At 39.6% G+C, this 144179-nt stretch overlaps 3 protein-coding genes and 2 pseudogenes across 3 annotated transcripts; 1 reads left to right on the forward strand and 4 right to left on the reverse strand.

Moving 5' to 3' along the window:
• Window positions 1-844: 844 nt before the first annotated feature.
• Window positions 845-37249, reverse strand: UBE2N (ubiquitin conjugating enzyme E2 N). The gene is made up of 4 exons (XM_047066627.1): window positions 37072-37249; window positions 2591-2837; window positions 2257-2397; window positions 845-1574 (listed from the first exon to the last, which is right to left on the reverse strand). Exons 1-4 carry the CDS (start codon window positions 37099-37101, stop codon window positions 1534-1536), a joined length of 459 nt encoding a protein of 152 aa, XP_046922583.1. The 5' UTR covers window positions 37102-37249; the 3' UTR covers window positions 845-1533.
• A 17357-nt stretch (window positions 37250-54606) lies between these two features.
• MRPL42 (mitochondrial ribosomal protein L42) lies at window positions 54607-88307 on the forward strand. The gene is made up of 6 exons (XM_047066470.1): window positions 54607-54638; window positions 58074-58232; window positions 63154-63217; window positions 64873-64957; window positions 71093-71256; window positions 87799-88307. The coding sequence occupies exons 2-6, from the start codon at window positions 58163-58165 to the stop codon at window positions 87842-87844; spliced, it is 429 nt and encodes a 142-aa protein (XP_046922426.1). The 5' UTR covers window positions 54607-54638; window positions 58074-58162; the 3' UTR covers window positions 87845-88307.
• On the reverse strand, window positions 83950-84447 carry LOC124502045 (peptidyl-prolyl cis-trans isomerase A-like). The gene has a single exon (XM_047066472.1). The coding sequence runs from the start codon at window positions 84439-84441 to the stop codon at window positions 83950-83952; it is 492 nt and encodes a 163-aa protein (XP_046922428.1). The 5' UTR covers window positions 84442-84447.
• Window positions 88308-111241: 22934 nt separating the features above from the next.
• On the reverse strand, window positions 111242-113916 carry LOC124501979 (eukaryotic translation initiation factor 4 gamma 1-like; annotated as a pseudogene).
• A 27017-nt stretch (window positions 113917-140933) lies between these two features.
• Window positions 140934-141951, reverse strand: LOC124502701 (mesoderm-specific transcript homolog protein-like; annotated as a pseudogene).
• Between the last annotated feature and the right edge of the window lie 2228 nt (window positions 141952-144179).

Below are 144179 nucleotides of genomic sequence, written 5' to 3' on the forward strand. Positions count from 1 at the left end.
AATTGCAAGAGACAAAGGTTCCAACCCGCAGGTTAACATTTACATACTTAGGACTGGCTACACTGATGACTTAAAAATAACAAGGATCAGAAATTAGATATGGAAACGGGTGGGAAAGAACAGTTTTTCTGAGGGGAGGAACTCTGTCAATGCAGAAAAAATTACTTAATATCAAACAATAGCTCCCAGAGCAAATACTGAAGGATGAAAGTAAGAATCATGAACTGAGGATTTGATGCTCACAAAGGAAGAAACCTTTCGGATGACACTTATGCAAGCTGTTGCTTGAGATCTGCTCGTCAGGTCTACAAGGAAGACTCATAAATGCCTCAGCAAACCCCAAATGATTATCAGATTCGTGTTTCCTAATAGTATCATACACCAGTGGTTACACATGAAGTTTTCAGACAAAAACTAAGAAAAAGGTCATAACCAAAATGCCAAACAAATGTGGCACATGTGAGTCCTACACAAAGCCAGTCACAACGGCTGCTTTGCTGTGACTCTCCTGTACAGTAATTTTCAAACATCATGGCAAGACACCAATGATCATCCTAACTAATCAGACAACACAAACACATTTATTTCAAATTTCTAGGAGGTAAAAAAAATATCAGATACCAACGCTTTATGCATGCTCAGGGCCAGCTTATAAATACTCCATTCAGTGATATCTTAACACAAGTTTGTATTAGTGAAAAGAAACTGGCAAAATCCACCTCTTGTCATTCGACTTGTCAGATGGTGAAGACCAAAACAGAATGTTCCATCAGTTTTAATTTTTAAATACGATTGTCACATTGGGAAAATGAAACACAGTAAAATAAACTGTACAAAGGCAAAGTAGAATAACAAAAAATATTTTACTAAAACATAAGATTTACAGAAGTTTCCAGACAAGCCATACAAAATGGTCACAAGCTTTTTTTGAAGGAAGGATTCTACACTTGACAGCAAAGTCACAATGTTATTAGTGAGGGCTGTGATGTCTGTTTAATGTTCCCATTTTGGTTCAAACAATCAAGCTTGTCCATCTACAGCGTCTAAATAAAGTTAGACTTGGCTAGAGAGCATATTCTAAAGAACTGGTTAGCTGCTTTTACCCAATGCAATTAGATCACCATAAAAAGGGGGAAAGGAGCCCATAAAATTAAAACTACCTCTCACCCCCTCAAAAAAAATAATAAAGAGAAAACACCCACACCCCTGCAGCTAACCCTGACAACTACCTTCATTCACAGTGCTTTATACTTTAACCATCATTGGGGAAATGAATAAAAGCAGAGAGGGGCCACTGCTTTTAAACGTTTCACAACAATCCAGATGGTACTTCTAGCCTCTGCTCATGCTTTACAACAGTGAATCAGGACAAGACATAGATTTGCTAATGTGCATTTAATCACCAAAGGACTGAAGATGTCTGGGCTTTTATTCTGTAATGTTTCTAAGACTGTGTCCATTAAATGCAAACAAAAAAGGAAGAAGTCTTGGCAGAACAGGAGAAGTGATGCACACTTGATGATCAGATCGATTTTAAATATTATTCATGGCATATAGCCTAGTCCATGCTCTAGCTGTAGACAAAAACAAACATGCAATTATTATTTTACTTAGCTTCATGTTACTTTCCAAACTCTATAAAAATTAATTAGTATTAAGTTAAATTCATGCCATTTTTCTGTCATCTGGATCAGACAGAAAGCCTATATATGTCTAATTACAAAACACTACAATGGAATCCAGAAGTTCTACAGAATTCAACAGAATGAAAAGACTTGTCTCCTTTTGTCTCCTTCATTTCTAGATATATAATGCTCTCCACTAATTTTGTTAAAATCTGTAGCAGGAAGAAGCTCACTGATTTCAAACTCCCTAGCTCTAAAGTGACACATAGTTTTATTAATCAGATGAAATACAAAAGCAGCTCAAGGAGTTATAAAAAGCTTTCTGTTTTCTCTATGTACTGCTAGATAAGTAGCGCACACACGGTATTTGATACACCAGGTATAGGTTATACAAGAGTTGAAGAGCTCCCCCAATTACAGGCTGTCTTTAATTTGGGGGTCATGAAGCAGGCCGGAAGTTGGAGCTTAAACCTCCATTAAGAGGTGCTCATATACTAGAAGCGGGATCTGACTCCTCTCGATACGTATTTTTTTTTCTTTTTGCTAAGACTCTAAAAGAAGTTTTTTAAAAGGTAGTGTGTATTTGTTTTAAAAAGTGGAAGTGGTGTGAAGGAGAATGGATATTAAATACCTGTTTCTATGGCTTGGGCTTCGTTGGTCTTCCACTGCTCCGCTACATCATTTGCTAATGGATCATCTGGATTGGGAGCACTTAACAATGCCTGGATCGATAGCAGAACTGTGCGGATCTGCAGTGCTGGGGACCACTTATCTATGAAGGCAACAGGCCCAGAATGATCAAGCATGAAACAACAGCCACAGAACTACTGCATTTCATTCCCACAGACCTTTGTGGTCTTTATATAATAGGCAAGATTACAATGTTCAGATTCTCAACATGGAATGCTTAAGAGAAAAAGGAGAAATCTTACTTAATAGCATATATTAATAAAGGTAACACTTACCTTTCAAAATATCTAAACATATTCTTCCCAACTTGTCTACATTAGGATGATAAATTTTGGTCATGAAACGTACTTTAGGGGCTGCCATCGGGTATTCTTCTGGAAGGAATAGTTCAAGTTTAAAAGTCCCTCCCTCAAAGGGGGAATCCTGGGGGCCAGCAATGACCACATGAAAATAACGGGCGTTGCTCTCATCTGGTTCTGCTTTAATGCCAGGAACTGGTTCCGCCAGCAAACGCTGGGTTTCCTACAATAGAAAGACAATGCATTCATCAAACAAATGTCACTTTGCTGAACACCAAATTAAAAATTAAGAAGTTCACCTCTTGGAATTGGACTTAACAGAACCTCTCCAATCTCCTGATGGGTTTTTATTCATTTTATAAGACTATTTAAATCATCCCAATCAGCTGAATGCAAAAGCAAATGAATACTGATGACACATATACTCTGTAGCTACAAATATCTGAAAATATGTTGATAATAAAAATTAGGCTAATGAAACTGATTTTATATTAAGTTGAGAAGTGAGGAGAGGGGAGAGGGAGGAGAAAAAAGAAAATAACACTGGAATTATCACATAAGTAAAGGCAACTTGCTCTCTTTAAACTCCACTAAAACCAAGCTGTTTAAAAAGTAAAATTTGGGGCGCCTGGCTGGCTCAGTCAATGGAACAAGCAAACTCTTGATCTCGAGGTTGTAAGTTCAAGCCCCACACTGGGTGTGGCGATGACTCAAAAATAAAATCTTTTTAATAAATAAATAAAAAGTAAAATTAGTGTTAAAAGTCACTAAAAATCTTTCCCCTGAAAAACAGAAGGGAATGTAGTAGGGACAAGTGCCTAGGCACCTCAACAGGGCTAGAGAAATATGTACAACCCTGACGACGAACCCTTACACTGCTCCCCAACAATCAATCTTTAGTTCTCTTTTCCATCTTTCTCCCTCTCTCCTAAAGTACTCAAACATTCTCTCTCTTCAAGCCTCCAGCATCTTAATTCTCACCCTCACTTTTGGCTGAGAACTCTGCTTTCTATTTCACAAAAAAAGACACCTCCTTAAGTTCCCACCGTAGCATTTGTATACCCACCTTCAACTGCGTGCCCACGTGTTCTGCCTGTCCTCTTGTCACTGTCGATAAAACGGCCATCACTCTTGGCTAAGACTAACCTCTCCTCTAAAGAAAGCACTAGATCTTATCTCCTTTTTGCCTATTCAAGGGCATTGCTCTAGCATCTCTTTCCTCTCCTGAATCATCTTCCCTTCTTTATTGGATTTTTCCCAAACTGTACAAACTTGCTATAATTTCGCCCAATAAGAGGGGCAAATGACCTTGACCTCACTCTCCCCAGACCAGCTAATGCCCCACTGCTCAGCTGCTTGTTGAAAGTTATCTATGCTTGCTTGTCTCCAATTTCTCTCCTCCCCTCCTATCTTGAACACAACTCTCCAATCAGGGTCTAGCCACTAACCTACTTGTTGAGGTCAGCAGTGATTCCCGCACAGTTAAATCAAATGGACAATGCTTAATCTTCATCTTACTTGACCTAAATGGAACATCTTTTCTAGCTGGTCTGCCCTCCTCCTTGTTCCTTGCTCCTCACCCAGCTGCCATTAGCCATGTTCTCCTGTCTTCCTATTAGTCTGGCAGCAACCTCCATGTTGGTTCTTATCTCCCCAACACTGAAGTGCCCCAGGGCCCTGTCTTAGGGCTTCTCTACTACACACTTCCATAGTGACCCCATGTAGTCCAATGAATCTAAATACTAAATACACTCTGTATGATGCTTTGCCAAATTCATATCCGGCACAGATCTCTCCCCTGGATCACACTTCCTCCATCCATAAAGACCTGTTCAACAGCTCCTCTTGAATATCTGATAAGCACCAAACTTAGCATTCCCCACCCTCAACCTGCTCCTCCCTCAATGCCTCCTTTTTATCAGTTAACCATAAATCCATCCTTCCAACAGGATCAAACATTGTCCTTCATAACCCACCACATCTAACCTGATTGGCAGATTTTGTTGGCTTAAACATCAAAATATATCCATGACTGGACTACTTCTTACCACCCCACGGCCACACTTCTGATCCAAGCCACCATCAAGCTCTCACCTAGCATACTGCAATAGCCTAACTTTGTACTTCCTGCTTCTGACCGTGCTCCCCACTCCCTCCTGGGTCTGTATTTCACAGACTTTTCAAATTCCTTATAATGGCCCCCCAAGAAGAGGTTTTACGTGATCCCCTCACTCAGCCTACTCTTAACTCATCTTCAGCTGTGTTTTCCCCAACCTGCTTCCACCCTGGCACTTTGTTTCACCCAGAGTAGCTTCTTTGTAACTCTCCAACCTGCCATACTCCTCCCTCAAACAGCTCTGCACTTGCTCTTTTCCCCCAAATTTCTATCTGGTTTGTCTCTCAGCTCTGAAGATCTTCATGCAAATGTGTTTTCTCAGTGAAGCCTCCATAAGTGAAACTGCAAAACCCCATTCCACCCTAACCTCTACCCTCCCTCTATCCCTGTTCCCCTATTTTATCTCCACAGCACTACTAACATATTACATATCTAACTTATTTTGTTCAGACTGGAAGTGCCATAAAAGGAGATTTGTGCCTGTTTTATTTACTGCTATATCCTCAACATCTGGAACAGTGCCTGACACCACAGATGTTCAATAAATACTTGCTGAATTATGAATCTATTTGATGTCACAAAGAACAAGGAATAAACTATCAGAATTTCATCTTTAACATTAAAGCAGGGTTATTCAAAGCAGGATGTGCACATCAACTATCAGAATTTCATCTTTAACATTAAAGCAGGGTTATTCAAAGCAGGATGTGCACATCAGAGGAAGAAAACAAAAGGATCCATTCAGGCATAGGAAGAAATAATCTAACTTCTATTTATAAACAACTTACAAACAGCCAAAAAATGTTAACATGCAATAATGGAAATGGACAATACTGAGTACAATTTCATATATTAGTAATATATTTTCAACATTTTGAATAAGCATGTGCAATCAGAAGTTTCAGAACACTGCCATATCAACAGTTTTAGATATAAAAAATGAGAATACTGTATTTATGCTGCCTTCACTTCAGAAAACCCATACACCTTAATACCATTTCACTCTAAGCCTACAGTGCACATACTAAAAAAGATTACCTTTCATAATCATAAGATCCAGATAAAAAATTAAACCCTTTCCCAAATTGTGTTAATAAACTCATAGCCATTTAAAGTAATGCCTTAACCCAAAAACACCCTAGTCTCTAGTTAGAGACTAGGTTTTTGGTTTGTTTTTTTGTTTTTTGCTTTGTTTTAATCACGGCAATGCAAGGGCAAATGGGAAGCTGAAATGCTGTAAACTCAGGTTCAAAGTAAAACATGTTTAGAGCATTAAAAACATCTCAAGATACAATAATGAAGCCTCCCACTGTGGGAAGTCCTCCAACATGGAATCAGAACAAGAGGCCAGTCTTCATTTTTTGCAAAAAAGTGAAGATACTAAGGATGAAGAGTAAGAGTAAATAAAAGAATGAGAAAAAAAAAAAACGGATGGTAAAATTCCCTGAATTCTGGCCTCTCCTCACCTCCCTCCTCCTTTCGTTTTGTCCCAGGTCTTCGTATTTTTAGAAACCCATTAAGAGAGAGATTGGTAAAAAAAAGAAAAGGCTGGGGTCCAAGAGCCCCAAACCCCACTCCCTGGTTACACAAAGTAGTAGCAGCTCTATTCAAGACTATAAAAAGCTCCCGAAGGGCCTCCAAGATCATATCCCAAAATAGCCTCAAAATCACTCTTAGAACACACTGTCAGAGACTGCATTCCTTCCTCATCTTCAGTTCCTCCGCAAAATCAGAGGCTTTCTAAAGAATGTACATGTAAACATATCACACGGCCTGGTCAATTACAAGACTTCATCAGGGCACAATCTAGAATAAGCTTTTAGGTGTGGAAGACTTTTTCAAATAGTTTTTATATGCTCTCAAGTTCTCATAGATTTTGATATAATGAACAGATGCATAATTATTTGACTGTATGGCACTGATTTCCCAAACCCACAGCATAAATTATAGGAGGAAAAACAAATAAAATCCAAACCAAATGGAACAAGTCTCACCCACAGAAGTTAGAGTCCATTGTTTTCCCCAAAAAAGGCAAAATTGGGTAAGAAATAAAATCCTTCATATTACTTACTATTCACACATGGTAAACTATAAAACACCTCCTAGTTTTATACTATTTTTTTGGTAGAAAGACAGTGAAGTACACTGTGATTTCTTCAAGTCTGTAAGTAATGGGTTCAAATTCCTACCACACTGCTTACTTAACTACGATTTCTAAGCAAATAATTTACACTGCTCTGAGCCTCAGCTGCCTTATCTATATAATTAAGATTACCTCTCATGCAGAGTTGCTATGAAGATCAAAAAATATAATACTGCAGAAAGACTTAAACGAGATCCCATAAGGCGGCCATAGCCCTATACAACCAACTCAAAAAGAATGTTAAGAGCAAAGCACAATAACAAATCTTAAGATTTATTAAATAAGTTTGTTTCTAAAGAAAATAGAATAACCATTAGTTGCACTGTGACCTACTTGTTTAAAAGCAATCCTAGGACCCAATCCTAGGTAGCAACTGAGTTTAGGTCATACAGAACAAAAAGTACCCTAGACTATTTAGGGAATTAGTTACTAAAAAGTAGAAAAGGAAGTACATAAAAGTAGAGTATGAATTTAAGTGACAGTATGATTAAGTCTCAAGGAAACTCATTTTACAGAGGAAGTATAATAATTCATGCTGTAAATATTTTTTTCACCAATAAATACTTTAAGAAGGAATTAAGTAACATCAAATTGATCTGATCATCAATAGATCTACTGGGACTTGAAGAGCAAATCCCAGAATTATACACCACAGTAAACTGTAACACTTGACAGTCTGTCAACTAAATCCCACGAACTAGGTTTTTTCCCCCCGTTAAAGTTCAGTAATGCTTGTGCTCACTATAGCAATGGAAGGTCTTATACGTTTTTTAAGGCAATGATTGAATAATGTACAGTAAAATTCTAGATAATAAACAGAGTTCTTAGAAAAAGAGTGGTAATGTGCATATGAGAAAAGTTAACTTTCTCTATACACTTCCAACATACATCTACAGCACTCAGGTTTTCCCCTATTTAGAATATTCTCTGAAACACAAAATGCAATGTATTACTCATAATGCCAATTGTAGACATTTTAGATCATCTCACCCAAGAACCATCTGACTATCCTGGACAATATTATCAATTTTGTTATCACAATTAGTCTTAGAAAAACTGACAGATGCCTCAGTGATACCTACTGTCTATTCCAACTTCTGTTAACTACATCTTTAAGCAATTCTAAAGTATTAACAAACAAGGGCTCCTTTTTTGGGATTACTGATAAAGCAAAAGCCAACTTATCATTATATACACAATTGTAAACTACTTAAGGGTATTTACAACATCACCCCCTACAAGTGGGCATTTAAAAAAACGTTACCAACATTTTTGAATGTCATGCCCCTAACATTTTATACATGAGCCAGGTGGTTTTTACTGACAATTTTGGTTAACACAATGAATTTTAGGAATGCAAACTATCTCCTTATAGTAGAATTGACTGTGTTTATTCTGGTGGGGATTATAAACAGAGCCAAAGTTGTGCTCAATTTCCCTACTACACTTCCCTACAAATCCTAAAGTCAGCTAGAGGTATGTACAGCATGAAAAGAATGGTCGATGAATGTTTTCCCTACAGCAGTGCTGCCCAACAGAAATATGAGCTGCAAATATACTACTAAATTAAATTCTCCACTAGTCACTTTAAAAAGTAAAAAGAGGGGCGCCTGGGTGGCGCAGTCGGTTAAGCGTCCGACTTCAGCCAGGTCACGATCTCGCGGTCCGTGAGTTCGAGCCCCGCGTCAGGCTCTGGGCTGATGGCTCAGCCTGGAGCCTGTTTCTGATTCTGTGTCTCCCTCTCTCTCTGCCCCTCCCCTGTTCATGCTCTGTCTCTCTCTGTCCCAAAAATAAATAAACATTGAAAAAAAAAATTTAAAAAAAAGTAAAAAGAAACAGGTAAAATTAATATTGTAGTTAACAATATATCCAAATAGCATCATTTCAACACATAATCAACATAAAAATAATTGGGGCGCCTGGGTGGCTCAGTCGGTTAAGCATGACTCTTGGTTTTGGCTCAGGTCACAATCTCATGGTTCATGGGTTTGACCCCCGCATTGGGCTTTGCACTGAAGGTGCAGAGCCTGCCTGGGGTTCTGTCTCCATCTCTCTCTCTGCCCCTCCACCGTGCACGCACTCTCTGTCTCTCTCAAAATAAATAAACTTTAAGATATATATATAATTAATATTTTACAATCTTTTTCATATAATGTCTTCAAAATCCAGTAATTTAGATTTGTAATACATATCAATTCAAATTAGCCATAGTTCAACTGCTCAATAGTCACATGGGGATACTGAACAGGAAACTGAAAACACAAGACAGTCCTGTTAGAATGATGTTACTTACAGGTTATTAAACTAATTTTATTTCATACAGTGAGTAAAATCTGGTAGAGAAAAGCATCACTTCTCCCCCTCCAAAAATTCTACACAAAAAGTAATGTCAGACCATTGGAATCACTAATAACAGGAATGTGGGTGTTAGTTTGTTACAGTCACAAGATTGTGCTTGAAAATAATGATTTGCAGCAATTTCGAAAAAACCTAGATGCATAAAAATTAATTCAAACAAGGTAACTGCATGAGGAAATTAAGGGTCAATCCCTGAGAAATAATTTTAATTTTTACAGTCCACACTACCCCCTAGTGGATGAAAGACCTCACTTACCTATTCCAACACCTTTTCCTTCACAAATGGCTCATAAATTATTTTACTGTAATTCACTAAGTTTTTAAAAAATGCTTATCCTAAAGTCAGATGAGAAAAAAGATTCTCAAGGCATACCCTCCACCTTCCTCTTTTTCTCCCTCTACTCCCACACACATCAACCTCACAATTTCCTTCTCTGAAAAGAAGGAAAAACTGGTAGAAGCTGTTTCAAAGGCTCTAGGTATCAAGGACTACATCTTAGAGTTCAGACCAAGGTACCCCTTTAATGAAAAGTTTTTTTCCAGTTGGACTGGTAAGTAGCAGGAAGTGCAGTTAACCCGTGAACAACACAGGAGTTAGGGGCATCAGCCCCCAGCATGGTTGAAAATCCACATTTAACTTGTGACTCCCCCAAAACTTAACTACTAACAGCCTGCTGTTGACCAGAAGCCTTACCTGTAACAGTAAATTAACACAAATTTTACGTATTATATGCTGCATTCTTACATTAAATCAAGCTAGAGAAAAGAAAATGTTAAGAAAATCATAAGGAAGAGAGAGTACATTTACAGTACTGTACTGAATTTATCAAAACAAAAAGATCCACGTATGAGTGGACTCACGTGTCAATGGACCAGCACAGTTCAAACCTGTGTTAAGGGTCAACTGTACTCTGTATTCAACTTGGAGTAATAACCAAAAGATGGGACGGAATGACCTGGGCTAGAAGCTCTAGTTTTTTCTCCCCAAGACTATATCAATAATTTGACTTTACCAAAATTCTGTTAAATTCAGCAAAAAGGAACAGAGATGTGGAAGCCAGAGAAGGATTTCTGAAAAACTAAGTACAGTCAACCAACTTGTTTCTCTGGTTTGAATTAGTCTGGAAGCCTCTTCCCTGTACTTCAGTTTCCTGGGCATTTATACCATTCCTCTTACTATAGCTAGGACAATAACTGTTAGCTGACTAGTCAGGCCCTAAATTGTCTGAAGATAGGAACTCCAGCTACCAAATGGTGGTGGTGAATGAAGTGCTAAGCGAATGCTTGTTCAGTGAATACATACTTGCATGATTAGGTACCACATGGAGCTGAGAATTACTATACTTACTGGGTTAGCTGGTAACTTCCACCCCAGGAACGGCATTTAAAATTATTCCAATCATTGACAACAGACAAAAATCTGAAAATCCTACTAACAGAGTGTGCCTACAATAAGGAAAACCACTAGCCTGAATTCCTTGTCCAGCACCTCCCAATTCTTTTGTCCCACTAATAAGTACACCAGGTTATACTATAGTCTGTTTCTTTTCCTCCCCCCACTAGTCTGTAAATTCCTCAAGGGCCGGAACTCTATGCAATTATCAAGCACTATGCCCAGATAGGCAGAGAATCAATAAAAGATCAAGTAACAATAAAAACTAACTGTGGCAAATAGTGACTTAAGTGCTCTACATGTATTATTAACATTTAATCTTCATACCCATTTTACAAACGAGGGAAATGAGAAACTAAGAGTGACCACTTACATTATAACCAAAGCTAGCAAGTGGCAGAGCCAAGATTAAAATCCAGATTACTGGGTTTACTCAGTCTGGCTTCAGAGCCTGACTGCTTAATCTCAATGGTATACAGAAAGACAATTAACAATATACAGTAAATGTCAAATGTTTGGCAGGATAGTAAATAACACAGAAGTCAAGGGCTATTTTCAGTAGTTCATAATCATGAAGAAATGCTTCATGAAAGAGGTAAATTAATTTAAGCCATAATGTCATTTTTTTTTCCTTTGGGACTGGCAATTGAAGAAGTATAGTCTTATTAACATAAATGAAATAGAATAAATCTGCTTTATTTTGATGGAAAATTTGGGTGTATGCCATTTTGACCTGGAATTATCTATTACATAAGCCACTTTGCCTATCTCTTATATTACATGAAACCACTATGCTCTGAAATGTTATGACTTTGAAATATGGATTTACTAACAAATGTTTATTGTTTACTTTGTACATGACATTACGGTATCAACTAATTCAAAGGAAGACTAAAACAAAGACCTTGCCCCTCAAGAAGTTATTTCATGTTGAGTATGAAGTACACATAAAAGTCAATTTTCAATTTTTTTTAAGTTTATTTATTTTGAGAGAGCACACGAGCGGGGGAGGGGCAGAGAGAAAGGGAGGGGTCCACGGAGGGGGAGGGGGAGGAGGAGGAGGAGAGGGAGAGGAGGGGAAGAGGGAGAGGGAGAAGCAGGGGAGAGGGATGGGGAGAGACAGAGAGACACGGAGAGGGAGACAGAATGAGAATGAATCCCAAGCAGGCTCCTCAATGACAGCGTGGAGCCTGATGCAAGGCTTGAACCCACAACCAAAAGATTGTGTCCTGAGCTGAAACCAAGAGTTGGATGTTCAACCAACTGGGCCACGCAGGTTCCCCTAGTCAATTTTTGAAAGATGCATTTTAGAGTAGGGTATGTCAAGGTCTTAGAGAAGGTGGTACAGATGTGATTAGGAATACTAACAACACGAAAAACAGCACTACACTAGAAGCACATTATGTCCCTGCTTGTTTCTAAAGACATTTTAGAAGTTTTCTGGGGGCGCCTGGGTGGCTCAGTCAGTTAAGAGTCCAACTTCAACTCAGGTCACAATCTCACGGTTTGTGGGTTCAAGCCCCGCGTCGGGCTCTGTGCTGACAGCTTGGAGCCTGCTTCAGATTCTCTGTCTCTGTCTCTGTCTCGCTCTCTCTCCATCCCCCCATGCTCATGTTCTGTCTCTCTCTCTGTCTCTCAACAATAAACATTAAAAATAAATATAAATATAAATATAAATAAATAAATAAATAAATAAATAAATAAATAAATAAAAGTTTTCTGGAAAGATAACTTTACATCTCCATCTTTCTTTTTTTTCTGTTTTTGAAAGATTTCTAAATATCAGCATCACAGTTAAAGACATGCCAACTACTCCTTCATAAAACACTCATGAAATTCTTAATGGTAAAACTGTCCTTTGGATACCCAGCACTGTAATTAGACTCATGAAAGTTAACATCTCCATTTTTTTCTTGATTTCTGATTTGATGGATAATATAAACACTTCATTGCCTGGACTTTCTTTAGCACCAGCTCAAAAACTGTAAATATGTCTTTAATGATCTGAATAATGTAACTGTCCTTCTGTCTTAATGAATTCTGTGTCTTAGGAATGATGTCTTAGAACTCTGAACAGAGGATCTGGCTTAGTAACACTTCACTGAGATTGGGGCTGTTGAACAAGGTCCCTAAGGCACCATTAACAAACCCATCAAAAGCATCTTTAAAATATTTGCATATTTTAGGTTTGGGAAAGATGTATGTAACTTAGTAGGCAGAGGAGGAAAGGTCTTCTGTATTCATCCTGAATGAAAATAGGAAAAATTTTAAATGCCTGTTTCTATATAGTGAAAACCAAAATTATGAGTGATGTATTAGCAAAAACCAGTGAACATGTACTTTTTAAAAAATTCAGCATTTAAGTTAGAAATTACCTCAATTGTGGGTTTCTTTCTTAAACTTTAACTGGTTACTTGAAGTTGATAATTCATTTTAAGGCCTTTATGTGTAATTGTAGCCATTTGTCTACAAACTCATCTATTAAGCAATAGTAAAATCCCCCCATTCATTCATATCTTCCCTCCCCTTCCTGAGTGTAATGCTGAAACTGGGAGCTTAAGAATGTGGAAGTTTGAAAATAGAAAAACTTATCTATAGTCACGTATAAGGAATGCCTGGCAGCATGAGGCAAAATGAGGTTCATAATGGACCTTCATCATTCCTTTTAACAACCTGACAAGAGCCTTGTTGTGAAATAAATAATCCCCTAGCCTTTATGGATTCCCAGATCCCTCAACAGCAGCTTTAGTCTCATAAGATTTCCTAGCTGTCTGCCCAGCATCTAAGACCTAGGCTCAGTCAAAACCTGTGTATCAAAGCTAAAATACACAAGAAAGACCCACTATGGAGTAGTTACCTTCAGACAGCAACAGAAGGGGTTCTAGAGTAGCATGCTGTACTTGGCATCTGCAATCAAACTGCAGAGTGTGATGCATACAATGCTGGCAGTGAAGTCTCCACCATGATGGGATTCTGAGCCTTGTTTCCTGAATGCCTCATTGGCATCTTTGAAGATCATGTGAGGTACCTAATAACTCAATAAATACTATTTCCATTCAACCTAGCCAAAGTTGACCTCCACTGCTTGCTAAAAATACAAAGTCTAAGCTAGACAGAGAAGAAAGTGAAGAGAAGTTAAGAATTAATAGACTAGGGGGTGGGGTGTGGATGAAGAGGTTAAGAAGTGAAATATCTCTTTGGGATTAAATGAGATCAAAGGAGAGCACCCAAATCGGCTAATCTCTTTATCAAAGAACTTCTACCTAGTATAACAGCCTTTAAAGAGGGAGCTAATTTCACATTAAGAGAGCCAACTTCAACTAGACAGTCTAGTACATCTACTGGGGAAAAAACTTGGAGCTAGGACACCTAAATTAAATCCCAATTCTAACTGTACCAATTTGTTACCCAACCATACAAACTCACTTACCTCCCTAGCCTTCTAAAAATGTAGTCCCTTGAACATTTCAAAGGTTCTCTCTAGCACTAAAATTGATTGGAAATTTTGTTACTGGAATGGGTTAAATCTTACTGCTATATACCTCCTTCCAGTAAAAGGTCCCTTTTATAATACTCTTTAACCTTACAATTACTGTTCAATATTTTGACCTCCCTGTTGAGGGAAGAGGTATTATGGACTGTATCCCCAACATCTACACCAATGCCCAATATCTAACTAAAGAAGAAGTTTGTTGCTAATGAGACCTGCTTTTTTCCAAATTATTTTTCACCTGCTTACTGAAGAAAAATACAGTATCAACTTAAATAGGCCACACTCCTAATAGCCAAAATCTAATTAACATTTTAGTATGTTTATATTTTATCCTGATAAAAATAAAAGCCCTTAAAAACAGTTTAATATTTTTACACTTTTTTGTTTACTGTGTCACTGCATCCTGTTTTCCTGGTTGCTTTACAGGTAAATTAAACAATAATCTTTGCCAACTGTATGGCATAAATAGGCACTTTTACTAGCCTAGAAGCTAGTGGCTGCACTTGTACAGCTACCATATATTACTTACCTAATCCCTGATCACTAGCTACATCAGGTTTCAAATGTGGTAATCACAACAAAATTTAACTGCTAAATGCCTTAGGTCTCCACTAAAAGTCCTACACTTACATTAACAGACAAGAAGATGGAAAGAAGCAAAAGCAGTTTGAATTTTCAATGAGGCAAACAAAAACAAGTTATAGTTGGTCCAGATTTGCATTCTTAATTCAATTGTGCTGACATAATTTTGTCCAAAATCCAAACCACAGGAAGAAAAAATTATTTTTTTCACATACTGCATACTAATTCTGAGATAAATTAGGAAGCGATCAGATATTAGGATTTCTGTCTCCCCCCAAAACAAGCATCCCTTAAGAAGCCTGCCACACTGCACAACTCCAAGAGAGGACCATTCACATCACAATCTGTATGAATAGCACCCCCTGAAGCTGTGCAGGGCAAGATCCTAAATACTTTGGATTAAAGAATAAAACCAGTTTAGCTGCTGTACAAATCAGCTTTATTGTTATCTAACTCAGGGAAAATTGATTATACTAAAATCAAAACAATTCTAATAAAATCACAATGTATTATTTACCTCAAATATACCATTTCCCTACCCACTGTTGACAAATGGGCATTGACTGTGCTTTATAAAGATCTTTGTCCCATTTCAGGGGATTATGTTTAAGGTCATCTATTTTATGGAACTAATACATAAATGATGAAGTTTACCCACACTGAAGAGATACTCATTTTTTCCCAATTCACAGTGAAGCAGCATCTTTGCAAATCAGAAAGCAGTAATAACACTATAATGCTCAGCATTACGATAGGCTCTCCTCTGCACTCTAACCCTCTCAACCACCCTAGAGCTAGACTAATGTATTAAAGAGATAAGTAGAAGTAGGCTGTACAAGCTAGTACTTGGCACAGCTGTAAGTCAAGCCCAGAAAGCCCAACCCCCCCCATCCTGTGCTCCTAACACATATATCCTACACATCTAGTTCCACATACCCAAAATCCTTCTGCTATGGAGAACTAGCAAATAGATCTAAGACATTTAAGACACTAACCATTATTTTGCCCACAAAGAAGCATTTCTACCATTTTGAAAATCAACTGTCACTTAAGAGGTAAGCAATTAACTAGATGCTAATTAAAAAAGCAAGAGTATTATTGGACAGTAGGAGTGCACTTTCTGCAAAAAGCTATCCCTCATGCACTTTCCCCCGTCTGACTCCCCAGCTACACTAGTCCCTATAGGTCAAGGCCAAGGTGTAGCATTTGCAGCCCTAATAATGAGCACCACATAGTGTCTCACGTTCCATACTGGCTGAATGAACGTATCTACTACTGAAGTAAGCCCTAGAGAGGAAAAATATACATATATTGACAGGTAAAGGGGGATTCAAGAACTTCCAAAAATGGTAGGCCCAAGGCTTTAAGGAGCCAGACAGTGGCCACAAATGGCCAGGAGTATGCAGAAAAAAGGACTTTTTAAGGCTTTAAACCCAATCTTTATGAACTAATTCATACTTTTGCTTAAAAGCCTTGGCCTGGAGGAGCACTTGGGTGGCTCGGTGGGTTGAACGTCGGACTTCAGCTCAGGTCATGATCTCATGGTTCATAAGTTCAAGCCCCACATCAGACTCGCTGCTGTCAATGCAGAGCCCACTTCAGATCCTCTGTCCTCCTCACTCTCTGCCCCTCCCCACTCACGCTCTTCCTCTCAAAAATAAACATTAAAAACAAAAAAAGAAAAAAAAAATCATGGCCTTGATATCTTCCTTACAAGTTGTGCACTTAAAGGACCAAACACTAAGCACCAGAGTATCGGGCTTAAGTTTCTTTTGCCCCATTAGCAGCTTTGATGATCTAATAATCATTTTTGTCGAGTTTAATAATGATCATTTGCTCAATACCAACTGGCTGACATATCAAAGATTCAGTTTTCTACCTCAAGGTTTTTGGAACAATTTGAAATGAAACTTCTCAAGAAACCAAGGTTAGAAATTTTAATGTTTCACACATCAATCTGGTTTGAAAGTTAAATAATCTCAAAAGATCCAGCTGGAGTATATAACTCAGTAGACATTTTATTCTTCTGTGATTTCAGATGATTATTTTGTCCTGTGCTACTGAGCCAGAGAAGGAAATGACCCAGACAACTCAGATTTTAATGTAACTGAAATAACCACAAATTTACATACCGAGGCAGACATATTATATATGACAAAGTATCTGTGTATAATACTGGGTCAGATTCACCCACTTCATGTGGACAGCTAGTCTCTGCAATAATGCAATATGAATGCTGGACTTAGGGTTTGCTAGCAGTGTGAATATATCATGTAAAACTGCACCTAAACAACAACAAAATTTCAAACAAAAATAACAAAAGCTTACAAAATTATAAAATAATTGATTTATGTGGTCCAATAGTGGTTTCCTTGAGGAAAGTAATTAGATGACTGAGACACAGAGGTGGGGGACACTTCAGTGAGTATCCTTTTGATTTTGTAACACATGCAAGTGCTACTTACCAAAAACAGCAAGAAAAAATGTTTTTAAAATAAAATCACCCAAGGAAATTGAATAAGCATTTTAAGTAACCCTATTCTGAAAGTGGCAATGTCTCATTATCAAGAAAACCCTTAAAACTCAGAATAGACAAACTTTTTAAGTTATTTAGTGTTGTGGAGAAAACTGGCTCTCACATACATCACTTGTGGGATGGATTACAAGCTAACCCAATCTTTAAAATTTCACAACTTGGAATTTATCATAAGGAAACCTGTGGATGTGTTCAAAAGTACACCTCCAGAAATGACCACACCAAAACCTATGAGAAAAAGATGTTGTTAAAGGTAATGTGTAACACCAAAGAAATATACCCCCTATATAAAGTGAAACCACACTTCAAAACAGTATAATCTTTTAATTAAGTGTTGTGCTGGGGTGGAATATTCCAAATCTTAATGAGATGTTGGTTTTACAGCTGTTGTCAAAACTTAAATTTGTACACTTAAAATGGATGCATCACTTGTATGTAAATTCTACCTCAATAAAGTTCATATAAAAGGAAAAAGAAAGTGTAGTGTGTGTCTTGAGCATATTGAGGGCAGCAATTGGGTCTTAATTTGGGTAGACAGGGCTCTTTATTCACCTATTTGTTGAGACTTAGAGGCAGGAGTTACACTGATCAAGCAGTTATGAATTTGAGCAGCGGAGCAACACAGGAAGAAAGAAACTAGAGGAAAAACACCAAGAGCCAAGGACATGGCTTATGACCATTGGCTGCTTAAACTCCTAACTCTTCAATAAAAATCACTCAACTTGCAAAATGCTTGCAATCACACAGTGGATTCTTTTATGGAAACTGTTGAAAGGGCTGAGCCGTGTGTCTGAGTTAACAGCAGGCAAAAGGAAACCTCAAGACCTTCAACTACTTGATAAACGGCCAAACCTTAGGAAGGATACTAGCTTTTCAGAAGCTAATGAATTAGAAAGCTAGATAAATTTAGTTAGAACTCCAAGGTGTAGGGATTGACACAAGAATTAATCCTTAAAACTGACCTGGTTGTTCACACATGTTGTTTCATTTAAGCCCCAGAACCACCTCTGGAAATGTACACAAGTGACAGAACATGGATAGAAGCCCACTTCCGGTCAAGGGCTCTCTTTACACTCAACAGTTAGAACTTCGATTCCTCAGCATCCAGCACTCACATCCACACACTCATGTTAGGTGAACGACAGAGTCAGAACTATAAGGTGTATCAGAGCTAAAAATACAAAATGTTTCTTCATTTGTTCTCATAATATATGAAATGTCCTTAGAGCTGATGCAGAGAGTCACTAAGGATAAACTGCGGAAGTACCATTTGCTTTGGCATTTTTCTCTCTCTAACCCTGCTTTCTTCTCTAACATCCTAGCTTGAAGACACGCAGTTCTGGTCTTTCCTGAGATTTGAAGGTTGGTCCAAAATACAGGGGAAAAGATTCAACTGATTTGGAACAAAGGCACTTCTCTATAGTATATGTGGCTTACTTTTTTAAGGTTATTTATTTATTTTGAGAGAGAGAGCACGTGTGCACGTGCAAGGGACAGGCAGAGAGAGGGAGAGAAAAAAACCCAGGCAGGCTCTGGGCTCTGTGCTGTTAGCGTGGTGCCCAATGCAGGGCTCAACCTCACGAACAATGAGATCATGACCTGAGCCGAAATCAAGAATCAGACGCTTAACCGACTGAGCCACCCAGGCACCCCTATATGTTGCTTTTTAAAAATCCTGACTGTCAAATGGTGTGTATGTTGGGGCAGGGGAGTTGCAGCAGGGGTCCCCTTACCCTAAGTGTAATTGTCCTATCTCCCTTCAGATGTCTACATCCCAGCTGGGGCCCCTCAACCCAAGTTTCTAAATTTTAACAATTTCAATCTTTTCTCTGTTTTCTTCCCAGATTTGTGAGTGGTACCTGCTTCCTATTCTATCACCACAATACCTTAAAGCTCTCTTTTCACCCTTTCAGTCAAGTAACACTTTTTAATTATTATTTTTGATAGAGCGCACACGTGCACGCACAGGGGAGGGACAGAGGAGAGGGGGGAGAGGATCCAAAGCAGGCTCTGCACTAACAACAGAGAGCCCAACCCCAGGCTTGAACTCACAAACCATGAGATCATGACCTGAGCTGAAGTCTGACACTTAACCAACTGAACCACCCAGGTCCCCCCTGGTAACACATTTTATCTGTGATAGTTCCCACATGTTCACAGAACTGCCAGAGTAAGGATTAGTCCAGCTGCCTGCACACCACTTAGTACCACCCCAACCTCCCACTCCTGCCCTCCACTCTGCAAAGGATAAAAGGACAGCTGGGAAGTAGAAGGGCAGTTATGCCAGTTAAGGAAATGCCAATCCTAGAGGGTGCCCATGCAAGTACTTCAGGCCCCTACATGTTTGGGAGCCCTTCCACTGCACATGGGTAGAAGCCACAATACCATATCTAACAACTAGAATCAAATAATCAAATTCAGTATTCAAAGGGTGGTTTACTCAAAAACACTAATTTGAAAATATATGCATCCCTGTTTATTGCAGCATTATATACAATAGCCAAAATATGAAAGGAGCCCCAGTGTCCATCAACAGATGAATGGATATAGAACATGTGGTGCCTGTGTGTGTGTGTGTGTGTGTGTGTGTGTGTGTGGGAGGGTGGGTGGGTGATGGAATATTACTCAGCTATAAAAAAAGGGAATGAGATCTTGCCATTTGAGACAATCACGGATGGACCTAGAGAGTATAATGTAAGTGAAATAAATCAGATACAAATACCATAATTTCACCCATATTTGGAATTAAAAAAACACAACAAACAAAAGGCACTAACAGACAAATACAGAGAATAAACTGATGGTTGCCAGAGGGGAGGAAGGTGCGGGGATTGAGCAAAATGGGTGAAGGGGAGTGAGAGACACAGGCTTCCAGTAATGGAATAAGTCATGGGAATAAAAGGTACAGCACAGGAAATATAGTCAATGGTAATGTAATAGCTTTCCATGGTTACAGACTCTAGTTACACTTGTGGTGAGCACAGCATAAGGTATAAACTTGTCCTAGTCACTATGTGGTAACACCTTAAACTAATGGTACATTGTGTGTCAAATGCAACTCAACATTTTTAAATTTTTTTTTTAACGTTTATTTATTTTTGAGACAGAGAGAGACAGATCATGAACGGGGGAGGGTCAGAGAGAGAGGGAGACAGAATCTGAAACAGGGTCCAGGCTCTGAGCAGTCAGCACAGAGTCGGACGCGGGGCTTGAACTCACGGACCGCGAGATCGTGACCTGAGCCGAAGTCGGACGCTTAACCGACTGAGCCACCCAGGCACTCTGCAATTCAACATTTTAAAAATGTGGTTTACTGGTAACAATGTATAGGTTTCACAGAGGTCAAGACCAACACTATACCAACTAAGATCCACCATTCCTCACTTTTTAAAGCAGCAGACCACAGCTAGATGCCCTTCAGAGAACAATCTGATGATACGAGCTCAACGCAAGCCATACCCAAATGTGAACAACCCACTTTCATAATCTGGCAAGATTTCTGAGATTCCCAACCCCTATACGACCAACTTCTCCCCAGTCACACTTCTCCAATACCCCTGACAGAAGATTTAGAGTCCAGCAATACTCTGAGGCAACACCTTCACATCTATGGGAGTCAAATGAATCTACAGAAAAAGGTAAACTGCAGATAACAAGATTAAGAGAACAATCCTTGGGATCTCCCTGCCAGAGGATATAAATAAATATCCCTTCTCAGTCTTTCTCAGTTCCATTATAAAGCTTTTTCATTACAGATAAAAACAAGACTCTTAATACTGAGTGAAATGGGCAACATTTCTGTACTTTGCAATTAATCACATTTTTTCAAGATACTTGTTTTCCAACCAAGGTTGTGGGATTGATTCTACGATATAAGAGGCAGCATGATAATGTGAAACATGCACAATTTTATAGTTTTTTTTAAATGTTTATTTATTTGAGAATCTGGGGGCAGGGGCAGAGAAAAGGAGAGAATTCCAAGCAAGCTCTGCACTGCAAGGTCTCTTGGTTAGTGAGATCATGACCTGAGAAGAAATCAAGAATCAGATGCCTAACCAACTGAAATACCAAGGTACCCCACCAAGATACCTCATAATTTTATCATTTTAAAGTGAATCTTTGGACTTGGAATACAACCTGTTTGGGGTCTTAGAAAAAAAATAACCTTCTTTCTTCCCCTTTTTCTTAAATTTGTGTTTCTACCCACCCCCCTGCTCCAGCCATACATTTGCTTTCATTTTACTAAAATCAAATATTAAATTATTCTCTGACTACATATGCCAGCTATTGGCAAAATGAAGTGGCTGACATATACCAAGCAGAAAGAATTAAATATTTTCAGTGCCATAAACAGAAAACTAACTATAATCAGTACAAAGAACAAACATACTCAGCATAATACTTGTAATGTTTAAAAAATTAACATACATAAATCATAACCATAACTGGCCTGATGATTCAACTCAAGAAATAAAGGACTACTTTGGAGTAAAGAAGTATGTGTGTGCACGCTAAGAATATTAAAATTGCTATAACTTGATTACTCATAAGATGGAACGTATGCTAGTTTTACTTTCTTTTTTCACTGACAGTAGACTAAAACAGCTGCATTTTTTAATTTTTTTTTTTTTCAACGTTTATTTATTTTTGGGACAGAGAGAGACAGAGCATGAACGGGGGAGGGACAGAGAGAGAGGGAGACACAGAATCGGAAACAGGCTCCAGGCTCTGAGCCATCAGCCCAGAGCCCGACGCGGGGCTCGAACTCACGGAGCGCGAGATCGTGACCTGGCTGAAGTCGGACGCTTAACCGACTGCGCCACCCAGGCGCCCCCAGCTGCATTTTTTAAATACATACCTGTAGGACACAGGGAACGAAAGCCTGCTCACTGACTAGGACTTGGTTCTTGGCAGTCAGGGTCCCACTGCATTCTAATACAGGAAAACCTGCTAAAGTAATCCCTACAATGAGGGGCTAGCATCAGAATTCTCCAACACCTTTGTTTATTGTCCTGTTATGACTAATCAATTATTATCAATTAAACAGCAGAAAACAAAAAGGCTAGTATGTATGTGTGTGAACCATCAGAGCAAGGATCTATATAGGCTTTTTAAAAAGTATATATGGTGCTTAAAACTTTGACCCAGGGAGTGCCAAATATTTTATTTTTCCAATGGTTACAAAGAGCAAATTAAATTATTTTTTCATCAGCTTTAAAAAAATAAGTAAATCCTGCCATTTGCAACAATAAAATTATGCTAAGTAAGCCAAAAGACAAATATGCATGATCTCACTTATGTGTGAAATCTTTAAAAAGAAAAGAAACAAACAAACCCTAAGTGGAACAGAAGTTACCACAGAGGCTAGAAGGTGGAGGAAAAGGGAAGGTGGTATGAATCAAAGAATAAAATTTTTCAAAATAAGAAAAAAACAAAAAGTAAAAATTTTCAGTTATAAGATGAATAAATTCTGGAGACCTAATTTATCACATGTAACAATAGTACCGTATTGCACACTTGGAATTTGCTGAGAATAGATCTCAAGTGTTCTGACCACAACAAAAAAAATAACTATGGGAAGACCTACATTTACATGTTTGTAGTAATCATTTCAAAAGGTATACATACACATATCAAAACACCATGCTGTACACCTTCAATGTATACAATTTGTAAAAAAAATTTTTTTTAACATATTTTTTCACTGTAATTAATGACTCAACAGGACCAACAATGGGTTTCCCAGAGTGCCTCAACAGGATCCCAGAAAACAAAGCAAAGAACTTAAATTTGATCCCTGATTTTCTTTTCATGGAACTTATAGAAATAACAGAAAATAGTATTTCTAGTCCTAAACCACAATCTACTTGTTATTAAGAACATTCCCAGGAGAGCAGAGGAAACAAACCCAAACAACACAGAATGCTGGGCAGTCACATTTGATGAGGGATGCTTCCTTGCAAACATGGCATAATCCAGAAGCCAGAAAATACATCATTTTGGCTGGTAAACAACATCACTATTGGAGGTTGTATAAGAAAGAGGAGACAGGAAGGAGATGCCAATGAAATAAGATGAAAAGGCCAGCTGGTCAAAAAGTCGTATATGCCAAGTTGAAAAGTTTGAATTCCATCCTATATACAGTGGACAGCCATATCACATCAATGTTTTTAGAATGATGGTGTGGAAAATGGGGAGAGAGGGTTGGCAGTGAGTGAAGACAGAGAGAGGAGTTCTGAGATTGCAAAAACAATCAGGAAAGGATGAATAAGGGCCCACAAACAAAGACAACTGGAAAGAGAGAAGACAGGAATGGGTTAACAGATGCCAGATACATTTGTCAGGCTGAATCAATCTGCATGTGGAAGAGAAACAAGGGGAGGAAAGAGAAGGAGTAAATCTCAGGCAACTGGGTTAATGGTGACATAATAAAGAGAAGAAACACTAGAAATGCTGACTCACATGAGGGGAGACAGCAATATGAATACATTTCATTGTAAAAAAAAAAAAAAAAAAAAAGGTGATTTTAAAATGTCTGCAACATTATCAACAACAGCCAATAGCCAAACTATGGAAGAGCCCAAATGCCCACTGACTGATGAATGGATAAAGAAGATGTGGTATAGGAACGCCTGGGTGGCTCAAACAGTCCGACTTCAGCTCAGGTCATGATCTCACAGTTCATGAGTTCGAGCCCCACATCAGGCTGTGTGCTGACAGCTCAGAGCCTGGAGCCTACTTCGGATTCTGTGTCCCCCTCTCTCTCCGCCCCACCCCTGCTTGTGCTCTGTGTCTGTCTTTCAAAAAATGAATAAACATAAAAAAAAAAAGATGTGGTATATATATACAGAATATTACTCAGCCATCATAAAGAATGAAATCTTGCCATTGGCAACAATGTGGATGGAGCTAGAATGTATCATGCTAAGCAAAATAAGTCAGAGAAAGACAAATATCAAATGATTTCATTCATATGTAAAATTTAAGAAAAACAGATGAACATACGGAAAGGAGGAAGAAAAGAAATAGGAGAGGGAAACAAACCACAAGAGATAATAAGAGAACTATGAGGGCTGATGGAGGGACATGGGTGGGGGATGGGCTAGATGGGTGATGGGTATTAAGGAGGGCACTTGCTGTGATGAGCACTTCAATGCAAGTGATCACTGAATTACACTCCTTAAACGAATACTGCACTGTATGTTATTTAACTAAAATTAAAAAAAAAAAAAAAAAGGAAAAAAAAATGTCTGCAAGACATCTAAGTGGAGATAAAAAGGAGGCAGTTGGAAAGACCTGAAACTCTGCACTAGATTTTGGAATAACTGATCGATGTGGACTGAAACCAAGTTAAGCAAATAAATGTGTTCAAAGGAATATATAATGAGAAAAGGTCCAAGGAGACCCCAAGAGAACATAAACATTTAAAGAGGCTTTAAAACTTTCAAAGCTGATAGGATACAGGCCTGCACATTAGTTATACTAGAAAACTATACATTTATTTCAGAATACTGCTTACTACTCAGCATTTTAACATGGGGCGGGGGGAGGGATTGCCTAAGATCCAGTTTAAAAGCCAAAAGGGAAAATCAGTTCCAGGACTATGCGATCATGGCCTTTTCTCACTGTTTCAAATTCTGCCCAAAGGGATCAAATAATCACCAAGTTTTAAAACAGGAATTTGAGGGGCGCCTGAGTGACTGACTAGTCAGTTGAGCATCCAAGTCTTGATTTCGGCTCAGTTCATGATCCCAGGGTTATGGAATCGATCCCCTCATTGGGCATGGAGCCTGCTTAAAATTCTCTCTCTCTCTCTCTCTCTCTCTCTCTCTCTCTCTCCCTCTCCCTCTCCCTCTCCCTCTCCCTCTCCCTCTCCCTCCCTCCCTCCCTCCCTTTGCCCCTCCCATGCTTGGTTTCTCAGGGAAAGTAAGTGACTTGGCCAAGGTCACAAAGTTTCTTAATCCTTGAGATAAGAATAAAAGTCAGTGCTGATCCCTAACCATTGTTCACCAGCATTGGCTTAATTTTCTCAATGTCCAGTAATCAAATCTAATCTTTAAAGATAAAGATTTACTACCTTTGACAATTTAAAAAACAATAATGGCTTAGAAGGCTCAAGAATATTTCTTAAATGTTCTAGGGGCGCCTGGGTGGCACAGTTGGTTAAGCGTCCAACTTCAGCCAGGTCACGATCTCGCGGTCCGTGAGTTCGAGCCCCGCGTCAGGCTCTGGGCTGATGGCTCAGAGCCTGGAGCCTGTTTCCGATTCTGTGTCTCCCTCTCTCTCTGCCCCTCCCCCGTTCATGCTCTGTCTCTGTCCCAAAAATAAAAAATAAAACGTTGAAAAAAAAATTTAAAAAAAAAAAAAAGAATATTTCTTAAATGTTCTAAAGCAATGCAGGTTTCAAATGTGACTAGTTTGGGGGAATAAATACAGATTACCTACCTGCTGAAAGTACTGCTTTGTTTCATTCAGCACTGTCATTTCTTAAAAGTTATTAACTTAGGAAACTTCAGCTAAAAATTTTGAAAGGGAATGAAGTACTGACATACACTGCAATATGAACTTTGAAAACATGCTAAGTGAAAGAAGCCAGACACAAAATGCCATGTATTATGATTCCATTTATATGAAATGTCCAGAAACAGATGAAACCAGAGAGACAGAAAGTAGATAAACAGTTCTCGGAGGTTGAAGGAGAAGGGGTGAATGTTAACTGCTAATGGGTGTAGGGTTTCTTTTCGGGGTGATGAAATAATCTGGAATTAGTGGTTATGGCTGCACAACTTTGTCAATTATTAAAATCACTGAAGTGTACATTTCAAATGGATGAATTTTATGGAACACGAGTTATATCTCAAAAACATAAATGGAGCATTTAGGTTTTTCCTTCCATATTCAGTAAGATTTTAGTCATTCAACCTATGAACTTAAGACTAAAATAGCAAAAGAAAATAAGGAGGAAATAATTCTGTATTATTTTATTATAGAACATACTTAGTATATTAATTGAATGTTTATAATGAATATACATTCATAAACTAGACTTCTGGAGAAAAAAATTTTTCAAATTAAGACTGCATTTAAAATGTCTGTGGTCCAAGCAAAGAAGTGCTGACTCACATTACAGCTTTAGCACTGCTCAAGTATCTTCCTGGAGATTTTGAGATGCCTAACCTGAAATGACATTCTAGTCTCCACACACACACACACCCCCACCTCACTTTTCTACTTAGCCTTCAAATGTGAACTCAAATGTCATTCTAAAAACTGTTTCCCTAAACCAGTCTTGAAGGTTTCCCCACCCCCAAACTGTCATGTCTTTGGCGTTTCCATTGATGCCGTGCTTTCTACAAATGAGAAGGTCCTGGCTATGTGACTTTACTTATATCCTGTATCCCCCACATTCTACCCATCTTTACACTGAAGTGGAGCACACACAAGGCCATTGTTCCTGCAAATGCCCATAAAAACCATCTGGAGATCTTAAAACATAACAACAACAACAACAACAAACCATGCTAGGCTGACATGTATATGTCAAATTTATGAATGCCCCGGATAATTCCGATGTACAACCATGAACTCAGATCATAAACAAGTGGTCACAGAAAATATCTTCTAGTTTCTACACCCATACACCAGCAGCCTTCCCAATGAAACTGGGAGAAGATTCTGACAGGAAACAGGCGAGGTTTGGCCAAGTATTCACTGATCTCCAATCGTATCAGTGGTAGGAACCTGAATGGAGCTTGCAGCACTTTCAGCTTAACCCTTTCCTGAAGGGCACCAATAAAGACAGGGTGGACAGAGTGCTTTATTTGAAAAAATGTAAAGGCAAGAAACTGCAAGCTTTACAGCTGTAAATCACTGTGCCTCCAACTGTAAAAAATGACTTTTCTAAAAAGCCAAAACAAGAATTCTAGTATATGCAGGTGTGTAAGGAAAATTCTACTGGAACAGCACTTTTCCCTACTCTCTCCAAATGAGAGTGAGGAAAACAGCCAGACACAAATATCCACCGTGGGTTGAAAACACAAAATTCAATTTAATGTATAAATGAGTGTAATAATTCTAATCTATTTTTAGGCTTAATGAGTGAAAAAAAAATTTTTTTTTAAGTAGGCTCCACTCCCAGCATGAAGCCCAACGCAGAGCTTGAACTCATGACCCCGAGATGAGCTGAGATCAGGCGTTGCATATTTAACCAACTAAGCCACCCAGGTGCCCCTGGGTGAAAATATTGTTTAAAATTAACATTAGAGACGCTATGCTCTGATGCAGTGATACCTCAAATGTATTTTGCTAGTAAGAAATAGCAAGAAAGAAGGGAATAGCTGCTCTTTAGTTCCTTCTCACCAGAACCCCAAACTTCCCCAAATGCAAGGATTCAGAAGGGCAGGAGAGGAATATACCGCCCCAGACCAGAGGCATTCCATCCTATGTGAAACTATTACTAAACAGGGACTCACTTGTGCAAAAGCCTCTAATTAAACTGCAATAAGGAGACTTCTGATGAAAAAGAAGAAAGCTAAGCACTTAGACTCTGCACATGAACATGTTTTTCCACTTCATCTGTCCAAATGATAAAATATACAAATACATACAGTGCCAGTTATTATCGAGGGGCAGATAAGCTCTGGCGCCTTCCATCTACAGCACCTGCAGTCTATAGATTCACACTGCAGAGGTTCGTATCACAGCTCCACCAACCATTTAACACCTCTGTGCAGGCTTCTATATCTGTAATGCAGGACTAATACTAACATCCATATCATAGGATTGCTGTTGGAATTAAATAAATCAATGCACGTAACATGCTTAGAACAATGCATCATACATAGTAAGTGCTCAATAAAAGATGTCTTCCTTACATAATAAAAACCGTATGACCAATCTCACTTCAAGAACAGTTGTCACACGGCATTCTGGTGAATGATTCATACCCTAAGTCTGAACTTAACAATTCAAAACTTAACAATGCTTTCTTTGCCCAACAGTTCTTGATGTCAACTCTCTACACGTAGTATTTGGACACTAATAGTTCTTGTGGGAACTTGATAATTATATATAAGACCCTATCCATCACACATACTGGATTTCTGGAATATGCTATACTTTTATGTACTTTCTCCCTCTTTCTCCTTCCAGCTTTCCTACCTGCTATTCCATCTACCCAAACTCACTCCCTCCTTCTCTTCAACTTTAATAACATTCTCTCATCCTTACTTTCCTTGACCCTCAGACTAGGGTAAATCTCATGTATATCTTCTCTCACAACTCACCTCACCTAATTTCTTGTTTCATGACGTGTTTCTTAGACAGGGATTGTCTTTAGACAGGGATGTCTTTCTTGTTCACCTAGCTTAGAGCTAAATATGCATTATGCATTTCAATAAATGCCCATTTAATTGAACTGAAACATGCCTTAAGAATGGATTTTTTTAAAAGGATAATAAAAAGGCAGACAAATTGCAATGTTATGGAAAAATGAAATTCGGCATTGGGCTCTTAAATAGCTTACTAAAGTCACTTTTGTCCCTGCCCTATTTTAAGGGGTGAAGTGGATGGTAATGTCCTTAAGGGTCATAAAAACACAGACTTTATGGGGACATTTTCCTTAGAATAAATTAAAACATCTTTAAAAGTTGTGAAGAAATAAAGGCACCCATAGTCTCAAAACATAAAAATAACATGTTATGCTTCCTTCTAGTATTTTCCTGATATTGTACAATGCCTTCAGTTACTAGATTGTAAAGACTTTGAAAATAAAAAACAGATTTGCCCAAAACAGACCAAATTACTGAGAGACACATAATGAAAACTAAGAGTTTAAAATCTCAACAGGAAATAGCCAAAAAGCAAAATATGTCAACATTAGATTCTGAAACCAATGTCTAAAAGCACTTTAGAGACACTTGGCTGGCTCAGTCAACAGAGCATGTGACTCTTGATCTCAAGGTCATGAGTTCGAGTCTGAAGTTGGGCACAGAGATTACACTTATTTATTTATAATAAATAACATAGGAGAACTTTTATAGCTGAATCCTAATAATTTAGAAACATCTGAGTTGTAGGCCAAGTCAGAATTATAAAAATTTTGATCTCTAAGTATCCTCAGGGGATTTTAGAATAGCTACAACCAGGACTTTAGCAAATATACAATACCCTGAATAGTGTGGTACAGCTCTGAAAGACAAAGAAGTCTTTCTGTTGATTCTCTGAGGGCTCATCCAATCACATAATAGTTTCTGCCACCAGAGATGCTAGGACCAGTTCTCAGACTATGGTAATGTTACATCATATCTAATCCACAAATTAAAGAGAACTATTTAACATTAAAAAAAAAAAAAGTTCACTTAGGAAGCATTTTTAGAAATTGCTAAGACTTCAGGTGAAGTTAACTGATTCCCTATTATTCCACCTCCTAATTTATATATTCATGCTGATGTCCTTCATACCCTAAATTTGCAAAGAAAATTTTAACTATATAATAAAATACAAGTCCAACTCATCTTTCATACAGGAGTATTCTTGATATAAAATTACTACATATGCCTTTCAGATCTATTTTGTTTTTGGAAAATGAAATTATATAGTAATTAGGCACCTGCATCAAAACTGTGATTACTACAACTGTAATGCCCAAAGCCCTGGTGGATGCTATCCTCATCTCCTTGTTTCTGTATTTCTCTAGTGCATACGTATCTGTAACTCATGATAACAGATTTAAATGTTATGTTCACAATCCATACTACCAGAATCTGTAGCACAACTTATTTTCTTCTTAAAACCACTTACACACAAGTAAACCATCCTATAAGGTATAGAGGGGAAAAGCAAAGCTATCAACTTGTAAGCAGAATCCTAGTTATCCAACTTCTTTGCCTACAGACTCATCAGAGAATGAAAACAATAGGCATTCTAACGTGTAAAACTCTATGCCTATGAAGTGGTCACAAGTGTGGAAAAAATTATGAACTTCTGCTAACCAAATGCATATTTCTGATGTCATAATTAGCATGGTGGATACTCAGGCAACGCTTGATAATCTGACAAAACTCAGTTTCTATTGTGGGAGAGCTGATCAACCTGGACTGAAGAAAGTGCTTGACAGAGAGAAGCTTAAATAACACCACAGAGGCGCCTGGATGGCTCAGTCAGTTAAGCATTAGGCTCTGGATTTTGGCTCAGGTCATGATCTTAACAGTTTCATAGGTTTGAGCTTGCATCGGGCTCTGCACGGACAGCACAGAGCCCACTTCAGATTCTCCCTCTCTCTGTCCTTCCCCTGCTCATGCTCTCTCAAAATAAACTTAAAAAATAAATAACTATTTTTAATTTACTTTCAATTATGCCCACATTTCATAATCAAAACATTAGGCAGTATATTAAACAATATCCTTATAACCTGAAAGTTTAATCACTACCAAAAGTAGTCCAGGGATTCTTAACCTGGAATCCATGGAGACCAAGATGATTTACAAATAAGCTTGTCAAGAATCTGAATCCCAGCGCACCTGGGTGGCTCAGCTGGTTTAACGTCCTGACTCGATTTTGGCATACTCTACGGGGCAGAGAGAGCCTGCTTGGGATTCTTTGTCTCTGCCCCTCTCCAGCACTAGAATGTGCACACTCTCTAAAAATAAACGAACTTAAAAAAAAAAAAAAAAATCTGAATCCCCAGAAGTCACCCGCAAAAGTAAGGCTTATTTTCCTAGGATGGTCAGAAAATTCTTAAATTGGGACAACAACCAAAAGAGCCAAGAATCACATTGTTTCTGGTCAAATATTTACTATAAAAGTTTATCAGTTTCCTAAGGATGTTTTAATTACATATAACAAGTCCATCCTCATCACGTAAGATTTCATGGCTTTTTTTTAAATGGGAAAAAAACATTATTGAACTTTCAAGGCTTAAAAAAAGGGCCAGTTTCCTAAATAATTTTTCTTAGTAAAAACTACCTTATATACTAGAATAGATATCCAATGATCAAATGAGTGGCTTTTAAATAGTGCTGGAGGAGGGGGGTCCTGGGTGGCTCAGTTGGTTAAGCACCATACTCTTGATTTCAGCTCAGGCTGAGCTAAGCATGGAGCCTGCTTAAGATTCTCTCTCTCCTTCTTCCTCTGCCCCTCCCCTGCTCACACACACACACAAGCACGTGTTCTGTCTGCCCCCCCCTCCTCTCTCAAAAAATAAATAAGGAAAATAAACAGTGATAGGGAAAAAGTGACATCTGTATTTTTAAAAATCAAAATTATTAAAGTAAAAAGTATACACAACTCAAGCCTAAATGCAGAGTCAGATCACATCAGGTTTTTAAAAATCTGGAACCAAACCTCACCAACAGAAGAATAAAAATCTAATCTAAGCAGGTTGGTTTGCCAGGTTTTAATCAAATAAGTCAACTCCTTGAGTAAGTTAACTACTGTTAACTTACTGTTTCTTAAGGCTATATTTTAGTTTTCATGATTTATTTTGAGAAGACAAAAGAACATCACTCTATTTTTTTTATTTTTTTGTTTATTTTTGAGAGTGAGAGAGAGAGACAAAGACAGGGCATGAGTGGAGGATGAGCAGAGAAAGAGAGAGAGACACAGAATCTGAAGCAGGCTCCAGGCTCTGAGCTGTCAGCACAGTGCCCGACACAGGGCTCAAACCCACAAGCCACAAGATCACGACCTGAGCCGAAGTTAGACACTCAACCAACGGAGCCACCCAGGCACCCCAAAAGAACATCCCTCTTAACGTAACATGTAAATCTGAAATAAATTTTTGACCAAGGCCACAACGACAGATCTCATTTATCTGCCCCCCCAAGTAACTGTAATTCTTTATGACGAGTAGGTTAGGGAGGACCTTTTATTTTAGGTGTCTTTTAATGTGATTTCAAGCTTTAATTGCTCAGTCACTTTGAGAGACTAAAAAAGCTCTGGCCCAGGAAAAGAGAAAAAAGCAAATTCTAAAAATTCTAGCAAAACATGAAACTGCCAAGATTCACTGTAACTCACATGTGTACAAAATACCTCTAACTATGAGACTATTACAGCACTGTTTGCATGCAAATTTGGAGGACAATCTAAAAGTCAGCAATAAGGTCTAACCATACGGTTCCACAAAGAACCCCTTTAAAAAAGGAGTCACCCGGGGGTGCCTGGGTGGCTCAGTCGGTTAGGCATCGGACTTCAGCTCGGGTCACGATCTCATGGTTTGTGGGTTCAAGCACAGCATCAGGTTCTGTGCTGACCGCTCAGAGCGTGGAGGCTGTTTCGGATTCTGTGTCTCCCTCTCTCTCTGCCCCTCCCCTGCTCGCTCTCTGTCTCAAAAATAAACATTAAAAAAAAAAATGGGTCACCTCAAAGATGTATTGGTTTGGAGGGAATAGACTAAGTAAGGTATTAGCAACAGGAGGAGGGGAACAAACCTACTATATACATACTAAGTCTCTCTGTCTTTCTGGAAGAACACAATAAAAATAATGGTTGTCTGGGCAGGAGAACTTCAATGCTGAAGGACAGAGGAGAGTATTAATTTTCTCCATATACCCTTTAGAACCTTTCAAGTGCTGTGCTCTATGTATGTATTCCCTATTAGACAGAATAAAAAATTGACTTACTTTTCAATGAAGTAGAGATTAACTTTTAGCTCAGAGATTGACTTTTGGCTCAGACACTGGTTTAGATAGAATCTACTAAGCAATAACAATGTCAAGTTATGATATAGCATAACTCTCCTAAAACGTCTTCCAGAAATTAAAGCACATTCATTCATTCAACCAACAGTTCAATGCCTACCACATCCTTTAGATATTAGAGCAATGCCCAAGTCTTCTAAGAATCCCTGTCTTCATGGAGATTTAGTAGGAGCAGAGATAAATGGCATAAAATATAACTTCAAATAGTGATAACTGCTACACAGAGAGGGAAATAAAGGGAATAAAGAGGAACTACAGAGGAGGGGGAGAGGAAAGCTGTGTTTTGAGATGACACGTGAGTCAAGAACTGAACAATAAGCCAAAACAAGCAATGCAGTAAACAGAAGGAAAGCCCTGTGACTGGAACAAACTTAGTCTCTTATTGTTCAGTGTACAGCAAAGCAACAGTGTGGCTGCAGTGGAGTGACCCAAGGAGAGACACGCAGGAGATGACCTCCGAGGTAGGAAGATGTAAGGCAGACCTTGAAACTAAGCGGGGGTGGGGGGAGTCAAGATTTTATTCTAAATGTGATGGCGAACCTTTGTAGAGTTCTGAGAAGGGGAGTGACATGATCTGTATTTTAAAAGGTAACACTAGCTGCTGCTTAGGAGGCTAATACAGTAGACTAGGCAGCAAATGATAGAACTGAAAAGTGGTTTCAGAGAGAAGAGTAAATGTGTCTGATAAAATATGTCTGGGTGGATCAGTAGGTTAAGTGTCTGTCTGACTCCTGATTTCAGCTCAGGTCTTGAGCTACGATTTGTGAGTTTGAGCCCCATTATCTGGCTCTGCACTGATAGTGCAAAGCCTGCTCGGGATTCTCTCTCTGCCCTTCCCATGTGTGTTCACGCAGGGCGTGCATGCACATTCTCTCTCTCAAAATAAAATTTAGGGGCGCCTGGGTGGCTCAGTGGGTTAAACCCCTGACTTCAGCTCAGGTCATGATCTCGTGGTTCGTGATCTCTTGGTTTGAGCCAAGCCCGGCGTTGGGCTCTGTGCTGACAGCTCAGAGCCTGGAGACTGCTTCAGATTCTGTGTCTCCCTCTCTGCCCCTCACCTGCTCACGCTCTGTCACTCTCTCTCTCAAAAATAAAATAAACATAAGAAAAAAATTTTTAATAAACAAACTTAAAAAAAAAAGAATATATTTTGAAAGTTAAGGGGCACCTGGGTGGCTCAGTCGGTTAAGCGGCCGACTTCGGCTCAGGTCATAATCTCGTGGTCCGTGAGTTCGAGCCCCGTGTCGGGCTCTGTGCTGACCGCTCAGAGCCCAGAGCCTGTTTCAGATTCTGTGTCTCCTTCTCTCTGACCCTCCCCCCTTCATGCTCTGCCTCTCTCTGTCTCAAAAATAAATAAACGTTAAAAAAAAAATTGAAAAAAAAAAAAAGAAAGTTCAGTGCCTAGAGAATTTGCTAGTGGACTGTATAGGGGAATCTGAGTGGGACAGTAAATGTGTGAAGAGTAATTCAAAAAATCACCTTATATTTGTATAGTTATTTACAGTTGTCAAGGTATGTTTACATACATTATGTAATTTCATTATAATAAGAGGCAAGGGAAGGTCACACCAGGTCAAAATCCAAGTTCTGCCTCTTGCCAGTTTTAAGGCCCCAGGAAAGTCATTTGAATGATTTCTAGACTATAAAAGGTAGTCTACTTCACAAGATCAAGATCTGCAAGTATCAAAAGGTTCAAGAATTTTGCAAATGTAGGGGTGCGTGGCTGGCTCAGTTAGTGGACATGCAACTCTTGATCTCAGGGTCGTGGGTTCAAGCCCCACACTGGGTGTAGAGATTACTTAATAAAAAAAGAATTTTGCAAATGTAAATAATGACCAGTTGGAGGTAAACAGCATCCTATTATTAGCTGTCCACCACCACCACCACCATCACATTCTATATGGAACCTTGTATTGTGGTTGACAGAGGAGGCAAACTTAAAAAAAAATTTTAATTAAAAAACAAACATTTTTGCATTGGCTGTTATATGTAAGGGATGAATCACTGGATTCTACTCCTGAAATCATTACTGCACTATATGCTAACTGACTTGTGAGTAAATTTTAGAAAATTAAAAAATAAATTCATTAAAAACACTTTTACTGAGTAAAGGAAAATATACATAACATAACAACAACAGGCACTAGGAAAAACATTACAGGCTTGTAATCTTTCCTAGGGATTGGAGAAAACAGTTCTTTTAAGATAAGCTATAAAAGGCACTGAAGTTAAACCACTTAACTTTTACAAGATAAAACTCAAATCAAGCCCCCTTAATAGAGATGTGCTATCCACAAGATACTGTAAAATTATGATCATGAGTTATCACTGTCTTAGTTAAATAGAAAAATGAAAATACCTAGTGTAAACTAAATTATTGTGTGCCAAATGAACTAAATTATGAGGCCTTCAATTCACTGTCATAAGTCATTTCTGTAACTTCATTAAACAAAGTTTCACAGAATTTATTTTTCCATCCAAGGCTTTTGTATTACTGCAGAATATGTCCAGAGTCAAGCAAACTGGAAAAGAAAAAAGTTAAATCTTTAATTCATTACGTGTTCTGGAGAATTATCTTGAATATAAATTTGTATTATGTAGTTGATGACCCGAATACAGAAAACAAAAATTTAAATGAGGGATCCTCTATCCCTCATTTTCAACTGGGCCTCAATAAACATGATGGGGCCACGTGAGCAAAACTACATCGTTAAGAACCATCCAGCGCACACAGCAATTAAACTGCCTTGTGCAGAATCTGAGACAAATCCATAATACAACAAATTTCTCACTATGAAGGTTCACTTTATTAAACTCCAGCATACCATGACAATCTATGCTACTTCCCTGATTTCTAAGAATTTCTACCACATAAAACGTCTTATTTCTCCAAATCAAACACCTTTTAGGTTAGAGATATCCTCGCCATCTCAGATATATTTAAGTGCAATTGCACGAAGCACTACACAATACATCATCCTTCAAAAGATCTTGAGCTTGCTATGAATCTCCCCGCAAACTTTGGAAGAACAAACCAGGCTATGCCAAGGAAACGATGCTGCAAGTTAGTCACTTTAACTCGCATACAGAGGTTCTGAGGTTCTGAGCAATAGAGGTTCAACGAAAATTTTGATTAAAAATGACAAGAAAGTTCAAGGTTTTGCTTTTGTGCACTGCAAGAAATATTGCACATCTGAGGACCTGATATTACGTAAAGAATTTACAAAACAAATATGTCGATTTCCATGCTTCCATATACATTTGTCAAAGTGTAGTATTTATAAAGAGCCGAAGAATGGTTTAAAATTAAAAGTGCATAAAATCAAGAGGCAAAGGATTTCAGTCTCCCTTACCTGCGCTACCCCTCCCCTCCCCCAATGCTGTGTTAAACTATTCCCTCTGAGCAAAAACAGCTCTCAGAGTTTGCCAACCAGAGTAAAATCACTTCACAGAGATAACGGGCGGAAACGTATTAAAAAGGGAGGAGATCACGAAAGCGAGGGCAGCGGGACGCGGAGCCCCACGTCCCCGGACCCCAGCAGCCAGCGGCGGACATGTGCCTACTGCTGCAGGACGCGCGGCCCTCCCGGAGCCGCCTCCCGGGGCATAGGGCCCCGCCCGGCCTCATTCTCCTGGTTCATTCATTCTGAATCCGGGGCTTCCGCACCCCCGCGCTCCCGCCCGGCCCAAAAGAAGGCTCCAGGGCTGAGGAGCTGTGTCGGGCCACAGCTCCCGCCCGAAGTCCGGGCCCCGCCGCGATTCCCGCGCGCCCGCGGCCTCCTCCCAGGTGGTCTGAGAGACTGCAGAGGCCCGCACCGGCCCGCACCCGAGACCAGAGCCCCGCAACCCAGCGGCCCCACCCTCCGCCAATGTGCAGGCCGGGCCTTCCCCGCCTGCGGGGCGGCCACCTGGAAGCCCCCGGTCTCCGCCGCCCGGCTGCCCCACCGCGGCCGGAAGTCTCCCCGGAGCCCCCTCCCCAGCGCCTGACTTCCCTCGCCGCCGCGGCCAGACCCTCTCCGCGCTGGCCTCGGGCCTCCCAGCGCCGGGCGCGGGCCGAAGGAAGCGAGGAGCCGCGCCGCCGGGTCCGCCGAGCGGGCAAGAGCAGAGCACAGAGCCGGGGGCTGGCCTGGGCGGTTACCTTGATAATCCTGCGGGGCAGCCCGGCCATCTTGTCAGATCCCGAGTTCGGCCTCTGGTCTCGACTCTGGCTCCGCTCGCCTCACGCACGAGTGGAAGTCCAGGGCTCCACTTCCGGGGGACGTTGCCGCGCCCGCCGCCGCCGCCGCCGCCGCCGAGGCCCCTCGGGAAATGTAGTCCCTGCTCGCGCGCGGGCGGGCTTCCCTCGGACCTGGCCCCCTCCCCCGCGTTCCCCGCCCCAACCCCGGCCTGGGGATGGCGGAAGTGACGAGTCCCGGTGGGGCAGGGAGTTGGGGGAGGCGGCGCCGGGCGGTGCGGAGCTCCGGCGCTCGTGGCGGAGCTCGCCGCGCGGTGGTGGGACTGTGGGGCCGGCGCCCCGCCCGCACCAGTGGGCTACGTAACAGAGGCCCGGGCGCGGACGCAGCCCATTCATTCATCCGCTAGTTTTTTGGTTCATTCAACGTTGTTGCATTGCGCGCGGCCGCAGTTGGCGCTGCGGTGAACGACTGCGGTGAAGCTGAGCTGCGGGCCCCTTCCTTTAAGGGAGGTGGAAGATGGGAACTCAGTAGCCAAACTCGTAAATGCGGGCTTCGGAAGTTATCCGCGAAAACCCTAGCCAGAGAATTTTGATATTTAAATTTTGATATTTAAATTTCACATAAATCGGTCCCCTTAAAACCCAGAGAAAGCTGAAAGAAAGCGTTTAGAGAGAGTTGGGGGCAAGGAAGTGGCTTCTGAACGCCCGGACCTCGTGGTTGAGACGCAGTGTCGCTAGCTGGAAGAATGACCAAGGACAGGATTAGGGAGCCCAGAGTAATCCCTAAAAGAGGGATTACCCATGGAGCGCAAGGCTCTAAAGGAAGATTAGAGTGGCGGTACCTGAAAATGGGATTGTTCGGGAAGCATTTTTGTGACATCCTGGTGATTGCTTGCTTGCTATAGTTTTTTCACGGGTTTTATTTTAATTCATCTTCACAGCAATCTTAAGATGTTGTCTCCACTTTACAATGTCCACTTTACAAATGTGGTCCAGAAACGTTAACTTTTTCCAAGGTTATGCAGGAGAAAATGGAGCTGTTTTGATCCGAGGCGTGTCTCCCAAAACATGGACCCCTTAACTGCTTAACCACAGTTTTTCCTAGCACAGCACAGACAGTAGATGGTGAATAAAGAATGCCAGGTGCTGTGTTGGGGGTTGAGAATATAAAGACCCTAACTGCCTGCCAGTAACTTAGAGTCCAATAGAGTAGAGAGACAAGTAAACAATTAATTACAACCCAGCGTGTTAAGGGGTATAATAGAGGTTCCTCCAAGGCGCTGTTTGAGCCCACAGGGGCATTAATCGATTGACAAGTCAGAAAAGGTTTCCCGAAGAAGTGAAGTACTTCAAGGATAAATGAGAGTCTAACTGACCTGGTAGGGAAGAGCATGTCAGGCATAGTAAATAGCCTGTGAAATGGCACTGGACTACAAGAAAATAATTGTATATCTATGTCTGTATCTACATCTATTTATATGTAGAGAAAGAGAGAGAGTGTTAAAGAAGTGGAGACTATGAGTGCAAGAAACCTAGTAAAAATGATAAGAAAACATGTGTGGGGCACAATGCAAAATGATTACATGGATTACCTCATCTAACTATAAAGTTCATAAGGTAGGTTCTCTTACTACCAGTGCTTTTTAGATGAGAAACCAAGCCTCAGAGGTAATAATGAGAACTTCACATAACCAGAAGCCTGAAATGAGTGGTTCTGTGATTAGAAGAATCTGGGATAGTAAATGACATCGGACAAGGATACTTTCAGAATATTTTAGAGAAGGCCCAGGAGAATTCACCCTGATAGGAAGAAAAGCAGCATGACTATTAGGTTAGAAGTGTGTTCTTCCAGTTATCTTGTTGCCTAACAAACCAGCTCAACCTTACTGTTTAAAACGACAACAATCATTTACTTAGCTCTTGAATCTGCAATTCGGGCAGGGCTTGGCATGGCAGGCACATCTCTGCCCCATGCTGTGCTGTGTCAGCCTGGGCAGCCTGAATGGGCCCAGATCCACTTCCAAGATGGCTCACATAGCTGGCAAGTTCATGGGACTATTAGTTTCTCTCCAAGTGGGCCTCTCCCTGGGGCAGCTTTGCCTTTCTCAGTACATGGTGGCTAGATTCCATGGGTGACTATTCTAGCTAGCAAAAACAGAGGCTGAATCGTCTTTTTTGACCTAGCCCTGGGAGTCACATTGCATCTCCCATGATAATTTATTGGTTGACTAATCACAAAAACCCACGCAGTTTCCAAGGTATGTGGCATGGACTCCACCTCTTGAAAAGGGAGTGGAGAGATTCTAGAAACTAGCACAGTATGTGTGTGATGGAAGATATGGTTGTGGCCAACTTTGGAAAACTCGAACTATCACAGGTACATTTGTTAGTATGCTTACAGCCACCTGCCTTAGTGTCACCTGCCTGTGATTCCAAGTGCTGGTTAGAATAAGCATGTCCAGAGCCCTTCCCTCAGAGATTCTAATTCTCTAAGTCAGTGGTGAGGCCTGGGAATCTGCATTTAAATATGAGTGATTTTGATGGATCCTAAAATTTGAGAATAAGAGATTTTGAATACACATCAACAAGAATGGATGAACCCAAAATGTTGCCATGTGCCTTTTTTGGCTATTCTCTATTAGGATAGATAATGAGTATCATGCAAAGTAAGAGTGAGGGTTCTGGAGCCCTGATTTAGGTTTGAAAACTTAATATTTGCTTAGCTTGTCTAGCTTTCATTTTCTTCATGTATAAAATGTACCCACGTGTGACTGTTGTGAAGTTTAAATGAACACTACATAGCTCTTAACAAGGCCTATTATTTTTATAATCTTAATAGAACTAGGTATAGTTTTCCTTAGGAAACAAGATTTTTAAAACTTGACAGTATAACTTTGTTTGGCAGAGGCTGTTTGATGGCATAAAACACTCTTAAGAGTATTAATACTAAAATATATTTTTTCATGCCTCTTCTAGTTGTTTTTCCCGTTCTTTTCCCCCTTGAGAACAGCTCACCCTATACTCATCTGAAAAATAAAATCTGAACTTCTGATTCATGTCAGTCCTGTAGAACAGGATACAGTCTAGAAGGACAGGTTGCCACAGGACCAAGATGAGGTCTATTCTCAAGTTAGAAATCTAGTCAAGAATCCTCCTTCTTATATCCATGAAATATAGATAAAACAAGGATATCGACCAAACTGAATCGATTCCTTCAGAACAGGAGTGTTGGGTATTAGAAAACAGAAGTAAAAGGAAGACATTTCACTTATACTCTTGTACCTTTTAGATTTTGGACTGTGTGAATGTAAAACCTACTTAAAACATTAAATAATCCAATTCACGAATTTCAACAGCCTTAAGAGATATTCGAAGTTCTTTCAGTGCTGATCAAGGATTATACCATACACTCAAAACTCATCGAAGGACGCTGGTCCATGGTACTGAATAAATTATATTGACCAGATAGCTCCACTAAGCTGAATAGCACTAGGCAAAATTCTTAGCTAATTAATCTTCTTTGGCTTTTTGTCAGGCCTCACTCTCAACTGTGTTTTGTTTTGTTTTGTTTTGTTTTGTTTTGTTTTGTTTTGTTTTGTTTTGTTTTGTTTTCCAGTCTCTGTTCCCTCTAGGACTCCAACCACAAGTGCCTTTGCATTATGATACAGGGAGGGACCAAGCAAGAATGCTGTGCTGGAGGAATTAGAGGGGTTCTATTCCACGCACTCTTACTCCCAGAATTATTTTATTGCATTCTGTGCCTTTCCCACCCTCACCCCCAAATATTCCATGTTTGCTACTTTGGTCCTATAGTACCAGATACATAAGTACTATTTACCTTGCAGGCAATATCTTGGGACATTTTTACCTGAGCTCTTCAGTGTTGTGGATCTCTTCCATTTTGGTCACTAGTGGAGTCCTGGGGCCTAGCTCAGGGCCTACTACATGATAGTTCTCAAGAAATATTTGTCAAGGGAATGAACCAATAACTGGAGGGGGAAAATAAACACCCCTTTGAGAATAGGTCACATCAATTCATGATCAATAAGTGAGTGCTTACAGAAAGCACAGGATGTTTATGTTCACCCCTAAACTTTTCAACTTCCTGAAGGGCAACAGTTGTTTTTTTCGATTGTTTGTTTGGTTGGTTTTTTGTTTTTTTTTTTCCCCACAACCATCTTGTGCTTTACAGAGACAAAATAGAAGGTGAGTTTGGAATATGGTAGATCAGTCACCTCTAATAGAGGCCCTGTTTCAATTCAAGAGCGGTAGTCATCCAGCAGAAATATTTGTTTGCAAATATTTGTTCCTTATGCTGCAAGAAACAAATTTATTGTTTCTTGCAGCATAAGAAAACCATTTAGTGGGCGGTCAAGACAGGAGTATCTGTGAGAAGAGAGTTCATGAGCAGTGACTCAGGGAGGAAGTGGGGGGGGGGGAAGAAAAGGCTGCACACTGATTTTAACAAAGAAAAAAATGCCTGCTGCCTCATAGTCAAGACTTCAATGTAAATAGCTGAGCCAATGTAAATAGCTGAGCACTTACAAACTGTTAACTGACACAATGCCAGCCTGTAAGGAGCTGAGTGTCCTAAGAACACTCATGGTGGAAGGCATCAGGAAAGACAAGACCCAGGGGAATCAGAGTAATAAGGTTTACCTTTGTTTACTGCTTTATGCTTTAGAAAGCATTTTTGAATGTTATCTCATCCACAGAGAGCCATCGTTGGCTCCACCATGTGTCTATAAAGGTAGATGAGGAGGGTAGGCCTTTTTCTGGGCCAGTTCCCAGTAGAAAAAGGATCCCAGGGGATTGTGACTCAAGACATTTGGCCCGAAGCCTGGCTGGAACAGGAACTCTGGAAGCAAGGTTCTTTTCCCTGTAAATGTGTGCCACCCTTTCAGGTTCCCAAGGAACTGTTTGCATTCCATGACCTTGGGCTTCAAGTCACTGCATAACTTGGCCTGTGATTGCATGTTCAGCCTACCAGCTAAACTGCTCCTGCATTTCTCTCCTTCTGGTGTGCCGTGACCTTTCTTCTTCCCCAGCCAGCACCCCTCTCCTTCAATCCTATGATTTTCTCATACGCTTCTGTTGTGTTGCTGGCTTTCTGCAGAAACTGCCTACCTGGTTCCAGCATGATGTGAAATGTTTTGAAAAGTGTTTTTGCCCTTGATAACAATGACTGGGGATCGTTAAACTCTGGAGGTTTCCAAACTTTGGGGGGTTAAACACCTCAGAGGCTGGTTAAACACACAGGTGCAGGGCCCACCCAAGGTCTTCTGTGTGCAAGTCATGGGCCCCATGCGTCTGTGTTTTTAACAAACTCCCCAGGCACTACTGAAGGGCCCAAAGCTTGAGAGAAACTGTCTTGTATTTTCTGATCTACTCAAGAAAACAGAACAGTTGCAACAGGAATCTTTTTTTTTTTTTAATTTTTTTTTTCAATGTTTATTTATTTTTGGGACAGAGAGAGACAGAGCATGAACGGGGGAGGGGCAGAGAGAGAGGGAGACACAGAATCGGAAACAGGCTCCAGGCTCTGAGCCATCAGCCCAGAGCCCGACGCAGGGCTCGAACTCACGGACCGCGAGATCGTGACCTGGCTGAAGTCGGACGCTTAACCGACTGCGCCACCCAGGCGCCCCAGGAATCTTGACTTATACTGTTCTTGTTCCTGTTTTTCTACATCCTCTTTGACCCCCAAACCCGTACCTTTCCTCCTGTTTGTTCTAATTTTCTGGTCCAAATGTTATATATTTCAGATTATTTGTATTTAAGTTGGCCCAAGTGCTCAGAATTCCAGATTGTTGGGTTTTGAGGAGGCCAATAAATAAAACCCCCTTTCCCCTCCTGAAACCACAACCAATTGAAAGAGATGGAGATCAGACCATTGCTTTCATTACTAATAAAGCTTATTGGAGAACACAGCTCTGAGTCTGCAGTAATTTGGGTTTACTAATATTCCCCCCGACCCGTTCCCTAGTTGCAGGCATAGCCACTCACACTTAGCACAGCCGGACAACTACAACGCCCCTTAACCCAAGACAGAGCAGCGCTGGGAATGCTGGAGAGCAGAAGACAGGCCACTGAAGAAGAAGAAAGAGAAGGAGGAGGAGGAGAAGGTGGGGGGGGAGAAAGGAGGAAGTGAAAGAGAGAAGGAGAAAGGAAAAGAGGAAAAAGGAAGGGAGAGAAAGAAGAGAGAAGAGAAAGAGACAAGGCTGAGCAGACTCAGCTCATTATTCACCAATCACATTGGGGTGCCTGGGTGGCCCAGCTGGTTAATCTTCTGACTTCCGCTCAGGTCATGATCTCTCCAGCTCCGTGTTGACAGCTGAGAGCTGGAGCCTGCTTGGGATTCTGTGTCTCCCTCCCTCTCTGCTCCTCCCCCACTCACGCTGTCTCTCTCTCTCAAAAATAAAATAAATATTAAAAAAAAATTTTAATAAAATAAATTAACCAATCACAAAACTTATTCCTCTTACCTTCAATTTACAGAATTACTTGACATCTTCTTAACCTACTGCTCACTTTCAGTCTCAACTCCCTAGAGGCAACCTCAGCCCACAGTCTGGACAATTTCATTGCAGCTTTGGCTATCCTGTGATCCATCATACCTGCACTCTCTCTAACACCGTAATTTTCACATCTGGGTGCCTTTTCACTCACGGTTCCCCACTCCATCTGCCAACTGGTCTTACCTTCCTTTCCAAAACATCTTGCACAGTATGTTCTACCAAATGCTCACTCTGATAATCCGTTTACCTATCTCCCTCACCACACTGTGCACCCTTGTTAAGTCAGGGAGCACCATATTCTTCTTTGCTATGTTCAACAGTAACACGATGACTTGACACATATTCCCTCCTTCCTGCCTTCCTTCATTCTCTACCTATTGTGTCCAAGCTCCTCCCTAGGAATCAGTTTTTTAAAATGAACTGGGTAGGAATGCCTGGGTAGCTCAGTCAGTAAAGCGTCCGACTTCAGCTCAGGTCATGATCTCCCGGTTCATGAGTTCGAGCCCTGCATCGGGCTCTGTGCTGACAGCTAAGCCTGGAGCCTGCTTCAGATTCTGTGTCTCCTTCTCTTTCTGCCCCTCCCCTGCTTGTGCTCTATCTCTCTCTCAAAAATAATAAATAAACACCGAAAAAAAATAAAATAAAATGAACTGGGTATTGAGGCACCTGGGTGGCTCAGTCGGTTAAACATCCGACTCTTGGTCTCTGCTCAGGACATGATCTCACAGTTTGTGAGTTCCAGCTCCAAGTCGGGCTCCGAACTGACAGTGTGGAGTCTGCTTGGGATTATCTCTGTCTCCCTCTTTCTCTGCTGCTCCCCTGCTGGCTCTCTCTCAAATAAATAAATAAATACTTTAAAAAATAAAATAAAATGAACCAAGTAGGACCTCCAGTCTTGAAGTTAATTTCTAACATGGAAATATCTTTAAACAAATTAATGTATTTTATGTGATAAGTTCCATAATTGAGATAGAAGATACAGTGAAGAGTATATATAAGATACAGGGAAGGCTTCATTCACTCAATTATTTAATAAGCATTTAGTGAGTGCCTACTAAGTACCAGGCACAATACTAGTTTCCACAGGTAAATGATGAGCCAAATCAAACTTGGAATTACCCTCATGGAGAATGGATGCAGACATAAATGAATGAAATTAACACAAGATAAGTGTGAAATGTTATTTTAATCAAAGTTCCTTGTTGCAGGCATAGAAACTGACTCAGACTAACAGAAAAGGAATTCATTGGGAGGACATAGGGTGGTTCATCTGTTCACAGGGAAGGCCTCAGACCAGGCTCAAAAACACAGAGGGTGCTGGCATTCTGGAGCTGGGCAAGGAAGGGAGCCAGAGGACTCACCTTGTGAGTTTTCTGTTGGACACTTCTCCCCTGCCCTCCTCCAAGTATGCTGTTCTTGGGTGTAGAGCCTCTTGGATTCTGATTGCCGTTTCTGACTAGGGTGGACTGATGGGCATGGGAGTGGGGTCTGACTGCACTTTATATGGACTTTCAACCATTCCATCAGTTTTCAGTCCCCTCCTCACTCCCTTTTCCTAAATGCTTGGTGCCACCAACTATATGAGCCTTGGTACGACCTGTAGTCTTAACTTTGCTAAGTCAGGTGCCATTCCTGCATTGGCTGGCTTTCACCCTTGTTCTCATCAGTGTGTGGGTATGATTCTTGAGGTAAGAGGGTAAAAACTCATTTTATGCTGAAATGAGTATTTTTGTGTCTTTGAGGCAACATATCCTGCAAAAGGAGATTATTCACAGATTAGTTTTTAATTAACAATTTATTGAAGTAACAGTAAAATCTTTTTCCGTAAGCTTTCAAGTTCAACTACAAATCTTATTATTCCGTATGTAAGACTAACAAAATATTTTTAAAAATTAGAATCACAGGGGCACTTGGGTGGCTCAGTTGGTAAAGCGTCCGACTTTGGCTCAGGTCATGATCTTGTGGTCTGTGGGTTCGAGCCCCATGTTGGGGTCTGTGCTTCAGCTCAGAGCCTAGGGCCTGTTTCAGATTCTGTGTCTCCCTCTCTCTCTCTGCCCCTCCCCTGCTCATGCTTTGTCTCTCTCTCTCAAAAATAAACATTTAAAAATTTTTTTAATTAGATTAATTTAATTCTACTATAATAGCTAATCTAACAGACCACAAATGAAATCTAATACAAATTATCTTATATATTCTAAATATTTAAATATAAACATGGTATACACATGTTTGTAAATGTTATATTTTCAAATCTAACTAGAAGTTAGATGGGTTTGATTTACTTAGTCATTTCTACAATTAATTCTAAATCTTTTTTTTTTTTTTTTTTGAGAAAGAGAGAGAGACAGAAAGAGAGAGAGCATGACAGCACAAGTGTGAGCCAAGGAGGGGGCAGAGGAAGAGAGAGAACCTTAAGCAGCCTCCACACCCAACACAGAGCCTGATGCGGGGCTCGATCTCACAACCATGAGAGAAATCAAGAGTCAGATGCTTAACCGACTGAGCCACCCAGGTGCCCCTAGTTCTAAATCTTTGAAGAACTGAAGTCACTTACATCCAAGGAAACAATTAAGGAACCTCCAGGTAATCTGGGATTATCTATACCAACAATTTGGGGTGCCTTCTAGATTGGTTGTGAGGGTGAAGTTTGGAAGGGCAGTCTTCCAGGATCATCTTCTGAGTGACCTGGAGGGAGAAGCAGAGTCCTATTTTATGGTTGCTATGTCAATAGAAATTCCAAGTCCATGCCCACCAACAGGGTTGTCTCACTGCCCGTGTCACTTGAATTCAGGTTATCCATATACTTAAATCTTAGTGTGATTTGAGTCCCTAATCTCTTACCTAGCTTGTTTCACTATTTGATTTACCAATACATTCAATAAAGCTCCCATTGCTTGAAACTATTCAGAATTCCTTTCACATTCTATCCATATGGGAGAGTCACATGCTTATGTTTAAGTGAAATCCAGTTGGATTCTGCACCAATCTCTGGCTTTCCATTTACAACACTAAACGCATGCTGATGACACTCTTTCTGATATGGTGCCAGTTATCTTCCTTGTGCTCCTCTCGACCCACTCTTTACCTTGTCCACCCTGCTCTCTGCCCAGGAAGTTGATCTGAATGTACTACCCTGCATGGAGGGGGTTCATTGCCCTTTGGTTTGGAGAAGGATGGGCAGGTGAGAGTAATTATTAACCTAGGTTAGTCCTGGCAAGATCATCTTAGGCTGGCTATGCCCTTTGACAGAACATTACTGCTCTTGTCAAGGTAGCCAACTATAGGATTCTCTCCCTTCTGGGATGGAAGGAATAGCCAGTGCTACAAAACCTGGGTTACACTATTACTATCACTTCTTGTGATTCCACTCACACCTCTGTAAAGAATCTTTCTGTAAATAAACCCTTCCGGAATTACATACTTTGACTATGTCATCTGTTTTCTGCTCTGACCTTAAGTGATATACCAACTTAAAGATAGAAATTATTGGGGCACCTTGGTGGCTCAGTTGGTTAAGCGTCTGACTTCAGCTCAGGTCATGATCTCACAGCTCATGAGTTTGAACCCCGTGTTGGGCTCTGTGCTGACAGCTCAGAGCCTGGAGCCTGCTTCAGATTCTGTGTCTCCCTCTCTCTCTGCCCCTCTTCCTCTCTCTCTCTCTCTCTCTCTCTCTCAAAAATAAAGAAACATTTTTAAGCTAGAAATTATTATTGTTTATTTTAGACCAAAATATTTTTTCGTTTTTAATTACATTCATTAGATTATTCCTGACAGTCAAAAGGGAAGGATTGTATCTTAATGCCTAAGAAATAAGTAATCTTCTTGGGCAAGGTATTCACAAATATTTACTAAACACCTGCAAAGTATAAATGTTACTCACATTGATTGAGTGCTTATTACATGCCAGGTACTTTGCTAAGCATTTTACTTACCTTCTTTTATTTAATCCGCTCAACAATTCTATAAAGTAGATCATTATTATCCCCCTGTTATAGAAAATAAACTAAGACTCAAAAATATTAAGAAAATAAATTTTCCCAAATAACAGTATTAGGAAATAAGAAAATCAAGATTCAAATTTAGGCAGAGAGATTCTCAGAATCCACTTATTAATCTCCACACTCTACTGTTTCCTTAACATTAAACTATACATATGAGATACACAGATGAGAAGTAAGTTGAGCCTATATGCAGGAAGCCCAAGATCTTATAGGTAGAGAAAACATGAATGTAAAAATCACTTGGAGCATTCGCAAAAGAGCTTTTGAAGGAAAAGCAGTTTATAACTCATGGTCTATATTGTATTTAGTATTATGTATTATGATGTGTGTATTAGTATCATGAAGGCCCTTACTGTTTAATCAGTACAAATTTTTGTATGTATTTTTCTCGAATCATTTATGATTTATTTCATTATGTCATTTCAGTGAGGATTTGGCTCCACTAATAGTAAAAATGGCTTAAAGTAACACTGGCTTAAATGAGATAAAAGTTTACTTCCCTCTTTTATAAAAACCTGTAAGTAGGAAGCACAAGAACTGGGAAATCTGGTCCACAAAATTATCAAAATCCCAGACTCCTTCCAGCTGACTGCTCCATCATTCCAAAGTCAAGGCCCTTCTCTTAGTCTTTTAAGATAGTGACCATAACATCCACACTGCAGGAGAAAGGATGGAGTAAGGGGCAGAGAGAACCTATCAGATGTCTTTAAGGAAGAGACTCCAAGCTGCTACAAGACCCATTTGCTTACACCTCATTGGCCAGATTTTAGTCACACGACCATACCTATGTTTGTGAGATATGCTGGGAAATGTGGAGTTTTAAATTATGAGTAGGCAGGGGCACCTGGGTGGCTCAGTTGGTTAAGCGTCCAACTTTGGCTCAGGTCATGAGCTCAGCCACATGTTGGGCTCTATGCTGACAGCTCAGAGCCTGGAGTCTGGAGCCTGCTTTGGATTCTGAGTCTCCCTCTCTCTCTTTCTGTCCCTCCCCTGCACATGCTCTGGTTCTCTCTGTCTCTCAAAAATAAATAAACATTAAAAAATAAATTAAAAATAAATGAATTCTGAGGAGGCATATACCTAGTCAAAGATTATGGGTTCAATTAATATGGAAGAAAGGGAGAAATATCTATTGGAGAAAATCTCTAGCAATTTCTGTTATAAATTTCTCAAAGTTTCTGGTGGGATCATTTATCAGTGTGATTAAAGGTATACACTTTTTCTCAACAAGGCAAAGCAGGGGTTCGTGGGTGGCTCAGTTAAGTATTCAGCCCTTGATTTCAGCTCAGGTCATCGTCTCCCAGTTGTGAGATTAAGCCCTGAGTTTGGCTCTGTGCTAGACATGGACTCGTTCTCTCTCCCTTTTTCTCTCTCTCTTAAAAAAAAATGAATAATTAAAAAAAAATAGGGGCACTCGGGTGGCTCAGTTGGTTGAGCGTTCAACTCTTGGTTTCAGCTCAGGTCATAATCTCACAGTTCGTGGGGTGGGGCTCTGCACCGGGATTCTCTCTCTCTTTCCTCTCTCTCTGCCCCTCCCTCACTTGCACGCACTCTCTCTCAAAAACTAAATAAACATCAAAATAAAGAAACAAACAAACAAACAAAATAAAAACTAAATGAATCATCAAGAAGGCAAAGCAAATGCTTCTTCAGAGGAACACCAAATGCTTACTAGGAAAGCAGGGTCTTATGTTTTGGTTAAGTACAGTTCAAATAGATGTAGTCTGTAAATCTAGAAAGCTCCTTTTAAGTGTTACCTGTTGAGTGTGAAGTATTTCTGAGAAATATAAAACAGATCTGCCTTTGTCACTAGCTTCATTGTTTTTGTTGCACTCTATATTCTAGTCATATGGAGCTTATTTTTTGTTTCTTGAGAGACCCATACTGCTTCCTATTTTAGGACTCTCACACAAGCTGTTCTTTTTGCCCTCTTCATCTTCCTCACCTCTACCCTTCCTTCAGATTTCTACTTACATTCATATCTGTAGGGGTGTCTTTCCCAACCTCATAGACATTTCCCAACCTCATGGCATTCTTTTCCTCTGAGACACTCAGCACAATAGTAATAAAATGAATAATTACATAATTATACATTTAATATTTGTCACCCCCACTTGATGTGTACTTCATGAAGACAGAAACTGTTGCTTTGGTGTCTGGTACATTAATAGGCACTTGGGACATATGTGTTGAATGAATGAGTGAAGTAGAATAAATTTAAAATTTAGGAGTTGCATGAAATCACCTAATAATGAAATAATTTTATTTTATTTTTTTATTATTATTTTTTAAATAATGAAATAATTTTAAAATTAAAACTATATTGTAAGGATTTTTAATAATGTAAATAAGTCCTAACGATGGAGGCTTGCAGTTTAAAATTGACACTATTTGGGGCGCCTGGGTGACTCAGTCAGTTGAGCTGCTGACTTCGGCTCAAGACATGATCTCACTCGAGAGTTCGAGCCCTCCATCGGGCTCTGTGTTGACAGCTCAGAGGCTGGAGCCTGTTTCAGTTTCTGTGTCTCCCTCTCTCTCTGCCCCTAACCCACTCACATTCTGTCTCTGTCTCTCTCAAAAATAAATAAACATTAAAAAAAAATTTTTTTAATAAAATTGACACTATTTTTGGGCACCTGTGTGGCTCAATTGGCTGAGTGTCTGACCCTTGATTTTGGTTTAGGTCATGATTCCAGGACCCTGCTGAGCATGGAATCTGTTTGAGATTCTCTCTCTCCCTCTGCCCCTCCCCTATCTCTTGCACATGCATAAGTGCTCTCTCCTTTCTCTCTCTCTAAAATAAAAGATAAAATAAAATAAATAAAATAATAAAAAACAAAATAAAATAAGAATAAGATAAAAAACTAAAAATGAAGTAAAAATAAAAAGAAATAAAATAAATAAACAAAAACAAATATAAATAAAATAAAATACTAAAATAAAATTTAAAAATAAAAATAAAATAAATAATAAAATAAATAAATAGAATAAAAAATAGTATAAAAAATAAAATAAATAAAAATAAAAATAAATAAAATAAAATAAAACACTAAAATAAAAAATAAGCAAAATAAAACATTAAAATAAAAAATTAAAATAAAATAAAATGAAAAATAAACACTAAAAGAAAAGAAAAGAAATAAAATAAATAAAAAAAATAAACAAATAAAATAAAAAATAAAACAAAATAAAAAATAAAAAAACACTATTTAGGCTATTCATAGGAAAGATGTTCATGATACATTAAGTTATTTGTTTATTATGCACATCTCTATGGTTTTGTAAAAAGAAAATCTAAATGTGCAAGTATATGTGGATTTATACATGGATATTAATAGGAATAAAAGAAAACCTAAACATAATGTGTTTGTGTAAAAGAGAGGGAGATTGAAGGAGAACCAGGCTATCTGGTTCATATCTCAGCTCTGCCATTTATAGACATAGGATTTGAAAACAGTACACATAATGTGTCCAATAAATGTTAGCTATTATCACATAGATATAAGAAGCGATTAAAAGTGACAGATTATACACCAAGGTGTTAGCAGTGATTATCTCTTGGGTTTTGTTTTTTAAATCTGTATTAGCATTTTTAAAAAATATTTATTTATTTTTGAGAGAGAGACAGAGCGCAAGTGGGGGAGGGCCAGAGAGAGGGGGGCAGGACATAGAATCTGAAGCAGGCTCCAGGCTCTGAGCTGTCAGCACAGAGCCCGAAACAGGGCTCAAACCCACAAACCAGGAGATCATACCCTGAGCTGAAGTTGGACATTTAACCAACTAAGCCACCCAGGTGCCTCTGTATTAGTATTTTTTTTTAATGTACATTTTCTATTTGGAAATGAGCACTTCACAAGTTCACACAGTGGTCAAGCTCATGGGTGCTGTATCAGTAGTTCTCGGCTTAAATCACAGTTCTGCCATTTGTACTTTGCATGACTTTGAACAAGTTATTTCACTCTCTGTGTTTCTGCAACTTCATTTGAACAACAACAGTCATAATAATTATACCCATCTCCTAGGACTATCAGAAGGAAGAGAAGAAAAAAAATATGTAAAGTGCTTGAAGAATAAGGTCTGTCACATACTTAGTGCTCAAAACTGTAGCCAATTTTATATAATAAAATAAATAAAAGGTTTTAGAAAGATTGTCCCTAATAGTTTGGCAGTTAGATTGCTTTGGAGTCTTTGATCTCTGATTTATATAAAAAGTGACTTTATTTTATGAAGTTAGAGGAAAATTAAGGCAACTCCCTTTCAGCTGAAGCCATTTGTAGCCAACTCCAAAGTTGTCCAATGTTGTCTGTTTCATCATTTTACTAGCATGAATTTAAACTGCTTTTATGTAGGCCGATGTAAGTTATTCGCTGGTGTTTCAAGTTTGTATTTTGGGGAATTATAGTTTTAAATTTGCTGGCACCAAACTCTAAAGTTAATGAAAACACTTCATGACATGCCTTGCTTCACTACTCACACACCACGGTCTCTTGGTTTTCATACTGTCTCTCTCCTTGCCACTTCTGAGAGGCCCTTGCTGTCTGTCCTCCTCCACATGACCTCTAAATGTTGGAATTCCCTGGGCCAGGTTCCAGGGCCTTTTTCTTTTTTTTCTACACTCTCTCCCTGTATGCACTCAACACTCCTGTGGCTTCAAATCTGCATCTAGCCTAACCTCTATTCTTTGGACACATCTGTCCAACCACCTGCCTCATTTTACGTCTCTATTATATCTCTATTTCTATCTCAGAGATATCTCAAATCCAACAAGTCCCAAATGGAATTATTCACTTCTACCCTCATCAGACTCCAAAACCTGCTCCTCTTCGAGTCTCCCCTACCTCACGAACCACACCACCTTCAAGCTAGTGGTCAAAGAATCTCCTGAGGTGTCTTTCCTCTCCCTCAACTCCCACATTAATCAATCCATCAGCAGGTTCGGTCATCATTTCTACTTCCAGTATATATCTGGACTCTTTGCCCTTCTCTCCATCTCATCTTTGCCACCCTCCATCATGCCATTGCTTCTCACAAGCACAGCCAGAGTAATCTTTTAAAAACTTATATTGTAGGGGCACCTGGGTGGCTCAGTCAGTTAGGCGTCTGACTTCAGCTCAGGCCATGATCTCATGGTTCTTGAGTTCAAGCCCCACATTGGGCTCTGTGCTGACAGCTCAGAACCTGCAGCCTGCTTTGGATTCCATGTCTCTCTCTCTCTGCCCCTCTCCCCCTCATGCTCTGTCTCTCTCTCTCTCAAAAATAGGTAAATATAAAAAAAATTTAAACATATATTGTATCATGTCTCTTCTTTTGCATTAGAACCCTTCAGTGACCGCCTACTGCATTTAGAATAACATCTGCGCATATGGCCTCCATCCCAATCCCATGTTATCACTACCAACACCTACAAAGCCCAACGTGATCTGGCTCTTATTCACCTCATCTCCCGCCACTCTCCTCCACACCATACTCCAGCGCATGGCAAGCTATTTCTATACCCTTTAGAGTTTTAAGTTGTTCCCTTCTAGAACTGTCTCTACTCTCTTTCCCATGCACGTGGTTGGTGTCTTTTTCTGGTCTCAGCTTTGTCAATTTTTCCTGGCCCCGATATGTGAGTCTTCTTGTTAGTCAGTGGTTCCCACTCAACTCACTGTCATCAAGATGTGTCCTCTGGGGTCACCTTTGATCCATCCCTCTTCTGCTTTGCTTAGCAAATGTTTAACAAGCCCATTTGATTGTTCATTCAAATCTGTTCTCCTTTCTGTCTCTTCCTACAGCAGATTCCAGAAACACATTACAGGGCAGCTTTGAAGGATGGACAAGATTAGAAAGGACAGAGTCGTGTTCTCAGTGTGGGCTCTACAGGAACAAAGATTAGTAGCAGAATGAGCTTGGCATTCTGTGAAAAATACGGAGATACCAAAGCAGCTCACATTTATTTTTCTTTACTGTGAACTTACATTCACTTATTTTCAATATTAATCACTCAGGACTATGGCCCTTACCTTTTTGAGGAGTTTATTGCCCCCCTTGAATACATGCTAGAAGTTATGAACTCTTTTCAGAAAAATGTACATAAATACGAAATTTTGCAAATCATTTGGGAAAGGAATTAGTCATCTACTGTTTTGAATACCCACAGTGTTATTTGTTTCATTTATTCAACAAATGTTGGAGACCTACAATGGGGCCGAGAGCAGTTCTAGATGTTGGGTTTGTATACAGTGTAGAACATGATAGATACTTGTTCTTGCCTTCATGGAGCTTGCATTCTAGCATAAGAGACAAACAAGGAAAAAACGATAATAGAATGTTAAATAATGATAAATGTTATAAAGACAAATAAAGGAGGGCAATGGGATAAGGGTAGATGAGGCTCTTTTAATGATGTGGTCCTCTCCGAGATGCCATGTGAACTGGACCTGTATAAAGTAGGGCAGTGGTCATGAGAAGTGGTGAGAGAAAAGCCTTACTGGCAGTGAGAGCAGAAAGTGCAAAGGCCCAGGGGCTTCTCTCTGCACTAAATATAAGGCAAGGTCCAGGATTCTGCACATTTTCTTCTTCCGTAATGAATACTCAGCACAATTCTCAGAACACAGTGCTGGGGTTTCGGGTGGAAGGGCTTCCCCACTTCCCCATTTCAAACGCCAGATCCAAGCCACCGGTCGTCAGAGCTTCTCTGAAATACCTCTTCCTCCAGGAAACCTTAACTCATCCACCTAGGAGCGATCTTGAGCTCATCTATTAATTTGTATGAACTTTAAAAAAAGGTAGCGCTTGTTTCTTTCTAAGGATGTGTGCGTAAGGCACTGATTTTGTCTTTTGGGGGTGTAACACCGCTGAAGTTTAGCCAAACGGCTAAAACTAAACGCGAGAGCCCGTTCCGTGGACCCGCGCTCTGCCCTCGGAGACTACATTTCCCATACTGCCCCGCGGGCCAGGGAGGTGCGTGAAGCGGTGTCTCCTAAGACCCGGATTGAGGTAAGATGGCGGGCTCGCGGTGAGCGTCTGTCAGGTAACTGCTGCCTTCTCCTCCTCTGGTCAGGGAGTTCCTAGAAGCTAGACAGGCTCAGAAGCTTTATGGAGAGATGTTGAGGTCCCCTACCTGTCGTTCGCGGTAGGATAAAGCTGGTATCACCAGTCGCGGTCCATCTTGCAGAAGGGTTGGCATAATGGCCGTGCGCTTGTGGGGCTTTCCTCGTGCCTGGGTGGGTCACTTGGGGACCCCTCCAGTCCAAGTCTTTTGGATCTGTCCCTGGGTCCTAGTCCTGGTGCTCCTGGTAGCCTGTTTCTCAGACCGCGGGTCCTCCGAGGCTCCCCGCAGCTTTTGTTTCGGGGTTGAAGTATGGGCCAAGGAATTGACTACCTGAATTTCTCGCCCTGGAGTGAGTAATCTGGCTTCCGCTGGGGGTGCTTGTCCCGGATTGAGGGGACCTGATGTTCCTCCAGATATTTTGTTCCTTGGTTTGTGGTCAGAAAACATGGCATTGCTTTCCATCCATGCCACCTATAAAGCAGGGGTAGAAGTGGACAAGTAAATCGTTTGACCTCCCTGAGCCTCGGTTCTCAATGTATAAAATGGAGATGCCTACTTCACAGACTTGTGATAGAACATATATTGTATAGAGAAACGTGAACTGCAAAAACCACAGTGTATGAACTCAGGGAAAGTAGACACATGTACTAATCGTGCAAGGAATCGCCCTGCATAGGTTAGTCCAGCGTATAAGACTGTGCGGCCTATGTCCCCATTCCATTTTATCACTGTTGGGGGAAGGGAACCAACAGTTATCAAGGCCATTTAACGTTTATTTATTTTTGAGACAGAGAATGAACTGGAGAGGGGCAGAGAGAGAGGGAGACACAGAATCGGAAGCATGCTCCAGGCTCTGAGCCATCAGCCCAGATCCCGAGGCGGGGCTCGAACTCATGACCATGAGATCGTGACCTGAGCTGAAGTCGGACGCTTAACCGATTGCGCCACCCAGGCGCCCCGATCGAGGCCATTTAAAAACAAGGGATGTAGGGGCGCCTGGGTGGCGCAGTTGGTTAAGCGTCCGACTTCAGCCAGGTCACGATCTCGCGGTCCGTGAGTTCGAGCCCCGCGTCAGGCTCTGGGCTGATGGCTCGGAGCCTGGAGCCTGTTTCCGATTCTGTGTCTCCCTCTCTCTCTGCCCCTCCCCCGTTCATGCTCTGTCTCGCTCTGTCAAAAATAAATAAACGTTGAAAAAAAAATTAAAAAAAAAAAAAAAACAAGGGATGTAGCAATGGTTAGAAGTCATTTACTTACAAAAGCCATGGAGGTTGTGGTGGTTTTCCCCATTTTACCATCGAAGAAACAAAGGGCCCAAAGTTTCCCAGTTTATGAGTGACTGATAATAAAGTTCTTGTAAGCAAATCATTTAAATTGTGTACTTTAGTTTCCTCATGAATGGAAATAAAGATACCTGTCGTGATTAATAGAATAAAATGGCAGTGAAAGCACATTGTTAAGTTAAAAACCTTGTACATGTATAAGAGGGTGAAATTTTACCTGGGACTTCAGAGAGTTTATATGTGTTCCCCTAAATCAGTATTTACTAGGCCAAGGATAGGACTTGTTTAAATTTAATCAGAAACAGTCCTACTTCAAATGATGTAGTAAGATCTTGCGTATGGCACCTGAGAGGCTGTACACAGACACATTAATATTATGAGGGAGGATGTTTTGTGTAGCACGTGTGAGTGTTTCTTTTTTTTTTTTTTTTGAGACAAAACTTTCTATTATTGTTTTTTTTTTTTTTTTTTGTAATTTACATCCAAGTTAGCACATGGTACGCCAATGACTTCAGGAGTAGATTCCTTAATGTCCCTTACCCATTCAGCCCATCCCCTCTCCCACAACCCTTCCAGTAACCCTCTGTTCTCCATATTTAAGAGTCTCTTATGTTTTGTCCCCCTCCCTGTTTTTATATTATTTTTGCTTCCCTTCCCTTAGGTTCATCTGTTTTGTCTCTTAAAGTCCTCGTATGAGTGAAGTCATATGATATTTGTCTTTCTCTGACTAATTTTGCTTAGCGTAATACCCCCTAGTTTCATCCACATTGTTGCAAATGGCAAGATTTCATTCTTTGTGATTGCCGAGTAATACTCCATTGTATATATATACCACATCTTTATCCATTCATCCATCGATGGACATTTGGGCTCTTTCCATACTTTGGCTATTGTTGATAGTGCTGCTATAAACATGGGGGTGCATGTGCCCCTTCAAAATAGCATACCTGCATTCCTTGGATAAATACCTAGTAGTGCAGTTGCTGGGTCATAGCATAGTTCTATTTTTAATTTTTTGAGGAAGCTCCATACTGTTTTCGAGTGGCTGCACCAGTTTGCATTCCCACCAGCAGTGCAAAAGAGATCCTCTTTCTCCGCATCCTCACCAACATCTGTTGTTTCCTGAGTGATTAATTTTAGTCATTCTGACAGGTGTGAGGTATCTCCTTGTGGTTTTGATTTGTATTTCCCTGATGATGAGTGATGTTGAGCATTTTTTCATGTGTCGGTTGGCCATCTGGATGTCTTCTTTGGAGAAGTGTCTATTCATGTCTTTTGCCCATTTCTTCACTGGATTATTAGTTTTTTGGGTGTTGAGTTTGGTAAGTTCTCTATAGATTTTGGACACTAACCCTTTATCTGATACGTTGTTTGCATATATCTTTTCCCATTCCATCTATTGCCTTTTAGTTTTGCTGATTGTTTCCTTCGCTGTGCAGAAGCTTTTTATTTTAATGAGGTCCCAATAGTTCATTTTTGCTTTGGTTTCCTTTGCCTCCAGAGATGTGTTGAGTAAGAAGTTGCTGCGGCCGAGGTCAAAGAGGTTTTTGCCTGCTTTCTCCTCTAGGATTTTGATGGCTTCCTGTCTTACGTTTAAGTCTTTCATCCATTTTGAATTTATTTTTGTGTATGATGTAAGAAAGTGGTCCAGGTTCATTTTTCTGCATGTCGCCGTCCAGTTTTCCCAGCACCATTTGCTGAAGAGACTGTCTTTATTCCATTGGATATTCTTTCCTGCTTTGTCAAAGATTAGTTGATCATACGTTTCTGGGTCCATTTCTGGGTTCTGTATTCTGTTCCATTGATCTGAGTGTGTGTTTTTGTGCCAGTGAGTGACTGTTTCTAAGAGGAGTTATGCATTTGCTGAATGCTCACTAAATGGAAAGAACTATAGTAAGTGCCAAGAAGTTTGCATTTAAGAAAAATAGTAATGGACATAGTTCTAAGGCTTTAGGTCTTATATTTTGGTGTTGATCTTTGGCCTATATCACAGGGAAATTTAAAGTTGTTTAAAAGTTTTTCTTGTGACTATAGTTCTAGGTAGTGGTTCCTATCTTGTTCTTATAGTGTTCAACATATTGTACTACTTTAATTTACCATAGGTAGCACTAATTTTTCTTTATCTCTTACGCAGGGATGAAAATAGGTGTGCCTGGAAGCAGATTTTAAAAGCAGTTTCTCCAGGTCATCTTTCACACCACCGGATAAGCATCTTGAGTCACCATGGTATTAGCAGCAGTAAAACGGGTGATATCAAACAGAACTATCTGGAAACATTTATTTCCGATTCAAAGTGAGATTTTTTTTTTTAATGTTTAAAAAGAGTTTAAAAATTTTTCAAATATTATAGAAATCCTTGTTCACTGTAGAAAATTTAGTGTCTAGTTATTAATAAAAAATGTTTATTGTATATGCTCTTAATAGCAGGAATGTTTGCAATAATGGAAAAGGGGAGAAAGTCTAAATGTCTATCAAAAGGGGATGGATAAATTATGGCATATCTTTACTATGAATATCATACAGCTGTTACCAACATGAAAAGATCTCTAAATAGCAGGAGGTAAAAGTAGGTCACAGAACGGTATCTATTGTATGATCCCATTTGTGCATTTTAAAGAAGATCTACCATATATGTGTGTATGTGTATGTATAAATACAGAGTAAAAGATGTGGACCAAAGAGATTATCTGTGTAGACCACTACTGGGATTTAGCTGAGGGCAAGTGAGGGATTGACAAAGAGGAACTTTCTCTGGTCTGAATCACTTACGTTTTCTATGTTTTCACACATTACTTTTTTACTAGTTCTTAAAATTAACAAATAAAGGGCAAATTTACAATTCCAGCTTATAAAAATCATTGCTAATATTTTGGATTTCAGTTTGTGTTTTCTATGTACTAAGCCATTTAAAAAATATATTTACGTATAATATAAAAATGTTTTATGTATTATAATACATAAAATATTTATAATTTATAGGGGCACCTTTCTGACTCATCGGGTAGAACTTGTGACTCTCAGTCTTGGGGTCATGAGTTCAGGCCTCATGTTGGGCATGGAGCTTACTTTTACAATTTTATAATTTATATAATATATAATTTGTACCTTTTTTTCCTAAAGACATGTGGGTAGTCTAATATTTTCTTCAGAGCCTATTAATACATGTTTGATAGTCAAAGTATTGACCCATATAAATAAGTAGACTATTAAAATCTTATTTCCCAACTGGTCTTGCTTTCGCTCTCCCTTCCTTCTGTCTGTGAACTCTCTTCTTCCGTTTCTAGAACAAACATGGTTATAGTGTTATAATAGGTTTGCATTTTCATCTTTAGCTATGCTAGCCAAATTTTTTTTACACATCTCTGGCTGACCTTAATCTCTTCCTTCATGTTTCCTATTGATTGCAATTTGTAATTGAACAGTGGTTTATTGAGTTAGGGGGAAAGAGTTGAAGACTAGGGTAAAAACTGAGTAAAAGTATAATTAACCAAGTAAATGAAGGAGGAGATTGCTAAGAGACTTTAGATATAAACTAAAATCAGAATGAGAACAAAACAAAACTATAGTTTGCTCTTGATTACTTAGGAGCATTTTAGTTGTTGAGAATTGGGAGAGACCTCTGCTGTTTACCCTCCCCTTTGCCTTGACCAGAACCCAGCCTGAAGGCTGATGGGAAATCAGACCTAATCCATTTTTCCCTGGTCTATGTGCTGAAAGAGAGCCCTCACTGAGGTTAGTGTGAAAACCAGTTAATATGCCCCTCGATAAGTGAAAATTTTCCATATATACTTTATCCACTGGATTATAAATTTGTAATATCTAATTTATTTTGGTTTCCTCAGTACCTCTCATACATGGTAGATGATAAGTGGTTGAACTGATTTGAATGGATTGGAGTTGTCAAAATGTGTAGTTAACTAAGAATTAATTTGCATTACCCCAGTAAATGAATCCATTTCACTCAGTCATCCTAGTATTTAGTGAATACCTCACTTCTTGCATTCTGAAGCCTCTTATTCTGCACAAGTTCTATTATTACTATTATTGAAGGTAAAGTATTACTATTATTGATATTTTATATGAAAAGGAAGAACATTAAGATTAGAGGCAAAGCAAAACCATGATTAAGGGAGAAAGTTAAGTGAATAGAAATAAAAAGGCCTCCCCATATGCCAGAAGGAACTTTTAAAACCTTTAAAAATATGTAGTCAAAATGGGAATGTAGAATATTTTAGTTTTGTTAAGTGTACTAAGTCATTTGATCTTTACAACTTTGAATTTTACAACTTTGAATAATGTTAGGTATTTAATAAAGGTGAAGGAAGTTGAGTTCTCTGACCTCTTTGAAACCTAATCAAGTTTGTATATCTGATAGATGAGAGCCGTAATCAAAACTTAAGTCTTCCCATCTTGTTTAGCCTGATACACTTTCTCCTGTACCTTCTTTCCTGTACTAACTTAAAATATTGAGTATTTGAAAGTTAGGCAAGACTATTAGTTCTTATAGATCTTAGCAGAAAGCAATTGAACACATGTATACATAACAAGAATAGCTTGTAAGTTATGGAGAGCTGACTCTCTGAAATTCTTTTTAGTGCATTGAGTTGATTGATGTTAACTTTGGCATTAATTCTAGTTACATGTTAAAAACCTCTGATAGTTACCATATCTAGAGTTTTTCTCTTGACAAAGTGTCAAATTAGTTTTTTAAATTATGTACTAATTAAGAAGTTAACATTTAGAGGCAGTTTGGGGATCACTTTTTTATTAGTAGTCACTATAGGGGACAGAGTAATGATCAAAATTTGGTTCCTGGCCTTAAAGAACTTATTTATGCTTATAGGTGAAATAGACATCTATGAAAATAAGAAATACCTGGAATATGAGGTAGAAGGCAATGTATGTCATGAGGGCACAAACAAATGTCTGCACAAGTGTAGGGTAGAAATTTAACAAGAGTTTCTTGTTCACCTGAAATACCATTGTCTTGAGTTTCCCCTTTGCCTATTTTTTTTTTTTATTTTTAAATTTTTTAATGTTTATTCTTGAGAGAGAGTGTGTGTGTGAGCAGGGGAGGGGCAGAGAAGGAGACAGAATCGGAAGCAGGCTCCGGGCTCTGGGCTGTCAGCACAGAGCCCGATGCGGGGCTCAAACGCAGGGCTCGAACGCCCGGCTTGAACGCGGGGCTCGAACTCACAAGCCGAGATCATGACCTGAGCTGAAGTCGGATGCTTAACTGACTGAGCCACCCAGGCGCCTCGTCCCTTCCTGCCTGTTTTAAAAACACTTAAGTCTGTCTGTCCTGCCTCTGCCACCCAACCCTATTTGTTTCACTGAATGTATATATCACCTAGCTCGTTTATATTCAGAGAAGACAGACTTCTTTTAAAATTAATTCATATATGATTAGGAAGACCCCCAACAGTGTCAGAGAAGAAAATAGTGTAAGTGGTTTTTATGTTGTCCTCTGATTTGTCTTTTTGAATGCTTCTCTATATTAGCACAGATAATTGAAAATCAAATCTTTTGAGAGATGAGGTTAAATTTCTAATTCTTTGTATTATTTTACATCAATAGAATTTTGGCATTGACATTTTGCTGAGCAGTCTTTTATGATAAAAGAGAGTTTTGCTAAGGTACTTTTTATGCTTTGGAGTAAGAATTTATATTTAGGTCTATAAGTATATGCAGTCTTCAGGGAAAGAAGTATACAAAGATGGAAAATACACCTTTTTTTACACATCTTTTGTACATACAAATAACTGACGCAGAAAAAAATAAGAAGGACCTAACAGAAGTTATAGTAATGTCCTATGAAACGTAGGTTGTGGGACATGCAAAATAGACCACTCTTTTCTCTGTGTTGGGGGTTGTGGGGCAGGGAGAGGAAAAAAGATTTCATGAAAGAGTAACATTTGACTTTGAAGGATGAGTGGTATTTGAACAAAGTGGGGATTTCACTCCATACTGAAGATCCAGAGGCGGGGTTGAAAGAAGTTGATCTTGGCTTTAACCAACATACACAGTAGTTCACCCTTATCCCCGAAAGATACATTCCAAGTGTCCCAGGGTTGCTTGACACTGTGGATAGTACTGAACACTACGTTTTTGCCTATACATACGTGCCTGTGATAAAGTTAAACTTCCTAGTTAGGCACAGTAAGAGAGATTAATAACCATAATTAATAATAGACTAATTTTAATAATATACTGTAATAAAAATTATGTGAATGTGATCTCTCAAAATAGCTTATTGTATTGTACTCACCTTTCTTTTTGTGATGATGTGAGATAAAATGTGTATGTGCTAAGATGAAGCAAGGTGGATGACATTAGCATTGTCCTGTAGCTTTAGGCTACCGTTGACCTGACACTATGTCAGAAGGAGGATCATCTGCTTCTGGACCGAGGTTGACCTTGGGTAACTGAAACTGCAGAAAGCAAAAACACGGATAAGGTGGAGGTGGCGGGAGGGAGGACTACTGTGTTCAGAACTGTTTTTAAGTTTACTGAGCTACATTTACATTTTTTCTTTATATTTAAAAACATCATTTCTCTGAACATACTTAACAAACTTCAAGTAGTTATGGCTTTTGAATTTGTAGGCTTTCTAAAAAAGGGAAAATATTCTATGAAATGTGAGCATTTTGATTAAGAAAAGTTAATTATGAACAATTTATTTTATATTTCATTGCTAACACTCCCCCTTTGTGAACTGTGCACTTGGTCTCACAAAAGCTTTTATTTATTTATTTTTTTTACAGACGTTTTTTAGACTACCTAAATACTTCATGTTCTTTCTTACCTCTGTCCTTAGTACTTATAACTCTCTGCAAAGATCATTGTACTCAGCCCCTACCAACTCCTGCTTATTCCTCCATCCTTTAGAGCACTGTAGACATCATCTCTACTGGAAGGGCATTCTTAAACCTGCACAGTCCTATTTTGTAACCTGTCCGGGTGCCCCTCTCGTGGTGCTTACCCATCCTAACAGGCTTATCGTTTATATTGGAATTGATTGTTTATATTGGAATTATCTCTCACCAGACTTGTACCCTTTTTGAAAGCAGGGACTAGATCTTGTTGTTGAATCTTTGGTCTCTAGTACAGCCCTGTTTCCTGTAAATGCAGTAAGTGTTGGCTCAATGAGTGCAACTAGCTTTACATTTATGTGAGAAGGTATGCTGAAATTAACTAAATCCATTTTTTTGCAGACGGAGCTTTATATTGTGTTTGTCATAAATCTACGTATTCGCCTCTTCCAGATGACTATAATTGGTATGTATTTAAATTCAATTGAAAAAATAACAGTCTGTTTGTTGTATCTGAAATGATTTAATTTTATTTCTCCTTTTGGTATTTTCTGCTTTCTTTTCTGATTATTCTTTCTTTAATTTTGTATTTAAAAATTATTTCAGTGGTCTTATTTAGCCAGTATCTGGGCTCATAAATATTTTAAATAGAAATCATTATCATTGTGTTTCAGTGAATACTTAATTTGTTGTAAGACATGTTGTTAGAAATGCAGTCTTTTATCCCAAAGCCTTCCTTAGCTTTATAGAAAAGTTAATTAGTTTTTATAGTTTTTTTCTCTTGGGGTTCATAGCTGTTAGCTTAAGCAATTATTTATCTTTTGTTTGATGAAGAATAATCCTAAATTACAAATAATTTAATGCAGTCACAATTTATTTGGTATTTATTTAATTCTTGTCACTATGTTAAGAACTAGGAATAACATGAATAAGATGTTGGCTTTTTTTCTCTGTAGGAGAGTCTGATATACAGAAACCGCAACATATCTTCTTAAGCTATGTTTTTATTGCAGATTTTGGTAAAAATGTATTTTCTGCCCTCTTGACACTAGTTTTAGTTTTAAGTGTATATTTAGTAAGTACTAAGATAGTGATGAGATTAGCGTAGGTAATAGGTAATACTTTCTGAACCTGAAAAGATTCAGTCTTACAGGTGTTTTGTATTATGTAAAACTCCATTCTTCATCCAAAATCATTGGGTAGATGCAATGTTCGTTATAGCTGTGTTACGTTATTCCATCTTAAAATCGTGGTGAAACAACTTGATACCTTATGCTGTGTTAGCTAAAAGACGTTGTAGTGTCTAATTGCCACTCTGGTTCAAATCTGCTTGGTATTGAAGTCCTAGAAACTTATATTTATAGATGTGTAGAAAACATAAGATTAATGAAAGCTGAAAGTTGTTCTCTTTAGAATGTATATGGATCTAAGTATAATAGTCGTTGCTGTGGTCTTTGATGAACCAGCGTGGTCAGTTGGTACCTGAATGAGATCCAGCCACAGCACTCCTGGAAAAAATATTTGGAGGAGTATTGCCCAAAATGTGTTTTTCTAGGAATATTAATGGAGGGAAGTGATACTATTCAGTAATTATGAAATTTATTTGACCTCAGAACCCTTTATGGGAGGCTTCTTACAGTTGCACTGTTCCACCAAAGGCACTTAGAGAAATGCTAATCTAGAAAAAGTGCTCAGCTATAGACTTTATGATTGGAAATTCAGGTGATCCTTTGCCTGGAAGATTATTTACTTTGTTGATCTTTAATAATTCAACCAAGTAATGTACTTCTTACAGCTTTTTGAAGGTAGTTTTTAGATAAGGGGAAAAAGTTCTAATGATAGCGATGAGTAAACATGAAAATCTCTTCAAAGATTTGGATATTCTACAAGTAAATAATCTGAAGAATAATTTAGATACGATAGTGGGTAACGCATTAAGGGTTTGTTGTGGTAGTTAAGCTGACATATTTCGTGGGATGGTCAAGTTGTCCTCTATGATTTGGGTACCAGGTGCCATAGCATCATTCTTCAGGGGTTTAGGATTAATTACTTTTATCTCTAAGAAAATCATTCTGCCTTGAATACAGTATAACTCTTTCTAAAACATTTTTTTTTTTTTAGCAAAGTAGAGCTTGCTTTGACATCTGATGGCAGAACAATAGTATGCTACCACCCTTCTGTGGACATTCCATATGAACATACAAAAGTATGTATGAGAAAATCTCTTGTAATTTTTAATTTGCTGTTAGAAGTATTCACACTTCCTTACAGTATCCAAAGAGAATAGAACTGTTTGATTTCCTTTATATGGTGTAGATCTTTTTGTTTTTTTAATTTTACCATTTCAATTTTTCTCATTTCTTTTCCATCTTCTTTCTTTAAAAGCTTTTTTCTATACACAGAGTGAACCATTTAAATGCAATCATGGCATCAATTTTCTGGTCTAAAATCTGGTAGATTTTTGTATAGTATAAATTTACAAAACACATTGTCCCATACTACTTTATATTGTCATAAGTCATGAAGCACTATATTTTAGAATGCTGTTTTATACCTTTTATATTGAATAGGATCTGATAATCCTTTTAATGTTTGGTGAATTTCCTTTTTTTTTTTTTCCAGTTAGCTTTTTCTAATGGGACAACATGGACATGTATTTCAAGGACTAGTTTTTTTTCCATATTTCTTCAAAAGCCACACACTAGGTAGAGGAGGTTTTTTGTTTTCAATACAATTTATTAAAAAAAATTGTTTTTAATGTTTATTTTTTTGAGAGAGAGAGAGATCGAGCGTGAGCAGGGGAGGGGCAGAGAAAGAGAGAGACAGAATCTGGAGCAAGTTCCAGGCTCTGAGCTGTTAGCACAGAGCCAGATGCGAGGCTCCAACTTCCCAACAGCAAGGTCATGACTTGAGCTAAAGTCGGACGTTTAACTGACTGAGCCACCCTGGCGCCCCTCAATACAACTTATTTTAGCTTGACCCAAGTCTTTTTGTTAATTTATCTTTATTTGAAATGCATTCTCCTATGTCTCTAAGCCTTCTTTTACCATATTTGATAATGTTTGGTGTACTTTTTGAGGAGAAAATAACTAGATAATTCAAATCATGATGTGATGCATCTAGTTGTGCCTGTTTTTAAAAATCATCATTAGGGCTAGAATACTGGTTGATTTGACAAAATAGATTGTTATTTTGCTAGTTTTTATTCCCTTTTTAACCTCACCATTTTGTCTGCCTGCTTTATACTGCTTTGTATTCTAGCCAGATATCATAGGCAATAATCCAGTACCTCTTTTGTTTCATTTCTTGGGACAATGTGTAGAAGATAGGTGTAAGTCACTGACTTTTATCTTGTAAACGCTCCAGCACATGCTATTTTGTGCCCTCCCTCATTGTTATTTTGAATTATATTTCTGGTTATGTGCTTTATCTCTGTTTTAGCAGTTCTACCAAGACCATGACTGCAAAGTCATTTCTCAACCTCAGACTCTCATCCATATATGGCTTTTTACATCCCTGAATCTGACACTTTTCCTCTCTTTCCTAACTCTCAAAACTTTGCACTGTACTTTTAGAACTTACCATCATCATTAAAATCTCTCATGATGTTAACTTCATCCAGAATTTTGCCTTCACCTCTGGCTCTACCAGAGACCTGGATGTACCTGGGGTCATTGCTTTGCCAACAGTTTTTTTTTTTTTCTTTTTTTTTTTTTCAGTGATTGATGTTTTCTTACCTATTCCCTTTTACTACTGGACCTCCAGGGGAAGTAGAAGTCCCTGTAGCTCCTTGTTGTCATATCCAGACCATTTTCCCTCCTTTCTAACAATTTCTAGCTTTGTAGTTTGTGTCATTAAACTGTAGCATCTACTCCCTTTTTTTGTTGCTGTTATCTCCTGTCTTTCAGTTCACTTCTCCTCCCCCATCCCTTCACTCTTCCTTGAAGATTTTAGATATACTGTCACACCCTCCAATACTGTTTCTGTTCTAATTCTTTGTTATTTCAGTATCTATATAGATAATCTAATATCCTGGCCTCTGTCTTGTCTTTTTCCCAACATCATCAGCCCCACTCCCATGGCTGCACTCTAGAGATGTTCTAATCACAAATGCCTCCTCCTCCTCCTTCTTGCCAATTTAGATTTCGAGAATTCCCCCAGCTCCCAGCTCCAAGAATTCTTCATCCCCTCATTGAGACCTATATCCGTTGATTGAACCCCTTTATCACAGCTGCCACACACCTCACACATCCTCACTTCTCTTACCTGGTGTAGATTCTGTGGTCCATCCTTGCAGCCACTCCTTGCATACATGTCCAGCTCCCCGCCTCCTTTTGTTCTGTTGCAGTCTCTGTGTGGTAGCAGTTGTTTCCCCTCCTGCATCCTCAATATTCCTCTCTCATCTAGAAGATCACTCCTATCAGTTTACATGTAATCACTTCACTGCTAACCACACTGCTCCCCTGCTGTTATTCAAGTATATTAGGCTCCTACCTCTGGGCCATTGTAGTTCCTGCTTCCTCTACCTGGAATGCTTCCCCGCCAGAAACCTCATAGTTTATTCCCTTTCCTTATTTGTTAACTAGTGAGTAACTTTTGCATTTAAAGTAGTACCCCTGCCCCTGGACTCCTGTTGTCTTTTCTCAACAGCTTCTATCATTTTTGGCACAATAGATATTTTCTTGTTTGTCTCCCACCACCAAAATGTAAGCTCCAGGAGGATAGGGCTCTGTGTGTTTTGTTCTCTGCTATACCCTTAGCATCTGGAATAGCACTCATATTTGGTAGGTGTATAATATTTGTTGATTAAATGAATACATTTGTTTCTCCCTCTTCATGCTTAGGGGTTTCTTGTTTTAAGGCTAAGAGACATTCATATAGGGAAACATGGAATTTTTTTGTTTCTCAAGTGATAAATTATAGATTGGGCTGCATAGTAAGAAACATTCTTGAAAACGTGTTACTGTTAGAATACAGTGTGTTCTTTTTGAATCTAGATTTACAAATCTTATGCAGGTACTACGTGATAGTAAATAAATATCTTCAAACATGACTTCAATTTTAGTATTGATTTTTTTTCTTTTCTCAAGGAGGTAGGGCTGCAACTCCAGCAGGCCCTTTGGTTCTTTAGGCCCTGGAAAGCATACTGCATGCAAAGATCCTAGTCATGTGTAGATGTGCCTACTGAGACTGGCTTTAAGAAAGTTAAGTTGATTTGCGTCTTTGGTGTTCTGGTAATTTATTTGAATCCAAAACATGTTGATTGTTTTCCATAGATCTAAGTAAAAAGATCCTTTTTTCTTCTTTTGCTGAGTATATACTTTATTAAAAGTACTAATATTCTAAAAATGTTTTTCTAGAATTTAGGATTGGTTTCTAAATTTCTAAAGTTTAGGAAAATAAAGATATAATTCCAAGGGTAAAAAAATAAAGACTTGGAAAAATAAAGTAAAATGTAAGTGCTAGACGGTTCTTTTTAGTGGCTGATTTAGTGGCAAATTTCAAAAGTCAAATTTTGAAAATCCTTAAGAGAAACAAGGGAAATTCAGGATGATAGTTCTGAATAGTTTTCAAAGTTGACATTCAGTTTTATTTTAGTTTTTCTTTTTTACTGAAACATTCACATATCCTTTCTTTGGTTAAGGAGATCAGATACTACCTAAAAATCAATTCTGAGTCAGCCAGAGGCTCTTGGTATAGACTCGAAGAATCCATTAATTCCAATGTCTTTTATCTATGTGCCTGGTAAAGAAGTGTTTTTAATCATACAAAGCAGAGAGAATTTGTGATATGTTAGAATTGAGCCTGCTTGGGAATAGGAAGAAAGACCGTGAACATTCATTAACACTTGAAAACAACTTAACTTCTGATAATACTAAAAACATTTAATTTTTAGCATCAAGTATAGTAACCTAAAAGAGAGAAAATTATTATAGGCTCTAATCCTGTGTTTGCTAGATCCCTGAGGGTCTGATAGTAGCTTGCAAAGATACTAATATTTTACTTTACATACAGGTGATGGTCTTTTAAAATTACTTTAAATGTCCAAGGAGAGCTTTTTCTTTAAATTATAAATTTAAATTTTTCTGTTTGAGGCCTTAAATCTTAGTAGCTACCTACCATTATTGAACTCTTAAGAGTGCAAGGGACAGGGCCATCTGGGTGGCTCAGTTGGTTGAGCGTCTGACTTCGGCTCAGGTCATGATCTCATGGTTCATGAGTTTGAGCCCTGCCTTGGGCTCTCTGCTGTTAGTGCAGAGCCCACTTAGGATCCACTGTCCCCGTCTCTCTCTGTCCCTCCCGTGCTCATGTGTGTGCTCTCTCTCTTTCACTCTCAAAAATAAATAAACATTAAAAAAAAAAAAAAAGAGGACGAGGGACAGCTAAGCATCCTATATATGATTATTTCATTTAATCCTCATTAAGCCCTTATTGGGTAGGTATTATTTCTCTGGTTTTACATAAATAGAAATTAAGACCTTAAGTAACTTGTTCAAGGTCAGGAGCTAGTAAGTGGCAGAATTAGAGACCAAAGCTCAAGTCCTTAACTTCTTTTATTATTCTACTTCCTTATTTTCTCCTACACTATGTAAGTGGTTCCTTATTTCTGCTTACCTCAAATTGTTACTGGTAAATCTAATTTGAAGACCTTTCATAATCTGGTTTCTCAAGATCCATTTTTAAAGCTTATCCCTATTGTATGTTCTTACCTACTTTCCTTTACTCATAATATTTGTTATACCTTGTAGAATATATTCTGCACTCTGACAAAGTTCTGACTTTGGCTCCTATTCTACTTCTCACTAATATCTTTGTTACTTTGCATTTCTGTAGTACTAAGTCAATTGTGTCACCTTCATGCCCGTACATACTGCTTTTTAAAGAAGTCTTATTTTGTCATGTGCATATACCAAATATAAGTATATGCTGTAACATTTAACAATGGTAGAATGTTGTAGTTGACATTAATAGTGTATGAATGTGAGGACTCTTACGTTTGAATTGTTTCCTTTCTGGTTGTAAATTCAGATTTTCATTGTATTGTAATATATATGGTATCTGTAAAGCAAGGCAATGTTCCCACCCTCTGTTACATACAGTGTCATTAAATATTTAAAATATACATGACTTCACTTTCCAAAACAGTGACTTTTTTTTTTTTTTTTTTGAGAGAGAGAGAGAGTACACTTACAGGTTGGGGAGCGCAGAGGGAGAGGGACAGAGACTCCCAAGCAGGCTGCACACCTAGCACAGAGCCTGATGCGATTCAGGGCTCAATCTCACGACCGCGAGATCATGATGTGAGCTGAAGTCAAGAGTTGGACACTTAACTGACTGAGTCATCCAGGTGCCCCCAAGACCATGATTCTTTAAGGCTTTAATGAGCTAGTGTTACTGATGGGAATATGTCATATCGCTCATAATGTGTTGTAGAGGAGATGAGATTTTAGTAATTGATGTCTTTGGGCAAAAAATTTCTCAAGTTACCATAAAGCATCATTTGATGACATTTCAGTCACGTAAATGAAAACATTGAAATTTTTAAAATTTCCTTTGGATATAAGAAATACCATTTCAGTGAAATGTTTTTCACCGTGGGGCACCTGGGTGGCTCAGTCAGTTAAGTGTACAACTTCATCTCAGGTCATGATCTCGCAGTTTATGAGTTTGAGCCCTGTGTCAGGCTCTGTGCTGATAGCTCAGAGCCTGGAGCCTGCTTCAGATTCTGTGTCTCCCTCTCTCTCTGACCCTCCCCTGCTCACACTCTGTCTCTCTATCTCTATCAAAAATAAATGAACATTAAAAAAATTTTTTTTAATGTTTTTCATTGTATTTCACTTTAATGATAAGCAAGGTTAGAGACTATAAACTTTTTTTTAATGTTTATTTATATTTGAGAGAGACTGAGCATGAGTAGGGGAGGGGCAGAGTGAGAGACACATAGAAACTGAAGCAGGCTCTGAGATGTCAGCACAGATCTCAACGTGGGGCTCAAACTCACATACAGTGACATCATGACCTGAGCTGAAGCCAGATGCTTAACCAACTAAGCCACCCAGGTGCCCGAGACTGTAAACTTTTAAGTTAAAAAATAATGGGTACAATTTATAGTTTTAGGAATAGAAATTAAAATAATAAGTACTTTATTACTGGGGGAAAATAACATTAAATAAAGAAATTTATTATTGGAAAAGAAACCCAAAACTTGATAGGAGAGGAAAAGTATTTCTGATTCTTTAGTGGATAATGCAACTAATGGGTATTGTTGTATTGTGAACTCAATCTACTGCTGGCTAACATTCCTACCTTTTGATGTTGTTCGTTACTTATTATTTTGTAGCCTATCCCACGGCCAGATCCTGTGTGTAATAATGAAGAAACACATGATCAAGTGCTGAAAACCAGATTAGAAGAAAAAACTGAACCCTTGGAGCAAGGACCTATGATAGAACAACTTAGCAAAATGTTCTTTACTACTAAGCACCGTTGGTATCCTCGTGGACAGTGAGTTCTATTTTCTTTTCGTAACTCCCACTCAACAGCTAAAAGAATACATAACTTTTCTTGCATTAACGAACTTCTGAGGTTATATTCTGTGTGGTGAAATTAACACCCAGTATGATTACCTAGTAAATTGTAGTTTTAGATGTACATATAGTGTAGCTAAAATGAAATAATACTTCTTTTTTCTTTTATTTGAGTGGGGGAATTTAACCAAACTTTCAGTGAATTTTGTAAGAATTCTTGAAACTTTTTCTATTCTGTGATACAGTCATTTGCTGTATTGTTTTTATTCATCCTCCTGCCAAATAATTAATTTTGTCCTTGGCCCTTTATCCATTTATTTAACAGATTTTGAGTTATCGTTAAAAAAATTGGGGTACAGCAAATGATTGGGCAGTGTATAGGGTTCTCAGTTCCTTTAGAAACTAGTCCCTCTGTTTGCTAGTACTCATATTTTATTACATAGATTTTTTTTAACCTCCTAATTGACTCTGGCTTTAGTTTTTTTTTCTTTTGATTCTTCTTTCTTTCATATCTATCTTATTCCCTATCAAAACTGAGAAGTGACTGGTTTTTTTTTTTTAATTTTTTTTTTTTTTCAATGTTTACTTATTTTTGGGACAGAGAGAGACAGAGCATGAACGGGGGAGGGGCAGAGAGAGAGGGAGACACAGAATCAGAAACAGGCTCCAGGCTCTGAGCCGTCAGCCCAGAGCCCGACGCGGGGCTCGAACTCACGGACCGCGAGATCGTGACCTGGCTGAAGTCGGGCGCTCAACCGACTGCGCCACCCAGGCGCCCCTAGAAGTGACTGTTTTTAATCGTTTATGTTTGAGCAAATTTTGTTCTTACCTAGTCACCAGTCACCTGTCACCCAGTAACTAAGCATATTTTATGACGGACATGCTTATGGAATTAATGAATACACATTCATCTACCTGCTCTACTAAGTAAGTGCTGGGAGATCACAAACACAATCCTTGTTCGCAAGTTATTTATAGTCAAGGAGAGAGGGTAAACAAAATCGAGTGATTGAGCCTTGAAGAGTGGTTAGGAGTTAGCCATGAGGAATTCTGAAAAGGTTCTGTAGGCAGAGAGAACAGGATGTCATAAAGTATGCTGGGGAAATTGCAAGTAGTTCAGCATGGAGGGGACCCAGAATATGAGGGAATGTAGGAAGGATCTTATGAAGGATTTTGTATTGTGCTGAGGAGTTTAGGTTTTATTTTCATTGCCATATTTTAAGAAGAAAGGTTTATGCATTGAAAAATCAAGGCGGGGGGTGGCGCCTGTGTGTCAGTCAGGGAAGCATTCGACTTCGGCTCAGGTCATGATCTCACAGTCTGTGAGTTAGAGCCCTGTGTCGGGCTGTGTGCTGCCAGCGTGGAGCCTGGAGCCTGCTTTGGATTCTGTGTCTGCCTCTCTCTCTGCCCTTCCCCTCCTCGTGCTCTGTCTCTCAAAAATAAATAAGCATTAAAAAAAATTCATTAAGTGGCTTCTATATTGGGATAAGGTGATCTATGGAAAGTTTGGAGTCAGGGGGGCCTGTTTGGAAACTATTATAATAGTCTAGGTGAAATTTGTTGAAGGCCTAAATGAAAGGACCAGCAATGGGAATAGAAAGGGGGAACATAAAAGAAAGAACTATAATAAAAGGAGGAAATAAAAGGAGGAAGGAGGAAAATAAAAGAATTTTAATTAGCAGCACTAGGTCACTGATTAGGCATGGGAAGAGACAAGTGGCCTCTCAAGTTACAGACAGAGGTGTTTGGGTGGATGATGGTGCCATTCATACACATGGGGAAACAGGTTTGACAGTGAGGAAGATGAACCCATTGTTGGTCATACTGAGTCTGAAGGGTCAGTGGATCCATTTGGTAGGGAGCAAGTCTGAAAACAAATGAATGTATGGATCTGGGGCTTGGTTTACTTTTTTAGTTTCTCTTTAGAAGATCCTCCCTTTTTCTTAGTTAAAATAGAGATTCCTTGAGGCTTTGTCTCATACTCCATGTCTTGCTGAAAATCATTCTAAGAGCTTTAATTATATTCATTATACAGATGACATGCAACTTGCTCCATTATACATTCTTTTATTTCCTTGATCTTATTCCCAGTATTTGTCCTTAGAAATTTCAAACTAAGTATCTTGTCCAAAGTTTTAAATTCATTATAACAAAAACACAGCTCTTCTTTTTCTGTCTTAAAAAAGCTCCTCTTTTAATAATCAAATTTTTATTCTATAATAAAAGTGATCTTTCTGTATCAGTTTCTCAAGAAGAAATTTGCAATATTTTGGCCACCATGCTGTCTTTCAGTTCCTGCTTCTGTTCTTTCTTTCTTTCTTTCTTTCTTGAAGTTTTGGGGTGCCTCGGTGGCTCAGTCAGTTAAGCGTCTGACTTCATCCCAGGTCATGGTCTCACGGTTTGTGAGTTCGAGCCCTGCATTGGGCTGTATGCTGACAGCTCAGAGCCTGGAGCCTGCTTTGGATTCTGTCTCCTTCTCTCTCTGCCCCTCTCTGGCTCATGCTCTGTCTCTTTCTCTCTCTCAAAAATAAATAAACATTTAAAAAAATTAAAGTTTATTTATTTTTGAGAGAGAGATGGCACGAGGGAGGGGGGAAAGAAAATCCCAAGCCCATGTGGGACTCCATCCTACAACCGTGATATCATGACCGGAGCTAAAATCAAGAGTTAGACACTTAACCAACTGAGCCACCCAGGCATCCCAACCTACTTCTGTTTTTTATTCTCTTCTTTGGTTTTTCTTTTCTTATTTAATACCTACTTTGTTTATACATTCTCTCTGGGTTTTTTCATGTCTTTGTAATTGTAATTTAGGGTATGTGGAAACAAATTAGCAAACCATTTCTTAGCCCCATATGTATGTTGTTACTGTATTCTAAGATTTCTTTCCATGATTCATAATGTCGCTCATGTTTATCTTTTATTTTGTCTCATTATCCAGATATTTTAGTTCAGGCCCTATCTTGAAATTCTTCTGTAATGGCTTTCACTACCTTTTTTCTCCCGGCATGTTCCATACTGCTGTAATCTTTTGGCATCTTTTGTTTGTAACCAAATTACTGTAGTTAATGAAAATCTTGTAAAGGGGACTTGAAGGGGACAAAATTGAAGGTAAGAAGACCAGTACAGAATCTTAAAACCATGCATGTTATCCTCATACTTTTATGTGTAGTATCCCACCTATATTTAACCTTATTTACTTTTTTAATCATTACTACTAATTAGCTTTTGACTGCTAATTAATTTAATCTCCTGGTATGTCTTGTCCCATCAGGATTACTAGGTTCTGCAGTTGTAAGCAGACTTCAATTAGATGCAGTTGATTATCCCTATATCTCTCCTGATAGTTTACTTTTTTTTTTTTTTTAATGTTTATTCTTGAGAGAGACAGAGCATGAGTAGGGGGGGGCAGAGAGAGAGGAAGACACAGAATCCAAAGCAGGCTCCAGGCTCCAAGCTGTCAGCATAGAGCCCGACATGGAGCTGGAACCCACAAGCTGTGAGATCATGACCTGAGCTGACATTGGACACTTAACCAATTGAGCCACCTAGGTGCCCCTCTCCTAATAGTTTAGCAGAAAAACTTCAGATACTAGCTTATGTGTATAAAGAAAATTTTTACTTGTAGGCATTGTTCTTGTGTGATGCATCATCTTTCAGAATTTTAAATAAGCTGAGGTGTGATCACTAGTCATCCAACAAGTATTTATTTGCTGTCTAAATATTTATTTTGGATTAACATAAGCCATTTTTCAAGTGTTGATTTCTAGATGTCATTGAGCTCTTCTTAAACATTAGGCATGTATAGAAGGATATTTTACTAAATATTTCACAATTTTTAGGTTATGGCAATCAAAAGACTAGGACACATTATGAATTTAATAATTGGGGGTATATAATATCTTTTTAAATAAGTGTGTATTAACAGATATAAAATGTTTGTTTAAAGTATTTTTAAACAATGCATTATTTTAAAGTATAAGGCAGAAATTTTCTTTATACTTATTCATGTCCTGTGCCCCATAGGTAAGCTCTGTTAAACCCTTCTTATATGAATAGACCTATCTCATACTCAATATTGTGCTTTTTAAACTCTAGTAAAGTAAAACTCTATTCTGAGTGTATGGCTTTGTTTTAAAGGGGTCTGGGCTTACTCAAATCATCTTCCCTCTGCTAGTTACTAGCTCTTTATTTAATCTTGTTATTTATTAAAGAAAATAGAAATAATGCCTAATTTGCCTGGTGGTTTTTAAAAGTTAATTAATTTAATTCCAATATAATTAATGCATTGTTATATTAGTTTCAGGTGTACAATATAGTGATTCAACAATTCCGTACAGTACTCAGTGCTCATCATGATAAATACACTTTTAATCCCCTTTATTTCATCTGTTCCCCCATCCCCCTCCTGCCCCTCACTCTACCTCCCCTCTGGTAACCATCAGTTCTCTGTTTAAGAGTCTGTTTTTTGGTTCGTCTCTTTTTTCTTTTTACGTTTGTTTTGTTTCTTAAATTCCACATAATGAGTGAAATTATATGGTATTTCTTTCTCTGATTTATTTCACTTAGCAGTGTATATCCTGTAGATCCATCCATGTTGTTGCTATGGTTGAGTAATAGTCCATCGAAAATATATATACTACATCTTTATCTACTCGTCTGTATATACATAGATATTTGGGTTGCTTCTATAACTTGGATATGTAAGTAATGTTACAGTAAACATAGGGGTACATATATCTTTGCAAGTTAGTGTTTTTTATATTCTTTGGGTAAATACTGCATGGTGGTTTTGAGATAAAATATCATATAAGTTAAACACCTGGCATATAATATATGCTTAGTGATAATATGGTAATGACAATTATTAATATTGTCTCCTACTCATAGTTTTCCTCTTAACTCTTTTTAAAGCATTTTATCTTAGATAAACTCTTTTGAGGTATAATAACTCTTTTGAGGTACAGAAAAATTCACTGGTTTTAAGTATACACTGTGATGAGTTTTGACAACTTTATGTACAGTTGTATGATTACTACCATGAGCATAATAAAGACTGTTACATCACCCCCAAAAAGTTCTCATGCTCTTTTGCAGTCAGTGTCTTCCCTTTAATCTCCACCCTGGCAGTCACTGATCTCCTTCCTATCATTTTTTAAAATTTCCTGAATTTGTAGAATTTCATGTTTGCCCTTTCTAGAATTTCATGTAAATGGAATTATACAGTCTGGAGCCTTTTGTAAAGTCTGGCTTTTTTCACTTATTATAATGCTTGTGAGATTCATCTTTGTTGTTATGTTACCAATAGTTTATCCCTTTTTATTTTTGAATAACATTCTCGTATGGATAAACCACAATTTTTTTTATCTATTCACCAGTTAATGGACATTTTGGATTCTTTCCATTGGGGCTGCTTTGAATAAAGCTGCATAAATGTTCAAGTACAAGTCATTATATTGACATATTTTCATTTCTCTTGGGTAAATACCTAGGGTTAGGATTAGTTGGTCATAGGATAAGGACATGTTTAAATTCATAAGACACTGTCAAAGTAGCTGAACCATCTTTCATTCCCACTGACAGTTCTAGTGTTCCACATCCTCCCCAACACTTGGTATTACTAGTCTTTTTAACTTTAATCATTCTGTTGGATAAGTAGTAGCATTTCACTGTGTTTTAAATTTATGTTTCCCTAACTGCTAATGATTTTTAGCATCTTTTCATGTGTTTATGGGTCATATGTACATTTGGCAGGGGTTTTTTTTTGTTTGTTTGGGGGGTGAGGGTTTATTTGTTTTTGGTGAAATATCTATAAACAGCTTTTGGCTATTTTTAAAAAGCAGATTAATTGTCTTACTATGGTATAAAACTTGTGGATCAAAAGTCCTTTGTGAGATATATGTCTTGCAAATATTTTTGTCTGTGGATTGCTTTTTTATTTCTTTAATAGTGTTTTTTGAAGATCAAGTTTTTAAAATTGTGATGAAATCCAGCTTACAAATTTTTCCATTTAATTCAGGCTTTTTACATACTACTTAAAAAATCTTTGCTTGACCCAAGATCACTAATACTTTCTCCTGTGTTTTCTTCTAGAAGTTTTATAATTAGTTATAATATTTAGATGTATTATCCATTTACAGTTAATTTTTATATATGGTGTAAGGTATAACTTGAGGTTCATATTTTTGGCGCGCGTGCGCGCGCACGTGTGTGTGTTGCTCCAATACCATTAGTTAAATATACTGTCTTTCACCACTGAATTGCCCTAGCAACTTTGTTGAAACTCAGTTGACAATGTATGTGGGTCTTGGCCGCTCATATTTTGGTCTGTTGTTTGTCTTTCCAATACCACTCTGTTTTGGCTAAATAGCTTTAAGGAAGTCTTGAAATCAGGTAAAGTCCTCTAATTTTGTTCTTTTTTTCAAAGTTGTCTCAGCAATCTTAGGTCTCTTAGATTTCCATATAAATTTTAGAATCAGCTTATCAGTTTTGATAAAAAGCCTGCTGGGATTTGAAGGAGATTGTATTCTGTCTCTAGATCAATTTCAGGAGAATTGATGTCATAATGGTATCGAATCTTTTTATCCGTTAAAATAGTGTATTTCTCCATTTATTTAGGTCTTTAAAATTTTTTCACTTAATAGTGTTTTATATAATTTGCAGTGTACGAATATTCTACATTTTTGTTAAATTTATTTCAAATATTTCATAGTTTTAATGCCATTATAAATAGTATTGGGTTTTTAATTTCAATTTCCAAGGTTTTTTGTTTGTAATACAGTTTTATTTGTTGTAGAAATGTGGTTGATTTTTGTTTACTGATGTTGTCTTTTGTGATCTTGAGAAGTTCTAGTAGCTTTTTAAATATATTCCTTAGGATTTTCTATTTAGATGATCATGTATCATTGAATAAAGACAATTTTACTTTTCCTTTTACAATCTTTATGCTTTTTATTTCTTTTTCTTGCCTTAGTGTGCTGCTTAGGATCTTATATACAATGTTGCAATAGAAGTGTTGAGAATGGACATCATTGCCCTTTTCCAGTTTTAGTGAAGGAAAACACTGAGCCTTTAAACATTAAGTGTGATGTTCAGTATGGGTCTTTATAGATGCCCTTTATCGGGTTGAGAAAAATCCTTCTTTTCCTCGTATGGAGAGATTCTATCGCTAATTCTATCGCTAATGGGTGTTGAATTTTGTTACATGCTGTTTTCTGTACTTATTAAGATGATCATTTGGTTTTTCTTTTTTAGTCATATAATGAATTATATTGAATGACTTTAAATGTTGTACCAATCTTTCATTCCTGGGCTAAACTTCACTTGATTATGGTTACTTTATCTATCTATTTATTGTTTATTTATTTTTGAGAGAAAGACAGACAGACATAGAGCATGAGCAGGGGAAAGGCAGAGAGAGAGAGGGAGACACAGAACTCAAAGCGGGCTCAGGCTCTGCGCTGTCAGCACAGAGCTCAATGCTGGGCTCGAACTCACAAACGGCGAGATCATGACCTGAGCCGAAGTTGGACGCTTAATCAACTGAGCCACTTAGGCGCCCCATGATATATTATTTTTTTTTAATGTATTGTTTGGATTTGATTTACTAAAATTTTGTTGTGGATTTTTTACATCTTTGTTTATTAGGGATACTGGCCTATAGATTTATAATATCTTTGTCTGGTTTTGGTTTCAGAGTAATGCCTGCAACAGAGTGGGTTTGGTAGTATTCCCTCCTCTTCAGTTTTTGGGAAGAATACCTTAGAATAGGTATTATTTCTTTTCTTTTTTTTTTTAACTTGTTTTATTTTTTATTTTTTAAAATTTACACCCAAATTAGCATATAGCGCAACAATGATTTCAGGAGTAGATTCCTTGATGCCCCTTACCCATTTAGCCCATCCCCCCTCCCACATCCCCTCCAGTAACCCTCAGTTTGTTCTCCATATTTATGAGTCTCTTCTGTTTTGTCCCCCTCCCTGTTTTTATATTGTTTGTTTCCCTTCCCTTAGGTTCATCTGTTTTGTCTCTTAAAGTCCTCATATGAGTGAAGTCATATGATTTTTGTCTGACTAATTTCACTTAGCATAATACCCTCCAGTGCCATCCACATAGTTGCAAATGGCAAGATTTCATTCTTTTTGATTGCTGAGTAATAGTCCATTGTGTGTGTGTGTGTGTGTGTGTGTGTGTGTGTGTGTGTACATACACCACATCTTCTTTATCCATTCATCCATCAATGGAAATTTGGGCTCTTTCCGTGCTTTGGCTATTGACAGTGCTGCTATAAACATTGGGGTGTATGTGTCCCTTCAAAACAGCACACCTATATCCCATGGATAAATGCCAAGTAGTGCAATTGCTGGGTCATAGGGTAGTTCTATTTTTAGTTTTTGAGGAACCTCCATGCTGTTTTCCAGAGTGGCTGCACCAGCTTGTATTCCCAGAATAGGTATTATTTCTTAATGTTAGAATTTACTAGTGAAATCATCTAGATATGGGATTTTCTTTGTGAAAAGATTTCTCACTGCATTCAATTTCTGTGCTTGATAGATAGGGCTGTTTAATTTCTCTCTTTTTGAGTAAGCTTTGGTAGTTTGTATCTTTCAAGGGATTTGCCCATTTCACCTAAATTATTGAATTTATTTGCACATAGTTTGTAATATTCCTTTGTTATACACACTGCTACACTAGTGTGTGGTGATGCCACTTCTCTCATTCCTGGTATTGTTATTTTGTTGAGGTTTTTGAGAATCAGCTTTTGGTTTAATTGATTCTGTTGTCTTTCTGTTTTCTATTTTTGACCCTTGTTATTTCCTTCCTTCTGCTTACCCTGGATGTAATTAGTTTCTAGTTTCTAAAGGATGTAATTAGTTTCTAGTTTCTAAAGTCTTGTTGTTTAGAAACCTGTCTTCTTTTTTATAAATTTTTTTTAATGTTTATTTATTTTTGAGACAGAGAGAGACAGAGCATGAACGGGGGAGGGGCAGAGAGACAGGGAGACACAGAATCCGAAGCAAGCTCCAGGCTCTGAGCTGTCAGCACAGATCCTGACGCGGGGCTCGAACTCACAGACCCGTGAGATCATGACCTGAGCTGAAGTCGGACGCTTGAACCAACTGAGCCACCCAGGCACCCCACCTGTCTTCTTTTTTAATTTAATCTTTTAATGCTATAAATTTCCTGTTACGCACTGCGTTAGCTGCATCCCACAAATTTTGATATGTTTTCACTTTCATTTAGTTCAAAATGTTTTCTAATTTCTCTTATGATTTCTTCTTTGAACCATGGGTTACTTTTCTGTTAGTGGTTTCTAGTTTAATTCTGTTGTGATTACAAAACATACTTTATATGATTTCAGTCTCTAAATTGATTAAGATTTGTTTTATGGCCCAGATTATAGTCTGTCTTGGTGAATGTTTCACATACATTTGAAAAGTAGGTGTATATTCTGCCATTGCCGCTGGTAGTATTCTAAAAATATCAGTTAGGTCTACTTGGCTGGGAGTGTGGTTCAAGTTTTCTATACCCTTACTAATTTTCTATTTAATCAGTTATTATTAGAATGATATGGAAATCTACAGCTATATTTGTGGATTCTTCTATTTCTTCTCCCGATTCTATTTGTCTTCATATATTTTGAAATTGTGTTATTAATTGTATATACATTTGTTATTATAGGTTCTTGATGAATTGATACCTTTATCTTTATGAAGTCTTTTTTTTTTTTTTAATGTTTACTTATTTTTGAGAGAAAGAGGGAGAGCAGAGGAGGGGCAGAGAGAGAGGGAGACAGAGAATCCCAAGCAGGCTCTGTACTATCAGCGCCGAGTCTTTTTTTTTTTTTTTTTTTTTTTTTTAAATTTTTTTTTTTCAACGTTTATTTTATTTTTTTTGGGATAGAGAGAGACAGAGCATGAACGGGGGAGGGACAGAGAGAGAGGGAGACACAGAATTGGAAACAGGCTCCAGGCTCTGAGCCATCCGCCCAGAGCCTGACGCGGGGCTCGAACTCCCGGACCGCGAGATCGTGACCTGGCTGAAGTCGGACGCTTAACCGACTGCGCCACCCAGGCGCCCCAAGCGCCGAGTCTTATGTGGGGCTTGAACCCATGAACAGTGAGATCATGACCTGAGCTGATAGCAAGAGTCGGGCACTTAACTGACTGAGCCAACCAGGCACCCCTGAAGTCTTCTTATTTATTGCTGGTAATATTTCTTATTCTGAAGGATAATTTTTCTAGTATTAATATAGCCTATCCAGACTTATTTTGATTATCATTTACATGATCTGTTTCTGTTCCTTTACTTTTAAGTTTATTTATTTATTTTGAGAGAGAGAGAGAGAGAGAGAGCGAGAGAGAGAGAGCAGGAGAGACAGAGAGAGAGGGAGAGAGAGAATCTCAAGCAGGCTTTGCACTGTCGGCAGAGTCCAATGTGAGGCTCCAGCTTATGAACCATGAGATTATGACCTGAGCCAAAACCAAGAGTTGGATGCTTAACTGACTGAGCCACCCAGGTGCCCCTCTTTTCTTTGACTTTTAACCTATCTGTGTCTTTATATTTCAAGTGGGTTTCTTAGAAGTAGAATTTTACTTTTGGGTTTTACTTTTTTGTCCAATCTGACTTTTCATTTCAGTCAAGCCATCTTAAATGCTGTTTCCTTTGATTTTTGGTACTTTCATCTTTCTACCATTTGCTCTTACTTAGCTTACTTTTTCCATGAAATTTAATTTGATTATAGTCATTTTGACTATAGCACATAGTTATACACACACACACACACACACACACACACACACACACAGCTAATAGTTTCCCTGTTAGCACAACTATATATAACCATAGATGGCTGGATATATGTTAATGTTATATTTGTATTTGTGGGTAATTTTTTGTCTACATCTCCTGCTCTAGACTATTTTCTCTTCATCAGGAATACATCTTTTGTAGTTTTCCACATGATCTCTAATACAGTATTCTTAATACAGTGTGTGGGTACTCAGTTGCTGTCTGATGAAATATATCTTACTAATTATGTCCACAGCTTCTTGAAGGTGTTCAGTTTTTCTTTGAATGGTACTTTATTTATGGTAGTTTTGGGGATGGTCCACTGGTAAATTTCTCAGTGATTCTTAGAAGTTTTATTCCCAGAGTTTAGCTATCAAGTTATGTGAATTTATTCAATTTTCATTTTATTTGATAGGGTCACAGGTAGAGTAAGTTGTTTCTTATTATCAAATTCTTAATCAAGGTCAGCAGTGGCTTTATGATCCCAGGGTGTTGCCTCACTTCATTCAGTCCTGAACCTACATACATTTAATTAATGGCCTCCCCCAAAGTGGGTGGGTTGGAAGTGTAGGTAGTGTGACTGTATGCAGTCGATGCTGAAATAGCCCAGTGGCCAAAAACATTGGTGATTAGATTATCTCAAATCTGGAAATCTAAAGTTAATATTGTTACTGCAAAATTTGTGAATTGCTTTTTGCCTTTTCCTAATCCTGGTGATCCTACTTACTTTGGGAAGGCAATTCAAAGATTCTTCCTAGGTTTGAGCTTAATGCTGAGATTGGGTGCCAGAACTATTTAAATTTTTAGTATGGGAGATAGATAATGAGGAAACCCAGGACACTGGGTTTGCAGTTAAATCGAACTTTTAGTTCCTTATGTTTTGCCTTTGCCTGAATGACTATTTTTATATTCATTTGTGCCGAGGTTGATTTTAATAGATAACCATGTGGTTCCTGCTACTTCCTGTTTGATAATATTACAGGTATGAAAACAGATTAAACTAGCTTAGCTATTACATCATATTCACCTGAAGTCATGGGGCTTTGAACATGTTCTTTGAAGGATACCCATTATGCAAATCCATTTTTTTTTTCCGTGTTCTCAACAGCAGTTTGCATTAGATATTTCCTTCGTAAATAGTTGTTGAGGACCTGATTCTGAGTGGCTTTGCCCTGCACAGCAGCCCCTGCAGTATCTCCTGTTGGCCTTTAGGGTTGCTAGTACTCAGGAAGCAAGTATATCATCTGTGCCCTTATGTATAGCATTTGTGTACAGGATGTTTTCCCTTTCAGTCTTCCTCAGTTGGCATGAAAAACATCAGAAGTGATGGAACATTCTTTCTGTTATAACTCTTTCCAAAACACATCATTTTAGCAGTGTTACAGAGTCCCTAATAGTTGTATTTGGGTTATCTGTTATTTTTCTCAATAATTCAACCTTAATAGCTTCATTGAAACTATTTATATATATATCTAAAGTTCATATACTAGCCTAGTCTCTCCTACTGATTCCTTTTCATATCTTTTATCAATAAATTTTGGAGTGCCCAAAGATCAGTCCTTGGTTCTCTCTTCTTTTCTGTCCCATTTTCCAAGATAGTGATCTTATCCAGTCTCATGGCTTTAAATATCTTCTGTATGCTGATGGCTCCCAACTCTCTTTTTTGTTGTTGTTGTTGTTTAACTTTTATTTCATTATCATAATCTTCACTCTGCAATCCAGCTAGACTTGGAGGGGAGTAAGGAAAACATGGAACCCGTGAAACTGCTTCAAGAACACAAAGATTATAGGAGATTTTGACAGATGGGAGTGGAGGGGTGCTTTCCCAAGCTACAGAAAGAATGGTCTAGTAGTTAAGGTAAAACACAAGTCAAATTTTTTAGATTTGTCCACAGTCAGCAGTGGTGATCTTCTTGCTGGTCTTGCCATTCCTGGACCCAAAATGCCTCATGGCTTCCACAATGTTCATGCCCTCCTTCAACTTGCCAGACACCACGTGCTTGCCATCCAACCACTCAGTCTTAGCAGTGCACGTGAAAAACTCGGAACCGTTTGTGTTGGGTCCAGCATTTGCCGTGGACAAGATGCCAGGACCTGTGTGCTTCAGGATGAAACTCTCATCATCAAATTTCTCCCCACAGATGGACCTGCCGCCAGTGCCATCATGGCATGTGAAGTCACCACCCTGGCACATAAATCCCAGAATAATCCTGTGAAAGCAGGAACCTTTATAACCAAGTCCTTTCTCCCCAATGCTTAGAGCATGGAAGTTCTCTGCCATTTTTGGAACTTTGTCTGCAAACAGCTTGAAGGAGATGGAGCCCAAGGGCTCACCATCCATGGAGATGTTGAACATGGTGGGGTTGACCATGGCTGGGCAGCATGGGTGGCTCCAGGGTGGTGGCGTCTGCAAAGCCCCAATTCTTTTTTTTTTTTTTTAACTTTATTTATTTATTTTGAGAGAGAGCTAGAGAGAGCACCAGCACCTGTGTGGGGGAGGAGCAGAGAGAGGGAGAGAGAGAATCCCAAGCAGGCTCCATGCTGTCAGTGCAGAGCCCGATGAAGGGCTCAATCTCACAAACTCAGACCTGAGACTCATGACCTGAGTTGAAATCAAGAGTCTGACCTTAACTGACTGAGCGACCTAGGCATCCCTGATAGCTCCCAGTTTAATCTCTGGCCAAGCCCTGTTCCTTGATCTCCAGAACTGTATATCCAGCTCCAACTGTATATCCACATGTCTAATAGGCAACCCTAACTTAATATGTCTCTAACTGAGCTTCTAATGGTCCGCCACAAACCAGCTTCTCCTACAGCCTTCTCTATCTCAGTTAATGCTAGCTCCATTCTTCTCATTGCTTGGGCCAGAAATCTTGGTGCCATTCTTGATTCTTCTCTTTGTCTCACACCCAACGTATGGTCTCTCAGCAAATCCTGTTAGCTCTGTCTCCCAAAATGTGTCCACATTCGACCATTTATCACCATTCCTTCTGCCACCATCCTGCTCCATGTGACCACCCTTTGCCTGGTTTTTTGAAGTCACTTCTTAACTAGTCTCCCTGCTTCTGCTTTGCTTCCCTACTGTCTGTTGTTAGCACATTGCCAGAGTAACCCTGTTAAAATTTCACTTAGTTCTTATAATTTTTTTGTTGAAAACCTTCCAACAGTTTCCCATCTTACCCAGAAAAAAAGCTAAAGGCCTTAACTATTACGTATAAGAACGTGTGTGATCTGATCCTCCATTACATCTCCATTCTCATTTTCTTTTGTTCTCTTCCTTGTTCACTCTGTTCCAGCCACGTGGCCTTTTTGCTGTTCCTTGAACATGCCTTTCCTTCAAAGCCCTTATACTTGCTGTTCAGTCTCTGTAGAATTCTCTTGCTGGTATCAGCAAAGCTAGCTTTCTCACTCTGGGTTTTTTCTTTCTGAAACCTTCCCTGGCTAACTTACTTGTTTTCCTGTCTCCTGCACTGGAATGTCAGCTTTATGAGGGTGGAGATTTTGTCTTGTTTTGTGTACTACAGAATTCTGAGCACCTAGAAGTAGTGCCCGGCACATAGTAGATGTCCACATATTTAAAAATAAATGAATGAATAAATGATACTCATTCTCATAATACCTCTTAAAAAAGAAGATAGTAAGCTAACAGCACTACTAGATGTCGAGTTATGTTGAAAGAAAGAAGGATGGAAGGATTGAAAGGAAGCTGGAGGGAAAGTAAGGATTTGGAAAATAATTTGAAATTTCTCAAAATATAGGGCAATCCTATAAATGTATGAATAGCAGTACTACTTTATTTAAATAACTATTTTAATATTTTTCCATGGAGCCCACAAAAATTAGTTACTACCATCAGTAGGAAACAGATTTGAACATCCAACTGTGGTGTGAACCAGGAGATAAAGTTCTGCTCTCGATTAAGAACTGTGGACAAGTATTTCAGATGTCACTGAATCATTGTGTAGTTGAAGAAGGGTAACAATATGTCTTGGTTATCCAGGAGGAGTCTTGGTTTCATTGTTTTGTTAATTATTAATAGGGTGAGTTTTTAATTCTCTCAAGAGTCCAGGTCTGAATGGTAAGTTATAAGGGCACCCTATAATCAAGGTGCTTGCTTCTGGCTAGTGATTGTAGCAGAAATTGAAATTCATGCATCCTAAGAAATTGTGACTTCCCAAACCCCTATTCTGGTGACTAGTTGCTTTGAGAGACCCCACCTTTCAGGGTGGCACTAGTAAAACCTTGATTATCTGGCATATAACTGGAGAGCTTAAGAAAATGGTGAGTTTTTTTCTGTGCCAGTATAAGTACATGTAGAAAATATATGTATATTACACTATATGTATATTATTCTACAACTTAATGTTCTGTGTTATTGTAGATAGATGTACTTCATTTTATCAACTTAATTTCTGTGTTTTGTCAGTTTTCAAAAAATCATTATAAAAAAAACAACGTATAGGAAACTTGCCCATATGAAACCATAAGATAAGCAAAAAGAATGCTTTTGATATCTTAATCACAGCTAAAGAGAGCAAGATACATGGCTTACTATTTATGGTATAGAAATCCTTACATTGGGTTTCCACATTAGCAAAAAAGTAAATAACTCAGGCCAACTTGCCAAAATCTGGCCTAAAGGGAATTTTTGAAGAGAACTCATCACCATAAACACATGTACTCTATGCAGAAATTCTCTTAAGAAAGAAAATAAGGAAATGCAAAGAAGCAAAAAGAAAAATTCTTCATGGTAAAATGACTCAATCACTGGTAACAATGCATTTCATATTTCTTTTTTAATAAGTTTTGTTAGTTTGCCTATTTTTATATGGTCTTAATCCTACTGTATATGTAAATGTGCATCCTGTATCTCCCCCTCCCTGATTAATATTTAATATTTAAATATTTAATATATTTTAGTATTAAAATAGTTAATATTTTAACTATTTTTCTATGTGTTTTAGAATAGATTTCCAGAAGAGGAATTACTAGATTAAAAGTAAAGACTATTTTAAAAAGTTTTTTGATATATATATTGCCACACTGCTTTTCCTGAGTATTTTACCAATTAATACTTTAACCAATCATGTCTGATGGTGCTTATTTCATCACACCTGTGCTTGGGTTGGGAATTATGATTTTTTAAAATATTTGTGATTGCAAAAACAAGTAAAAGTTTCCTCACTTTGAATTTGCATTTCTTTCATTTTTTTTGTGACCTTGTACATTTTTCTGTAAACATATTACTGATTGTATCCTATTGTATATTAAAATATAATTTTGTAGCTTGAGAGGGCTCCATGTAGGGGAAGACATTCCCTTTTGAATAAAACTTTAATAGAGCATGCTCAGCACGTTCATGATGTGCTGTTTCTTTACGATAAAGACAATTATTCATTTTTAATTAAGGATTAATTACCCAGGTTACCATATTGAAATTAACCTCAACAGCTGCAAAATCCTTTCCAAAATGCTTAATTAGTAGAAAACAATTCCCACAGTGGGGAAATGTGGCTTCCTATTAAGAAATATTTATCTAGCTAAGTATGTATAAACTATATCTAACAGCGTGTATTTTATATATATATATATATATATATATGTATTAGGTTTTGTTGATTTCATTGAGTGCTAATGAACAGCAAACTAATCATAGAAATTTTATATTTTTATCAGGAACAGTTAACATTTACTAAAATAATATCTTAAATATTTTCTTCTTTTCAAGGTATCATAGACGTCGTAGGAAACTGGATCCTCCAAAAGACAGATGATATTGAGCTTTTCAGGAATCAAAGAGATGTTATCTTGTGTCTTATTTGCCATTTGAGAAAATGCAATTGAGTGTATTCACTGTTATGTAGCAAAACAATAATAAAATGTCTTTTTATGTCTTAGAAGGTCTTAGAATGTCAATTTCTTTATATATCTTAGGTAATTGTGGATTTGACATTCTTATATCCGGAAACCTACTTCATCTTATCTTGCCTTTGAGATATTAAGGTATACCATTTATTTTTATGTATCTAGTTGTGATTAAGTATTTTTACATTATCAGCCAAATATTGTTAGTAGTATAAATATGATTCATAAAAAAAAAATGTGCATGGTTCTCCTTCACAGGGAGATTTTTTAATTGTCTTTGAAAAGAAACTCATGGGGTCCACCCAGAAAATAAATGTTATGATGTTTTCTTTCTTTTGGCTTCTAGGAAATAAATTCTAGTTGACCCTTGAACCACATGAGTTTGAACTGGTCTGCTTATACACAGAATTTTTTTTGATAAATATAGTACAGTACTGTAAATGTATTTTCTCTTAAGATTTTCTTAGTAACATTTTCTTTTCCCCAGCATTATTGTAACAATATAATAATATAAAATACATATAACATGCAAAATACATGTTAATCAATTATGTTAATCGGTGAGGCTACCAGTCATCATAGGCTATTAGTAATTAAAGTTTTGGGGAGTCAAAAGTTAGACATGGATTTTTGACTGCAATGGGGATTGGTACCCCTAACCCCTTTGTTCAGGGGTTAACTGTAGTTACATTTTAATTAGTTTCTACTGCTTGCTAGGTCCTTTACATATATATACATTATTATTAAATTCTCACAATAATCCTTTGAAGAAAGATCATCATTCCTACTTTATAGGTAAGGCCAAGTGACTTTGAACTCCACTTACCTAACAAGTGGAGTGGGAGAGCCAGGACCCAAATGGTCTGGTTCCAGAGCCTTTCTACTGTGCATTACAGTGACAAAGGGTTATTTTCTTTTACCCAAGAATGTACTTTCCTAGAAAGGATATTATAGAATTTGTTTTAATTTTTTTTTTTTTCTGGCTGTTTTAGAAATTATGCTAGCTTCAGAACACATGCAACTCTGTGGTTAAAATGTTAATATCACTAGTGTGATGAGAATGTTAATTGATTATTTTGCTGTTGGTTGTCACTACCACCTTCTACGTGATCCTTAATGGCATTGCTGCCCCTGTGATTTCTGTTTAGGACGTGAGGAATCTTTTAAGAAGGTGGAAAGGTGCTTTATTGAAACTTGTAAAATATTTGTGATATTTTAAAATCTGATGTGGAAAATGATTTCATTGAAGTAAAATTGAAATGAAATTCATTGAAATGAAAACTTCATTTAAAGTCTGTTGTTTTGGGATGCCTGGGTGGCTTGGTCGGTTAAGTGTCTGACTCTGCATTTTGGCTCAAGTCATAATCCCAAATCTCAGTTTATGAGTTTGAGCCCCACATCAGGCTCTGCACTGACAGCATGAAGCTGCTTGAGATTTTCTGTCTTCCTCTCTCTCTGCCCCTCCCCGACATGTGCACACGTGCTCGCTCTCTCTCAAAATAAATAAAAACTTTTAAAAAGTAAAATAAAAAGTCTATTCTTTAATCTAGTTCTTTTAATAGAGGAACTCTCTCTGAAGTTTCAAGTATTCAGTAAAAATGTAAGGAATAATAAATAGGAAAGGATTAAGGAAGTAATAATGGCCACCCTCTGTTACCAAAAGGAAATGTTTTTAAGTGGCTTCCTTTTATCATTAATACATTAATGTGGGGGAAAGAGCAAAGAAAAACAGGTTGATAGAACTTACAAATCAGAAATTTTAAATATTTACCAGCCATGTTCAGTGACATATTTTTGAAAAATGATTAGATTTTTTTCCAGTTGATTTATATCCAAATTTTTACAAAAATTGAGATATGCCACATTATAAAAGGAAGAATAAAGAAAAATTTAATTAATTAAAACCTTTTTTTCTAAGTACAAAGATGTACTAAATAGAGATTGTTTGATTGTAAGATGCCCAAACCACACATCCACATGTCAGTGCTTTGGAGAATTAACTTTGATTGTTATTGTACTGGAACTACAGGTTAATACTGTAGATGCTAGAATTTTGGCTTTCATGGATTGCTGTTATTTAGTTTGCTAAGTAAGTACATATTCCATCACCACCATCACCTCCTTCCTCTCTGCTCCTTCCATTCTCTACCCCAGGGGTAGTAACTTATCCACCATCACAAACATTTTAGCAAAGGTCCACTTACTTGTCTCCTTTTTTCTAGAAATTTAAAAACTGCGTAAGGTGGGATGGTCCTTTAAAGGGAATTCATTCAGTCGTGAAAAATTTTCCAGTTCCCATGTTTCCATTGATGAGGTGGATTAACACACCTCAAGCTGATATAAAAGCATTGTCAGTGAGCCACCAGAGGGCACTCTTAGAGTTCAATTCAAACACTGCTTACCCAAAGGCAGTAACAATGTGCTTAATTACCAGAGACTATTTGGATGTTCTTTAGGTAAGACTGTCTAGTAGAATAAATGGGAGTAGTGAAATTGTGTGTTGAGATAGTCTGAGGCCATTATTCATTCTGTTGATGTAGTCGTCAAGGATTTACCAAACCCCTAATACATTAGAAGAGGCATTATACTTTTTGCTAGGCCAACAGCAAAAAATGGTCCCTTCTTATGGATGATAATATCTACTTAACTAGTATCTACTGAGCCACTTAATTTTTATAATGATGTTTATAACTTTTTAAAAATGTTTAATGTTTATTTTTGAGAGAGAGAGAATGAGTGGGGGAAGGGCAGAGAGAGAGGGAGACACAGAATCCAAAGCAGGCCCCAGGCTCTCAGCTGTCAGCACAGAGCCTGGCATGGGGCTTGAACTTGTGAACTGTGAGATCATGACCTGAGCCGAAGTTGGACACTTAACTGACTGAGCCACCCAGGCACCCTTATAATGTTTATAAACCATAAACATAATGCATTATTATTTTTTAATTATAAATAGAAAATAAAAATTTCCCATAATTGTCCCTTGTAAAGATAACACTTCAATTTTTGCTACACTTCTTCCCACTTATTTCACTGCATAAATATATTTCAAAGAGTAAAAACAGTATTAATTATGCATGCTGTTTTATAACTTGCTTTTTTCATTTAATAGAATTTTTTTGCCATATCATTAAATACTCTCATTTAATGAATGCATATTATTCTATAATCTGGATGTCATAATTAACTTCCTCACTGCTTTTAGACATAATCATTGTTTCTCTTTGTTTCCTATTATAAATAATGCCGTTGGAGTGCCTGGTTGACTCCGTTGATTAAGCATCTGACGTTGGCTCAGGTTATGATCTTACTGCTCATGAGTTTGAGCCCCACGTTGGGCTCTGTGCTGACAGCTCAGAGCCTGGAGCCTGCTTCAGATTCTGTTTCTGTCTCTCTGCCCCTTCTCTGCTTGCATTCTCTCTCTCTCTCAAATATAAAATAAAACATAAATAATGCTGTTATTAACATTCTAGTGGATATTTTTCCTTTTTTAAAAAGACTTCATTTTTTAGAACAGTTTTAGGTTCACAGCAAAATTGAAAGGGAGGTACAGGTATTTTCCATGTCCCCACACATGCATAACTTCCCTTGCTATCACCATCACCCACCAGGATGATGCATTTGTTACAATTGATGTACCTACATTGACACATCATCACCCAGAGTTCATAGTTTACATTAGGGTTTACTCTTGGTATTGTACATTCTGTGGATTTTGACAAATGTAGAATGGCATATTTCTACCATTATATTATCTACAGCATAGTTTTATTGCCCTAAAATTAGTGTCTGCCTATTTATCCTCTTTTCCTTCCTAACCCCTGGTAACCACTGATCTTTCTTGTCTCCATAGTTTCGCATTTTCCATAATGTTATATGTTAGAATCATACAGAATGTTGCATTTTCAGGTTGGCTTCTTTCACTTAGTAGTATGTCTTTCCATAGCTTGGTAGCTAATCTCTTTTTAGCACTGAAAAACAGTCCACTGTCTGGACATACCATGCTTTATCCACTCACCTACTGAAAGGTTTGTTGGTCACTCCCAAATTTGGGAATGATAAATAAAGCTGCTATAAACATCTGTGCACAAGTGTGGACATAAGTTTGCATCTCCTTTGAGTAAATACCAAGGGGCATGATTACTGGATTGTAAGGTAAGAGTAAGTTTAGTTTTGTAAGAAACTGCCACGTTTGTTTCTAAAGTGGCTGGACCATTCTGCATTCAGACCAACAGTGAATAAGTTTCTGTTGCTGCACATCCTCACCAGCATTTGGTGATGTGAGTGTTTTTGGATTTTGACCACTCTAATAGGTGTGTAGTTGTATCTGATTGTTTTAATTTGCATTTCTTTGATGCATGACTGTGGAGCATCTTTTCATATACTTATTTGCCATCTGTGTATCTTCTTTATTGAAGTGTCTATTAAGGTCTTTGGCCTATTTTTTAATCAGGTTATTTGTTTTAATCGGGTTATTTGTTTAATCAGGTTATTTAATTGGGTTATTGTTGAGTTTTAAGAGTTCTTTTTATATTTTGTATATTAATCTATTATCAGGTAGGCCTCTTACATATATTTTCTCCCAATCTGTGGCTCGCCTTTTCATTCTCTTCACACTGTCGTTTCACAGAGCAGAAATTTTTAATTTTCATGAACTCTAGCTGATTAATTTTTTCTTTCATGGATCATGCCTTTGATGCTGTATCTGAAAAGTTATCATCAAACCCAAGATCATCTAAACTTCCTCCCATGTTATTTTCTAAGAGTTTGATAGTTTTGCATTTTACCTTTAAGTCTGTGACCCTTTGTGTGTGTGTGTGTGTGTGTGTATGTATGATCCATTTTAAGCAAATTTTTATGAAGGATGTAAAGTCACTGTCTAGATTATTATTATTATTATTATTTTTTGCATGTGTAGTGGTTCCAGCTCCATTTGTTGAAAAGACTGTTTGCTTCATTGTATTGCATTTACTCCTTTGTCAACAGTCGACTGTATTTATGTGGTTCTGTTTTTAGGCTCTCCCGTTCTGTTCTGTTGAAATATTTTGTCTGCTTGTTCACTAGTACTGCACTCCCTTGACTGTAGCTTTGTAGTAAGTCTTGAAATCAGACAGGGTCAGTCCTCTCACTTGGTTCTTTTTCAATATTAGTGTATTGCATTAATTGATTTTTTAAAGTTGAACTAGCCTTATACACCTGGCATAAGTTCTATTTGATCATGGTGCATAATTCTCTTTAACACCTTTTTTTTTTTTTAGATTTGATTTGCTAGTATTTTGTTGAGGATTTTTGCATCTATATTCATTTTAGATACTAGCTAGTGGTTTTCTAGTAATGTCTTTGTCTGGTTTTCGTCTCAGGGTAATGTTGGCCTCATAGAATGAGTTAGGAAGTATTCCCTCTGCTCTATTCTATGAAAAAGATTGTAGAGAATAGGTATTATTTCTGTCTTAAATGTTTGGTAGAATTCATAGTGAACCCATCTGGGCCTGGTGCTTTATATTGTGGAAGGTTATTATTGATTCAATTTCTTTAATAGATACAGGCTTATTCAAGTAGTCTGTTTCTTGTGTGAATTTTGCCAGGTTGTGTCTTTCAAAGAATTGGTGCCCTTTATCTAAGTTATCTGAGGGTATAGAGTTAGTTGTCCATGGGAATTGTAATAATGTCCCTTGTTTCATTTCTGATATTAGCAATTTGTGCCTTCTCTTTTTTTCTTAGTTAGCCTGGTTAGTGGCTTATTAATTTTTTTTATCTTTATAAAGAACGAGCTTTTGATCTTATCAATTTTTCTATTGATTTCCTGTTTTCAATTTTATTGATTTCCACTCTAATTCTTATTATTTCCTTTCTTCTGCATACTTTAGATTTAATTTGCTCTTCTTTTTCTAGTTTCCTAAGGTGGGAGCTTAGATGGTTGGTTTTAGATATTTCTTTTTTTTTCTTTTTTTTTCTTTTTTTTTTTTTTTTATTTATTTTTGGGACAGAGAGAGACAGAGCATGAACGGGGGAGGGGCAGAGAGAGAGGGAGACACAGAATCGGAAACAGGCTCCAGGCTCTGAGCCATCAGCCCAGAGCCTGATGCGGGGCTCGAACTCACGGACCGCGAGATCGTGACCTGGCTGAAGTGGGACGTTTAACCGACTGCGCCACCCAGGCGCCCCATTTCTTTTTTTTTCTAACATGTATATTCAATGCTAAAATTTCCCTTTAAGCATTCGTGGCTTACACTGCATCCCACAAATTTGGTAAGTTGTGTTTCATTTTCATTTAGTGCAAAGTACTGTTTAATTTCTCTTGATATTTCTTTTTTGACCCACGTGTTATGTAGCGGTGTATTGTTTAATCTTCAAGTATTTTGGGATTGTCCAGCTGGCTTCCCATTAATGATTTCAAGTTTAATCCCACTGTAATCTGAGAGCAGACATTGCATGATTTCTGTTTTTTTTTTAGTTAATTAATTAATTTTTAATTTATATTCAAGTTAGTTAGCATATAGTGCAATAATGTTTTTAGATTCCAGTGATTCATCTCCTATGTATAACACCCAGTGCTCATTGCAACAAGTGTCCTCTTTAATGCCCCTTGCCCATTTAGCCCATCCCCCCACCCACAGCCCCTCCAGCAGCCCTCAGTTTGTTCTCCATATTTAAGAGTCTCTTATGTTTTGTCCCCCTCTGTTTTTATATTATTTTTGCTTCCCTTCCCTTATGTTCATCTGTTTTGTATCTTAAATTCCACCTATGAGTGAAGTCATATGATATTTTTCTTTTACTGATTTCACTTAGCATAATACCCTCTAGTTCTATCCATGTTGTTGCAAATGGCAGGGTTTAATTCTTTTTGATTGCTGAGTAATACTCCATTGTAAATATAAACATCTTCTTTATCCATTCATCCCTCAATGGACATTTGGGCTCTTTCCATACTTTGGCTATAGACATTGTATGATTTCTATTTTAAATTTGTTAAGTTGTGTTACATGACCCAGAATGTGGTCTATATTAGTGAATATTTCATGTGAACTTGAGAAGAATATGTATTCTGTTGTTGGTTGAAGTAGTCTATAGATGTCCATTTTATCTATTTGATTGATGGTGTTGTTGAGTTCAGGTATGTCTTTACTGATTTCCTGCCTGCTGGATCTGTCCATTTCTGATAGAGGGGGTTAAAGTCTACAATTATAATAATGGATTCATCTATTTCTCTTTGCAGTCTCATCAGTTTTTGCCTCACATATTTTGGCATTCTGTTGTTAGGTGCATATGCGTTAACAGTTGTTATGTCTTCTTGGAGAATTGATCATTTTATCATTATGTAATGTCCTTCTTTTCCCTGATAGCATTCTTTGCTCTGAAGTGTGCTACGTCTGAAATTAATATAGCTGCTCCTTTTTTTTTGAATAGTGTTACTATAGTATATCTTTCTTTCTTTATTTTTAATCTGTATGTGTTTTTATATTTTAAATGGGTTTCTTGCAGACAACATAGAGTTAGGTCTTGTTTTTTTTTTTTTTTCAACGTTTTTTATTTATTTTTGGGACAGAGAGACAGAGCATGAACGGGGGAGGGGCAGAGAGAGAGGGAGACACAGAATCGGAAACAGGCTCCAGGCTCCGAGCCATCAGCCCAGAGCCTTACGCGGGGCTCGAACTCACAGACCGAGAGATCGTGACCCGGCTGAAGTCGGACGCTTAACCGACTGCGCCACCCAGGCGCCCCAGGTCTTGTTTTTTTATCTAATCTGACAATCTCTGTCTTTTAATTGGTGCCTGTAGACCGTTGACATTCAAAATGATTGTTGAGATAGTTGGATTATTTTCCACTATATTTGCTACTGTTTCCTATTTGTTGCCCTTGTTCTTTGTTTCTATTCTATTTTTGTTTTTTACTTTTTCTGCCTTTTATGGTTTTGATTTATGTGACTCTGTTTTCTCTCCTTTCTTAGCACATCTGTTACACCTTTTTTCCCTTAAGGCCTTCCTACTTGCCAGGCCCTGTTGTAATATACTTCTTTTTTAAAAATCCTTTTTAGTGGTTGCCCTAGAGTGGTTGCATATATACATTTGCAAATAAGCCGAGTCCACTTTCAAGCAACACTATACTGCTTCATGGGCAGTGCAAGTATTTTATAAAAACAAGATAATTCTAATTCCTCCCTCCTGTCTCTTGTATCATTGTGGTCATTCATTTTTCATGCATAAGCGTATATACATATAATCAGATACACTGTTGTTATTTTTTTTTAACAAACTGTTATGTTAGATCAGTGAAGAGTAAGAAAAAGTTTGGGTTTTGTCTTGACTTATCCTTCACCACTGCTCTTTATGTAGATCTGAGTTTCTGACCTGTCTTGTTTTCCTTCTCTCTAAAGAACTTCTTTTAATAGTTTTTACAAGACAGGTCTATTGGCAACAGATTCTTTACATTTTTGTTTGTTTGACAAAGTCTTTATTTCTCCTTCACTTTTGAAGGATAGTATTACAGGGTACAGAATTCTAGGTTGTGGGTTTTTCTGCTCTCAATGCTTTAAATATTTCCCTCTATTCTCTTCTTGCTTACATGGTATCTGAAGGAAGTTGGATGTAATTCTTACTCTGTAGCACTTGATCAAAGTTTTTAATTAAGCATTTGTGTGTGTGTGTGTGTGTGTGTGTGTGTGTGTATGTGTGTGTGTGTGTATGATTATTTGATAAATATCTATCTTTCCTACTAAACTCAGCTCTATAATTTGCAAGGTCCCTGACTGGCTTTGTTTACCACTGTGTCCTTAGTGCCTAATATGGCTTGGTACATTCATATAACCACAAACATGATGTTGTAAAAGATTTGCTGTAGTGCAGAGCACTTTAACCTAAGAATTTTACAAGTGGGATTTGGGGACAGGTGATATCTATGCGTAGAATTTTGAGAATATATATCTGTGTGTTTTCCTGGGGATAGAATCTGTTGTTTTTCAATTCATTAAAGGCTGTAGCACATAATGCCCTAGTTCTTACTTGCCTGCAGCTAAGTACATAATAACATTAGTACTGGAGTGCTGTTAATATGCAAGATAGAAAGTTTGGTTTCCACATATTCTAAGAAAGCAACCTTAGTTAGATTCCAAGCATTTTTAAGAACAGAAGAAAACAAGACAGCATGTACCTCCATTTTAGAAAGCTCTAGCAATGTATGCAAACCCTTACTTACGGAATATTTTTCAGTTGTGTATTTATGATTTCCAGAAAGGAATCAGCTGAAGTATCAGCACATAAGCCCAAGAGGTTAGCAAATTATTTTATTTGCTGAAGGCATAAATAAATGTCTTCATTGCTTACAGGAAAAGGGAATGATTTCTTAGATTTTTTTTCTCAGAAGTTCAAAATGACTTGCTAATATTCTTAGCAAAATAATTTGCAAATACTGTCCCAATTACAATTTGGCCATTAGCCCCCTACTAGTTTTTAATATGCTGTTTAACCTTCTGAAAGAAAAGATATTTTAACACGCTGGGAAGAAATGCCCAGGTAGAATATGTATGTAATGTGCTTTCTAGTTTGGCACAAAGGATCTACTTTGATTTAGTCACATCATCTTCATATTTATATAGCATCTTCCTGTAGGATTCCTGACATGCTTCACAGTTATGATTGCCTGAATTCTTATAATGTTGCTTATAAACATTTTTAGATGGAGAAGCTGAGGCAGAGTTCCACAATTACGTATGGAAATTACAAGTAGAATCCTGAGTCAGTCTTTAATTCAACAAGATTGTATTTTCTTTCCAATTTTCTCTCCAGGTATATAATTACTTCAGCACATTTTATTAAGCACTTGTAGAGTTCAAGCCACTGTATATTCAAAGATGAGACCTTATTCCTGATTGACAAAATATCTTGCCCAGACCTTTCCTAATCCCCTCTAGTCAGAATTCACCTCTTCCTTCTCCATAGTCCAAAGCACATTGAATTACTAATGTATTGCCCTCTTTAATTTATCTTGAATTAGAGCAAAAATTGTGGTTGGTAACATGGTCAGTGTGCCAATTTTAATTAATCCTGTTGGTCTTTTTCATCATTGCCACCCAGGTAGAACTACCATCAGTAGGATCATAGAAGATAGAAATAGTAGACCCGAAAATCACCTTAAAGATGATTTTGAGGCACATACTTTGATTTTTTTTTTTAATTTTTTTTTTCACATACTTTGATTTTTATAGATAGGGGAACTGAGATTCAGTAAGACTAATTGACTTGCCCAAGATCACAGCATGGCAGAACGAACCAGTGTCTTTAAATATTAAGGATATTTTTATATATGTATTTACGCACACACATACTGATGAAATTTGTCTGCAACAACAGATGTGTTCATTGATACACTGTGAACTCTGGCTCTGCCTGGTGATGTTTGCCAATTTCCATGGTGCACATATTCTCATCATGGCTGATTTAATCTACCAAAAGTTTAACAACTGGCTCACAAAATTTCTGAAAATTTAATAATTGTATATCAGGTTGCTATGAACCAGCTCTAGCATTCCACTGGATGTGCCCCTGAAATCATGTATTTACAATTAAAACATTCGACCATTTTCTTACTCTTTCTAGTTATCCATTCAGAGACACTTTACCTTATTTTCTGATTAATATTTCCGTGAGGAAATAAATTATTCCTCACATGTCAGCTTTATTTATTTTTTTAAGGTTTTTTTTTTTTAATGTTTATTTTTCAGACAGAGAGAAACAGAGCATGAACGGGGGGAGGGTCAGAGAGAGGGAGACACAGAATCCAAAACAGACTCCAGGCTCTGAGCGGTCAGCACAGAGCCTGACGCGGGGCTCAAACTCGCAACCACAAGATCATGACCTGAGCCAAAGTCGGACGCCCAACCGACTGAGCCACCCAGGTGCCCCTGCACATGTCAGCTTTAATCTTCACTTTAAGGTGTTTTTGTTTTGTTTGTTTTGTTTTTAGGATTTAATAACTTGTTAATAAGTGTTTAAAACTACTTGAGGGTCTGTCTATTAAGAGAACTTTGGATGAATCCCTGAGTATCACTTATCTATTGTTAGGTTACAAATCTCCCCAAATACTTATTAGCTTAAAACAACAACCCGGGGGGCGCCTGGGTGGCGCAGTCGGTTAAGCGTCGGACTTCAGCCAGGTCACGATCTCGCGGTCCGTGAGTTTGAGCCCCGCGTCAGGCTCTGGGCTGATGGCTCGGAGCCTGGAGCCTGTTTCCGATTCTGTGTCTCCCTCTCTCTCTGCCCCTCCCCCGTTCATGCTCTGTCTCTCTCTGTCCCAAAGTAAATAAAAAACGTTGAAAAAAAAAATTAAAAAAAAAAAACAAAAACAAAACAACAACCCGGCGCGCCTAGGCAGCTCTGTTGGTTGAGTGTCCAACTTCGGCTCAGGTCATGATCTTCTGGTTTGTGAGTTCAAGCCCCATGTCAGGCTTTGCACTGATAATGTAGAGCCTGCTTCCGATTCTGTCTTCCTCTCTCTCTGCCCCTCCTCCTCTCACACAAGCATGCTCTCAAATAAGTAAACATTAAAAAAAATTTTTTTAAAGAAATTAAAAAAAAAAAACCCTATAGTTTACGGTTCTGGCTAAATCTTGTCTAGGTTGGGCTCACCTGATCCTGACGGGGTTTGTCCATGCATCTGAGGTTGTTAATGCAACCCATTAATAGGGTTGATGAGGCTGGCTGGTCTTAGCTGTTGTCACCCATATGTCCAGTGATAGAGTGGCTGTTGGCTGAAGCCATAAGGGGAACTTTGTGTTTCTCACTATCCAGTGAGTCAGACCTGGCCTGTTCACATGGCTTCAGGGTTTCAAGGGTACAGAGTGAAAACTACAAGGTCTCTTAAGGCCTAGTCTCCAAGCTGGTACATTACTTCCACAAGTCCATCCCAGTTCAGGGAGTGGGGAAATAGACTCTACCTTTTGAAGGGAGAAACACCAAATAGTGTGGCCATTCCATTCCATCCCATTACTGATTTGTTTTAAGGTTTAGATCGTTACGTCCATGGGACAGAGGTGAGTGTACATGGCATGGTTGGCCTTCAGTCAGAAATTGATTAGGGAGGCCAGGGTGGCTCAGTCGGTTAAGCATCTGACTTCGGCTCAGGTTAAGCGTCTGATTTCAGCTTAGGTCATGATCTCACAGTTCGTGGGTTCAAGTCCCACACTGGGCTCTGTGCTGACAGCTCAGAGCCTGGAACCTGCTTCGGATTCTGTGTCTCCTCCTCTCTCTCTCTCTGCCCCTCTCCCGCTCGCACTCTGTCTCTGTCTCTCTCTCAAAAATAAACATTAAAAAAAATTTATAATAACAATTTTAAAAAAGAAATTGATTAGAGTTTTCTTTTCCAGTGTTTAAAAGAAATTAATAACCTTTACTTATAAACCATCTCTACTTGGATGATCACTCATTGATACACTCAACAACTAATAATTTCCTTATCAGTTTAATTCATATATTTTAACACTCTCTTCTGCACACACTAGGTAGCTAAGGGTTGGGAGAGGGACAGAACTAAACAATAAGGCAGTATTGTCTGCCTAACAATTGGAGACCAATATAAGACATTAAGTAATCAATTGATAAATTTTATACCATCATTCAGGTTCAGGAAAAGAAACAGTCACTGGAGAAGAGATTAGTTGGGGAAGATTGCTTCATAGAGAACCACTTTTTATTTATTTATTTTTTAAAATTTAAATCCAAGTTGGTTCACATATATTGTAATAATGATTTCAGGAATAGAATTTAGTGATTGATTACTTACATATAACACCCAGTGCTCATCCCAACAAGTACCTTCCTTAATACCCATCACCCATTTAGCCCATCCCTCCACCCAACACCCCATCAGCAACCCTCAGTTCTCTGTATTAAAAGTGTCTAATGGTTTGCTTCCCTCTCTGTTTTCATTTTACTTTTCCTTCTCTTCTCCTATGTTCATCTGTTTTGTTTCTTAAGTTCCACATGAGTGAAATCATATGATGCCTTTCTCTGACTGACTTATTTCGCTTAGATAATACATTCTAGTTCTATCCACGTTGCTGCAAATGGCAAGATTTTTTCTTTTTCGTCATCAAATAGTATTCCATTGTGTGTAAATACCACATCTTCTCTATCCATTTGTCAGTTGATGAATATTTGGGCTCTTTCTATACTTTTGCTATTGTCAATAGTGTTGCTGTAAACATTGGGATACATGTGCCCCTTCGAATCAGCACTCCTGTATCCTTTGGATAAATACCTAGTAGTGCAATTGGGTACTTTTATCTTTAATTTTTTGAGGAACCTCCGTACTGTTTTCTTTTTTTTTTTTTTTTTAATTTTTTTTTTCTTTCAACGTTTATTTATTTTTTTGGGACAGAGAGAGACAGAGCATGAACGGTGGAGGGGCAGAGAGAGAGGGAGACACAGAATCGGAAACAGGCTCCAGCCTCTGAGCCATCAGCCCAGAGCCCGACGCGGGGCTCGAACTCACGGACCGCGAGATCGTGACCTGGCTGAAGTCGGACGTTTAACCGACTGCGCCACCCAGGCGCCCCACCTCCGTACTGTTTTCCAGAGAGGCTGCACCAGTTTGCATTCCCACCAGCAGTGCAAAAGGGTTCCTCTTTCTCTGTGTCCTCACCAACATCTGTTGTTTCCTGAGTCATTAATTTTAGCCATTCTGACAGGTGTGAGGTGGTATCTCATTGTGGTTTTGATTTGTATTTCCCTGATGAGTGATGTTGAGCATCTTTTCATGGGTCTGTTACCATCTGAATGTCTTCTTTGGAAAAGTGTGTATTCATATATTTTGCCCATTTCTTCAGTGGATTATTTGCCTTTTGGGTGTTGTTTGATAAGTTCTTTATAGATTTTTGGATACTAACCCTTTATCTGATATGTCATCTTCTCCTATTCCCTTGGTTGCCTTTTAGTTTTGCTGATTGTTTCCTTCGCTGTGCAGATTTTTATCTTGATGCTTTTATTTCCCTCGCCTCTGGAGCCATGTTAAGTAAGTAGTTGCTGTGGCCGAGGTCAAAAAGGTTGTTACCTGTTTTCTCCTCTAGGATTTTGATGGCTTCCTGTCTTATGTTTAGGTCTTTCATCCATTTTGAGTTTAGTTTTGTGTATGGTGTAAGAAAGTGGTCCAGGTTCATTCTTCTGCATGTCGTTGTCCAGTTTTCTCAGCACCACTTGCTGAAGAGACGGTCTTTATTCCATTGGATATTCTTTCCTACTTTGTCAAAGGTTAGTTGGCCATGCGTTTGTGGGTCCATTTCCGGGTTCTCTATTCTCTTCCATTGATCTGAGTGTCTGTTTTTGTGCCAGTACCATACTGTCTTGATGATTACAGCTTTGTAGTACAGCTTGAAGCCCGGCATTGTGATGCCTCCAGCTTTGGTTTTCTTTTTCAAGATTGCTTTGGCTATTTGGGGTCTTTCTTGGTTCCATACAAATTTTAGGATTGTTTGTTCTAGTTCTGTGAAGAATGCTGGTGTTATTTTGATACAGATTGCATTGAATATGTAGATTGCTTTGGGTAGTATCGACATTTTAACATAGTTCTTTTTCTAAACCATGACCATGGAATATTTTTCCTTTTTTAATGTGTGTCTTCTTCAGTTTCTCTCATAAGCTTTCTATAGTTTTCAGCATATAGATTTTTCACCTCTTTGGTCAAGTTTATTCTTAGGTATTTTATGGTTTTGGTGCAATTGTAAATGGGATCGATTCCTTGATTTCTCTTTCTGCTGCTTCATTATTGGTGTATAGAAATACAACCAATTTCTGTACATTGATTTTATAACCGGAGACTTTGCTGAATTCATGTATCAGTTCTAGCAGTTTTTTGGTGGAGCCTTTTGGGTTTTCCACATAGAGTATAATGTCATCTGTAAAGAGTGAAAGTTTGACTTCCTCCTTGCTGGTTTGGATGCCTTTTATTTCTTTTTGTTGTCTGATTGCTGAGGCTAGGACTTCCAATACTATGTTGAATAACACTGGTAAAGTGGAACAATGAGCAAGTTTTTATTAATCACTCTTTTTCCCTTTTATCTTTGTTCTAATTCTAGTTGCTGAAATGTAATGTTCATTGAATCAGATAATAAAAAAAATAAAGCTTGGACTTTTAATTTTTTTCATTTCTACTTATTTCATTTTATTGTAATTTATAAAAGTATTAGACCACAAGAGATGAAGGAACTGTCCCTTCAGCAGAAGATTTGACAACTCCTGTTTTATAGTATACTTTCCAAACAATTATTCAGCTTTGGCTTGAACCCTTCTAGTAACTAGGAGCTCATTACCTTTCTAGGAAGCTAATTCATTATTGGACTGTTCTGATTATTAGAAAATGTTTTCTTAGACTGAGTAGAAATCAACCTTCCTATGATTTGTAATCCTAAGACTTGATCCTGCCCCTGGAACTATACAACATAAATTTACTCCCTTTTAATATATGACAGATCTTTGGATATTCAAAAACACTTGTCATATCCCTCTTTAGTTTTCTTTAAGCCTCACTTTTTCTGATTATCCATATGACAGTTTCCAGAACCTCCTTGTCCTGATTGCCCTTTTCTGGACATACTCTTTTAATAATGTCTTTCTTAAAATGTATTACCCAAAACTAAATGGATCATAAATTTCTTGTTCTGGACAATAAATATACTTCTGCTAATGGTGCCAATAATGCAGTAAGTTTTTTTAGCAGTCCTGTCACTCTGTTGATTCACAATGAGTCATAATTTCTTAAGAGGGAATCAGAACTTCAAAATAGTCTCCATATTCAGCTGATTCCTTGTGTAAATACACTTGTCTGCCTTTTTTGATTCCTTTTAGGGAGGAAAGAAAAAAGTTAATTTTCATTTCTAACCTCACTGATTTTTAATTTTTCCATTTAAATATTAGCAACATGGCTTGTAATGTAACAGCAGATTTTAAGCAGGGGTGCTATATTTAGAAACATCATTGTGGGTAAAGGGTGGAGGGTAGCAGATGAACTGGAACAGGAGGGAGATGAAATGTTGGACGAACTGTTCAGTGACTGATATAGAAACTCAGATGACAAATGACAATGGCCTTAGTTAGAGAAGAAACAAAGAAGATGTAGAGAAGGGAACAGAACCCAGAGATATGTGAGTAATAAAAATTAATAGGACTTGATAACTAATTTATATGGAAATGACAGAGAGTAATGAGTGAGGAAGGGGGAAATGGCAGCTCCTGACATTTAGAAGCTGACCTGGCATTTACAGGTAAGCCATGTTATTTCCTGTCGGGCGTAAGAACTTCACAGAATACTATCCGATGAGATTATTCTGAGGCCACAATAACATGAGACAAAACAGGTCCACTCCATGCTTTTGTCTAAGTGTAGACAAAAGCAGTCACTGTGCCATCTACAAAATTCCAAACACCCGCTTCTTTTGACTGAAATGAGTGATGGTACTTTTTACCAATTATAGCATTGTCCTTGCTCTGGGCTCTCCTTCCTGTACAGAAGATGTATTGAGATCACTATCATAAAATTTCCCCTTTCTGCCAGCATTCAATCTAGAATAGACCACTGCTTCCTTAGACTCTTTCTCAAATTACTCAAGCAAATAGCAAATCCTATAATGGGTTCTTTTTGATGCTCTCATACTGAGTTCTATGGTTCCCTATGCTGTGCATTCTTTACTGCAAATGAGCCATAAACTCACCTCATTCAACTAGAGATGGGTTCCTGGTTGTCTCCAGCTGAAGGGCGTTAAGAATAATTCCAGAGTTTCTTGCTTGGACAATAGGTATAGAAATAAAGTATACTTTATTTAGTATAGAAGTAAAGAATACTAGATGAGAGGAAGGTAATGTCTTCAATTTTTAACAGCTTATCTTTGAAATAATAGTGGTTTAATCTCAGTGGGGATATCTAGGAGGATTTTGGTTGGATATATGGCTCTGGGGCTTAAGAAAGATGTCTTTTAAAAATATATATTTTTCTTTTTTTTTTTTTTAAGTTTACCTATTTATTTTGAGGGGGTAGGTGAGAGTGGGGAAGGGGAAGAGAGATTGGAGAGAGAGAATCCCAAGCAGGCTCCACACTATCAGCGCAGACCCCGACTCAGGGCTCAGTCTCACAAACTGTGAGATCATGACCTGAGCTGAAATCAACAATTGGATGCTTAACTGACTGAGTGAGCCACCCAGGCTCATCTTAAAGGTTTTATTAATTATTATTATTATTTTAATGTTTATTCACTTTTGAGAGAGAGAGAGAGAGAGAGAGCACAAGTGGGGGAGGGGCATAGAGAGAGGGAGACATAGAATCTGAAGCAGGCTCCAGGCTCTGACCTGTCAGCACAGAGCCCGACATGGGACTTGAACTCACAAATTGTGAGATCATGACCTGAGCTGAAGTCAAGATGCTTAACCAACTAAGCCACTTAGGCACCCCAAGATTTTATTTTTAAATAATCTCTACACCCAGTGTGGGGCTTGAACTTACAACACTGAGATCAAGAGTCGCATGCTCTACTGACTGAGCCAGCCAGGTGCCCCTAAGTGAGATGTCTGTGCTGAATGTATCTATTTCTCATCTCTACCCATACATAAGTATACTCAGAAATATATATTTGAGAGCCATTGTTTATATAACAATTGAAGCTGTGGGGTTAGCTAAGGTCAGCAGGGAGGGAGAAAATGAAAAGAGAAAAGCCTAAGGACTGAACCCTGAGGAACACCTATATTTATGAGGTGAGCAGAAAATGAGATGCCCAGAAAGACTCTTGGGGGAAGTTGCCATTGAGAATCAGAAGTAGAAAAAGACCAGAAGTTAGAGAAGGAGAGAGTTTTAAGAAGAACAATGAGATTAGTTCTATATGCCGCTAAGAAGACAAGTGAAATAAGGAGCCCTTCAAGCCATCTGACATGTTCTGTTATTTTTTTGAGCACCTCTTTACTTTCTGGCACAATAAGATGTCTCACGTTCCTCTTATTCTTCCCTACCCTAACCCTAGCATCAGCCATTTGTCTAAGAACTCCTGTTGCCTTTGAGTGGAAAATGGTATTTAGAAACCATGATCTGGGATATTATTCCTTTTAAGAAGCTTGTCTGTGAAGGCCAATGGCTATATGGTGGTCACATGGGGGAATGGAAGGATGGAGAGAGGGGGAAACTTGGCTTAGGTAAAGATGAGCAAACCAGAGATCTGATTATCAGACCTGAAGCTTAAGGTCAGAAGCAAGATAAGGATGATTTGACCTTGAGTCCCGGAGTGGCATATAGAACTCCAAAGGTTAGGATTCATTTTAGGAATCTGCATGGAGCTCTGCCTTTCAACATGCATTAAGAGAGGCCATCTGCCAGGGTTGCACACCAAAACAAAGCTTGAAGCCACCTGTGAAATATTTGGGTTATCTCCTGTGCCAACCATTTTTCCTGGCATGTGGGCTTTAGTGGTGCAATTGTAACTCTCTAATTATTAAGGTGATAATTATGTTTATTGACTTTAAATATTCTTTATCATTAAGAAAAGAATTGGACATTGGTATAAACATCTCTGGTTTTGTTGACCAAGTATTGCACTTCTCTTTCTTCCAGAAAATATCCATTTTCTTACCACAAACATAGGGAATCCCAACTCCTAGCTGAAGTTATTGGACTAAAGATGAGTAACCACATCAAGTAGGGCTGATCAAAATACTGTGTTTTGGTCCTGAGTGAGCAGGTGACCTGAACCAGGTCAATGAGAGTCCTTTCTTGGGGGTTGAAAAACTGATGCTGGGAAAGAGGCTTACTCCCCCTGTCAGACAGAGAGGTGGAGCGTCAATTTGTTTGTGGTAAAATTCCCAGGAAGAAGCCAGTGTAAGAGAAACAGAGATGTGAGATGCCACTCCCAGTGGCATTTGAATCTCTCTGATCCCTTGTCTGTGAGGCCCAGGTGCACTCTTGCCATCTCAGAACTGGAGGAGCCTGCTAACACAGATTCATTTTTGCCTAAGCTAGTTTTGACTCGAGTTTCAGTCACTTTTCACCAAAAGAGAGAGACCTCACTCATACAATGACTTCAAATAAGTCTCATTTGAATTTGTATTGTCAGAAGCTTATGACTTCATTGGTACTGTCAAGAGTTAACTTCATTCCCCCCCCCTTTTTTAAACTGAAGTATATTAACATACCATGTTATATTAGTGTCAGGTGTACAATATAATGATTCAACAATTCTGTGCATTTCTTAGTACTCATCAAAAGTAAGTGTACTCTTGATCTCCTTTATCTATTTTACTCCTCCCCCCACCCACCTCCCCTCCGGCAACCACCAGTTTGTTCTCTGTATTTAAGAGTATGTTTTTAGTTTGTCTTCTTTAAATTTGTTTTGTCTCTTACATTCCACATATGAGTGAAATCATATGGTATGTTTCTTTTTCTGTATGACTTATTTCACTTAGCAGTATACCCTCTAGGTCCATCTTTGTTGTTATAAATGGCAAGAGCTCATTCTTTTTTTTTTTTTTTTTTTTTTTAATTTTTTTTTTTTTTTTCAACGTTTATTTATTTTTGGGACAGAGAGAGACAGAGCATGAACGGGGGAGGGGCAGAGAGAGAGGGAGACACAGAATCGGAAACAGGCTCCAGGCTCTGAGCCATCAGCCCAGAGCCCGACGCGGGGCTCGAACTCCCGGACCGCGAGATCGTGACCTGGCTGAAGCCGGACGCTTAACCGACTGCGCCACCCAGGCGCCCCTAGAGCTCATTCTTTTTTATGGCTGAGTAATATTCCACTATTATATATATGTGTGTGTGTGTGTATCTATATCTATATCTATATCTATATCTATATCTATATCTGTATCTATATCTATCTATATCTATACTTATATCTATCTTTATCCATTCATCTTTTTCCACATCTTTATTCACTTATCTATCGATGGATGCTTGGGTTGCTTCCATATCTTGCCATATCTTGGCTATTGTAAGTAATGCTACAGTAAACATAGGGTTGCATATATCTTTTCAAATTAGTGTTTTTGTTTTCCTTGAATAAATACCCAGTAGTAGAATTACTGGATCATAGGGTAGTTCTATTTTTAACTTTTTGAGGAAACTCCATACTGTTTCCCACAGTGGCTGCACCAATTTGTATTCCCATCAAAGTGCATGAGGGTTCCTTTTTCTCTACATCCTTGTCAACACTTGTTGTTTCTTCTATTTTTGATTTTAACCATTCTGACATGTGTGAGGTGATATCTCATTGTGGTTTTGATTTGCATTTTCCTGATGATGAGTAATGTTGAGCATCTTTTCAAGCATCTGTTGGCCATCTGTAGGTCTTCTTTGGAAAAATGTTCAGGTCCTCTGCCCATTTTTAAATTGTATCTTTTTTTTTTTTTTTTGGTGTTCAGTTGTATAAGTTCTTTATATATTTTTGATATTAACCTATTAATGGATATGTCATTTGCAAATACCTTCTTTATTCAGTAGGTTTTATTTTTGTTTTGTTGATGGTTTCCTTTGCTGTGCAAAAGCCTTTTGTTTTGGTGTAGTCCAAATAACTTAGTTTTGCTTTTGTTCCCTTGCCTGAGGAGACTTACCTAGAAAAATGTTTCTATGGCTGATATCAAAGAAATTATTGCCTATGTTTTCTTCTGGGATTTTTATGATTTCAGGTCTCACATTTAGGTCTTTAGTCCTTTATCCTTTATCATTTAAAATGAAGTTAACTTCATTCTGACAAGGATTTCAAACAACCCACTCAAATAGTAAGAAGTAAAGTAACCACAAATGGCTATTGCGTTTTTCCTAATAAAAGCAGCAGTTGGGGGGCATCTGGGTGGCTCAGTCCATAAGCATCCAACTTTGACTTTGGCTCAGGTCATGAGCTCACAATAGGGAGTTTGAGCCCTGCTGAGAGTGCAGAGCCTGCTTAGGATTCTTTCTCTTTCCGTCTCTCTCTGCCCCTCCCGTACTTGTACATCCCAGAAGTTGTTCAAAATGATTTTTTTTCCTACTTATGCCTAATAGTAGAACCTCTATCCCAGGTGGTCTCCCAAGGATCTTTTTCTTATTAACAACCTTAATTTAAATTGTATTTTCTATTCTTCACTTTCTGCACTTTATTGTACTGATTGTATATTATCTTGTTACTTTGTTAAATCTCCCATTTAAAATTTTTTTTTTTAACATTTATTATTGAGAGGGACACACAGAGCATGAGCAGGGGAGGGGCCAAGAGATGGAGAGACACAGAATCTGAAGCAGGCTCCGGGTTCTGAGCTGTCAGCACAGAGCCCGACGCTGGGCTCGAACCCACAAACTGCGAGATGATGACCTGAGCCGAAGTTGGAAGCTTAACTGACTGAGCCACCCAGGTGCCCCTAAATCTCCCATTTCTAAAGCAACAAGAAATAAATGATTTGTAAGAGAAAGTATGTATACTTTCTTATCTTTCACCCCTTAATTACAACCTACCAAGTGCTTACTCAAACTTACACTTTCCATAACTGAAGAGTTATTTTGACAGGTTTTACTATCTACTCTTTAGCTTTTCTAGTCCGTAAGGATAAGTAGAAGCCTTAATCCTTATGTTTACCCAGGCATTTGCAGAATTCAAGGACAGCTATCCAAGTTGGCTAATGGCTTTGTACTTTAAAAAGAATCTGGTTAGGGTTCAGTGCTTATAATCACTCAATGCATTCAATGCATTGTTAGTCATTGCATTCCATAGTTTTTCTTTGCCAGCCCCTCCTTACAGAATTATCCTCTAGTTTTCTTCTGGGGATTGACCTTTCCCCCACTTTGAGTCTATGAGATCTCAGTGCACTATGATCCCTGTATCAGAGCCCAAGATCAAGATCCTTGAGCCATGACCCAGGCCCAAGACAATCTGCACATGTGTTCCGGAGGTAAGTACTTCACCTAACCCAGTACAGTCCGAGCACGTTTCGGGATATTTGTTAATGCTACCAGCAGATATATTTTTCTTCTCCCTTGAATATGAACTTAAGGGTCTGTGAGGCTGGGATTTCTGCAGCCATCTCATAAGCATGAAGGGATTCTCTGTCTGAGGACGGAGCCAGCCTGAAAGACACGGAGCTGAAAGAGAAAGAGGAACCCACGCCTAATTACTTGAACCAAAAATTAACTTTGTGCTCAAGCCCATTTGAATGAATCTTTCTGTTACTTATAACCAAAAGAATCTTTTTTTTTAAAAAAAAAGCTTATTTATTTATCTTGACACAGAGAGAGAACGAGTGGAGGACAGGCAGAGAGAGAGGGAGAGAGAGAGAGAGAGAGAGAGAGGAATCTCAAGGGGGCTTCTGATCATCACAGGGCTCAGTCTCACAAACTGTGAGATCATGGGCTGAGCTGAAATCAGGAGTCAGACACTTAATCCTACAGGAGAAAACAGGCAGCAACCTCTTTGACCTTGGCCACAGCAACTTCTTGCTTGACATACCTGTGGAGGCAAGGGAAATAAAAGCAAAAATGAACTATTCGGACCTCATCAAGATAAAAATCTTCTCAAAAATAATATAAAAACAGGGAGGGGGACAAAACATAAGAGACTCTTAAATATGGAGAACAAAAAGAGGGTTACTGGAAAGGTTGTGGGGGGGATGGGCTAAGTGGGTAAGGGGCATTAAGGAATCTACTCCTGAAATCATTGTTGTACCATATGCTAACTAACTAGGATGTAAATTAAAAAAATAAATTAAAAAATGGTTAAAAAAAAGAAACACACAAAAAAAGATAAAAAGCTTCTGAACAGCAAAGGAAACATTCAACAAAGCTAAAAGGCACCTGATGGAATGGGAGAAGATATTTGCAAATGACATATTGGTTGGTATCCAAAATCTGTAGAGAACTTACCAAACTGAACACCCAAAAAACAAATAATGTACTGAAGAAATGGGCAAAAGACATGAATACACTCTTTTCCAAAGACATCCAGATGGTAACAGACCCATGAAAAGATGCTCAACATCACTCATCATCAGGGAAATACAAATCAAAACCACAATGAGATATCACCTCACACCTGTCAGAATGGCTAAAATTAACAACTCAGGAAACAACAGATGCTTGTGAGGATATAGAGAAAGAGGAACCCTTTTTAACTGCTGTTGGGAATGCAAACTGGTGTAACCTCTCTGGAAAACAGTATGGAGGTTCCTCAAAAAACTTAAAAAATTACCCTATGACCCAGCAATTGCACTACTAGGTAATTATCCACAGGATACAAAAATGCTGATTCGAAGGGGCACATATACCCCAATGTTTATAGCAATGTCATCAACAAGAGCCAAATTATGGGAAGTCCGGGCGGCTGGCCGGGCCATCCGAGTGTCCATGGGGCTCCAAGTCCCCGGCCCCACCCGCCCTCAGTTGTGGTCAGACTCCTCCTCCTCCGCTTCATGAAGCCACTTGAAGAAGGCTGTGACAGATTTAAGGCTACGCCCTTGCCCTGTTGCTCAGCGGGGTCCTTGCTACTCTCCCAGCTATAGAAGGCCTCCTCTTCCACCATGTCCTCGTCATACAGCGCATCAAAGAACATCCAAAGCAGGCTGGCGGGCTGTTCTAAGGTCACTACAAGGGCCTGGAGGGCGTAGAGCGCCTGCAACTCCTTCTGTTCATCACATAAGTATTTCTGTAGCAGTTTCGCTCAAGCTTTCAGCACCGCCACATCCACTTGGAGGGGCGTCTCAGAATTGCAGAATAGCAGACAGCTGTCATGAGGGCAAGAACCAGTGTGTTGGATGCTACCTGCTGCTGACTCAGGTTGGCCTCTATCCAGTCAAACACCCGCTGGTTACTGCTGCCCTCCTTCAGCAGCTTCTCCAGCTGTCTGCTCGGCACCTCAGAGGAGAGCATCCTCTGGCCAGGGGCTTCAGACTCCTCGCCCAAGGTGTACTCCACCTTCTGTTCAGCGACGAATGCCCTGACGTCCTGGCCTTCAGATAGAAATTCTTTCCAGCTGAGTCCAGCTTCTCACCCCAGCATCCCCACCTTTTTGGGACCCATGCTTTTACACAGAAGCCCCAGGATCTCCAACAGAGAAGCAGCTTTGCCCAGGGGTCTCAGAGGTTTTATAATCTCCCTGAACAGCTTCCCCATAGGTCCTCCACCTTCCTGCAGAATGGGCGTCATGAGTTCTGCTCAGTAGAGCCACACATGGGGGGGGGGGTGTCAATTTCCATGTCTTCAGCCAATTCTAGGATTTCATACAAACCTTGGTAGTACTGAGCAGTGGAGAGGTGCCCGGCAAAGAGCAGCTGGTGCAGCAGCCGCCCCATATGCCCACGAGCGATGGTGCTGCGCTCCAGTGCCGACTGGATGCCGTGCGGCACAAAGGTGAAGAGCAGGGAGGGTGAGGCCAGCTCCTGTACGCACTGCGCTGCCTCCTTCATGCCATTGAGATGGAGATATTCTTCAATAATGGCCTTGGATTTCTTTTTCCAGCTCTTCCTCAGAGAGCGCAGCCTTTGGGGGGCTCGCCGGGGGGCAGGGTGGCTTCTCGCTTCACAGCATCCCGCCCACGGTCCCGATCCTCCGTGAGGCTAGCTGCCTTGCGCGGTCACTCAGGCTGGAAGGGCCGCTCTCTACTCCGCTCTTCCTCTTCCTGGCTGAAGCTCCGCTTGGTGGCAGGTGTCCGAGAGCGATCGAGCCGGTCTCCACGCTCACTTCCCCGTTCACTCCGCTCTAGGCGGTTCCCCCCCCCCCCCCCCGGTCCCCAGCTTTCTCACCTCTTTCCCGGCTCAAGCTACTCCTCTGTACCACACGTCTGCTATCTGTGTTTTCTGTAGGTGCTGCTTGTTGAAGGGCTGAGAAGCCGTTCAAGGTACTAGTAGCTGGACGAGCAGCTGCTGGTGCTGCGTCAGAGGGCTTGGCCCCTGAGCCTCCGCTGCTGCCCTTGCCGCAGCTCGATCGCCCGCCAGGTGCAAAGAGCTGGTTGTGAGAATCAATGGAGCCAGGCTTCGTGATCTTGGTGAGCCGTGAGGTGTCAGTAGGTGTCAGCAAGGCTGCCCTTGCCGATGGGGACTGTGTTCCAGCCACCATCATCCACAAGTGGGAGGCCTCGGCTAATGGGTGGGCCTGGAGGGCCACCCCCATGCTTGTCGCTGCCCTTGACCATTAGCTGCTGCGCTTTTACATGCTCCCAGTGCTCCTGCATCTCAGCCTCCTTGTGGATCTGGTCTTGCAGCATGGTCTTGGGACCCTGGTCCCCACGGCGTGGCACCCAATTGCTCCGTCGCAGATCCAGCACGTCTTGCAGCATAAAGCGGATTCGGGATGAAGTCTTCTTTTCCTTAATGATTTTTTCCGTCTGGTTGAAATACTGATCCATTCGGGGCTTGGCTTTTTCAAAGTCCAAATCTTTGCCAATGGTAGTGAGCAGACGACAAAGGCATTCAAGAGACTCTTCATCATGGTTCTTAAGTAGTTTAACCACACAGCCATGCGTTATTGCCTCCGTTAACATCTTCAGCTTAAATGACTCCCCGATAAACTTGATATTCCCTAACGAGCGCCGCCAGGCTATGTCTCGAGCCTCTTCCAACTCTTCCTTCAGGCGTCCTCGTTCTTCTGCCGTAGCAGCTTCATCCATTTCTTTTTGCTTCTTCTCAAAAACCTCATCATCATCTTTGTCTTTCTCAAACTCCTTCTGACATGGATTCAACAATAGTTTTCGGAAGTTCACAGTCACCGTTGGCTTTTCTGTAGTGGGCACTTTCAGCACCGTGAGGCAGCAGCACATGTTGGCAAAGGCCACAGAGAAGGTGGGCCCTGAAATGGCCTTGTCGAAGATGAGGTCAATGAACCCTTTGAGGCGTTCCTCAGTGTCGATGGCCCGCTGTGTCACCTGCTTCATCAGCTCCTGGAACATCTGGGGTGTCAGCTTATTCAGTATGGAGCGCACCCTGCGGAACAGGTCCTGGGTTTTGCTGCCATCAGCATCCTCTTCCCCTCGATCCTTATCAGTAGCCGTCCGCTTGCTGCTGGGTTTTTAAAAGTTTTTATTTATTTATTTGAGAGAGAGAGAGATAGAGAGAGAGATTGAGAGAGAGAGCGCAAGTGGGGGAGGGGTGAGAAAAGGGGGACAGAGGATCTGAAGCAGGCACTGCACAGAGAGCAGAAAGCCTGATGTGGGGCTCAAACTCATGAACCATGAGATCGTGACCCGAGCTGAAGATAGATGCTTAACTGACTGAGCCACCCAGGCGTCCCTTTTTAAAGATTTTTAAAATGTTTTTTTATTTATTTTGAGAGAGAGAGCGAGTATAAGCGACCATGAGTGGGGAAGGGGCAGAGAGGGGAGAATATCTCAGTCTGGCTCTGTGATGACAGCACAAACTGTGAGATCATGACCTGAGCTGAAATCAAGACTAGGATGCTTAACCGACTGAGCCACCCAAGCACCACACTCCTATTACAATCTAACTTGGGTCAGTGAATGGGAAAAAAATCTCTGCTCCACAGAGCCATTCACAGAACCCAGGCTCCTGCCAAGCTGTGGCTTCACCATCCTCTGGGGCCTCAAGTCCTCTACTGGATCCTGTGTATCTAATGGCAGGCCAAGGAGAAGAGTGAGTGTGGAGAAGAGAGGCTTATGTGCCAGGTTTTAGTCAGCCCCCAAAGAGGGGGCTTCTGCCACATTCCATTGGCCACAACTCAGTTCTCTGCCAGCCCATCCTACCAACTGCAAGAGAGCAGAGATCTGTGATCTCGTGGCGTGTCCTGGAAGAGAAGAAACTTGAACATCGATAAGAACTAGCTTTCTCTGCGCCACCCTCTGAGCCCCAAGTTTTCTTCTGAACAGAAAAATTAGTAATTGCTATTTGCCAGCACTTTATGACGATTGAATGAGTGTGGACATACAAGGTGTGGACATACTTGGTGAAGTGCTAATCAAATGCTAGTTATGAATACTCCTGGGTAATTTTGTCCCTTTACCTCTGCATTTCATCTGTGAAATGTGTAGATTGATATGCTTTCTGAGACTCCTTCCCAACCCTGAGATGCTTAGATTCTGTAGTTCTTTTAAACTTTCATCAAGCAAATGCCTCTCTGACTTTGCATGGGTGCCTTAGGATTCTACACATGATTCTACAACCCAGTCCCCCCGCCCCCAAACCCTCCTTCACTGCTGTAATATTGCCCATGTTCTTTCGGAGTCGTCACCTCATTCTCATCCCATGTTAATTCTGTTCGTTCTAACTGGATAAAAGATCATTTTTTGCCTTCCTGTTACATCAGCCAGTTGCAGCCTGCTAGATTTCTTAATTTCAGAAGAAACTTGTAGATGTGGGGAAGAGAACCTAAGAAAGCATTCACCAGATTTGAAATATTCAAAACACACATGATTACTTTAATCCTGTCTTGAAAGATCCTATGTAATAGTCATTTGGTTCAATCTGATTCCTTTGTCTGTGGTTGCCTTAGTTCTCTTAGCCCAGTGTCCCAGCTTTTTTGCTCCGGCTAAATTCCCTTTGCACAATTCCTGGGGGATGTCAGCGAGGGGGGGTCTGAATTCTTCTTTTTTAAAGGCTGATGAGGGGCTGATATACCCCTCAGGAGTATTCTGGCTTCTAGGTCAGTCACATAAAGCAGAGGTAACTGGTCTACCTACTTCCATTCTGGGCCTTTCTTACCCTTCTCCAGACCACAGCCAGAGGGCTCCTTTCACATTTCAAATCTCCTATGACTCCTGTGGTTAAAACACTTTGCTGTATGTATTATACTTTAAAAAAATAGTACGTTTGATGTATATTATACAAATAACACAATGCACAGATGTTCAGTACAGTTTGAGGAGTTTTGATAACTGAATATGCCTGTGTGAAATCACCACCCCAAATAAGATATAAACATTTCTTTCTTTCTCTTTTTTCATTTCTTTTTGCCTCAGAAAGTTCTCTTGCCCCCTTTTTTTTCAGTCATTGGCCCCCTGCCTAGCCTCCACTCCCAGAGGCAACCACTTTCTGATTTTCATCACTACTGATTAGTTTTGCCTGGTTTTGGATTTGATACAAATATAATCACACGGTATGGACTTTTGTGCCTATTTTTACTCAATGTAAGTTTTTTGAGAGTGTCCCATGTTGTTGTGTGTTCATTCCTTTAAATTAAGTATGAGTATATTCCACAGTTTATCCATTCTCTTGTTGATGGACATTTGGTTTGTTTTCAGTTTTAGGCTATTTTAAGGCTTCTATGAATATCTAAGTCCTCTGAGGATGTGAGTTTTCATTTCTCTTGGGTAAATACCTAAGAGTGGAATTGTCACCAAGTAACATGGGGTTCAGCAATCTAAAGATCCATTTAGGATGAAGACCCAAACCCTGCGTGGCCCTGATCACCTCTCTGCATACACCCCCTTCTGCATGCACCCCCTTCTCACTGAGCTTTGGTCCCTCTGTCCATGCTCTTCCCTCTGCCAGAAACACACTTCCTTCCCACAGCTGCCTACCTTCTAATCGGGTCATTCTTGTCATAGGCATTCACAGCTCTGTGTCTGTGATGCCCCAGAACTTACCAAGCCTGAAGTTTTATGTTTCTGGGCACAATCATTTGTTTACTGTTTGCCTCTCACTCAGCAGCAAGCTCCATGAGGGCAAGTTATCTGCCCATTTTACTCACACAATGCCCCGCCTAGTTTCTAGCCTGTACTGAGCATCCAGTACTCATTGGTGGGTGAATGAATCATGGCCATTCTGTACCCACCACAGATTCTGTTCTCCACTTTGGTAAAAAGCCCTTTTGGTCAGCCAGAGAAGGAACTGTGCCCTCATCAGGGATTTTCCAACAGTCCGGACTCAGTGAGAGGGGGAAACACCCAGGCAATCAGTTGTGCTTAGGCTGCCTAACTCCCAGGAAAGAGAAAAGCTTGAATTTCAATCTTACTAGCTGTTGTCCTAAGCAGACCATTATCAAAACAAAATTCCTGCTTAAAGGGGCTTCTGATCCAAATAAGATAACAAGGCAACACAGTTAGCAAATACGCTGCCTCGAACTAGACCAAAGGGGACTTGCTCCTGGTTTTGTTTCCCCCAGATTTTCTTTTTGAGCACCATGTCCTGGGGGCATTCTCAAGATGGCACTGGTTTTCTTGGAAGACAGAAGTTTTTCTTGGTAGACAGGAAAATGAAGTTATTCCAGAAAATATTAGAGGACAAAGAACTAGGTGATGAAATTAACTTCTACATTGAAAAGCACCCCTGTGAGGTATTTTTACCGTTTGACTTGCCAGAGCAGAGATGCTGATAGCTAGGAAGGCTCATTTCCCCAATGTGAGCTGCGATTGTGAGCAAGGCCACTCAGGGGTGTGTTTAGGATACATTGTCACTCCCTCCTCCTCAGAGGCCCCAATACGAACGGTAATGATTACTATAACCTTACATTCCTTTGTATGATTCTGTATTTCTCATGGGTGATTTGCTTCCCAGGTTGACTTCTCATCTGCCTAGAGTGATAATAATGAGCAGACGAGTAAATGGATACTCTTTCTTCTGTGAGTGTTTTGCCTTTGCAAAAAGAGTGCAGAAATGTGATCTTAGACAATGGGTATGGTACAGAAAGGACTAGAGGTGTTCAAGAAAACAACCTGATTACTTTTGTTGCCATTATTTTAGGAACCAGCAAACCTCTACAGAAGGAATTGAATACGCTCTCCTGTCTTTAAATGGGGGTGGGTGATTCTTCAGTTGAAGAGGATTTGAGGAAGTCAAAGATGATAATATGCATTAGAAAGTCTGCCAGAAATATTTGTCAAGAAACTCAAGTGTTCATACCCTCCAATCTAGTAATTCCACTCGTAGACGTCTGTCCTGTAGAATTAATCACAGATACGGACAAGTGTCTATTACAAGGAGGATCATTGCTGCCTTACTTATAATAGGGAGAAATTGGAAATGGTCTAAATGTGTAACAAAACCAGAATGGCTAAATAAATTCTCAGGTCTGCTTATTATAAAATATTATGATACTAAATCATGTTTGCAAAGAGATTTAATAACATGGGAAGATTCTCTGGCCAACTAATCTTTGACAAAGTAGGAAAGAATATCCAATGGAATAAAGACAATCTCTTCAGCAAATGGTGCTGGGAAAACTGGACAGCAATATGCAGAAGAATGAACCTGGACAAGTTTCTTACACCATACACAAAAATAAACTCAAAATGGATGAAAGACCTAAATGTAAGACAGGAAGCCATCAAAATCCTTGAGGAGAAAGCAGGCAAAAACCTCTTTGATCTTGGCCGCAGCAACTTCTTACTCAACACGTCTCTGGAGGCAAGGGAAACAAAAGCAACAATGAATTCCTGGGACCTCATCAAAATAAAAAGCTTCTGCACAGCGAAGGAAACAATCAGCAAAACTAAAAGGCAACAGACCGAATGGGAAAAGATATATGCAAACGACGTATCAGATAAAGGGTTAGTATCCAAAATCTATAAAGAACTTATCAAACTCAACACCCAAAAAACAAATAATCCAGTGAAGAAATGGGCAAAAGACATAAATAGACACTTCTCCAAAGAAGACATCCAGATGGCCAACCGACACATGAAAAATGCTCAACATCACTCATTATCGGGGAAATACAAATCAAAACCACAAGGAGATACCACCTTAGACCTGTCAGAATGGCTAACATTAACAACTCAGGCAACAACAGATGTTGGCGAGAATGCAAAGAAAGAGGATCTCTTTTGCACTGCTGGTGGGAATGCAAGCTGGTGCAGCCACTCTGGAAAACAGTATGGAGGTTCCTCAAAAAACTAAAAATAGAACTACCCTACAACCCAGCAATTGCACTACTTGGCATTTATCCACAGGATACAGGTGTGCTGTTTTGAAGGGACACATGCACCCCCCATGTTTATAGCAGCACTATCAACAATAGCCAAAGTATGGAAAGAGCCCAAACGTCCATTGATGGATGAATGGATAAAGAAGACGTGGTATATATATATATATATATATATACACATACACACACACACACACACACACACACACACACACACACGATGGAGTATTACTCGGCAATCAAAAAGAATGCAATCTTGCCATTTGCAACTATGTGGATGGAACTGGAGGGTATTATGCTAAGTGAAATTAGTCAGTCAGAGAAAGACAAAAATCGTATGACTTCACTCATATGAGGACCTTAAGAGACAAAACAGATGAACATAAGGGAAGGGAAACAAAAATAATATAAAAACAGGGAGGGAGACAAAACAGAAGAGACTCCTAAATATGGAGAACAAACTGAGAGTTACTGGAGGGGTTGTGGGAGGGGGGATGGGCTAAATGGGTAAGGGGCATCAAGGAATCTACTCCTGAAATCATTGTTGCACTATATGCTAACAAATTTGGATGTAAATTTTTAAAAATAAAAAATAAAATTAAAAAAAAATAACATAGGAAAATTCTCCTAGTGAAAGAAGTACCTAGAACAAGGCCTGAAATATTGTAGGCACTCAGTAAATATTTGTTTCATCAATACATGACTGGATTACTGCCAGAGAAATGAAGGTTAACATTTAAAAAAAATTTTTAATGTTTATTTAGTTTTGAGAAAGAGAGAGAGGAGGCGGGGGAGGGAGAGAGAGACAGATGGAGAGCAAGCAGGGGAGGGGCAGAGAAAGACAGAAACAGAATCTGAAGCAGGCTCCAGGCTCTGAGCTGTCAGCACAGAACCTGATGTGGGGCTTGAACCCACAAACCGTGAGATCATGACCTAAGCTGAAGCCAGACATTTAACCGACTGAGCCACCCAGGTGCCCCTGAAGGTTAACACTTTTAAAAACTATAGGTAGGGTTAACACTCCTGGAAAGGCATTTTAGAGGGGGAAAAGAAGATAAAAAAATAGATCCCCCTGCCCCCACAAAGAAAGACCACCAACAAAAAACTTGATCTTGAATCTAAGTCAATGGAAAAACCTCTCTTCTGAGACATTGTAGTGGTTTCACTAAAATGAGATTCTGTTAACCTACTAGTTCTTGGGCAACTATTCGTGTGTGTGTGTGTGTGTGTGTGCACTAAAAATTTTTCTGAGATGTTAGTTTGAGGGAATTTTCTAATTTAAAAGAATTTAATACTTTTACCATTTTGTTAGGTGAAGAGTTGGAACTATTTTTATCTCATTAAACAGCTTCAATTCCAAACACCCAGAGCACCTGCCACGTAAGCCTGTTTCCTACTCCTGTCCTCTAAGGTTAAGACTGGCAGCTGTGGGCGTTCTTGAAAGTGTGTGCCTTGTAGATTTTAGCTCATTTTGAAAAACTGGCTCATTGCCATTCTGCACTCCAGCTTGTGATACTTAAATAGGAGATTGAACTGAGCCAGATATAAAAGGGAGAGAGAGGGAGAGAGAGAGAGTGCGTGTGTAAGGTGACAGTGGGGAGAGGCCCCAGAAAGAAAACTAACAAAGATATATGAGTTGGAAGCCATACTCTGAGCCAAGGGCTGCACTTGTTGAGTGGAAATTGGGGGTCCACCTACAACATGAATGTTTCAAAACTAAGATCAGGACAGAAGCATCATCAATACCCAAGGACATCCTGAGGGATATGTAAGTTCTTTTTTTTTTTAAGTTGATTTATTTTGAGAGAGAGAGAGAGAGAGAGAGAGAGAGAGAGAGAATCCCAAGCAGGCTCCGCATTGTCAGCACAGAGCCCCACGCAGGGCTTGAACTCACAAACTGTGAGATCAGGAGCTGGGCTGAAGTAGAATGCTTAACCGACTGAGCCACCCAGGTGCCCCTGAAGTGAAAAGCACTGTGCTTCATGGCGTGGGAAGACTCGGCTTTGTGAAGTGAAAGAAAGCATTATAATTTTAGAAACATTCTTTGAGAAAATAATACAATTTTAGGATAGAATACTGCAACAAGGAGACACAACAGTGCTTAAGAAACATTTAAATATATCCACTAAACCCTACAACATGTATCCCCAAGCCAACTTTCCTTCAGCTAGATCCCATAATGTCTAAGGCCACTTCAAAGCTCTCTGACAGGAGGGAGATTGTGATGGAAGGAAAGTCAGAGAGCAAAGACAGAGGTCTTAACTGATCGTGGTTAAAATACCATAAATTTGCAAATGTAACAAAAACATGTGCCTTTGTGAACACGTTGTTAGGGCTCCTTCTCAGGCCTTGCCAAGTTAGGGGCTTGAAACTCAAGCTTCATTAACTTTGAGAGAAATCCTCCTCTGACCAGCCCCACCCCTCCTAGCATTTTTCTGCAGATTAAATCCGACTAAACTTAAAGGCAGCCAGTGGGATGAGTAGAAGGCAGAAATTATAGAAAGATCACAGTGGGGACTCATATTCCTCTTGCAAATATCAAGCCCTCAGACTGGGAGATGATGAAGGACACGTTAGGTCTTCGGGAAGATACATAAAGGAGTCTTTGGGCTGACAGGCCTCCAGAGGTAAGCATTAGCACAGACTGGAAAGTAAGGCTGTTTCAACCCAGTGGAGAAGAGAAAATGACCTAGGAGGGCAGGGGGGTTATTTGGAGGTAAGAGAGCAAGGAGACAGTGTCTTGCCCAGATGCCTTAGTTTGGGATCTGCAAGGAATACTCTCACTGGGCACTCAGTGCTGGCCTTGCAATTCCCTCCAGGCTGGCCAATGGAAAACTTGCACCAAGTTTCTCTGGAGAAGGCTACACGTAGGAAACAAAACAAAACAAAACAAAAACCAAGGTTGACTTTTGGGTGAACCTTAAATACTGGGCCGAGCCAGGCGTTGGGGGTGAGTCGTGGATGGAGGGTTGATGAAGGACGCACCTGCAACTCCAGGAATCCCGTGGCAGCCACAGCAGAAACAGGGAGGACGTTGAGTATCTGGTGTTGGGTGGGTGGAAGTGTGGCGGGCCGGGGGAGGGAGGCAGGGAAGACCCTTGAATGAAAGATAAAATCAGACCCTTTAGGTAAATTAAAAGTACAATGCATGTGAGAACACTCAGAAATGGAAGGAGGCAAATTAGATACATCAGAGGGGCTGCCTATGGGAAAGGATTAGGAGTAAGAATCAGGGTTAAAAGAGAACACATTGCTCACTCAGTCACTCACTCAGTCCACAATAAACAAGAGAGGACTGGGGCGCCTGGGTGGCGCAGTCGGTTAAGCGTCCGACTTCAGCCAGGTCACGATCTCGCGGTCCGGGAGTTCGAGCCCCGCGTCGGGCTCTGGGCTGATGGCTCAGAGCCTGGAGCCTGTTTCCGATTCTGTGTCTCCCTCTCTCTCTGCCCCTCCCCCGTTCATGCTCTCTCTCTGTCCCAAAAATAAATAAAAACGTTGAAGAAAAAAAAAAATAAAAAATAAATAAATAAATAAACAAGAGAGGACCATGAAAACAACCAAACAAACAAAACACTCCAACAGCAATGAGAGAATGTCAGGGTTTTTGTTTTTTGTTTTTTGGGTTTTTTTTTTGCAAAATGAGGAGGTTCCCAATAATAATGCTTGGTAGGGTGTGCGTGGAGTAGTTTCCGACTTTTGGTGGTTCCAAGATTGTGGGGCTTTAGGAAACGGGGGCTCCCTCTCATGCAGGAGAATCGAAGGGATATTTTTATTTTATTTTTATTTTTTATTTTATTTTATTTATCTGAGAGAGACAGAGAGAGAGAAAGAGAGTGCACGAGCAGGGGAGGGGCAGAGGGAGAGGGAGAGAGAGAATCTTAAGCAGGCTTCAGGCCCAGTGTGGAGCCTGATACAAGGCTTGATCTGAGGACCATGAGATCATGACCTGAATGGAAATCAAGAGTTGGACACTTCACCCACTGAGCCACCCAGGCGTCCCTAGAAGGGATATTTTTAAAAACTACTTTGTAGTTTTTGGGAAAACAATGATAATGCTTTTGTTTTTTAAAAAGATGCAAATAATACAGATTATTAAATGAGTTGAATCCACAGAAAGTACTTAAAAAGAATACCTGACACATAATAAGCCCTCAATAACTACTACAAAAATAACCTGAAATTCCACCACCCAGAGAGAACCACGATTATGATTTTGGTAAATGTCTTTTCTAGGAAATGTATCAATTAACTTACTTGTACATAAATTAGATCAAAGATCATTTCATGTCTAGGAATATAGACTATCCTTATGCTTTCTAAAGTCTAGTATGTATTCCATTGTACAGATGTTCTATAATTTACGTAACCTGCTCATAATCTGTGACATTGAAGATGCTTCCAATTTTTTATCACGATATGTAACATTGCTGGACCATGTACATATACCCGCCTCTTTGTACTTGTTTGAATATTCTTTTAGAGTAAGCTCCTAGAAGTGGAATAGTGGGGTCAAAGAATATGCACATTTGACATTTTAATACTGCCAAACTGCAGTACAGAAAAATTTGTTGGTGTCTGTGCCCCCAGCAGTGGTGTGTGAGTATTCTGTTATCTCTCAAAAAAGGGTGCAATTCTTTTCAATCTCTGGATACCTGCTGAGTGAAAAATACCTTATTGTCAATTATATTTGCTTTTTTGTTATGAATGTGACGGTTAATTTTATGTGTCAGTGTGGCTAGGCTTTGGTGCCCAGTTTTTTTGTCAAACCCTAGTCTAGATGCTGCTGTGAAAGCATATTTAGAGGAGATTAACATTGAAATCAATAGCTCTTGAGTAAAGCAGACTACCCTCTGTAATGTGGTGGGCCTCATCTAATCAGTTGAAGGCCTTCAGAGGAAAAACTTGGGTCAGTTTTTCCCTGGGTCTCCAGCCTGCTGTCCTGCCCTGCATGTTTTGGACTTGCCTGTCCCCACAATGGCATGAGCCACTTCCTTAAAATAAAGTTCAATTTCTAAATATACACATATCTTGTTGGTTTTGTTTTTCTGGAGAACCCTAACTAATACAATCAGTGAAGTTGCCCACGTCAACTGTTTATTAGCCATCTGTATTTCTTTTCTCTTTTCTTCCTTCTTTCCTTCTTTTCCTTCTTTTTCTCTTCCTTCCTCCTTCCTTCCTTCCTTCCCTTTCTTTCTTTCTTTCTTTCTTTCTTTCTTTCCTTTCTTTCTTTTTCTTTCTTTTCCTTCTTTCTTTCTCTTCCTTCTTTTCTTTCCTTCTTTCTTTCTCTTCCTTCTTTTCTTTCTTTCTTTTTTTTCTTTCTCTTTCTTCCTCCCTTCCCTCCCTCTCTCTTTTTCTTTCTTTCCTTCCTTCTTCCTTTCTTTCTTTTTCTTTCTTTCTTTCTTTCTTTCTTTCTTTCTTTCTTTCCCTTCTTTCTTTATCTTCCTTCTTTTCTTTCCTTCTTTCTTTCTCTTCCTTCTTTTCTTTCTTTCTCCTTCTTTTTTCTTTCTCTTTCTTCCTTCCTCCTTCCTTTCTTTCCTTTCTTTCTTTTTCTTTCTTTTCCTTCTTTCTTTCTCTTCCTTCTTTTCTTTCTTTCTTTTTTTCTTTCTCTTTCTTCCTCCCTTCCCTCCCTCTCTCTTTTTCTTTCTTTCCTTCCTTCTTCCTTTCTTTCTCTTTCTTTCTTTCTTTCTTTCTTTCTTTCTTTCTTTCCCTTCTTTCTTTATCTTCCTTCTTCTTTTCTTTCCTTCTTTCTTTCTCTTCCTTCTTTTCTTTCTTTCTCCTTCTTTTTTCTTTCTCTTTCTTCCTTCCTCCTTCCTTCCCTCCCTCTCTTTCTCTCTTACTCTTTCTTTCTTTCTTTCCTTCTTTCTTTCTTTTTCTTTCTTTCTTAAAATTATCTCCTCACCCTGTGTTGGGGTCTTTTTCAGCCCCTCTGCTCATGCCTGACATGGGGCAATATGACCTAGGACCCTACCAAAGTGATGGCTTCTGCAGTATACTCCCTGATTTTTTTGACGAAGGACTTCTACTACAAATGATTTAATGTAAATAAATAGATTGAATAAATAAAACCAAGTAATGGAGGATGCCGCTTCATTAAGGGAACTTACTTAAAAACCAGTTCCTCCTTCACCTATCAGTTAACAGCTGAACACAGAATTTCCTGTTGTTTTTCTTCTTTCCCCCTCATAGAGGTTGATGTCATCACAGCCACAAAGAAGAATGATTTCCTACAGCAATAGTGGATCTGTGACGGCATCGGGATTACAAAAGCTGGTAAGGAAATTTGCTGTCGGTACTTATTATCAGAAATTACAAAGAAAATTAATTTTAAACTTTCTGGGAAAGGAGCTGTTCAGTGAAACTGGAAACTTTTCTGAATTTATTATATAAAGAAAGCCTATCTCCCATCTACCAGAGAAAGAATTTCCTACAACCTCAAGGGACCAAATATACAGGACTGGCGTAAGAAACAGATGGTCCTACTTTGGTAGGTTACTAATCTGTCCCAAAATGGTAACTACCTTCATATTGGATAGGCTGGTGCCCGGACTATTTTTCAAGCACCAGACCTGCTCTGAGGAAGCTTTGAAATTTCCTGTTTTCGATGTCTTAGGTCAAATCTCCTAAGCAGTGTTCCCCCCTCCACCACCCCATTAGAATGGAAGCAGGATCGGGGCTCCTGGGTGGCTCAGTCGGTTGAGCGTCCAACTCTTGACTCCAGCTCAGGTCACGATCTCACGGTTTGTGGGTTCGAGCCCCGCATCAGGATTCACACTGATGGTGTGGAGCCTGCCTGGGATTCTCCCTCTCCCTCTCTCTGCCCCTCCCCCACTGTCTGTCTCTCACAATAAGTAAACTTAAAAAGAATGGAAGCAGGATGTATTAGTTTCCTATGGCTGCTATAACAAATTATCACAAGCTCGGGTGGGGGGAGGAGGTTTAAAACAACAGAATTCATTTTCTCACAGTTCTGGAGGCCACAGGTCCCAAATCAAGGTGTCAGGAAATCACACCTGAACTATGCAAACTGGGCGGGGCAGCTGCTGCCAAGAGGAGCGATACTGTCATCAGAAGGAGGCGGACCCACGCGGCTGAGCAGGCTCATGGTGCAGAGGAAGGTGGGGAGTTCCATCTGGACGTGCCGAGTTGTGACACAGCAGGTGAGACACCTGAGAGTGATGTCCCCTGTCCGTTAAATGTGGCAGTAGGTGTATCATTTTTAATTTTAGCAAGAATACTTTCAGTGGAGCGTGGAGCAAGGGGACTGCTGAAGGGAGCTGACGAATGGATGGGAACTGAGCAAAGTCGAAGCGGGGCTGGTCAGAAGCCAGAGAACTAGGGTCTCACCATGACGACAGTGTTGCTGAGGCAGCCTTTCAGGAGGCAATGCCCTAAAGCAGTAGTTCTCCCAGGCTGTAACCCAGATCAGCAGCATCAGGCAGTTGGGAATTTACTAGAAAAGCAAATTTTGAGGACCCCTCCAAGACCTACTGAATCAAAACCTCTAGGGTGGAGCCCTAAAATCTGTGTTTAACAAGCCCGCAGGTGACCCTGATGTGGGCACTCCGGCCTCCGGAGCCTGGAGGAACCAACTTTGACAGAACTACTGGTGCCGTGTGCTCAGGGAGGCGCATGTGTGTGGTAGTAACATGTTTACTCCAGCTGGGCTTGCTTGGAAGCAGGGAGTCTGGTTTGGGGTGGGGGTACATGGGGGTGCGGGGTCTAAGGGCATGAATTTTTGGAAAGCAAGGCAGTGAGGAAAAGGACGGGTTCCTTCCCAGGGCAAGGTCCCTGCAGCTGGAGTGTGAAATACACCTGTTCTGATCTTTCAAGCAGATCAGCAGCTTGACATCCTCCCACTCCAGAGCCAGCAGCTTTCTTGAAGGATGGGGCTAGTGTTCGGCTGAAGCTGTCACAGAGTGGCATTTCTCACAATATTTGAAGAGCCCCTGGGAAATGTTAACCAGAAACTCGGTTGGCTCTTTGACTTCAGTCTTTATGGTTGAAAACCTTTCTAAAATGGATCTGTCTTTTTGCCACTTTAGAGACTAGAATAACATCTAAAGTAGCAGAGTTGTGAAAGATTTATTATCTTTTACAATGCAGAGTGGGTTTAAGATGAGCGCTCTGATATTATCACTCTCACCCTCTTGCATTTCTGATTTGTTTCTGAGAGATTGGGGTGGATGGAGTTCCTGGTGACTGCTGGGATTTGCATGTGCCCCCCACCCGACAGTGCCTATGACACACTCTGCTATATGTGTCTGCCTCTGATATCCCCTGAACAGCTGTGCATGAAAGTCATCTGTCCAGTGGGCAGATAACAGGAAGTATGGCACAGTGTGAATGCCACGAGGGCAGGGCTGGTTAGTTCATGGTTTGACCTTTAAATCCTGGAATTATAACAGTACCCAATAAGCATGTTGAATGCATGAAAGAACATGGTTATTGTAATTGGATTGGGGATCATTTTGGAATCTATAGGTCTTAGGGTTGCCATTCTGAGCATTAGTCCTCACTATCTGGGACCATAAATATAACATGTATAGACAGGACTGGCTACATAATTTGTGGGGACCCGTGCAAAATGAAAATTTAGAGCCCCTTATTCAAAAATTATTAAGAACCTCAAGACAGGGACAGCAGAACATTAAAGCAAATATGGGGTCCTTCTGAATGTGGACCCCCATGCTCCTGCCTGAGTCCCATGAAGTCAGACCTAAAGGTAGGAGATGGAATGAAATATTACTAATCCTGGTAACTTCTGGAAATAGCTTTCAGAAAATGTTTGCAGAAATCCTTGAAATGACCTTTTAATGTGGTTTTCTCTTTTTTTTCATGAAAGAAGAGGGCAATTTAAAGATGGAGGGTGTCTGGGGGTGCCTGGGTGGCTCAGTCGGTTAATTGTCTGACTTCAGCTCAGGTCATGATCTCGTGGTTTGTGGGTTCGAGCCCCACATTGGGCTCTGTGCTGACAGCTCAGAGCCTGGAGCCTGCTTCAGATTCTGTCTCCCTCTCTCTCTGCCCCTCCTCCCCTCAGTAAATGAACATTAAAAAAAAATTTTTTTTTTTTAATGGAGGGTGTCTGTGATAGGACTGGATTATTCTAATTCTTCTCTTCCCCCTTGGAATGTGTCCAGTCTTTGCCATGATACTCCCTCTACCTTGCCCCTCCACCCCTCACCCCCCTACTGGAGAGACCAGAGTATATTTTCCCATCCACTGATGTTGGACTTGGCATATGGCTTGTTTTGGCCAATGGAATATATTAGCGGACATGATATGAGCAGAGACTTTAAACATGCTCCTGTAGTTTGGCTTGACCTCTTGTCCTTCTGTCCTCTACCATGAGAACTGTCCCTGGGGTGCCTGGGTGGCTCAGTCAGTTAAGCGTCTGACTTCGGCTTAGGTCATGATCTCACCATTCATGAGTTCAAGCCCCACGTCGGGCTCTGTGTTGACAGCTCAGAGCCTGGAGCCTATTTCCGATTCTGTGTCTCCCTCTCTCTCTGTCCCTCCCAGGCTTGTGCTCTGTCTCTCTCTCTGTCTCTCAAAAATAATAAATAAAAACGTTAAAAAAGAAGAAAGAAAGAAAGAAAGAAAGAAAGAACGAACTGCCCTTGGGTATCTTCTGGTCCAAGGACAGTGAGAGAAATGGGAGTGGACCCAATCTCCATCTGCGGCCCGAGGCAGAGCTGCCCCAGCAGCCCCACAGACCTGTGAGGAAGAAAAAGAAATGCTTCTGGTGTGCCACAGAGACTTGTGTCATTTCTTTTTTTTTTTTTTTTTAATTTTTTTTTTTCAACGTTTATTTATTTTTGGGACAGAGAGAGACAGAGCATGAACGGGGGAGGCGCAGAGAGAGAGGGAGACACAGAATCAGAAACAGGCTCCAGGCTCTGAGCCATCAGCCCAGAGCCTGACGCGGGGCTCGAACTCACGGACCGCGAGATCGTGACCTGGCTGAAGTCGGACGCTTAACCGACTGCGCCACCCAGGCGCCCCAAGACTTGTGTCATTTCTTACACAGCATTCACAGCGCAGAAGCCCCACTAATAACGTGTGCTTCGGGTGGATCCTAGCAAAAAGATATTTTATTGCAGTTTTTTAAGCTTCGGGGATGCCAAGAATGACAAAGGAGAGGCTGGAGAAGCAGTCAACATGCTGAACACTGGTGTGCATCCTGACGCTCAAAGCAAGCTGGCGAGTACCAAACGAAGTACTGAACAGTGCTAAGCTGGGTCGCATTAAAGAGATCTTATTTGAGTTGTCTTTGTTTTTTAGAGATTGTTAAGTGCCGCATAGTAGCTCCCCGAAGGAGCAGCAGGAGGAAGGGGCCTCATTTTTAGGGACGCTCGTCCCATGTTTCCATAAAGTTGGGCACAGCAGCTACCGGCTCATCACCCTCAGCAGCAGGGAGGACTGTCACCGTATTTAACAGCCAGTGCAAAAGGCTCCGACCACTCAGGGAGAGGGCCCACTCTTGAGCTGTGATCAGCTCTTTGGGGGATGAGGAGAGCCTCCCTTTTCCAAGAATTCCAGTAAGGTCCCAGACCCATCCTGTGACGCAGGGTTATTGAGCTGGACTAATGCAGAATATATGGTCCGAGAGTGAAAGAGGGAGGTCTTCTGGGGCAGGTAGAATGAGGCTCCCAGAGACACATATCTCCTAACGCTGAGGAGCCGTGAACAGGCACAGAGGAATTAAGGTGGCTGGTCAGCTCCTTCACCCAGGGAGATTGTCCAGGTAAACCCAATACAGTCAACAGGATCGTTAAGTCGACGAACCAGTGCGAGAAGAGGACTTGGCCTGACAGGTTGCTGGCTTTGAAGGTGGAGGAACCCAGCCATGAGCCTAGGAATGTGAGCGTCTCTAGAAACTGGAAAAGACAAAGGAACAGATTGTCCCTGAGGGCCTCCTAGAGAAATTCAGCCCTGATGATAGCTTGCCTTTTAGCTCAGCGCGACCTGTTTTGGACAACTGACCTCCAGAACTGTAAGGTAATAAATTTGCGTGGTTTTCAGCCACTAAGTTAACGGTCACTTATTATGGCAATGACAGAAAACCAATATATTCCCCAATAGAAAACCAGAATGCTCTTAGCAAAATGAGAGGAAAATGCTAGCAGGCAAACAAAGAGGCCAGAGAAGATGTATAGTGGAGGCTGGGTCTCCAGTATGTCTTGTTCTGTGGCTCTCTGGATCTTTCCCAGGGGAGACGGCAGAAACCATACTTTACAAAGTGGTATCTGTAGTGTCGTGCACCTGTTCCACAAAGCCGAAGCTCACAGCACCTGTGAGCAAGAGCACACCCTAAGAGCACAGCCTAAGAGTATTGCCTACAAAGGCACTCTACAAAAACTTGAAACCTAGTTCCTTCACTTACCAGCTGGGTAACCCAAGGCAAGCTGCTTAACCTCTCTGTGCCTCATAAAAAGAGGATGATAAATATCAATCTGATCGAGTTTTTATGAGGATTAACGTCAATACATATAACAAGCATCATCGTTGGCATACAACTGAGACTCGAACGTTGTTGGCTGCTGTTACACCTAATGCTACGAGGCAGTATGTGTAATGATTTGTAAATCCTTGGGTCTGGAGCCAGGATTTGTAGGGTCAAAGTTGGCTCTGTCAGTTAGAATTTCTATGCTTGGGCAAGTCCTTTAACATCTATCAGGCCCAGTTTTCTCATGTGCAAAATGATGATATTAAAGTTACCTACCGGGTTGCCTGGCTTGCTCAGTCGGTAGCACGTGTGACCCTTGATCTGGGGTTGTGAGTTTGAGCCCCACGTTGGGTGTAGAGATTACTTAAAAATAAAATCTTTAGGGATGACTGGGTGGCTCAGTCGGTTAGGCGTCTGACTTTAGCTCAGGTCATGATAAATCAGTTGGTGAGTCCGAGCCCCGAGTTGGGCTCTGTGCTGACAGCTCAGAGCCTGGAGCCTGCATCAGATTCTGTGTCTCCCTCTCTCTCTGCCCCTCCCCTGCTCATGCTCATGCTCATGCTCTGTCTCTGTCTCTCTCTCTCTCAAAAATAAACATTAAAAACTAAAAAAAAAAAAAAAAACAAAAACAAAATAAAATAAAAAATCTTTTAAAGAATATTATAAAGTGACTGGGGGAATATAAACACTGAGAAATATATAATAAAGAATATTATAAAGTGACTGGGGGAATATAAACACTGAGAAAATATCTCAGTGGATATTTGATGATATTAATGCTGAGATAATGGTAAGATGGTTATGTTTTTTAAAAAGCTCTTAGGTGTATAAAAATGTATCAGATGGAATTAAAAAAATTTTTGTTTAATATTGATTTTTGAGAGAGAGAGAAAGATAGAGTGTGAGCAGGGGAGGGGCAGAGAGAGAGGGAGACAGAATCTGAAGCAGCTCCAGGCTCTGAGCTGTCGGCACAGAACCCGGCACAGGGCTCGACCTCACAAACCACAAGATCATGACCTGAGCTGCAGTCAGATGCTTAACGGAGCCTCCCAGGCATCCCTGGAATTTTTTTTTTTTAAACAAGAAAACAGGGGCACCTGGGTGACTCAGTCGGTTAAGTGTCCGACTCTTGATTTCGGCTCAGGTCATGATCTCACAGTTGTGGGATGGAGCCCCGTGTCAGGCTTTGCTCTGACAGCAGTGAGTCTGCTTGGGATTCTCTGTCTCCCCATCTCTCTCTGCCACCTCTCTCTCTCTCAAAATAAATAAGCATTAAAAAATGAAAATAAAATTGCCTCGCTCATAGAGCTGTGTTGGGGCATTAATAAATGAATACATGTGAAGTCCTAGAACAATGCCTGACAGATCCAATCAGTGTTATCTATCCTAATTACTGTTACCAGTAGTACAGGGTCACATAACTCTGGATGCTTAATAACTAAGCAATCACCACCACAAAGTCAGTGGCACCTCACGGGATCACGGAGACCTTCTAGGTTGGAAGAGCTGTGGTCCCCACACTGTGGAAGTTATTGGAGCAACAACACCTCTCTTTTTAGGAGGTCAAAATGTCATGGCAGTGCCTGGGTGAGATGCACATATAATATATAAAAAGAAAGGAAAGTGGAAAAGTTACGTTTTCAGAAACACACCGCACAAAAAGACTTGTAAACAGGATACGAAGGGAGCCCACCTGCTTTCCTTTCTTCTCTCCTCTGCAATTATACAGGGTTGTACTTGTCTGTTGCTTTTGATTCGGTGTTTTTATACTTTGTCACATAGTAAGAACATTAGGTTAAGGAACCTTGTCATTTTCCTATTCAAAGCAGTTCACTCAATAATACCAAGCATTCCCACTTTGGTAGATAATGGCAAGAAGTAAGACAGCCCGTTAGTAAACAAGCAAATCATTTCATGGCAACAGCTGATTTGATCAAAACATTCTGGTTCTCCCTCGTCTGAACCCACGCAAGGAATGAACCAATCCAACTGGAAAAAAATATTTGTTTTATCTTTGCCACATGTATTTACTCTTAGGGACTATTTAACTTGATCGGGCAGAGAAGTTGGAAGGAACAAAAATACTCGAGGCACTGAACAGCCTTGGTGGGCTATCTCAGGCACCAGGCAGAAATGGCCTGGAGGTATCGCCATGGGGGTCTGTTCTTGAGCAGTTTCTTGAAATCCTTTGCCCTCATCTTCACAGGGGAGAACTGAACTGTTGTTCATATGCTAAGTTTTGGGGGGTGGGGTGCAGAATGGGAATTAACATGACTTCAAAATATGAAAGAAGTCATTCCACAAAATTCTCTGACAATTGGATATGTGTAAGGCATTGTCAACATGTTACAGGAAGGCAAAGGTAAACTAGATATGGGTTAGATCTCAAGGGATGCCCAGTCAAAAAAGTCACATAAACGACACACATATATCTGTGAGGAGTAGAAACCCACAGATGCAGGGCTGTGTGTGTGCGTGCTTTATCGACAAAGGGCTCTAGGGTGAAACCTTTGAGGATGCGAGTGAAGCAGGACAAGGCAGGGGAGAAGCTAGGCAGAGGTGGGTACCGCCTCGGCTGGATCCCACAAGGTGCCTGTGACATAATAAAAAGTATATATCTGACACAGAACTCCTAAAACCCTTAGAAATGATTCTCTTTTGTTTGCTAATGAGGTGAGTTCTGGGGGGGCCTAGATAGCTTCAGGATGGGAGCTGCTCCACAGAAAAAAATAGCCACATGATTAGAAGGTTAGAACTTTCAGCCCTGCGTCCCCACCTCCGGGGAGGGCATAGGGGCGGGAGATTGAGGACAATCACCAATGGCCAGTGATTGAATCAGTTGTGCCCACAGAATAAAACCTCCACAAAACCCCTATGCCGTGAGGTTCGGGGAGCTTTTGGGGGGTGGTGAGCACGTCTACGTGCTGGAAGGGTGGCACACCCTTAACCTAAGAAGCTCCGCTCTTGGAAGCCTTTCAGATCTCCCCCTATGTACGTCTTCACCTGGCTGTTCATTTTTATCCTTTATAATAAACTGTAATAGTAAGTAGAGCGCTTTCTGAATTTCTATGATGAATTGTTCTAGCAAATTATTGGAACTGGGTGGGGGGCCTCGTGGGAAGCCCTGAATCTGTAGTCCGTTAGACAGAAGTGCTGGCCACTTGGGGACCCCATTTGTGGTTGGCATCTGAAGTGGGGTCTGTCTTGTGGGACTGAGGCCTTTAACTTGTAAGATCGCATGCTAACTAACTCCAGATAGATAGCGTTAGAACTGAACTAAATTGCTGGACACCCAATAGGTGTTGGAGAATTGCTTGGTGTCAGGAAAAACCACATTTGGTGTCAGAAAACACCACACAGTACCACAAAGTTGTTGCAGCTTGAGGTAAGGCGGTTGAACTTCCATGCCCTGCGTCAGCTAGCCATTGGCTATGGGCTGCCCTGAGGGTAGAATACTCTCCCGAGTGTTGCTGGGCAAGTTGGCTCCCATGGGTCAAGGGCGACTCTGCAAGGGAAGGGTGCAGCTGTAAGCCTGTGGCAGCCGTTACTTGCGGTAGCCATGGGCCGGTACACCTGCCGGTGAAGGGAATCTGGACAGCACACAACAGCGCTGATTACAAAGTTGCATTTGGAGGAAGATAGGAAAGTGTTGGTGGAAGTTGCCAGGAGATGTGAGTTGATCCACTGAAATCAGTAGGGGGCTGTCGTTCAAATGGTAGCTCTTCCCCCACAAAAGTAAAAGAGATTGCTTGGAAAAATCATCAGGAAGCTCCTGCCTGAAGATTCCAATAAGATATAAGGTGATTATATTACCCAGGGTTCACCAGACAAATAATACCAATAGGAGATGCTAATACGCACACACTCACACACACACACACACACACACACACACACACACACACGTATATATTGATATAATTATGGAGGCTGAGAAGTTCCACTATCTCTTGCCTATAAGCTGGAGAACTAGGAAAGCCAGTGGTATATTTCAGTTCAAGGCCAACGGCCTGAGGAAGGGGGTTGGGGTATGTGATGGTCTAAGTCCCAGCCTGAGCTGAGAACCAGGAGCATGACGTCTGAGGGCAGGAGAAGATGGATGTCCCAGCTCAGGCAGAGAACAAATTCTCCCTTCCTCTGCTTTTCTGTTCTTATTCAGGCCCTTGACAGATTGGACAATGCCCACCCACATGGCGGAGGGTGATCTTCTTCACTCACTCTACCCATACTAATCCTTTCCAGAAACACTCTCACAGACATACCAGGAAAAGTTTTAGCAGGTATCTGGGCGTTTCTCTGCCCAGTCATGTCAACATGTGAGATCAGCCGTCATAGTGACGCAATGGAAAAGTGTTTAGGGCAGAATTGACGTGCTGGGCGTTTAAATATAACACCTAGGAGTGTCTGAGGAAGAACACTTGGAGGGCTCCTAGAACTAAAAATAGAGCCAAAAATGAAGTTTAAAATGAAGTCCTGGTTTAGGGGGTGAGACTACCATCCTGCTGCTTTTTAGAAAGCTAAGACAAAAACAAACACATAACTATTTATTGAGCACATACTATTTGTCAGATGCTGTGACTATTTGGCTCCAGCTTTATAATTTATAAAGAAAGCACTTCACATATATAGTCTTGTTTACCTCCCACAACAGTCTTATGAGGGAGAATGATCTCCATTTTAGAAATGAGGAAACTGAGATGCAGAGAAGTTAAATAACTTGCTTATGGTCCTTGGTCCTTGAGTGGGGCTTGGGCTCTGGGAGTTATTCAGAGAAGGACAGATAGATACAGCCCTGGGAATGGAGTTCCGGTTCTCCATGCCACCGTCTCCTGTTCCTTCAGGACTTAGTGGAGACCTGCCACTTTCCTTTTATCTAGATCAGGTTCTGACTTCCAGAAGCATAAGACTGCAGCATGGGGGCGCCCAGAAAAGACGCTTCCATGCGAAGTGAACAACCTCACCAGGGGCCCCTCCATTATTCACAGTGGTGTGTCCTCACCTCAGGAGCTGTCCTGGAAAGTCACATAAGATGCACACAAGAGAGGGCCACTAGAAGCAGGGGTGAGATGGGGTGTGGAGTCATTTTACGGGGAAGTGGAAGGTCACAGGTCACAGGTCAGCACACGGCGAGATACATCAGTAAGGGGAATTCTAGGGTTGTGTCTAGACATTGGCTCCTGGAAATAAAGTGAATCATAAATAAGAATCTTTCTGGAGCTGTTCTGAGAGGCAGGAACCCCTCCTTCATGGCCTTAAAGCAGCTTTGCTGGAGCGTGTTGTTACCGCCGTGTCCCTGCCCCTAAGCCCGGTGTAGGTACGCAATGTTTATGAGAGTTTACCTGGTCCGCCCTCTCTTCTCTGCCAGATATGAGCTGCCAGCTCAAGCACAACCTCCTCACCTCAATCAATTCTGCAAACATTTATGGAACATCTTTTCTCTGGTGGGCACCTTGTTAGGACTTATGGGAAATGCCAAGGTGAAATGCCCAGATCAACACGGACAAGCGTCACAGGGGAACACTTGCTCGTCCCAAGCATGACCTCTGACCCTGCTTTCCCGGTCCTTTTGGCGTAACATCCCCCACCAAGTCAGGAACTTTAGTGTGACCCCCCCCCCCCCGCCAAAGTCACTTTCTCTGGCACCCCTCACACTCAACCAATGTCCAAGGCTCATTGGGGTGCTGCCCCTAATTCCGTTGTCTCCAAGTATCCCAAGTGAGGGGTCTGATCATCTGTCAAGGGATGATTTCAACAACCACGTCCGTCCATCTCGCTTTGCCCTCATCAAATTCAGCTTTCCCGCCACGACCGTCAGAGTGACCCCCGCAACGTGTAAATCAGGTGCATGTCCCCCCGGGTGGAAACCATTCAGTCTCCACAGCATCTTGCTCTATCTGCACTCCACTCGCAGAACTATCAGGAGCTAAGAACGAACGTGTGTAAACCACCCCGGCCTATCTGGGAGAATGTAAGCGTGCTATTTTTGTTTTTTGATGTATTTTTATCTTTTAAGACCGAGATGTAATTGGGGCACCTGGGTGGCTCAGTCGGCCGAGTGTCTGGCTTCGGCCCAGGTCACGATCCCGCGCTTTGTGGGTCCGAGTCCCGCGTCGGGCTCTGTGCTGACAGCTCAGAGCCTAGAGCCTGCTTCCGATTCTGTGTCTCCCTCTCTCTCTGCCCCTCCCCTGTTCATGCTCTGTCTCTCTATCTCCCCAAAATAAATAAACGTTAAAAAATTATTTAAAATCGAGACATAATTAACATCTAACATTGTGTAAGTTTAGGATATATAACATGTTGATTTGATACGTTTATAGATGACAACATGATTATCACCCCATCCCATAACATTATTTCTTTCTTATGATTATAACACTTAAGATCTAGTGAGAGTGCTAATGTTTAAAAATGTCTATTTATTTTGAGAAAGAGAGAGCACAAGCAGGGGAGGGGCAGAGAGAGGGGGAGAGAGAATCCCAAGCAGGCTTTACACCATCAGTGCAGAGCCTGACCCGGGACTCCCACCTCGTGAACCAGGAGATCATGACCCGAGCCAAAATCAAAAGCTGCAAGCTTAAGTGACTGAGCCACCCAGGCGCCCCAAGAGTGCTATTTTTAAACCTGTTTTTGTACTGAAGGTAAGTCAGTATCTTTTCTTACCTGTAATTTCACTGACCCTGAACTATTTTCCTTCTTGAATAATCTGAATTAAGGTGGAGGGTGAGCATGTGCCTAGACCTTTCAGTTGTGGGAATTAAAAAAAAAAAATCACCCTTACCTCTCTTATTTGTCTTTCTAGGGTGAGGACTGTACAAATGCCAAAATGTGGGTTAGAGGGAAGGAAGGTTATTCAGTGATGGAATCTTCCATGTACACTGACTTCTTAGACTGCACGATACAAGATTTCCGCTTTTCCCCTTTCTTTGTTCTTCTCCAAGTTAGTTATTTTTTAGTTTTACCTTTCTAAGAGTCAGATTTACTGGGGAATAATTTACGGAAAATAAAATTTACCCCTTTAAGAGTATATCGTTCAGTGAGTTCTGTCCATTGTATACAGTCGTGTAATTGCTGCCTGAATCAAAACGTAAAACCTTTCTACCAACTCCAAAAGCCTCCTCGTGCTCCTCCACAGTCAGTCTCCTCACCCACCCCCATTTCCTGGCAACATCTAATCTGTTTTCCAGAAAGGCACGTCAATGGACTTCTATAATATGTAGCCTTTTGTGTCTAGCTTCTCATACTTCACATACTGCTTCCGGACGAATTCATAGTGTTGTATGTGTCTGTAGTTTGCTTTTTTTTTTTTTTAATTGTTGACTATTATTGTTCTATGGTCTGGATATAGTATGATTTTTTAATCTATTTACCGGCTGGTGAACATTTGGGCTGCTTCCAGTCTTTAGCTAGTATGAAGACGTTGTTACAAACATTCATGTACAGGCCTTTGTGCGGACATACGAAATCATTTCTCTTGCATAAATACCTGGGGGTGGTAGTACCAACCACAGGAAGTGCATGTTTGATTTTATAAGAAACCACTAAGCTATTTTATTTTTAAAGGTTATTTATTTTGAGAGAGAGAGAGACAGAGACAGAGACACACAGAGAGAACACGTGGGAGAAAGGCAGAGATCGAGAGAGAGAGAGAGAGAGAGAGAGAGAGAGAGAGAGAGAGAATCCCAAGCAGGCTCCATGCTGCCAGTGCAGAGCCCCACTTGGGGCTCGATCTCATGAACCATGAGATCATGACCTGAGCTGAAATCAAGAGGCAGATGCTTAACTGACGGAGCCACCCAGGCACCCCACCACTCAACTGTTTTCAAGTGGTTTTACCATGTTCCGTTCTCACCAGCAATGTGAGAGTTGCAGTTGCTTCATATGCCTGCCAGAGTTTGATAATGCCAATCTTTAAAATTTTCGGCATGCTAGTGGGTGTGCAGTGGTATTTTATCATGTTTTCACTTAGATTTCTCTAAATTCAAATTAGCATCTTTTAATGAATTGATTGGTCATTTATATACACTCTGTGATGAAAAGTGTCTGTTTAAATATTTTGACCACTTTTTAGTTGGACTTTTATATTCTAACCAAGCTGTGAAGGTTTTTTATAAGTATTCTAGATACAAGTTCCTTATCAGATATAGAATTTTCTAATAATTTTCCAAGTCTGTGGCTTTTAAGCTTTTTGTCAACATTATCTTTTTTTTTGTAACAGCTTTATTGAGATATATTCACATAACATTATCTTTCGAAGAGCAGAAAGTTTTCATTTTGATGTCAAGTCCAATGTATCAATATTTTCTTATGGTTTGTGATGTGTGTGTCCTGTGTAAGAAACAGCACTATCAACAATAGCCAAAGGATGGAGAGAGCCCAAATGTCCATCGATGGATGAATGGATAAAGAAAATGTGGTATACACACACACACACACACACACACACACACAATGGAGTATTATTTGGCAATCAAAATGAATGAAATCTTGCCATTTGCAACTAACTATGTGGATGGAACTAGAGGGTATTATGCTAAGCAAAATTAGTCAGAGAAAGACAAAAATCATATGACTTCACTCATATGAGAACTTTAAGACACAGAACAGATGAACATAAGGGAAGGGAAGCAAAAATAATATAAAAGGGAAGGGAAGCAAAAATAATATAAAAACAGGGAGGGGGACAAAACATAACAGACCCTTAAATATGGAGAACAGAGGGTTACTGGAGGGGTTGTGGGAAGGGGGATGGGCTAAATGGGTAAGGGGCATTAAGGAATCTACTCCTGAAATCATTGTTGCACTATATGCCAACTAACCTGGATGTAAATTAAAAAATAAATAAATTATTCTAAAAAAAAAAAAAAGGAATCCTTTGCCTGACCCAAGGTAACAAGATTTTCTTTGTTTTCTCAGAAGTTTTATAGTTTTGTCTCTTATATTTGATTTAAAGTTAATGTTTGTGTGTGGTATGAAGTAAGGGTCAAGATTCGGTTTTTTGGTGTATGGACGTCCAATTGTTTCAGCACCATTTGTTGAAAAACTATCCTTTCTTCATTGAATTACCTGGGCAGTTTTGTCTAAAATCAGTTGACTACATTTTGGTGGATCTATTTCTGGACTCTCTAGTCTGTTCCCTTGACCTGTATTTTTGTCTTTAGACCAGTATTACTCTGTCTTGATTACTATAGCTTTAGAATAAAAATTCAAATCAGATAACGTGACTCCTCCAACTTTGTTATTCTTTTTCTAGAATAATCTGGAATAATTTCTAGGTCCTTTGCATTTCCAAATACATTTTATTTCTTTATTTTTTGGCAAAATTCATTTTTATTAATAAAAAATAAACACTTATTCCAGTGTCAGTTGTTATACTTGAAGTGCTAATAAAAAAAAAATTTAAAATAATCACTCCATCATCCTGTTTTGACTAAGACAATGAAGCTGTGGCTTACGAAAAAAGTATTCAGCACCATTTGCTCATAGGCCTTTCAGAATTTATTCTTAAAGTTTCTGGAACTTTCCTGTCTGTAAAGAACAGGAATTACCGAGCTACAAGAGGCAGCCTCTCTGGGACAACCAAAGAGAAGTTAAGCAATCATCATAAAAGGAATCCGTGTACATTTAGCACAGTAAACTTGGACAGTACAACGATCCCCTTCCCTCTAGCTCAGGAGGGATGTGCTTCTAAGCACTGAAGTATGAAGAGGCAGACTGTTATTTGCTGTCAGAATTAGTTAATAACAGTAAATCTCTGGCACGGATGCTACTGGTCCTTAACATCCTGTGATTTTAGGAAATTCTGTAAATAGTTTGGATTTGATTCAGTTTATTCAGAAAATAAACCTGTTGAATAAGGTTCACTACTCTGCCAAAGCATCGCTGGTTTAGTATCCTTATAAAATATATATAATATGTGCAGGTGAATCCTAGTCTTAAAGCATATTTAGGAGTGCCTGGTGGCTCAGTTGGTTAAGTGGGTAAGCGTCTGATTTCAGCTCAGGTCATGATCTCACAGCTTGTGAGTTCAAGCCCTGGGTCAGGCTCTGCACTGACAGCTCAGAGCCTGGAGCCTGTTTCAGATTCTCTCTCTCTCTCTCTCTCTCTCTCTCTCTCTCTCTCTGCATCTCCCCTGCTTGTGATTTCTCTCTCTCTCTCAAAAAAATAAACATTAAAAGAATAAAGTATACATTCAAACCAAAATCTATGTCAACAAAATGCCTATAATTAAAAGCACCTGATGGAATGAAATACAAAGTTATGACAAGGGAGACTTACTCTCACTAAGCTGTGTTGCTTAGAGAAGTTACAAAAGGATGTGCCCTTAAAGCCATTCGAAGACGTGTAAGGAGACAGCCTCTCCTCATTCTTTACCATAGGATTCCAACCGAGGATGGGCCAGAAATTAGCATTTTTAAATATTTCAGAAAAGTCCACAGAAGTGTTAAGACTTTTAAGAATGTCTCCCTATCTTTCTGTATTTGTGAGCAGTAGTGCTCATCAGAACTTCCTAACAGTGCAAAGGCAAAGGCAAGTGCATATATTCGCTCAGATGTTAGAAGAATGGGAGGTGAACTGTTAGGGCCATCCTTAGCTGGTGCTTCTGTGGGTTTTTTACTATATGCTGATCACCAGTGAGTCAGGTGAACTTTTGTGAGAGAATAGTGTTTGGTGGCCAAGACTTCTTTTGGGCATTTCTTTCTAAGTGGAATACACAGCAGGTAAGGGAGTAGGGGAGGTAATACAGGGAATCTACTCTTTGCAGTTCAGAAGGAGTTGAGGAAGCCCATACAGGCAGTCAGGAAGCCCAGGGGATCCCCTAGCTGTGGATAGTGGCTAACGTGGTCATCCAGAATCATCCAGAATCGATTTGTTTTCCAGAATCGTGGTGTTTTCCTGTACAGCTCCAAAAACTCTGGATAAGGGATTTATGGGATCCAATGGTCCATAGATAAAATGAATGGGGACAGTTAGAGAAGCCAGAGCTCCCATCCAGCATCTTCTAAACGTCTTCCTCAGGTTGATGTACTGTAAAAGACTGTCGATAACTAAGCTTCCATCATTGTGGCAGATCCCTGCCCACATGTCCCATGGCTCACTCTTAGAGAGGCGGGTGTACAGCCTAAAGACTGGGATGAGACCTCAAGAGAATACAAAGAAGTTCATCAATCGTGTGAGGATGGGTGACATCATGCCTCCATCTTTGAGAAACTTTTGGAGAAGGAGAGGACGGTAAGTCTCAGGAAATATACCTTCCATTTGACAGATAGAGACTCCTTATGGTAAGGCTACCAGATCGATTCTGCCTGAACCTACAAAGCAGCTCCTGAGCAACGATATCTCCATAATCATGAGACAAAAGGTTGATCCTGTGGTTCTGGAACCCCAGGTACCACAAAAGTGCCTCCACAATGTTGGCCTGCTCAAACATGGAATAGTAATGTGGTCTCAATTTGTTACTGAAGCCAAAGCCCACGAAATCAAGGGCAATCACTTGATGAAACCTTAGCGTTTCCCAAATCCTCTACTAATCATAGCTGGAATGTTAGAAGGCCATGTAAAAGCACAACTATCTCAGGACTTCCAACCACACCAGAAGAGTCTTGGTAGAAGATGTGCAATCCCTTGTAGGTGAAAAATTTGCCTGACAACTTCCAGGAGTAAAGAGCAGGAGAAAGCTGGGGGTGGGGGTAGGGGGCGGGTGAGGGGTGGGATATGCAGACAGGCTGCGAGCAAGGGCACAGCCAATAGCCCAACCTGAACCCACCACTCCCTCATCCTCATCAGGTGAGACCGGGACTACAAGGCTCCATGTTTGGGGGAAACGGTTGTGCATGTGTTCCAAATACATTTTAGAATCAGTTTGTTGATTTTTACAACACAAGGAGAAAGGCTGTTGAGATTTTGTTTAACAATATTGACCTTCCCATCCATGAGCATGGTCTGTCTCTTCATTTAATTTTCCTTAACTTTTCTCAGCACTCAAAAATTTTCTTTTACATGTACAGCTCTTGCACATATTTGATTAACTTTATTAATATTTCATGTTTTTAAATCTATTGTAGGTGGTATTACTAACATTTTCAATTTCCAGTAGTTTGTTACTGGTAATTAGTAAAACTTATTTTTTGTATTGATCTTGTATCCCGAAACCTAGCTAAACTCACATATTTGTTGTAGTAACTGTTTTTGTTTTTGATTCCTTACAATTTTCTATGTAGAGATCATGCTGTTTGTAACTAAAGACATTTTTATTTCTTCCTTTACGATCTATATACTTTTATTTATTTTTTTGTCTTAAGGCACAGGCCAGTACCTCCAATACAATGGTGAAAAGAAGTTGTAAAAATGGACATTCTTGCTTTCTTCCCAATCTTAGTGGGGGAGCCTTCAATCTTTCACCATTACTATGATGTTGGCTGTGGTTGTTGTTGTTGTTGTTGTTGTTGTTGTTGTTGTTTTGTAGGTAAGGTTTGTCAGATTGAGGAAGTTCCCTTCTATTCCTAGTTTGCTGAAATTTTTTTTATGATGGATGAATGTTGAATTTTATAAATGATTTTTTTACATGTATTAAGACATGATTTTACTCTTTTAGTCTGTTGAGATTGTGAATTACCGACTGACTGTGAATGTTGAACCAACCTCACCTTCCTGGAATATATCCAAGTGGGTCATTCATATATCATCCTCTTTATGTATTTCTGGATTCAATTTGCCATTATTTTGTGATTGTGCTTTTGAGAAATATTGGTCTATAGTTTTCTTTTCTGTAGTATCTGTTTTTTTGTTTTGTTTTGTTTTATATCTAGAACATTCTGGCCTCCTAGAATGAGTTGTGAAATATTCCCACTTTTATTTTGGGGGGAAAATTTAACAAAGAATAGGTGTTATTTCTCAAGTGTTTGGTAAAATTCACCAGTGAAGCTTTCTGAATCTGGAATCTATTTCTTTATAACAATAGGGCTATACAGATTACCCATTTCTTTTGGGTAGGGTTTGGTGTTTGGTGTATTATTCTTTTGTAGTGGTCATCTTTACGTGAGACGTTGTCATATTATAACTGTTTTCTGATTTCCCAGTTGCTATTAGTGATATTTATTTATTCATACCATCTTTATTTACTATGCTATCTTTATTTTTGTCCATTTAATGGCTGGAATCAACAGATTACAATATAATTAATCTGGTAGAGAATGAGCATGTGGTGGGGTTGTGGGGGAAACTAGGTGATAGTGGCAAACAGAAGGCATGATAGACTTTGGACTAAAAATTCTATGTGGTGAAAGATAAGGATTTGCCTGATGACTTTGCCAGGCAAATTTGTCTCTTTTAAGTATTGGTGTTAAAAATGGGAAGGGTGGGGCGCCTTGGTGGCTCAGTGGGTTAAGCGCCCAACTCTTGATTTCAGTTCAGGTCATGAATTCAAGCCCCGCATCGGGCTCTGCACTGAGAGCATGGAGTCTGCTTGGGACTCTCTCTCTCTCCTCTCTCTGCCCCTCCTGTGCGTGCCCTCTCTTTCTCCCTTGAAATAAATAAATAAACATTTAAAAAAATAAAAGAGGGAAGGAATAAAAGAGGGGGGGGGGAGGGGAGAACTTGAAATAAAATCTCTGCAACACTGGAAAAACCAAAGGGAAAAATGGCAGGACTTACCAGCATGATGTCCACAGAGTTATTTCTAAAGAGATTTTTTTCAATGTATTTTATAAGAAATAAGACTTTCCTTTTATGTTTATTTTAGAATTGTTGGCACATACTGAAATGTAACAATTTCTTGATTGGGAATATTTTAAAACAAAACAAAGGAACCTAACCTTTCCCTTCAACTTCTATCCTTTGCTTTTGTTCAAATGTTGTAAATAACATTTGAAAATATTACAGCCACATTTGTTGGGATAGGTACTTTTAGTGACTTGAATGACCTATTTAAAAAGCAACTTACCTGAGGCCCCTGGGTGACTCAGTTAGTTGAGCAGCCAACTCTTGATTTCAGCTCAGGTCATGATCCCAGG

Source organism: Lynx rufus, unplaced genomic scaffold, assembly GCF_022079265.1.
Source record: "Lynx rufus isolate CCGP_SWC_20201006 ecotype Redwood Valley unplaced genomic scaffold, mLynRuf1.p SCAF_7, whole genome shotgun sequence".
Classification (NCBI taxonomy): Eukaryota; Metazoa; Chordata; class Mammalia; order Carnivora; family Felidae; genus Lynx; species Lynx rufus.

What these genes read in the sequence shown, in the direction of transcription:
- UBE2N (XM_047066627.1), bottom strand. Translation starts at nt 37,101, where the DNA reads ATGGCCGGGCTGCCCCGCAGGATTATCAAG. An exon ending in TGCCCCGCAGGATTATCAAG is followed by an intron (nt 2,838 to 37,071) that starts GTAACCGCCCAG and finishes TTTCTATTGTAG; the next exon opens with GAAACCCAGCGTTTGCTGGC. An exon ending in ATGTTTAGATATTTTGAAAG is followed by an intron (nt 2,398 to 2,590) that starts GTAAGTGTTACC and finishes TTGCCTTCATAG; the next exon opens with ATAAGTGGTCCCCAGCACTG.
- LOC124502045 (XM_047066472.1), bottom strand. Translation starts at nt 84,441, where the DNA reads ATGGTCAACCCCACCATGTTCAACATCTCCATGGATGGTGAGCCCTTG.
- MRPL42 (XM_047066470.1), top strand. Translation starts at nt 58,163, where the DNA reads ATGGTATTAGCAGCAGTAAAACGGGTGATATCAAACAGAACTATCTGG. An exon ending in ACATTTATTTCCGATTCAAA is followed by an intron (nt 58,233 to 63,153) that starts GTGAGATTTTTT and finishes ATTTTTTTGCAG; the next exon opens with ACGGAGCTTTATATTGTGTT. An exon ending in CTTCCAGATGACTATAATTG is followed by an intron (nt 63,218 to 64,872) that starts GTATGTATTTAA and finishes TTTTTTTTTTAG; the next exon opens with CAAAGTAGAGCTTGCTTTGA.